At 43.9% G+C, this 130,375-nt stretch overlaps 4 protein-coding genes across 11 annotated transcripts; 2 read left to right on the plus strand and 2 right to left on the minus strand.

The window, feature by feature from the left end:
- The first annotated feature begins 18,053 nt into the window (after window positions 1-18,053).
- MLF1 (myeloid leukemia factor 1) lies at window positions 18,054-38,651 on the plus strand. 8 transcript variants are annotated; one of them, XM_053390374.1, is made up of 10 exons: window positions 18,054-18,213; window positions 22,919-23,072; window positions 27,641-27,682; window positions 27,805-27,849; window positions 28,871-28,915; window positions 33,365-33,451; window positions 33,837-33,965; window positions 35,300-35,459; window positions 35,682-35,814; window positions 36,459-38,651. In XM_053390374.1, the coding sequence occupies exons 1-10, from the start codon at window positions 18,167-18,169 to the stop codon at window positions 36,571-36,573; spliced, it is 957 nt and encodes a 318-aa protein (XP_053246349.1). In that variant the 5' UTR covers window positions 18,054-18,166; the 3' UTR covers window positions 36,574-38,651. The 8 variants fall into 8 exon arrangements, with proteins under 8 accessions (XP_053246349.1, XP_053246356.1, XP_053246352.1 ...); XM_053390377.1 differs by lacking the exon at window positions 28,871-28,915 and having other exon boundaries at window positions 18,056-18,213; XM_053390376.1 differs by lacking the exon at window positions 27,805-27,849 and having other exon boundaries at window positions 18,056-18,213.
- A 2,887-nt stretch (window positions 38,652-41,538) lies between these two features.
- On the plus strand, window positions 41,539-81,992 carry GFM1 (G elongation factor mitochondrial 1). Its single transcript, XM_053390383.1, has 18 exons — window positions 41,539-41,664; window positions 43,813-43,965; window positions 44,254-44,386; window positions 45,169-45,373; window positions 46,394-46,510; window positions 47,957-48,107; window positions 53,812-53,966; window positions 56,135-56,219; window positions 56,398-56,535; window positions 58,631-58,732; window positions 59,364-59,420; window positions 59,856-59,993; window positions 60,468-60,550; window positions 72,439-72,601; window positions 73,846-73,990; window positions 79,245-79,405; window positions 80,543-80,596; window positions 81,634-81,992. Exons 1-18 carry the CDS (start codon window positions 41,617-41,619, stop codon window positions 81,763-81,765), a joined length of 2,220 nt encoding a protein of 739 aa, XP_053246358.1. The 5' UTR covers window positions 41,539-41,616; the 3' UTR covers window positions 81,766-81,992.
- On the minus strand, window positions 60,889-69,105 carry LOC128414711 (latexin-like). The gene is made up of 6 exons (XM_053390388.1): window positions 68,754-69,105; window positions 67,377-67,439; window positions 65,773-65,950; window positions 64,264-64,400; window positions 63,407-63,469; window positions 60,889-61,055 (listed from the first exon to the last, which is right to left on the minus strand). Exons 1-6 carry the CDS (start codon window positions 68,880-68,882, stop codon window positions 60,957-60,959), a joined length of 669 nt encoding a protein of 222 aa, XP_053246363.1. The 5' UTR covers window positions 68,883-69,105; the 3' UTR covers window positions 60,889-60,956.
- Window positions 81,993-82,334: 342 nt separating the features above from the next.
- LOC128414712 (ovocalyxin-32-like) lies at window positions 82,335-101,187 on the minus strand. The gene is made up of 6 exons (XM_053390389.1): window positions 100,850-101,187; window positions 89,867-89,929; window positions 86,667-86,823; window positions 84,887-85,014; window positions 83,716-83,781; window positions 82,335-82,940 (listed from the first exon to the last, which is right to left on the minus strand). The coding sequence occupies exons 1-6, from the start codon at window positions 101,096-101,098 to the stop codon at window positions 82,776-82,778; spliced, it is 828 nt and encodes a 275-aa protein (XP_053246364.1). The 5' UTR covers window positions 101,099-101,187; the 3' UTR covers window positions 82,335-82,775.
- Between the last annotated feature and the right edge of the window lie 29,188 nt (window positions 101,188-130,375).

The following is a 130,375-nucleotide window of genomic DNA, read 5'->3' on the forward strand; positions in this document are numbered from 1 at the left end:
TTCCATGAAGCTTGGTTGGCCTTATAAACGTAATACCCTAATGCTTATTTTGGAATTTTTCTTATGGGCAATCACAGCTACATTTTATTTTTTGCCTTCTGTTTAGTATGTTAATTCCATCTTAAACCAGCAGGTGGCATCCAACAACCCAGGCTCCAGCACTTTTTTTTTTAGTACCTCAAAGCACATTATGCTGTATATGCAATATGCTGCTACTTAATCTGATTACTTAGGCTGCAGTCCCAAACACACTTATCTGGGAAGAAGTTCCCACTAAACTCAGTGGGACTTGCTTCTGAGAAGAGTGCACTGTTGATCTGCAGTGTTTATTCATGGAAAAAGGAAATATTTACGAACTTGTTGGAAGACAGATGTGCAGAAGATACCAGTAATGTAACAGCATTCTTTAAGGAAGGAGGAGGAAGCATGTCTAAAATGGCATCAGTTTCTAGTTGCCAGTTGCTAATGTCTGCAATATGCACTGGAACTTTGCCTACCTAAACAGGTCTGTGTGTATCCATGATCTGTAATGAAATTTTCACCTTCAGATCAAATTTCTTCCTGCTAATGAAAACTGAAATGTATCAGGGGGAGGAAACCCCAAGCAGCTGACAGTTGGCTGTCCTTAGTTAACTGTACAATGCACCCTCTAGATGAGGCATTCCCAACCTGGGGCCCTCCAGATGTTTTGGACTACAATTCCCATCATCCCTGACCACTGGTTCTGTTAGCTAGGGATCATGGGAGTTGTAGGCCAAAACATCTGGAGGGCCGCAGCTTGGGGGTGCCTGCTCTAGATTATCCCGTATTATGTTCATCTTACTGCAGAAGCTTCAGTTAGCTAAAGATATCCAATTACTATTACTATTTTTTCCTTCTTGCAGTATTGAAGGTCTACCTACCTTTAAGACGGAAAGATAATGGGGGGGGGGAATATATAGGCAGAAAATGACATTTAAGCAAAGACAATTTCTAAATATTCATGTAAAGGTAAAGGTAAAGGGACCCCTGACCATTAGGTCCAGTCATGACCGACTCTGGGGTTGCGGCGCTCATCTCGCTTTATTGGCTGAAGCAGCCGGCGTATAGCTTCCAGGTCATGTGGCTAGCATGACTAAGCCACTTCTGGAGAACCAGAGCAGCACACAGAAACACCGTTTACCTTCCCACTGGAGCGGTACCTATTTATCTACTTGCACTTTGATGTGCTTTCGAACTGCTAGGTTGGCAGGATCAGGGACCGAACAACGGGAGCTCACCCCATCGCGGGGATTCGAACCGCTGACTTTCTGATCGGCAAGTCCTAGGCTCAGTGGTTTAACCCGCAGCGCCATCCGCGTCCCAATATTACAGTGACTCAATTGAATTGGCCGCATATCACCCTTGTCAGTGAAAGGGCCCTGTCCCCTGATTTTCTAATTAAGTGGCTAATGACTGAATGAATTCCAGGTCATTTGGCTGGAATTCAGCCAATATGGGGAAACCCATGACCACAGCCATGAGCTCCTAGGAAGATGCACATAATAAAGGTGGAATGGACGGCTAGATGAGTAGGTATTGCTAAACAGGAATTTTTCTCTTGCACACCCCACAATTGAAATTAATGGGATTTCTGCAATGTGCCCTGTCGATTTAAGGAGTGCTTGCACAGGAGAAGTTCCAGTTGCATTGCACCCTTGGTTATGGTAAAAAAATTAAAAGCTCCATATAGTGTTTACAGAACTGAACAATATTAATACCAACAATCCAGCAATATTGTAACATGACCTTTTTGTTCGTGATGAATGTGCTTAACAAGGCTGCCAATTCTGAATGAGATTTAAATAGCCATATCTTGGAAATGAATAAGAATTAAGAAGGTAAATTAATTCCTAGGGGGAATCGCAGCAGAACTCATTAGTTCAGGAATAAAAATACCTCAAAACTTTTAATTAAAGATATTTACTCTGAATGAATACCACTTGGCAGGTTTCTGCAGACTCCATAATCTCATTTATGCAAAAGTTTTCATATATTACTGGCGACATCATTAATCTCATTGGCAATGCCCTCCAGACTGACAATCCTGTAGCTGCGAGATGATTTCCTCCCAAATCCTTTTTATCTGTATAAAAGAAATCTAACTCAATCAGACAACAATCGTAGAAAGGCCTGAGCAATTAGAGACATCATTCTCAGAAATGGGCTACTGACATTAGCGTGTTAGTATGGCTCTCGTAATGAGCTCCTTCCTAATAAGAGTGTCTTTTGCCTCAAACACACGAAAATAATTAAGTTTCTGAAGCTCCTCCTCCTTATTTGTTCAACAGGACATTCTCAGAGATTTGAAGGAAGTGTGGAAGGAGATTCTATCTCCTAAAGTGAAATAATATTTGAGAAATCAGTAAATACTCATTGTCCACAGCAAGCCAAAGGCTTCATGTTGCTCTCTTGTTAATGGTAAAGAAGAGAGAGAAATTTTGTTCTTCTGTAATGAACATCCTAAGAAGGCTGCGCTGTGTGTTCTAGCCTAATTTATGATACAACTCTCTGGACATCAACTACAAATGAATGCAGCATACATTATTTATTCAACTAACTCAGTGTGGGAGATGGCAAAAATGATATAACCAGGCAATAGCAAATATTCCATGGGATAATACACTCCAGAAGTTGAAAGTCTGCATGCCTCAATTAGGGCCAATTTTACTGCTGCAAGATGTGAGATAAATAAGAAAATGCTGGTATATTACTATGAAGAATAATGAATTGTTTCATTAGTTGAAAATAGGTACAATAGGAAGCCTCAGCTGCGCACAACTTTGGAGCAAGTCAAATCCATCCTACCTTTCAGGGGAGAATCAAGGACTGCTATTTGCTAAAAATACACCCATTTTATAACATTCTTGACATCCAATAAACATAATAGTGTTTGGCATGTGTGAAATTCACATTAAATATTAACAGATAAATAGATGGGCTCTTCAGTTTTGCCACCTGTTGAAGATAGGAGGAGCCCAACAGGATATACCGTATTTTTCCGTCTATAAGATGCCCCCATGTATAAGACACTCCCTATTCTTGGGGACTCAGATTTAAGAAAATGGAGGGGAGATGGGTCAGAGTATAAGACACCCCCTAATTTTTGACATTATTTTTTAAGGAGGAAACCTAGTCTTATACACGGAAAAATACGGTAAATTGCCTGTAAATTGCACAGGGTATGTGGTCAACAGTGGAAGCTTAGAATATCTGCTGGCTATTACTTCCCTTGATCTGGAAACTATATACTTTTGTTGATGCCTTTTTTGTGTTGTTGGGTTGTTTTTTTTTTTTGAGGAAGGAGCCCCTATTTTGTGAATTACACCAGGGGCGCCAGCCAAATTAATCCAGCCTTGAGCATGGGATAGACCCTATTATTTTCCTACTGGTTATTTTGCTTTTGAACTGGGCGTGGTTTGTCCCCAACCCCCCAAGCTTTTCAGTTTCCACAGACATGTTGTTAGTATTTTAAAGATCCCAAGTGCTTCTCTCCCTTTGTCCAAAGGAAAAGATGTAGCAGCATAAACTAAAGGTTGGATGATCCTGTGATTTAATTAGCTAGAAGCATTTTAACTCTCAGTGAAGCCTTCCGCAATGTGACACTGTTTTTATACATCCTTGGACAGTGACACTCAAAGTTTGGAAGCTACCATTTGGAAATACACAGAAGCAAACCGTTATCAGAACACACTCAACACAGAATATGCCTCACCCAGTGTGTCTCTCTATCTTAAGAGAGACAGCCAGCAAATTCTGTATCCTTTTGCCTTTATCTAAAACTAAGCACTTGATGCTGAAAGCTAAAACCCAACAAACTGTGCTAGTATTGAGAAATGGGATTGCCATTGGGAATCAACAGCGACAGCTACATAATGAACTGAGTAATATACTAATTGTATGATTATGTTTTTGCTATAAAAGCACTGTAATTAATACTCTCTTGAACTGAGTGATTAAATCCCTCCTAGATTCCCACGTGATGTCCAGTTGTTGTAAGTGAGTTGTACTTCTGTTAGCAAAAGCTTGTCATAAATTGCTTTTGAGGGAGAGAATGAATGGAAGCTGGGAATTGAATTCAAGGCTGGAACCCCTTGAAAACTCTTGAGTATTGTGAGAATGGGCAATAGGTCGTGCCTCAAGCTCAGTGGAAATTTCCAAACAAAGAGGCCACTGAAACACAAAGGAAGGAAGTTCCCCCATATAAGGCAATGAGTTGGAAGAAGAGAGTAGGTTGGTCTATGTATTAGAAATGTGGAAGAAACATGATAGGTAGAGTGTAAGCCAAGCCTCTAAGGAGGGGCGGCAGCAATAGGGACAAAAGTTGGAACCAGAGGCTTGCTCGGGGCTCTTCGTGCCTGTGAGTACGGAGGGCCCGCTCTTGCAATTGCGTGAACAATAAAAGGGTTATCCTTATACTGAGTCCTTTGTCCGGTTCCTTCACCACGTTTCAATATCTCACAAATCTTGGCGCCCAACGTGGGGCTCCCGACGGATTGCGCAGCGACCCTTGGCAACCGGGTGGGCGCCACTCCGCTTCTTCGGAGTAGCCCGGCCCTGGCGCCGCTTGTGACAGTCTACGGGGGCTGATAGACGGGACTCCGGTATAAGAGGACAAAAGCCTAGGCTGGAAAACAGGTCGCGGTCGGGGACCGTGAGCACCCAGCGGGGACGCCCGCCTGTTCACTAGTCGCGTGAAGCGGCGCTGGACGGAATTGGGTGAGTAAATAGTGGGACCTGGGAAGGGACGGGGGTGAGAGACTCGTCTCTTGTGTATGAAAGAGAGGTTCCATACGGACGCGTGAGTGTGGATCAGGACCTAGTCCTGACGGGAGGATTAGCTTGCGGTTCCGTTGTCCCGCGAGGGAAACGGCCAGGCGATTCCGTGTGGATCTGTGAGAAAGCGAACACGAGACATTGTAATTATGGGAAAAGGACAGAGCAAATGTAGAAAGGGATCTAATGGAGGGAAACAGGATCCGATCGATCAAAATAGTCCTCTGGGTCAGGTGTTATTGGAATGGAATGAAGATGAAGTGAAGCAATATACCAGGGGATTATCAAAGGTGAAGATGATTAATTTTTGTAGGGTGGTATGGCCTACGTATCCAATAGGTCCCGAGGGAGGCTATAATTGGGACCCAGAGGGGGAGACTGATGTATATTGGATGAAACAATTGCGGTGTTATCTAACTAAGCAGAAAAGGGAGGATGAGAAATCCTATTTGGAAGTCTGGTTCCATGTTAAATTTTTCGGACCAGACCCTCCCCCGACCAAACAATTCCCAGTTAGAACAAAGGGGGAAGATTCGGAGGATGAACAGAAGCCAGCTCCCTTTTCCCCCCCGGCTCGACCAGTTACCCCTCCCCCTCAACCCCCTGTGACTGAGGTAATACCGAATCAGGGTCAGTCCCAACCTGACCCTAATTCAGATCAGAGAGACACTGGCCGAGAGCCCGGATGGGAGAGCTTGGCAGGTGGACAACTCACACCAACTGCTCCGCCCCCCTATCCGGGATTAAAGAGAGAGTTAGCCCAATTGAAACGGGACGTCGAAAATCTACCCTTTTATGGTTCTAGATTTGGGGTAGATAATACATCGCCAATACAGAATTTCCCCCTTCGTGAGACTCCTGGGGGCATCAATGCGCAAGGAAACCCGGTTATGGTATACGTAGTAAGCCCCATTAAACCCTCGGAACTTAGAGAATTAAAACAGACTCTACCCAAGCTACATGAGAACAGTCAGGAGGTAGCTAACCTCCTGCAGATGTGGATGGGACCCCACTTGTACACTTATACCGAACTGATGTACATTTTGGGACACCTTTTCACGCCAGAGGAAAGAGTGTTGATCAGAGGGGCTGCCATGCGATATTGGGACGCTAAACAAGTGGCAAACGCAGGGCAAAATCCAGTGGGGGGGGAGGTGAAATTCCCACTGGCTGACCCAAACTGGGACCCGAATAATCAGGACCATAGGACAAATTTACAGGATTTAAAAGAGATGATAATAGAGGGAATCAAACAGGCTGTTCCGCAGAGCACAAATCTGACAAAGGCCTTTGAGGTAAACCAACAAAAGGAGGAGTCTCCGGGAGATTTTGTCCAGAGGATCAGGGAACATTTAACTAAATATTCAGGCGTTACGCCGGAATCACCAGCCTTTGACAACCTGCTAAAAATGCAGTTCGTGACAAAGGCTTGGCCAGACATTCAAAAGAAATTGCAAAAAACAAATTGGCAGGACGCCACTACCCCAGAATTGGTAAGAATTGCACAACAAGTCTATGTTAATAGGGACGCGGTAAAGAGCAAACAGAAATGCCAGATGATGGCAGCCACTCTCCAGAAGGCGTGGGAAGGCCCTAAACCAGGAAAAATTGATCAAGCACAGGAACAAGTTAGAGTTAATACAGCCTACAGAGGTAGAGGAGGGAGTCGGGGCCAGAGAGGAGGAGTTGCCCGACCGGCTGGACTTATTTGTTATCGGTGCAACAAGCCCGGACACTATGCCCGGGAATGTCGCACTCCAAGGGACCAGATCCCGGTAAACCCCCGTCCTGAGAAGAGGACGGATCCACGGACAACTGATAGGAGGGTGGAGGGAGATGTGGCTGAACTCTTCAGCCTGTATGATGAATAGGGGTCCTCCGGCTCAGGCCTTGGGACCCGGAATGAGCCACTGGTGAACCTATGTGTGGGTCCTCTTAGAAAGATGTTAATTTTTCTTGTGGATTCGGGAGCGGCCCGGTCTTCCATATCTATAATGCCGCCCGGGGTAAATAAAACAGGACACAGTTTAAAGGTGGTGGGGGTTAGTGGTAAACCGAAGGAAGTTGTGCAATTGGAAAACACTGAAATAAGAAGGGAGGAGAGAGTGGTGATGGGGTCTTTATTGTTCATACCAGAGTCAGGCATAAACTTATTGGGGAGGGACTTGATGGTTCAATTAGGCTTCCAATTAATAGATTTAAATGTTGGAACCCCCATGTATATTTTGAAAGAAGAAGATGAAAATCAAATACACCCTGAGGTATGGGCAGATGGAAAAACAGTTGGTAAACTAGAAATGAGTCCTATTAAGATTACTATCAAGCCTGGAATTACCCATTTGTGGACCCCTCAATACCCAATGAAACGTCAGGGAAGAAGAGGTCTGCAACCAGTGGTCAATGAATTGGTAAAGCAGGGATTGTTAGAACCCACCATGTCTCCTTTTAACTCCCCAATTCTTGCTGTACAAAAGAAAGATGGAAAATACCGTATGGTAGAAGATTTAAGAAACATAAATAACATAGTGGTACCCCGATTCCCAGTGGTCCCAGACCCCTACACCTTATTGAGCCGAATCCCGCCCAGTACCCGGTGGTATACTGTTATAGATTTAAAAGATGCTTTCTGGACATGCCCCCTGGACGAAGCTAGTAGGGATTTATTTGCATTTGAATGGGAGGACGCTGACACCGGGCGAAAACAACAATACCGGTGGACAGTATTGCCTCAGGGGTATACTGAGAGTCCCCTTTTGTTTGGGCAAGCGATAGGAGAAAAGCTGGCGGACTTTCGAACCCAGGGTCCGAACCGGTTGGTGCAGTATGTTGATGATTTATTATTAATAGGGGAGAAAGAAAAAGAGGTCAGGCAGGACTCAATTAGGCTCCTTAATTGGCTAGGGGCCCTGGGGGTAAAGATGTCTAAAGAAAAACTCCAATTTGTAGAGCGAAGAGTTAAATACCTGGGACATATCTTGGAAGGAGGGACTAGAAAACTGGATCCCGATCGTGTAAAGGGAATTTTGGAACTACAACCGCCTAAAAATAAAACTGATGTCAGAAGAATGTTGGGATTGTTGGGATACTGTAGATTATGGATAGATCAATACGCTAGATTAACCCAGTTCTTGAATAAGAAGCTCATGGAGGGAGAGGAAGTAAAATGGGACCGGGAGGACCAAGAACGGTGGGAAGAAATAAAACAAACCCTGATATCGGCACCAGTGTTAGCTCTCCCAAACCTCCAGCAGCCATTTCATCTGTATGTCACGGCCACTGCCCGAGCGGCAATAGGGGTCCTGGCCCAGAAGAGGGGGGGGCGGTATCAACCCGTAGCCTTCCTAAGCAAAACTCTAGAACCAACAGTAAGGGCGTGGCCCTCGTGCATTCAGGCAGTAGCTGCCGCGGCGGAGTTAGTAGTCGAGAGCAGGAAGTTAACATTTGGGGGAGCCCTAATAGTCCATAGTCCCCACCAAATAACCTCAATCTTGACCGGGGCTGCGTCCACATGGATGACAGACGGCCGCCTTGTGAAGTATGAGGGCATTTTGAGAACAAGTTCTGATATCACCATTGGGACAGACAGAAATCTGAACCCAGCTGAGTTCTTGAAAGGGGAAAGAAAGGAATGGGAGCCGGATGAGCATGATTGCCTAAATAACATACAGTTAATGGCGAAAGTAAGAGAGGACCTAATGGAGATCCCGCTCCCCACAGGGGAGCGGTGGTATGTAGATGGGTCGAGTTATGTGAGAGAAGGGAAGAGGAAGTCAGGATATGCGGTGGTACTGGAAAATGGAGACCCAATAGAGACTGGGGCCCTGCCAAGCACATGGTCAGCCCAAAAGTGTGAGATAATGGCGCTAACCCGTGCCCTAGAACTAGGGACAGGACTGGAAGTGACTATTTGGACAGATTCACGATATGCCTGGGGAGTGGTGCACACCTTTGGGAGAACATGGAGGGAACGAGGATACATTAGGGCGGATGGGAAGCAAATAGAACACATGAAGCTATTAGAGCGATTATTAGAGGCTCTGTGCGGCCCACGGAAGGTAGCAGTGGTCCACGTTTCGGCACATACTCCAGGGAAGAGTCCAGAAGAGAGGGGAAACGCGTGGGCGGACCTAAGAGCAAAAGAGGCCGCGGGAGGTACCCCGAATGAGGAAGTTATCCGGCAATGTACCCTGCGGGTCCCTGTTTTGACCCCATTGGACACGACCGACTTAATATACACCCCCAAAGAAAAGGAATATATGGTGAAGGAGGGGTGGACAGAGAGGGAAGGAAAGTGGGAAACCCCGGAAGGGCAAGTGGTGCTCCCCAAAACGGTCATGATGGGTATTTTAGAAAAAGTGCATGAAAGTGGACATTTTGGTACTGAAGGGATGGTCAACTTGGTTAAGTCATTATATTGGAGCAGGGACATGTGGCCAATGGCCCATGCCATCGCTTGGAAGTGTTTGATTTGTCAGAAAGTTAATAAAACACGGGCGAGGAAAACAGAGAAGGGAGGGAGGCCCTTAGCAGTGTGGCCTTTCCAACGGGTACAGGTGGATTTTACTGAATTACCAGAAAGGGGAGGGCAGAAATACCTACTAGTATTCAAGGACCACCTGACGGGATGGGTAGAGGCCTACCCCAGCAGAAGGGCCACGGCCCAGGTGGTGACAAAAAACATACTGGAAAATCTAGTCCCAAGGTATGGAATGATTGAGGTACTGGACTCGGACCGCGGGACCCATTTCACCCAGAAAATATTACAGGAGGTAATGAAGGAAATAGGGATTAAATGGGATTTTCACACCCCATGGCACCCTGAGAGTAGCGGTAAGGTAGAGCGTGCGAATGCTGAAATCAAGAAACATTTGACAAAGTTACATTTGGAGAATGGGTTGCCTTGGACGAAGAATTTACCTCTGGCCCTACTACGTATGCGAATTGCCCCTAGGAAAGATATAGGACTGTCCCCTTTTGAAATGATGATGGGGCGGCCTTATCTGTCCCAATTGGGAAACCCTCTTATTCAGTTCAAGGACATGTTTCTTAGAAAGTATCTGCAGACATTGTCCCAGTCTCTATTATCTCTCCATAGGCGAGGAGTCTTGGCACAGAGACCCCCATTGCTGGAACAACAGCACAATTTCCAACCCGGTGACCTGGTCCTGATCAAAACGTGGAAGGCGGAAAAGCTCAGCCCGGCGTGGGAAGGTCCCTTTCAGGTCCTGTTGGCTACCGAATCTGCCATACGGACTCGCGAACACGGATGGACGCACTACCACCGGGTGAAAAGGGCCCCGCCTGAGAGTTGGACGGCAACGCCAAGCCTAGACAATCCACTGAAGGTGAAACTAACCAAGTCAGGGACCAGGAGCCAGGGAAAAGATTTGGGACAGTAATGTGTATATTCTGCACCTGCAAGTGTCTTTTTGAATGTTGCTGTTGCTCCCATTGTGAGGGCTGTGTCTGCTGTGTTCACTGTACTAGGGAATGTACAATAGTGTATATAGAGGACATAATAATTCAATATTGTAGAGTCACCCTAGAAACTGTTCATTGTGAACTGCTAGAGACCCCCACCGTAACCCAGGCCCTAGAATATCTTAGAAAAAGGACACCCCCAGAATGAATTGGATAAGGAAATGGGGACTGACCGTTCTGGTGTTGGGCATAGCCCGGGGCGAACCACCACAGTGCACTGAATGCATCCAGACCACTAGGACGGGAAATAGAATCACAAGAACTTTAATGTATTATAATGTAGCCCCGGATTGTATTATAGCATTAAAACCATGCGTATACAATCAAACCCAGTATTATAGATGCAGAACCAAAGAAAATAAGACAGAATGTTATGAACCATTGGCAGTAGGGCCTATCACTTCAACCATTTATGTGTATGGATACAAAGGAGGAACCGCAAACAAGCAGGGGGAGAAGAAAGCTATGTTCTCTACAGCTCAAACTAGGCAGGGATACATAGCCCATAACATAACTAGAGGAGGAGAGGCAGTTCATGTATGTTTTGATGCTTGCACTGCCATAGCCAGGGGACAGGGACCAAATAATCAAGCAGGAGTAACTTGTGGCTCACATGGGTGGGAGCAATCATATCTCCAAGAGAGAAAATATTTGTTTCAACAGATGAGGGGGACCAATGTGGGAGCGGGAGGGGGAACTTGGAACTATTGGTATACAGAAGGGATTAATTCAGACCCTAAGTATCGGGGGCCCTGGGGAATCAATATTACCAGGAAAGGGGCATCTACGGATTGTAAGACTGGAAGCTGTAATCCCATTTGCCTATGGGCAAAGGAATCCGCATCCACCACTCCAAAATACATATATCTGGGGCTAGGCATAGAAGGTTCGGGAACGGACCCCTACGGTTATCTTATTGTTAAGATACATACTACTAAAGCTAGTAAAAGACCCATGTCTGTTTATGAGGATTTTGAGGAGGAGATACAGCAACTGAATCATCTTCCCCTCCCACCCAAAGCTCATAATATGTTTCTAAGTCTAGCAGAAACAATTGCAAAGGAACTCACAGTAAGAAATTGTTTTGTATGCGGGGGAACTAACATGGGGGATCAATGGCCTTGGGTGGCTCACGAAGTGAATTACACTGAAGTATACAAGAATCAGAAAAACTTCACATACCAACACTTGGGAAATGAGATATGGCAAATCTCTAATCAGCTAGTAGGGACGGAATGTTTTATGAGAAATGATACAAATGGAACATGGGTGGGAAATACACCCTGTCTAGGACAGTGGAATAATAGACAATGGTGGGCCTCAGATAACTCTTCCAGGGAATGGCCCTCGCCTTTAGCCAACATGACTAATATGACTTTTTTACAGGACTCTCAAAACACCACCTTAGAATGGACAACCCCTGATGGGTTCTATTGGGCATGCGGGTCCTACGCGTACAACCGGCTCCCTTTGAATTGGATAGGGTCCTGCGTATTAGCCACCTTACGACCTAGCTTCTTTTTGCTTCCATTAAAAGTAAAATCCAAACTAGGGATGCCAGTCTATGATGAAATAGGGCCAAGAAAAAGACGTGGCATTCGTATAGGAACATGGCAAGATACCGAATGGCCCCCAGAAAGAATAATACAGTATTACGGACCAGCAACTTGGGCTAACGATGGAACGGCGGGGTCATTTGGGCGGGACCCAATTTATTTGTTAAACCGAATAATACGCTTACAGGCTGTAGTGGAGATAATTACTAATGAAACTGCTTCTGCTCTAACCAAGCTAGCAAAAGAAAGCGCTAAAAGCCGAACTTATATTATGCAAAACAGGCTGGCTTTAGATTATTTGTTGGCAAAAGAGGGAGGAATTTGTGGGAAGTTTAATTTGACTAATTGCTGTATTGAAATAGATGATAGTGGACGAGTAGTAAAAGATATAGCCGACCGCATGATTAAGTTGGCTCACGTGCCCGTACAAACATGGGATGGGTTAAACTTCAAGGATATGTTTGGATCATGGTTCCCCAAGTTGCCAGGATTACAGGCGATAGTAGCCCTTATTGGGCTTATAGCTGCAGGATGTGTATTAATTCCATGTATATTGCCGATTTTTGTAAGGACAATCAATAATTCTCTTTCTCTATTGACACAGAGACATGTTCAAACTCAGTTAATGTCCATGCGGTATCTCCCAATACCAACAGAGGATGAGAAGGAAGAAGGAGGGGATCATTGGGAGCTATTGTGTGAGTTTGAGGCAAGATACAAGAAGAGGGGGGATTGTGAGAATGGGCAATAGGTCGTGCCTCAAGCTCAGTGGAAATTTCCAAACAAAGAGGCCACTGAAACACAAAGGAAGGAAGTTCCCCCATATAAGGCAATGAGTTGGAAGAAGAGAGTAGGTTGGTCTATGTATTAGAAATGTGGAAGAAACATGATAGGTAGAGTGTAAGCCAAGCCTCTAAGGAGGGGCGGCAGCAATAGGGACAAAAGTTGGAACCAGAGGCTTGCTCGGGGCTCTTCGTGCCTGTGAGTACGGAGGGCCCGCTCTTGCAATTGCGTGAACAATAAAAGGGTTATCCTTATACTGAGTCCTTTGTCCGGTTCCTTCACCACGTTTCAATATCTCACAGTATTTATGACATATGATCTACAGCACTGTAAAGGGAGCTGTTGCACTCATCAGGCTCCCTGAAGGAGTTTGACTAACTTAGGCTGGGGTGAACTCTGGTGAATTCACAATCTGATGCAGCATGCCTGGCATTGTGGGGTTGGGCCAAGATCCTGGATAAGCTTAGACCTGTTTTAAGGCGATTTAAATCTCCTGAAAAGGACACAGATGAGGGAGCTTTTACTTCTGTTCTTCTTCATATTATTATTTGCTGTATTTTATAGACCAAGTAGCTTAAACTCTAATTCAGTAAAATTACATAGGCTCTTAGTTTTGAGGACAGTCAATCTGTGTTAGTTTTAAGTTTGGCCTTGATGTCTTATTATTACTACTGTATGTTGATGGCATAAGCATTTTAAAGGGGGCATTCTCATGCTGTGATTTTATGGCAAATTTATTTGGTAGACTCACTGAAACAAATTGTTTTGTAAGCCCTTTCAATAAACAGTGTGGCCTGCTTAAATTCTTTTCACTGTGCTGTTCATTATTACAGTTTTCCTCACCTATAAAAACCACAGGTGGCTGTGTCCTGTTCTGAATCAGGCAGCCTCCTCTTTTAAGACTAATCCACGGGTGTCAAACACAAGGGCCGCGGGCCGAATCCGGCCCGCCAGACCTCATCATGTGGCCCGTGTAGCCGCCGGCGACCGCCAGCCTTCACCTTTTATTCTCGTTTTTTTTTTGACACAAGAAAACCGCCTCTTCAGCGCATGTGCAGCAGCCTACAAGCCAGAGAACGTCTGTCCTCTAGCGGCGCCGGCCGTTCTACACAGGAAACCTCCACTTTACATGCATTCAGGAAACCTCCACTTGTAGTCCTACAGATACAACCGGCCCTTTGAGGGTGACCAAACTGCTGATGCGGCCCCTGATGAATTTGAGTTTGACACCCCTGGACTAATCTTTCTTCAGTCCAGTTGGAAGATTTTAACTGTTTTCAGACACACTGTTTTTCTACAAAGCAATTTTAAAACAATCCAGAGTGCTCAGTTCATATTTCTCTCATTTGTGTTGTAATTCAGATACCCATTTACCTTGTATAGTGGGAGCATGCTTTGACCTTGAGAATGAGTTTGCATATAGGAATCAGCTAAGAAGTGAAGTGAAAGGATAGTTGGCACCATTTTAGATTTCTCTGTGTGTGATGTATTTGTTTTAGCTATTTATATCCTGCCTGTCAAAGAAACATTGCTAGGGTATATTTAAAATAAGATAAAGATAAAGGGACCCCTGACCGTTAAGCGCAGTCGCAGACGACTCCGGGGTTGCGGTGCTCATCTCACTTTACTGGATGAGGGAGCCAGCGTTTGTCCACAGACAGCTTCTGGGTCATGTGGCCAGCATGACTAAGCCGCTTCTGGCGAACCAGAGCAGCGCACAGAAACACCGTTTACCTTCCCACCAGAGTGGTACCTATTTATCTACTTGCACTTTGACGTGCTTTCGAACTGCTTGGTTGGCAGGAGCAGGGACTGAGCAACAGGAGCTCACCCCGTCATGGGGATTTGAACCGCCGACCTTCTGATCTGCAAGCCCTAGGCTTTGTGGTTTAGACCACAGCGCCACCTGCGTCCCAGCATATTTAAAATACTCAAGTGCAATTATACAACAACAATGATAATATGTATACCCCAACAGCAATAAAATCTAAAACAGCAGGTGGCAGAGCAGCATAAAAACTAATCACTGGAAATAAAGCTCACAGTTAAAATGCCTTGGAGGATAAAAAGGTATTTGCAGCTCAGAATAGGGGTTAGGCAAACAACACTAGCAACGTATTCCACAAGCAGGGTGCCACCACTGAGAAGGTCCATCCCTGATTACTGCCTACCTTATATTTGACAGCAGGGGCTGAGGAGATTTCACCCCTCCCATATCCAAGAATCTCCTGAGGAGTCTGCTGATTCTCCAGAGAGGAGGAGGCGTGTTCTGCTCTCTACTTATTCTGCTCCAGCACCACATCAAAGAGTCAGTCAGTCAGTCTGTGTGTTGGAGAGAGAGAGACTGAGTGTTAGAGATCGTGTGTATAGATAAGGTTGCTGCTAAGAGCAGCTGCAGACACTCAGTGCAGTGCAGCATTCTTTATGCTTAGACCTCATTTAGCTCTGTATATAGTTTGTATGATAGTTGTAGATAGAATAAAGAAGTTATTCTACAGAGCTGCTCTCCAAGTCGTTTATACTCTGCTATACTCTGCTATACTCTGCTGTGCGACGACTGTCTTCTTGTGGAAGTGAATCCGGTGCTCACAACTCTAAGCTGTGAGTCCACAGCACTTTGACCTGTTCCTGTGCAGAAGGTGGTCTCTGGAAGTGCCACCCAGCTCGCCTAGCCCAGTCGGGGCTGAAGTGTATGAGTCCAGTTGGTGGTACTGGCTCAAGGGTGATGCTGACAGGGGCATCCAAATATTCACAGTGATACTCAGAGGACCTGGTCTTGAATATATTCCATTGCAAAACAGTCTATTTTAAGAGCTTTTTAATAAGCAGAGGTGTTGGTACTCCTGAGAAATAATCTCATGTGGCCTGAAATAAATGGCACTCCACTGACTACTATGGGAGCAAGTTCCATAGTTTAACTACCAGTATGATTTGCATGAAGAAGTACTTTTTTTTATCTGTCACTTGATCTACAACCTCTCTCAACAGGTCCTGTGTGCCACTCAATATCAAGTCCATGGTCACCACCCTCCCAGTCAGACCAGCTGCTCTAGGGCACAATCATTTAGGGTATCTTCAAATTTTAGCTCTTTGTTGTGATGAACACATTATGTAACCAGTCTATGAAGCAGTAGCTGAAGTCACCCATTCTTGCAACTTTTTGATGTTTCCTTGATTTCATTCTTTATCTCAAGATCTCCTGAGCCTTTTGATCAGGGGCCCAACAGCATGTCCCCAGCACTATGTTACTCTTGGGGCCTGGTATCACTACCCACAACAGTTCTGCAGAGGAGTGCCCCTTTTGGGATTTCTAGCTTGCTGGACTCAATGCTCTTTTTGACACCACCTCCAGATGACACCACCTCCAATACGTCCTTCCCTGTCCTTCCTATAGAGTTTTTATCCAGAGACAACCATGTCCCACTCGTTCTCTCCATTCTACCAGGCACCCATTATGCCTTCTATATCAATGCCATCCTTTAAGACCAAACACTCCAGTTATTATTTTTTAAAGTATTTTTAAGGCAGTCTTCAGCCAAAGCTCGCATAGCAGCTTACAAAATCAAGACAGTTAAACAGTAAGATGACATGGTACAGTAGAATAAAATGCTAGCATAAAAAACCTTGCAGATTAACAGAGCATTCCTAAGTAAGAAATCTGGAAATTCCAAATTCCATTCAGGAGTCCCTGGGAGGGTCTTCTGCAGGCTGAACCAGCAGGTAGGTGGGCCCAAGTTTTGAGCATTGCACATAGGTCACATGACCATGCTGAACAGGGTTTTGTATAGGTCCTTGTCTTGTCTTGCCCTCACCACTTCCCCAGAATGCCCCATTTTGAGGATTTACACTAAGGCAAATTAGGCTGGCTGAGCAACTATTGCCAGTGTAGCCCCAGCTGAGCCAAGAAAACCCAAGATCTCCCAATCCCAAACTCTTGCATCCCAGATGATCTCGTGCTGTAAAACACCTAAAACAAATGGGCCAATAAAATATAAATGATACAAAATACAGGATGCAAGTATGGTTGTTTTACATAACTAATTCTTATTCCAGATTACTGAATTTTGATTTATTACTTAGTATGTCTTTTCATGCCAGCTGGGCAACCTGAGCCATCATTCTGTCAAAGGAGGTAACTTTAAGGTTGTTTTAAGGACACATACTTGTCTAGCTATTGTTTATTTTTTCAAACATATTGCATCACCTGAGCCCTGAGAATGGAATGTCATTTATGATTATGTCATTTAAAGCAGGACAGCTTACTTCCTTTAATGATTCAGATCATATTTCCGCTGCCATCACAAGAATCCAATACTTAGTTTTGTCAAGTAAACGGGGGAAATGAACGATAAACCATGTCTTACTTATGAGTTTGGGGGTGCCAGAGTTTGTGGGTGCAAGACACCAACAATTCCTAGATTTAGTTAAGTGTTCAGTGCTTGGAGTGTTAAGATGGGTTGCTGGACACTGAATTTAGCAGTGTCAAAATGAGTGTTCACTGGAAGGACAGATCGTGAAGCTGAGGCTCCAATACTTTGGCCACCTCATGAGAAGAGAAAACTCCCTGGAAAAGACCCTGATGTTGGGAAAGATTGAGGGCACAAGGAGAAGGGGACAACAGAGGATGAGATGGTTGGACAGTGTTCTTGAAACTACCAGCATGAGTTTGACTAAACTGTGGGAGGCAGTGGAAGACAGGCGTGCCTGGCGTGCTCTGGTCCATGGGGTCACGAAGAGTCGGACATGACTAAACGACTAAACAACAACAATCCATGATGCAGCTGCATTTGGAAAGGTGCGGGGTGGTAATAAAACAATTTATTCTGATAATGCTGTATATAGATTTGGTTGCCGCCTCTCAAAAATTATAAGAGTTGGAAAATGCATCAAAGCAGCATGCAATTTAAATTACATATTAATAAAACAATTAACTCAGATATATTATCCTGCTTTTTAAAACTGCTGCTGGTTTCTTTCGTTTGCAAAATGTGTACGCTTTTTATGTATTCGTTGTTATATCAGACTCCTGTTTTAATTTTATTTAAAAAGCAAAAAAACCTCTCATGGATGGATAGAAGGAAGGAAGGAAGGAAGGAAGGAAGGAAGGAAGGAGGGTGGGCAGCCTTCATGTTAACTCGGCGCAGTCCGAAGCTGCCTCCTTGGCACCGCGATACCCATATGAAGGGAAGCTTCTCCCCAGAAGCCGGAACTTTGAGGCGGAGGGAGAGGGGCGGCGGCGGAACAGCGAACTGAAGACCACTTAAGGCAGCCGGGCCCCAGCGGGGAGGCCCTGCCTCGGAGCCCGTTGCCATGGCAGCATTCCAGCCCTATTGTCGCCCGCCGCCATGTTGGATGCTCGCCAGGGCCAATGGGAAAGAGAAGCGCAGGGTTCCGAGAGGGGCGTGGCGAGGGGGAAGGGGCGTGGCGGCCGAGCGGGCGGTTCGCCTCCTTAGAGCCCGTCGTCAGGGGAGGCCCGCGAGCGGCGGCAAGACCTCGAGCGGGACGCGGCGGGCTGAAGGAGAAGCGCGAGAGGCGCCTCAGGAGCCGGAGCCATGTTCGGGGGTTGGTCCAGAATCTTCGAGGAAGATCCTTTCTTTCGGTGAGGGGGCGGGGGTCGGCCTGGGTTATGAGGGGGGGCTGCGTGGGGGGGTGTGCTCCGTTCCTTACGGCGTCGCCCGGAGGGAGGCGGTGAAGACGGCGTTGGCGTTTCCCCCATTTGCCCCCGAGACATTACCTCTGGGATGCGCATCTCTCCGTTGCCTTTTCCTCTTCTTGTCACACCCCCGCCGATCGTTTTCTGACGTTCCTTCTCCCCAGACGTGTCAAAAAAAGAGAGCGAAGCCTGACGGTGTGGGGGGGCCCACTCAAAAACAACAATAATTCATCCGCCCCTCCTTTTAAGGTCTCTGGATTCTCTTACTATTCCCCCCACCCTTACCTTTCTTATTCACTTCAGCAGAATTTGCCTCCCCGCCCCCGTTACGACGGTGCAATAAAAAAAGGTTGCATTTTCATGTCCTCGCTGGATCTGGGTGCAGGCCCTTAAACGTAGCTATCAACTTTCCCCGTTTTTTAAGGGAAATTCACTTATTCCGAATAGGATTCCTCGCAAGAAAAGGGAAAAGTTGACAGCTATGCTCTTAAGTTAGCTGAACTTGCACCCCTTGAAATCGAACCGATAATAACTGCGTTGTGGCCTCGTTGATTTCCTTGGGGGACCCTAAGCTCAACTAAGTGAAGTTTGGATCCAGTCCAGACTAGTCCCTCTGCTCCCACGGAACTGTGTTATGCCTGCTTGAGGCGTGCAGTGGAAAAAGAGGGCTGTAGTTCATGAAAGCTTGCTCTACAATAAAGCTGTTGGTTTTTAAAGGTCCCCTGGCCCCCCCCCTTTTTGTGTTGTGTGTGTCTGAAGCCTTCCCAGAGTTCTGGAACTGAGCCACTGGCCTCCTCAGGAAAAGAATGGTTGGAGTGTTCTTTTGGTGCCTTGCTAAGATTTGGTGTGAGCAGTGCTGTTCTCAGGACCTGGAAGTAAAAGGGGTTCAGTCCCATGTTTCCAAGGTGCTGAAAATGGCACCTATATAAACAACCCTATTTTCTCTTGCTCCCAAGAAGTTTTTAAGTTTTGTGCTGATATGCTGAAAGGGATGCCTTTCTAAAGCCTTTTTAAAACGCTGTGAGTTTTTTATTTTTATTTTTCAGATAATAAGTGGTTGTTGTTTCTGTGTTTACTTTCAGAAGCCTAGCATCTTTTAACGTGTTGCCTTTATTATTGTTACTTCTGCAGTATAAAAAACATGTGGTCTCCAGTAGCATGAAATAGCATAAAGTGCACAGCAGGAAAAACACCAATTAAAGACATTTTTAGAAAGCAGTTAATGACCCTTTTGCAACTCAGTTTTTTTATGTTGAGTAAGTACTGAAAATTAGAAGGCATAAAACTTTTTTCTTTTTTTATATAATTTTTAAAATTGAGTTGTACATAACATATTACAATTTAAACATATCGTTTACCTTCACTTTTAGGATTCTCAGAATCCCTAGACTTCCTACCCCCCCTTCTCTGGTTTTCAATGTCAATCCCTTTTTCTTTCAGCTTATCCATATTTTAACTAATTTGCTAACAACAGTATTACCTTTTTCCATTGTGTTTTGTACATTACAAGTATTACTCTAATCCTGCCAAAGTTTTTAGTTGTTTATAATGTTCTCTTAAATAAATTCTATATTTTTCCCGTTCTTTGTTAAACTACTTCTCATCCCAGTCTCTGATTCTCCTGGTCAATTTTGCCATTTCGGCATAGTCCATCATCTTCATTAGCCATTCTTCTTTGGTTGGAACTTTATCTTCTTTCTAACTCTAGGCCAGTAATATCTTTGCTGCTGTTGTCGCATACATAAATAGTCTTTTCTGCTCTTTCGGAATCTCTGTACCTAAAAAGTCTCTGTTTTTTTCACAAATGTTATTTTAAACATTTCCTTCAATTTGTGGGAAATGATATATAACGTATTTCATTTTGTTCTGTCATAATAGAACATGGGGTGGGGGGAGAAAAAAGGATTTATGTTCTTTTAAATAGCTTAAAATGCTACTTTTCTCCTGCAGTAATCTAGGCCAAATGCACCTGAGAATCATTCTTCTTGTTCATATAAATTTTATATATGTCAGGCATTGTATCTGGTTAATCCTAAACACACTTTCTAGGGATAAAACCCATTGATCACAGTGGGACTTACTTCTGAGTAAACACTGCATAGTCATCCTTTAATGCTGCAATCCTATGTAGGCTTACCTGGAAATAAGCCTGAGTAGATAGGTATTATAAAAAAAATAAGGCTGTGATCCTCTGTATATTTAATTGAGCTCTGTGTGGCTTACACTCAACATGTATGGGATCTGAAGTTCTGCAACTTTCCTTTAATTACATGTTTGTAAGCAGCCCTAAATAACTTCAGCATTTGACATGGTGGGGGACGACCTATGTAGCAAGTTTGTGGTTGACCTTTTAACTTTTATGGCCTGGTTAAACCCGGAATGGGTTTAAAACCCAATTCTGATACAGTATTAGCTTTTGCTTGAAGAATGCCCAGACAGAAGTTATATAACTCAGTGGGCCATCTTCATGCCTAGGTCCATACTTAAAAGTTGTAATCTGTCTTGATTATATAGCTCAGTTTAAGCTGGATTCAGGAGGCCTAATGCTTTCTTAACACTGTATATGCAGGTGTTTTGGTTTTGGGAACTCCCTTAGTTAGTACACACCCAATCCTGTCTCTGTTGTATCCCCTTAAGCTAAAATTGTACAAGGTCACACATCCTTTGAAATCTGAATGGAACTTGTGGATGATTTTACATAGTGTCAGCAACTTTTTAGATTGCTCTTTTAAAGTCCTTGACAAGGTTCTCAGCTTTTATGTCAGCTCTGCAGCCAACTCCTACTGTATTGAAATCCAGTGGCACTGATCCAAAGGCTTGCATGCACAGGCAGGTTCTTTCCTTTGCACTCGATCCTCCCTCTTCTTAACCACAATCTTGTCCTTTTAGTCTTCATGTAGAAGTCTAAACGTATCTTGCTGCTGCTTAGGAAGAAATAGATGGGAGGTGCAAATGAAGCAAAAGTATTGGCCTGTGGATACTCCACTTCTAGAAGGTCCACAGTAGTGTTGCTGGATTGGGACCAAAGGGTTCATTACTGACTCTGAGCCTCAAATTAATCTTGCACCTAGTTTCTTTTACTAGTCATCTAATTTCCTTTGCAATTTAGCAGAAATTAAGTTTGAAAAGTGCATAGCAAGCACCCACTAAAGCGTTTTGGGAATAGTCTCTACAGGATGTTTGTTTTGGTTTCTTTATTGTCTGCCTACTCTTTTGCATTTGGAGTGACATGAGGGAGTGCCTGTTAATAGAACCCATGCTATGGAATGTGGGAAGCAATAGAACCATGGATGGATGCTGAGACCAGCAATGCACAAAGTCCTATACAGAAATTGTCAACATGTAATGGTAGTCGGATAAAAAGAATCCTATTAGTACAGGGAAAGGAAGTGTGAACTACGAAGCTCCTAGTTCAAATCTCACAATTTTATGAACTCTTTTCCAAAACTCAGGGCTCCCAACTATTACAAAATAAAACAATTACAAAATGTGTGAGTGAGTGTGTGTACACCCACACACCATGTAGGGCCTGTGCAGTTCTGTTATTTTAGTAGCCATAATGGCTGACCATTGTCTGGTTTGGAAGCTGTTCAGAGTCTAATCCAAATTGTAATAGCAAGTGCTATTCTAGACATTGCAGACTAGATCATCATGCAAGTGGATAGGGCTACTTCACATTGGAACTAATTTCTAAAACTGTGTACTAATAGGAAAGCTTCCTCAGCCTCACAAGGAGAGATCTTGATCTGGCAAGCTAGAAATACTGTCTAGGATAAAATTGGTTTTATAAATGTCTCCCTGACCAAGCAGCTGTTCCAGGGAAGCTCTAGTTGATCTCAGTCAAAATGTTTTCTGGTCCTGCCAAGTTTTTTCCTGAATAGCACAGACAGGTGCAGAAACAGTTTCCCTCCTGCAAAAGACAGTCCTGTGCATTTAGTTAGCCAAGACGTTCTCTGTATTATCTCACTCTTGATATTACAGTCATCTGCTGTGGCTGGTCTCTTGTACTGAACCATCTGTTCTAATAAAGCATTTCTGTTAAAAAAATAAATAAATTATGCAGACTAAGCTCTTTTCAAGGGATAAGAATCTATAGGAGAATCTATAGGAGAACAGACTGGCTGCTGTTTCCATGTTGAAATGATGCATATTCAGGTGACAAGGACAAAACAATTATATACACTATCTCAGTCATTTCTAAAGTGCATGCCAGAACACACCACTTCCAGTTGGAAGAACTACTTGCATGCTCAGAGAAATGGTTTAGACTCCTATAAAGCTCTAAAAGCCTTTCAATTGGCTTCCTTTAAGAATAATAAATTTTGCTGTGAGTCTGTATTAGGAGTGATAATATTGAATGAACCCATTCTACCTGTTACAAAATTATCTGACCTTAGAGGATGTCATGTTGCCACTCTGTATGAGTCACTATTTTGAGTATGCCACTTCCTAATATTCTTTGTGTAACAGTGAAATGTGTATTGATTTTAATTTAAGACAGCAGTATGCTGTGGCTGTCCTAAGTAGGGTAAACACTGCACTTTCTCCATCAAGACAGCAGTTTTACACCTTGGAATCTTGTCTGTTTTTTCTAAATGCATGGCTATATATGAGCTGTTTCTCTCCCCCCCCCCTTTAATATTATCTTCAGGGATCCATTTGCCGCACACAATGATCATATGCGTCGTTTCTTTTCTGAACCTTTTGGACGAGATCCATTTCTCTCAATTAAAGATGGTGGGGAAGGAGCTCTACATCAAAGAGGACGTCCTGATTCTCAGGTTGCTTTGAGAGACAATCACAAGGTATGTCATTTTATAGTCTTGCAGATTACCTGAAATCAGTGACAAAGTATGGTGGATCTCAGCTTGCTTCCCCGCTCCCCCCAGTTGATGGTTTGGTACTTGGGCCAGTCAGTTTACTCTAGGTGCATCTCTCATGTAAATTAGAGATAATGATGTTTAACTCTATTTGTAAATAACCACCAAAAACTAGAATATTAACTCATGGAGCAAATAAATTAAACAAGGTTTAATGTGTTGAAACTTGCATTCTAACTGATCCTGTCTCCTGTAGAAAGATGTATTAGTTGGCACATTGATCCTTAAGTTTATCTGATTATGCAAACATGTAACAGTACTATAACATCATGCTTAGTGACGTGATAGTATATTCCATCTAAGGCTGCAATCCTAACGCTGAACCCCAATGAATTCAAAAGGATTTAACTTCTGAATGGACATGGTTAGGGTTGCAGTCTTGCTGGCATTGCAAGTCTTGGCATCAGCTGATAAAGAACTTAAATAAATTGACAGGAAACTTAATAGACATAGCAACTTCAAATATGTAACTGTAATACGTTTTGCTTTACTTATATATTAACTATTGTACAAGGTATCCACTTATGTAATGATAAAGTAATATTTCTGCTTCAAAAATGTGATGGTTACATTTTTATTTTGGTTCCTGGGGTTTGGAAGACTGTCTTTATTTAGGTGTGTTGACTTTTACAATATCTTCTGTTGGCTACTTAGTGTCAAAACTAAGCCTGTGGAATTTGCATTCATGGGTAACATAACCACAGGGGGTGTGGAATTGTGCCAAGATCAGTAAACTATACAGTGGGAACTGATGCTTTAATAAAGCTAGCAGCAGCAGAAACTGTCACCTGCAGGGTAGCCACCGGATCGTGTGCTTCTAGTTTAGAAGCATTTCTATTTGTAACGTGACAGTTGGGTTTGCTTCAGATTCAGTTCTGCTTTTGTGAGCAGCATCAGTCTTTTCAGCAAATGTTTAAACATTTAATCAGATATGCAAAGATGCACTTGGGCTTCTCCATCTTTTGTTGCAATTGCAAGCCTGGGAACTTACATTTAGTTGAATGTTTCCCCAAACTCTGATAATGGCTCTTGCTTGTCTCCAGGAGGATACAGGGGTGTGTGGGAATGTATGCATAAACTAGTGTATTGTACAGAAGTAAAAAAATGACATTATGTGACCCTCAAAAGGTTGCCCAGAGTGGAATGTGGCCCTTGAGCTGAAAGAGGTTCCCCACCCCTGCCTTGAATTACAGGCTTATATCTACAATTCAGAAAAGAATACATAGTTAACTAATCATTTGTCTTCGAAAAAGACCAGATAGAGCAATGCAAACACCCCCATTAAAGCCCTTACATTTTATTTGCTATTACTTAAAAAACAAATTCCAAACACTCTTGCTCTGAGTGCCTGTCATACATATTGCACATCTAAGAGTACGTTAGAACTTGGGGAGCTACCTTAAACCATTGCACAACTCTACACTGGACAGTAGAAATCTTTTTGGCTGTCGAGATTCATATCTTACACGGATCAGAAATCGGGGAGTTATTCTGACCTGGTTGAACAGAAAAGGGCCCAGAATATGTTCCTTATAAACATACTTGGTATCTGTTAGTATGCCAATTCAATTCACCTATCTGAAACAATTGCATTTAAATTGATGGGCCAAGTTGGTACAACAATTGTTGGAACACATAGAGACTGCCTAAGCACTGTTTCTAACTAGAGTTCTTTCAGTCATTCAAGTTTTTTACAAGCTTGTTTTTCTGGCAATGGCAAAAAAATTTTTTTTAAGTATTCGATGCGGACCAGTCTATATGCTTTGTTGTTGTTTAGTCATTTAGTCGTGTCTTAAAACTTCTCTGTAGCAGAGCTGGGGAATCTGTAGCCTGCTGGATGTTTTGAACTTTGAACTTCCATTGGTCCCAGCCAGCAAGGTTGATGGTCAAAGATGATGAGAGTTGTAGCCTAGCATTGTGTTTTGAACAAATAAATTTAAAAAATCATGTTAGTTGACAGCCGCTGAAACAGTGTCAACATACAACACTCTCGGTTGCACATGGTAGCTTATTTTAAAGTTCAATGACTTTATGTATCTTAACACTGTATATTGTATGTGACTTATTATGGTCTAAAAAAACCCCAAACTTTGTAAGAATGCTATTTAGGATTATAATGTGTGTTGGGGGACCCTAATAAGCCCTTCAAGCATAAGCATACAAAGGGGCTGCAGTTTATAACCAGAGTGCAATGCTTTTTTAGGAGTTGAAAACAATCCTAGGTCTCAATATATCCAGTTACAGAAGGATACACCAAAGCAGTGGGAGTTTGACTGGGGGATAGAATTACTCAGCTGGAGGGGCTTTGCATTTAGGAAGTAAGGCTGCTGTGCTGATGACTGTCTCTGCACCTGATCATATTATTAGTTCTTGGATTTACACAGACTGTGTGTTATTGCATTCATTTTACAAGGACATCATGTGTAGAAACCTGGAAAGAATCAAGTTCTCTAAGAGTAATGTTTAAACTGATTCTCCCTCTGAAATGATGTGAGCTTATGTTACTTCCACGTATTGCTTTTGTCTGTTATTTAGCATTATTATTTCCTTTCCTTTCTCCTAATAAAATCAGGCCCATTTAACACAAATCAACCCATGTCTTTTGCAGCCGTCAGTAGTCTAATTGGGATTGGTCATATGTAATGTTAAAAATATTCCTTCATTAAGAGATTAATCTTAACACCAGTTCGAGCAACCTTCACTATTCCAGCTGCTGCTAAAAAGCTTCTAGTCCGTATTTGTGGAAGGCCAAACAATACACACTAAGACTGCAACTTTTGTGGGGGTTACATTCTGGGGATTGCACCTAAAGCCAAAACTGCATATAGTCAAAATACATGAGGTGCAATGGTGGGTGGGATTGCCAAAGTTTTCCCCCCTAGATGCCTGTTCCCTTTCTGCTCCCCTTTTTTTTGATATATATTTTTTTTTTGGCGAAGCACGTAAAGCTGAATGCACACAAATTGAATGTGCATAAGCTTACTTACTTTTTACTATATTGCAAAACAGGCTGCTGTGGCAGCATCACTTACCAGAATAAATACTCCTCTTTGGTTGAGTGCTGGGAAGATTTTCCAAGTGTGTGTCTGAATTCCTCCTGCCCTCCAAAATAAAGTTAAGTTACTGTTGTCTGACTCTGGGGAAACAAAGGAGTAGGGATTACATGAGGATAGAAATAAATGAGTTTTAGGAATGAAGGAGATAGAGATGGTAGGTTATAGATGGGCAGAGTTGGTTTTGCATGTCCATGAGCCTTTGCGTTGTAAAACATAGTGTTAAATGAATAAGTACAAAATGACTATTGTAGTAAAATACATTTTGATGTGATAGCTTGATGTAAGTATACCTTTCATGCATGCTTTGGGGAATTCAGATTTATATCCAGACTCTCCAATCATTTTTTCATGCAGAGATATTCAAGACCAGTTGGCTGAATTCTCATATTAGATGGTGTTTATAGCATCATCTATTTATATGTGTGTACTAGCATATAATTTCTTCACTGTGGATTTATAAGTCAGACCATTCTGTATATGGTGATAGATTTACTCAGAACTTCTTTGCAATGACCTTTGAAACTGCTGACATGGGAGAGATGATTTGGTTTAACGCCAGGGTTCTATGAATATTTTAGAGAATATGTATGTATTTCATTGCTAACTCTACATTAATCTCTTGCTTTTACATAAAATGAATGCTTGTAGCAGAGTAGCTGCATCACTTATTTTAATTTTTGTGACCTGCAGTTTATTCTAGCTCTTTGAAATTTAGTTACCAAAATTTATCTGTTGAGTAGGAACAGATTTGTTGGTTTTAATCAACTTCTCTCCATCTGAACTGGCTAATCGTGCCTGCAAATAAATAGAATTGAATATCTGGAAAAGCAGGAAAACTGTAAAGTACTGTACAGAACTTAAAGGTACATGGCAATACTTTGGTACACAAAAGCACATGTATTCAAACTTAGGCACTTTCAATTTAAACATAGTTTATACTATCTCAGGGACCACATTAGATGTGACAGAAGCAGGCATTTTTCTTCACATTTCCCTGGTCATGTACAAAGCAGGGGTGGGGGGCATCTAATTGTAGCATCAAAAGGGATGCATAGGGGTGAGAGGAATGGAATAATCCTGCTTCTCTTGTCTTACTTGTCTGTAGCTTGTTGCCCATGGCACTGTTCACTCAGCCTAGTTCACTTCAGATAATGGATCCAGGTTGTTATGGGAGGAGTTTGGATAATGGATCATAAGAAGATTATGTGGTGGAGGGTTTGTCTCTTATCCCTCCAGTAGTAAAAATTAAACCCACCCCCTGCTTACATGTAAACAGTATGGCTGCCACCGTCACATCTATTTTGGTCCTTCATTGTTTTGGTTATGCTGTGCCTTATTTAAATTTGAGCTAGGGAGTTTTAAGTTTCCCCCCCCTATTAATTTGAACCATCTGACACACCGTGCAGCAATTCACATAAGGTGATATTTTTCTTTCAGACGAGCTGTTCCCTTATGCCTTTTGGCAGTTTTGGTGGCATGGTTAGTATACTAAATGCTAAACTCTGTCTTCTGGTGATCTGGGCATGCCTTCCTTCTGTATTTTAATCTTTAAACCATGTTACTAATATACAGATTTACGTGAACTGATGCTTCTTTTTCAGGCAGCGAGTTTTCCGCTTATGCCTTTTGGCAGTTTTGGTGGCATGGTCAGTATACTAAAATACAGATCTCTAATGCTTGGTGATATAAGCATGTTGTTGTCCTAAGGGCCCATCCAGAATAGTATTCACTTTAGTTTTTGGTCCTTCTCTGTTCCAGAAGAAACCGTAAAATACTTCTGCATTTATAAAAAATATAGCATGTTAAAAATAAATGTATATGGATTAAATTAATAATTTCATTTAAATACATTTGTATTTGACAAATATGTATGGAATTAGTGTTTTTCTTTCCATTCTTTATTTTCTTTTTGTTGTATTTTTATGCACCTTTAGTTTCCTTTTTTTGTCTTTTTCACTTTATTTTGTTTAATTGAAATGTTTTCAATAAAATATAAATAATTAAAAAATACATCTCCTGCATACAAGTTTCCTCTTCCACTCCGTTGGAAGTGTAGGTTCAGTTTTTTAAAAGTTGTTGTGTGAACAATTCTGAATTTGCACGATTCCATTTGCACTGGTCTGCTCCCCAAATTGTCCCAAATTGTCTCAAATGGGCCAGTGGTAATAAGACAGGTTAGTGAGGTAGCTGAGCTCTGGGATTATGACATACCTAAGTTAGTTTATAGCATATTAAATCTGCAGCTGGAAATTTATGAAATTCCTAGGTGATCGATTACAATGCTGAAATTTAACAGTTTAAAAACTCAAGTGTTGGGGTGACAAAAGTTCCAGTAAAAAAGGAGACAAGGCAGGATGATGGTACAAGACATTTGCCTGCACCAATATCACATACAGCCTCTTCAGTAAGGTGAAAATGTCACTCAAAATTTAGAAGGTAAACTAAGTGGCAAAAAGTGTGAGCTGTGCCACTTATGCAAATAGCAGCAGATGATTTCATGAAAAACCACAATCTGAATGTACTCTGCATGCTTTCATTCTTTAGACCAGACTTTGCCATGCTGATGGGAGTTGTAGTCTCCCATCGAGAGGTTGCTAGGTTGGCGAAGGCTGCTTTAGACAGTAGCACTAATGCAGTGATTTATATGAGCTGGTATTTCTCTTTCAGGCAATGAGTTCCCCCCTTATGCCTTTTGGCTGTTTTGGTGGCATGGTTAGTATACTAAACAAACACAAGTTTCTAATTTTTTGCTGATGTGGGCATGTCTGTCTGGTTCTGTTTCTGCCCCCTCCCACAATGCAGTAAGCTTTGTGAAATGCATTTTAGAATCCTCCACCCATTTGTGAACTAACTATTAAACTTCCTGTGTGGACTGAAATTATGCTAATATGCAAGACCATCTCTCTTTTCTGCATGCATGAAATAAATTGCCACAACGGTAAAAACACACAGGATTTCCATAAAGTCTCTGAACTGTTTTCGTTACAATGAATTGGGAGTACAGTAGTGGTGTTTGCATTGAGAGAGGTCTAGAATGTTATTTATTGGACTCATGCTATTTCCTTTTAATATGCATAGAATAGTGCACGTTCCAAAAAGTTACGTTGCTAGAGAATAGCACTATATCAAGCAAGTGGCTGGTTCTGCTTTGGGTCTACTATGCTAATGACATGGGCTTCTCTCCTTTGACCTTGAATAACATTTCTGTGAAATGTGGTCGATACCCAGAAACTTCTTTAAGGACTCTTTTTCCGCCTTTGGGTTTCCTCCGAGACCTTTTTCAAATGAATGTTGAAAAGTAGTACTTCTATTATAGAGGCACCACATTTTCCCAGCATTCAAGTTGGAAAAACTTGTTTGTTTGTTTACTGATTTCTTCTATTGCTCAAAGTACGTCTTGCCCTTCATCCTGATGGCATGTCCACTGCTGTTGCTATGGAGTGTGATAATGTCTGTGATACCGTTACTCAAGGCAGGGAACCTTTGTCCCTCCATATGTTGTTGGACTAAGCCTCCATCATCACTGACCACTGGCCATGCTCTCTGGGACTGATGAGAATTGTCCAACAACATCTAGAATGTTGCCTACCCCTACCTTTAGCGAGGAGCGAGACTCTCCGCATCCGTGTGCCTTGCGCTGCTCTGTGGTATTTAGCCTGCTATTTTGCAGGCTTATTCCAGCATAGGAGCACTCACATAGCTTTTAAAGAAGCAGTGAACATCTACCATCCACCCCCCATCCTTGTAACATTGTCCTGGCAGTTGGCAAACAGTTGTTTTTTAAAATGTTAATTATTTTAATGGTCTGGTCCCCTCTTCAGTGTTAAAGTACAGATTTGAACTCAATGGGTTCTCTGCTTGCAAGAAGATAAATAGCAGTAAAATGATTTCTTTCCTCCCTCACAATCCATTAAGTGTAGAATGGATATCTCACAATGCCTTTTACTTGAAGCTAGGGAGACAGTTTAGCTAAATGTGGTTGGGACAGGCTTTGAAGTTGGGTTGTCTTCACAAGCTTATCTAACAACTTTGACTCTTAATTGTTGGCATTCTTTTGCTGACTTCTTGCTGAGCTTGAAAAATTGCTTCCTTTTCTTTCTATGCTTGGCCTAGGACTATTATAATTTTGAAGCTAAATTTTTTTTAAAAATTGATTGTTTTCCACATATACATAAATCCAAATGCACAAACTTAAATGGAATAAAGAAAATATAGAAACTTATGTAGAGGGAGCAAAAAAAAAAAAGAATAAAAGCAGAAAGGAAGAAAGAAGTAAGAGATATGAATATATACCTTTCATAATAATTTTCTTATCAGTCTGAATTGTCTCTCCACATTATGTTTTGCATCCGAGTGTATTCCACAGGGTTGTGGATTCACTGGTCATGGAATACAGGGAGCATTGCGCTTATAAGAAAAACTGTATTTTTTGGTCTACATAATTTCAGGAGACAGTTTATAAATGTATGGGTACCATTGTCTGTTTAAGTTTAAATAATCAGAGATGCTTTAATGAAGCTTCCAGAAATTATGGCTTGGAAGTTAATACCACAGCTTCTTGTTTTCTCTGGAAGGTATACCATTTACTGTTTTTGAGGTTCAATTTCCCTGGCCATTTCTTTATTTGCTTCACTTTCTTTCTGCTTCCCTGGGCCTTTCCTCAAAAATTACAGATATGTTTGCAGCCTAGCATAGACTATACCAAGCAAATATAAGATGTGCACAGTTCTGCCCAGAATTTGGGTTTAATTGCCAATGAATGTGAAGCTTTTTGGCACACAGTGTTTTGCCAATTAACACTGCAGGTTCTTTAAAAGATCTTTTGTAGTCGGTCTATGAAGAAAAATATATTTTTATTTGAACAGAATAGGAAAACCTCATCAAACAGCAACAACAAAAAACCCCTCAAATAGTAAACCTTCTTACAACGAGAAATAACCACAAAGGAACAGTTCCAAAGAAACAATTCTCCCCCCTCCACCAGATCCAACTGTGGGAAGCCTCAGCAGTGTTTGGTCCATCATCCTCTTCCTCCTCAACCACTTTGCCCTGCACTATTTGTACCTGCCTCAACCAGGTGGGGCTGGATGTCTCCACAGCCATCACCTGTGCATATAAGGGCTCCTAATCTGGGCAATCAAGCCCCAACTGGGCCACTCTCAAGGGCAGGAGTGCTCCTGCAAGGACTCACAGGAAGGGTTGGCTGCGTAAAGCCAAACTTACACCTCCTCGCTTTTTTTCCTGCATTTTCCACTACATAAAGTCACCATTATATCTTACATTAATCCTCTCAGTGAGCCCAGTTTACTTCCTATAAAGGCTTTTGCATGCTTCTGCTAATGTTTCATGTGTCTTGTGCTAGTAATCCATCGGCTGGAATGCATGTGACAAATGGTATCTGTGTAAACGGAAGCCTTGGTAACTGAGAAGTCATAACAGACACTGGAGCCAAGTCAACAGTCTTTCATATAAGCCTACTTGTTGTGCACTCTCAACAGACCATATTCTCCTTTGCAGCAAGTGAAATTTTATTCCTAAATTACATATAATAAATCATAGACTGGAATCTGAGTCATAGATTCTTTCATCAACTCATAAATTCCTGATCTAGGCCTAGCCAATTCAAATAGTCCATACAAAAGAGTGCAGCTTTTTTTTAGCATTTAATGATAAAAAAAAAATTAAATTTTGTTTTTTTTATAAAATGTTTATTAAAGATTTTTTAAAATTATACAAAAGAAAAAACAGGAAAAAAGGCAAAACAGAAAAATAAGAAGAAAAAATACATCCATCCTTCTCAAATTTTTAACTTTCATTACCTTCTTTCTTTGACCTCCTCCTCCTCCCCTTTCTTGTATCCTGGTTAGTAATTATCACAGCAAATCCTATCCATAATTCATAATATTTTGTCCTTACATTATCTTAATCTATTTTCATCTTGTCTTATAGCAAACCTTGAAACTTAAAACTTATATCTTATTTTGACCGACTTCTCATAACCATACCATTAACCTAATTCTTTAAACATTTTTACTAGAACCAAGTAGTTCCATTTCAACATTTTTCTAACATTCATCAATTATTTTAAAACAGTCCTAATGATAAAAGAAAAACAAGTAAAACAATCCAAACTTCATCCAGCGTCCCTTTCTCCTGGTTCCGGATTTTGTCAGTCCTTTTTGTCCCATTTATCTAGCGCATTAACCTGGTGTCCTTATATCCGAGGCCCTCAAGTCTCTTCCATGTCCCTTCCGCGGCTCTTCTTCATATTTTCCTTCCACTCGTAATTAATTTTTGTTCCCTTTACCCCAGTGAATAACTACATAATGTTACTGTATAAAAGAAAAAAGAAAAAGAAAAAAGGCAGTAACAAGGTGTTGCCTTTTAATACCTTGCAACATTCTCAAATTCACTTGTGGGGGGCTTTCATTTTTTGAGTTCGCTTTTTTTCCAACATTACTTTAGTTACCTTTGTGATAGTTACTTCAGGCAGTTACTGTGCAGTAGGATTTCAGAAATTTACAATGGCTGGGAAATCTATCCTAAAAATTCTTACATGAAATCAGTCCATCCTTTGACCAAGTTCATTTGAGGTTAATGAGAAAAGCCTTTCTGATCCCTCTAGAGAACTGTATTTCAAAAAGCCTCTCACACTTTCCTCTCTAGTAGACTAAGGGCCAGACTAGAGGTGACATGGGATCTGCCATGGTTTTGGTTTTGCTAATTAGAAACCCCACAGGGCTGCTTTGGAAATTGGGGAAGTGTCGCTTTGGAAGAAGGTGCCTAAGCCTTTCTAACTAATGCCTTTTCTGCACTCTGAATTACTCCCTGCTTCCCAGCTGCTATTAGATCTGCAGAGGGGAAAAGACAGATACAAATCAAATCAAAATGCTTGGTTTAAAAAGCATCATGTGCTCACCACCTCACACACAGTACCTTGTACTCGTACTTTTTACCCTGGTACTCTTGCTTGCTTTTAATGTTCGCTTGTGTTTTTTTTAATGGGGATTATTAAAGGTGGTCTCTTTCCTTCTTCTGGTGTGCCCTTCAAAGAAGTAAAAATGTATTTGTCTGCATACACACACACACACACACAGTGTCAAGAACCTCATGGTGAATGTATGTTTCTCTCTAATTATCTTTTCAATTCTCTTCTGCCAGAACATGGATTTCAGGGATCATTTCTCTGCAATGGACAGAATGATGTCAAACATGAGAAACAGTATGATGGAATTGCACAGAAATTTTGTAAGTTGGTATTTTCCTTAATGTTTAAACTAAAAACTACACAAGGATTCTTCATTAAATTCATATGGTGTCCTGGAGTGTATTTTTACAAGCTTCAGGTGTCCAAGCAAGTGGCTGCTTACAAATCTGCTGTTATGTACAATAAGCGTGGTTCTAAATTCTGTTCTCCAAGTGAATGGCTTCACTGCTTAGTCATTCTGAACACTTGGCAGGCTTAGGACAGCCATTATGGCATTTTGAAGACTAGAGAGAGTTGCAGTCCCATAAGATTTTCTCCTTTCCTAATCTAAATGGAACAATGTACAACATTAAATCTAGGCTTCTGCTATGGACTCCTGTCTTGGTGTTTACGCTGTTCTTAATCATTTATTATGTTTAACTTCAGGATAAAATGGCACTTGATCCAAATAGTCACTCATTCAGTTCTTCCTCAGTGATGACTTATTCCAAGAAGGGTGATGAACCTCCAAAGGTTTTCCAGGCTTCAGCTCAGACACGTGTGGCTCCAGGAGGGGTAAGTTAGTCTCTTGGGGTTTGGGGGTTCCCCGTTGAGCTGAATCAACGGACTTTGAATGAAGGATGGGGCAGTAATAATGTAGAGGGAGCATAAGCTTTGTAAATCTTCATATTCATAACAAATTGTAATTTTACCATTTTAAACCCCGTTTACAACCCTGGTTTGCAGAGCAAGTACAAACTCTATTTAGATGTGGTTTGCTGTGGTTTGCTGGAAGTAGACAACTAAGTGGTGGGCACAAGTGAGTTTGTAAGCATAGAGTTCATCCCATAGTGCCAAACCATGGGTTTGTGTTGTGTAACTTGGCCTACTGCTTCTTATGGCATTTATCAGTGAGATTAGTTGAAGAGGAACATTGAAGAAGCTAAGCAACAATACACATGAATATATCCTACAATGCTACAAATAACTGGCAGTGGCATAAAATAGGTGTCATCTGTTCAGACCAAGTACTTGACTTTTAAATGCTTATATAATGCTTAAGATGCCCTTTCATTGGCTTCCTCACAGCTGTTACATCTAATTTTGTTAAGAAATTTGAATTTGAACCCTGAAGTCAGGTTCATGAATGATTATATATAAGCAGAAGGCTGTTGAAAATAACTTATAGCAGATCACTTCAGAGCTCTAGCCAGCACTTGGTTATCAAAAAGCTTCTAATAATATACCTATGAGCATGCCGATAAGCAGAAGCCAAGATTTTCAAGTTGGTTAGCATGACATACTAATAGTTGGTGTCCCTTTCATGTAGCAAATACCAACACACACTTATCTCTGTAGCCGAAAGGTCCATTCACAGGCTATATTTAGATTAGGCTCTGGTGGTTTTTGAAACCATTCTAACAGAGAATAATATCAAGACCTTGAGGTGGTAGGATCCCAGCTCCTTTTTTGTGTGGAGCATAGACATGCATGTTGTGGCCATAGTTCAGCAAGTAATAGTGAATGCAAGTAATAGTGAATTAAGTACACAACTGGGTATTTGCCTTGTCCGCCCTATTTTTGCTGCATCAGTTCTTGCTGCTGAAGAAACAAGCTGTTTTTTAAATGGAACAGCCGCTTATCTCTTCAAAGTGGCAACTGCCGCAGTACAAATGAAGGTAAAGCTCCAACTGTGTTTGGTTCTATATTGTGTTCAGATGTTAGCATTTGTTGTATGTTTGACATGCTGTTTCCTTTTCACTTCACTCCCCGTTTACAGCAGAGACAAGATATGTGCATACACTGTGTTCATAATCTTGCACAGTTTGCTTGAAAAGGGAAATCCAAAATACTGATTGAAAATATTGTTTCTCAGTGGTGACTTTTTAATTTTGTGTGTGTGTGTACAGATTAAAGAAACCAGAAAAGCACTTAAAGATTCTGAAAGTGGGCTTGAAAAAATGTCTATTGGTCATCACATTCAAGATCGTGCTCATGTTGTTCAGAAGGCCAAGAACAACAAAACTGGTGATGAGGAACTGAATCAAGAATTTGTTAATTTAGATGAAGGTAAGAAACCTTGTGGCTTACATGGGTTTTTGTTTGTAATAACACAGTTCTGCCAATGTTTTACAGAGGTGCACATACATATACATAAAATTTAGTATGGATGTTTTCTCTCCACTTCACCCCCTATTCGTGTTTGGTATTGGGATATACTACTTTTAAACACTTCCTGCACTGGTTGCATCAAGTAAGGAGGCTCACTTTAAAATTTCATTTGTTGCACAGATGAAGCTCATGCATTTGATGAACAATGGCAGAAGGAGATTCTGAAGTACAGACCCTCAGGAATAAGAAATGGTATAGATGCACCAAGACATAGAAACAGCCATCACATAAGCAAGGAAGATGCAACAAGGAGGTATAAATCATTGTTGTCTTGCTGCACTGCTTTCCCAGTTTTCTGTAAGAAAAAAGAATGTCAGAATGCTCTCACTGAAGTAGATGTCTACTGTGCTTTGACAGTTTTGTGCAATTACATTTGTTGACTGCTGTTGACAAGTGTTGTGATGCACCACCCATGCAAGCACACTTGTGTTGCGGCTGGATTGCAGGTGTGGGAGACCCAGTCTTGATCCTGAACTTTCCAGTTTCAGTTTGACACCTTCATGAGAAGAGCCTTCTGAAAAAAGAGCCTGTGGAAGAAACAAGGGATTGACTTAATGGTCCCGCATGGATTAAGATGAATGGAAATTGGGCTGGGGGGGAAAGGCTGTGTCGTATCTGGCTACTTCACTCCCTCTCCCGTTAGGAAAGTCTCTGCATTTACCTATGGGTGTATATTGATTTAAGCAGTAGTCTTGTAGTTCTTTAAATGAAATGAAAGAGAGGAGGGAGAGTTTGAACCCAGGTTTCACCTTCTAATTTTGTGAGGAAACTGATAATAATACAGTATAGCCTTTGCGGTTGCTTGGTTGTTATCTGACTATGAGAGTTCACTGCCCTTATTTTTCCTAACCTGTTTCCCAAACATCAAGTATTCCATCTTTCTAAATACTATTTTAGAGAGAAGACCCCCCGCCCAAGGGTATCCATTGAGGGACCCAGGAAGCCTAAACCTTCTGTGGAGAAGCTCAATATCAAGGGATCACATGTTCCACTCAAAACCAGCAAAAAATAAATTGCTGTGTCGCTTTTCATGTCATCAGGCTATTTCTTCGGAGGACGCAATAATTCTGGATCAACGACTTAAGACCAAGCTCTCTGTTTCTAGCAGTAGTGAATTTTGCTCTCTTGACTATTGAATGTTTGTGATAGCTCCAGCTCCTTGGTAACATTTGGCTTTGAGAGTAGTTAAGGAAAACACTGATGCTGGAAAGCACTTTATGGAGGTTTTTTTTTTTTTTAGTATGAGGCAGAATGTCAAAGCAAATAGTTTGCATTAACAGTGCTCCAGCAAGTGTAGAGCCAAAAAGACAAAAACAAAACATGTATCATTGCAGCTACATGTACATGTATTCAAGGAAGTACAGTTAATAAACTGCAGTTTTTAACTCAAGAAATACGGGTGTAGTTTTGGTGAAGATCCAATCTGTCAGTGTCTAAAGCATTGTAAAGAAGTATCTAGATCTATTAAGCAATACTTTACGAAATAGCATGTATACTACACTTCTAGTCAATACTGATGAGTAACAGTCAATATTGATGAGCCTTGCAAAAAAAGTTAGATAAGCTGCATAAATAAAATTGAATTTTATCACAATTTTTCTGTTTTGCATATCTCTTTACACAACAACTATTTCATAAATTGTTGGCTGTTCTGCTTCCTTGAAAGATAATCCTCTATTTCAGCTCTACCATGCTCTTTTCTAAGATTAAAATGCATGTTACTAGCCTCTTCCCTATAACGAGACAGTTACTGTCCTACATATTAAAACGAGCTCTAACCTTTTGGGCAGATTGAAGTTAGGAGTCATACTTGAGCTAGAGAACAACCTAGAGTATAATTGGTTCACATTCTTGTGAAGGAAAAACAGTTTCTGGATTTAATTATTAGATGTAATGGGCTTTTAAATGAATTGTGAATGGAAAAACCATGAACTAACTTGATCCAGTTTCCATGTTGCATCTGATTGCTGTTCAGATGTTATCAATATAGGTTGCCTAAATAGACCCCATAAGACTTTCGGGGGGCAAAGAACACGAAGAATCTGAATTGCTGCACTTAAGTCATTGGGACATTACAGAAGCTCCAGAAATGGGTTCTAAATTTCTCAACATGACTCACTTGGATCTCTATGTATTGGATTGTACTGGTTTGTTTCCCCTGTGGTTGAATAAAGTAGGTTTTCTTTCACTATCTAATTATTACAGTTCCTTATATTATAATGCTAATAATTCCCTTTAAGATATATAAATTGTGGCCACTTGATGCTGGTAGTGCATGTAGGAATTCAAAGAAAGTGACCACTGAAGCCCTTTTCATCTTCAGTCTTCAAAATGGGAGCAAAAATGCAGAAAAACCACTAATGGTGATTGAGGGCTCTAGCTAATATTACACATAACAATTTAATGCTCTGCATCTTCTTCTTTTCATTTGTGATCATACTTTACCCTCTTGCTTGTTCATTATTATTTGGTTCTTCTATTGGTTGGTTTCTTCTCTTTTTCTCTTGTAAGTTGTTGTAGTTGATGAAAAAATTGTAATAAGACATACTTGCTTTTTAGGCTTAAACCCAACACTGAGTTAGGCATATTTTAAATCCATTGTTAGATTTAGGGAACAGTGAAGAAGCTGATTTGCTAGATGTGTCCTCATTGAAAAATATACAGGAGGCTCCCATTCATTTTAGAGATCAGACTTCATAAAGCATTTTTCCAAGTATGGTCATATTCAGCCAGTTAGCTGTAAATTAAGTGAAGTAATGAGTTACTCTACAAGTTTGGTTAAGGCTTGCCAGTTCAAATATTGCTCTTGTATAGTTTCTTGAACTTTCGACACTTGCATTGTTGTGTGTTAGGTAATTAACAGAAGGTACAAAAAGGAAAGTTCAAATTAATTAAATTTCAGCATGTTATCGTAGAAGATAATCCGCTAAATCATACTGTGAGTAGATCCTTTGATTCAATAGGTCTACTCTCAGTATGATTACCACTTGCTATCACCCAATTACTCAACCCTTTAAAGTTGCACATGACATTTATATGTATGTATGTTCTTCATGTTGTATAAACAATAGGCTAATACTCATTATTTGAGCTGCTAGTATTGCATCAAAATTTATGAATCTAATGGAGAGTTCATGAATAACACTTGCCACTTTATTAATAAAGGTCTATTCAACATAATGCTATACTTGTCATCTAGTTGTGAGAGTTACATCTTCTGCTAAGGAATAGGCATTTTATATAGTGGATATCTGAGGAACAGCATGATTGTATTTTAAGAAAAGCGAGTATTAGCATCACATTTCCCAAGCTTGTAATTTACCTATGCTGTTGTAAACACCCTTATATTCCCCAGACATTTTTTCTTTTTTTCTGGGCAGGAGGGGTAGGAGAGATGTTGTTATAATGCAACTCTCTGTTTGCTGAAATTGTAGTCCATAAACCACTAGCTCCCTAAAATAGGAGCCTAGCTCTCTAAAACTAGTGAAGATGGTTCATAGACTCTAGTAGATGCTGCCAGGAAACACGATTCTGCCCTGGGATGTGGAAATAAATCCCTTGATTTATTAACCTACCATTTAGGATTATGGCTGGCATGTAATCAAGCTAAGAAGTGCAAAGATTTTAAAATTGCCACCTGTTCAGTTTGCTTCCCTGCTCTTAATGTAGGGAACTCCAACATGGATTAAACCACATTTATAGGACAGCAGGTATTCTACATAATGCCACTTTTCCTGGCCAGGTTACCTGGATTTTTGAGTGAAATCTATAGTAATTCCCCTACCTCTGTTGCTATAAAACAACGGTGCAAAGTTAACATTCAGTTCAGCAAGCTCATTGGTCTATGACCATAAGAATAAAGGAAATTTTTGAGGTTGTTTTCAGAAGCAGAGTTGCATAACAGATGCCAGTAGTGCTGTGATTGAGTGAACTCCTCCAGTTCAAATTTTTCCTTACCCCTCTAGTTCTCCCAGTTGGCAATGATAAAAGCCTAAGTTCCATGTGTCTGTGGTTCCTGGCCTTTCACAAGGTTACTTTAGTTACCTAGTTGATCAGTTAGTTTATATTTGCCACTTCATACATAAAGGGCAGTTTTATGTTACCAATACTAGTAATGCCAAGCTTATGTGTAATTGCAAAGTTTTTAAAACACATTTCCTGATTCGGGATGAACATATCTTTTTACAGCAATCTTTAAAGCTCGGAAAGTTAACTTTTGGCTGGGATCAAACTGTCAGCAAAAGCTTTAGTTTGAAAAGGTTCTCTTCACTGTCCCCCATGAAAGATCCTCCAAAGTCCTAGCCGTGCTGCATGTGCTTGTGGCATTCCACATTCTGTACAGCCTTTTAATTCTCAATTTAGAAGTGCCAAACATAGAGTAGTGAAGCTTGATGAGTCTCTGGCTAGATGCATTATTTGGCTCGCGGCCTGAGTTGCTTAGTTACGCTGACCTCCCAAATATTCAAGAATCTTAAACTTGAAAAAAACAACTAAAGCAGGGGTTGGCAAAGTTTTTGTGGCTTGGGCCGGTTCACGGTCCCGCAGACACCACAGTGGGCCGGAGTGTGTGCGCGTGAGCAAACGCTATTTCCAGCTCTCCTTCCATCGCGGAGGTGTGCGCAGCTTCCCATTGGCTGCAGGAAGCTCCTGCAGCCAATGGGAAGCCGGCCAGCATCGCAGAAGGCGGTCCCCACTCTGCTCTGCACTGGTTTAGTGTGGCACATGGGAGCCAACTGAGCAGGTGGTGGGGGTCCATGGGCCTGTTAAACGACCCCCACGGGGTGCTTGTGACCCATGGGCCTTAGGTTGCCGACCCCTGAACTAAAGTATATCAGTTCCTTCTCAAAGAACTGTGTATAAAAACATTTTCAACTTGGAGATAACTCATCAGTAACAATGTAAAGGTAAAGGTAAAGGACCCCTGACAGTTAAGTCCAGTCACAGATGACACTGGGGTTGCGGCGCTCATCTCGTTTTACAGGCCGAGGGAGCCGGTGTTTGTCCGCAGACAGTTTTTCCGGGTCATGTGGCCAGCATGACTAAGCCGCTTCTGGCGCAGCACCGAATCCAGAGCAGCGCACGGAAACGGCGTTTACCTTTCCGCTGGAGCGGTACCTATTTATCTACTTGCAGTTTTTGGTGTGCTTTTGAACTGCTAGGTTGGCAGGAGCTGGGACCAAGCAACGGGAGCTCACCCCGTTGCAGGGATTTGAACCGCCAACCTTCCAATCGGCAAGCCCAAGAGGCTCAGTGGTTTAGAGCACAGCACGACCCGCGTCCCATCAGTAACAATACACAAATACAAATACACAACACTGCTGTAATCATACTATTTCACACCACTGGGCTTTTAGAGCTGTCTGTGCACTTAGAATCGGGATTTCTATAGAATTATCATCACTCAGGATGAAATTGAGATTCAGTTCTCAGCTATGTTGTGTGCCCACTGGAGTAAAGTTTACTTTTGAAAATACCTGCATCAACACTTGCAGTTTTTATTTATGACCTGTGCTTCATTGTAAGGTCCCACCAATTTAAAAACCACAATACTAACTGTTTAAAACAAATACAACGTGGCTCCTAGGAACATATATCTCAAATGTCAGCAGCTTCACGTTGGAATTCCTTTGCTTTGAGCACAGCTACCTTAAGGCCCTGGTCCACTTTGATTTCAGAGGCAATGGATCTGGGAGGAAGAACAGCCCTCTAACCCACAACAGTAACTTCACACCCTCCAGGAGAGACCCATGAATGCAAACTAATTGTAGCTTAAAGCAGCAAATAATCCATTTGCGGGGCGGGTAGGGAGAGGACATTCCAGTACACGCAAACAAGTCAAGAAAAAGCAAGTTTGCTTCCTTGCTTCCAAAGCAGATTCCCCTTCGGAGCAGTTCCTCCCTTCTCCCTAAAGGGGGCGCTGCAGCGGAGTGTCCCGCTGGGCAACTCTATGGCCCTACCCCGGAAGCGCAAGCCGGCTAAGGCAGGAAGTGGGGCTTGGAGTCGTGGACGGCGTGACATTCAGCGGCGGCGACTGAGAGCCTGTGCGCTGCGCGTCATGTTGCGGTGCCGGAGGATCGTGGGCTCCGCGTTGCCTCGGCGACAGGTACTGAGGGCGGCGAAGGGGGCTGAGCAACCCCATGCAGGGTTTCGGTGGGATAGGAAAACGAGAAGTCACGTTGCCTGGGCAGGATCCCCAATGCCCTGCTGGGGACGGTACTCGAAATTTTAAAAAATAGAGTTGAATGGCAGACAGAAAACCTGCAGGTGAAGCTTCTGTAGGGCGGATCCTCACCGTACATTTAAAAACACATGGCTTCATTTCTGGCAACAGTATTTTCACACACACATCCTAACAGAACTACAATTTCCAGGGTCCTTAGCAAACCCAGGATTCTCGGGGGTGCGACCCACGCACATTTAATATATAGTGTCCCTGCAGCATTAGGGGAATTCCTCCTTGGTATTCCGCCTGCCTGTTTGTTCGTTCCTTACATTTATATTGGCTACCCTTCAGTAAAGATTCCTTGGGGTAACTTGCAATAAAGTTGCATTTGGAAGATAACATCGGTGTTAGAATCGACAGTAAACTATAAAAGATGAGGTGGGGGAAACCAACCACTTCTTTACAGCAGAGGAAACTGCTTCTGAGATAATGCAACCCAGGATAGACAAATGAAAGTCGTTCTTCACACAGCAGATAGTTAAATTATGGAGTTTGCTCCCACAAGATGTGGTGATGGCCATCAGCCAGGACGGCTTTCAAAGAGGATTAGACAACTTCATGGAGGATAAGGCTAGCCATGGCTACTAGCCATGGTGGCTGTGCTCTGCCTTCACCATGTTCTACCTTCACTGCCAGAGGCTGTATGCCTCTGGATACCAGTTGCTGGGAGTCACGACTGAAGAGAGCGCTCCTGCACTCCAGGTTCTGCTTGTGGATTTCCCATAGGCATCTGATTGGCCGCTGTAAGAACAGGCTGTTGGATTAGATGGGCCTTTGGCCTGATCCAGCAGGGCTTTTCTTGCATTCTTAATATAGGGCTTACAGGAGTAAGTCCTGTTGAATTCAATGTTTGATTTGACCTAAGATTTTGAATTTGATGGGGCTTCCTCTCAGCCCAGGTAAGTGGTTTTAGGATTGCAGCCTTATTAAACTTCCTCAACCCATATTGAACACTTCTTTCAGTGCCGGATTTACATATAAGCTAAGCAAGCTATAGCTTAGGGCCCCACTCTCTTGGGGGCCCCTAAAAATTTAAAGGGAAAAAAACTGGATGTACATTTCCAAAATATAAGATAAAAAAAAAATAAAACCTACATACAGCAACAGTGGCAAATGGCTTTAGATACCTATTAGGTCCATAAATTACCATATAGCATATATTCAACACAAAAAACAGTGGCAATTTGTTGTTGACAAAGGACAGCTGGACATATAAAGGGCCCCATTACCTTCAGAAGCTTAGAGCCTCATCAAACCTAAATCCGGCCCTGACTTGTTTATATTAAACTAAATTATTGCATCTTGTATGGGTGAAGGATGTAAGTCAGCTACTTGCATAGCACTCTGTTAATGAATCTTGGAAGTCTTGACTTCAGAAAACGCTAAGCCCAGTTCTTGTAGAAAATAAACATTTTGTTTTAGTTATCATAAATCTTGGGAGTATCATACATATGCAGCCCAGAATACTATAACTTTAAGAATATTAAAACTCAGGATATTGTGTCAATTACTATAACGGTTGGAAGTTAAACATGAACACATGTTCTAACAATTAGAACACTACTAGAATAGTAGCTAGAAAGTTATTACTATTTTAATTGGTATTGTTAGGTGGACACAAGGGAGTACAAATATAGACTAAATAGACTGTAGCTATTAATTTTGTCACTGCAGGAAGTTAAACAGGTGACACTGGAAAGTATGGTATTTAAGAACGATAACTGAGGGAGAGACAAAGGTGGCTGGTCCCTCAACAAAGATGGTGGAGTAGCCTGCTCTTCCTCCGCAACTTGGTGGAATATCACCTTCCAAAAGGAATGATCCTCCCTCCTTCTGTGCGCTGTTCTGGGGGTTCTCTCAATCCCCCAAAACCAATTTCAGGGGGCAAAGTGGGGAATCCCTTTTGTTGAAGTAACACCATTTGTTAAATGAATCCTAGCAACAATACTGACAGTTTTTCTGTACTGCACTTACTGTTGTGTATTATAATCTGTTGCAATAACATTCCATCCCGTTTTTGTATTTCAGCTGTTTTTTAATAGCTGCAGATGGTGCTCTTCAGGAATTATTCCCAATGAAAAGATCCGCAACATAGGAATTTCTGCACACATTGACTCTGGAAAGACTACGTTAACTGAGCGCATTCTTTTCTACACAGGAAGGATAGCACAAATGCACGAGGTACTTCTGAATGTGATCAGAGAGGAGGGGGACTCTCCAGAGCAGAATAAGCAAAGAGGAGATTTGGAAAGAGCACAGGGGGTTGCAGAGGGGAAGAAGGGAAGGGAAAGCCCTGTTGTGCAAGTGGAAGTCTACTTGTGTGATGTTTGATTTGACCTTAAATTTTGATCTGTCAATTGGGCAGTAAAGCATCTCGGAGCAGATCCTTGCCTTGTACAAGAGGACACAGATGTACATGCAGAAATGCACTGACTTGCAGAAATATTGATATGCTTTCTTTCACCTTAGGTAAAAGGGAAAGATGGAGTTGGTGCTGTCATGGATTCAATGGAGTTGGAACGACAACGGGGGATCACTATTCAGTCTGCAGCAACTTTTACCATGTGGAAAGACACCAACATTAATATAATTGACACCCCAGGTAATAGTCATGTAGAGTACTAAATATGTTTCTAGCACTTGTATGCCTGGCATGATAAACATACCCAAGTGTTAAGAGTGTATAATTTTTACCCATAGCCAAAAGGACATCTGCTTTGTAAATTGCTTTCTAAGGCTGAAGGCCTAAGCTCTACTCCCTTCCCACTGGGCTTTTTGGCGCACCATCACAGGTGCAGCACAGCCACTCAGTGGCCACAGAGGAAGTGGGGCAGGGCAGTTGGGCCTGATCTCTGTGCCATTTCCAGGTTGGCTCAGTGATGGTGGCCTTTGTCAGTGCCTGATGGCAGTAAGACCTACTCAGGTCTCGCCCTTAAACACCCTGTTGGTTTGACAGCATGTTTGATGGCTGGCAGGAGGCTGATTCAACTGGCAGAGGTGAGAGAAGAGAAATGTCTTCTTAACCCAACACCACCATCCCCTACAGCCCAGTGTAAAGGGGATTTAGATAGCTTTGGTTTCACCTGTTCAGTAAATGCTACCTGAAATTCTGTTGTGTAAGGTTCTTCAAAGCAAATGGATGAAATGAAACTTAGAACTAGTCCTATTACTACTGACTTGTAAAATCCCTGATCTTGATAGCCTGGTTGTGTTGGACATAGTGCATAGTCCTTAGGGCATAACATAGCCTTCCCCAACCTGATGCCCTCTGTATGTTTTTGACTGCAACCCCCACCAGGCCCAGACAGCAGGAAAGAGAACCAAATGCAATTCTCAGCTAGTTGGAAGCCTTAACATTCCTGGATCTTTTTACTTCCCTTTCAGGACACGTTGATTTCACTATAGAGGTAGAGAGATCACTGAGAGTTCTTGATGGAGCTGTCCTGGTGCTGTGTGCTGTCGGAGGGGTTCAGTGCCAGACAATGACGGTGAATAGGCAGATGAAGCGGTATAATGTCCCGTTTTTGTCCTTCATCAACAAACTGGATCGAATGGGTGCAAGTCCAGACAGAGCCGTCCAACAACTTAGGTATGAACATCTCAGTTAGAATTCCTCCCCCCGCCCCCTGCCCATATCAGAGAGGAAGATGGAAAATCTTTCTAGAAACACTGTCAAAAGATGTGTGTCTTCAGTGTATTGTTCTGGGCTGCCATGCTTCTTAAAGGTTAGGTGGGTAACGTGGTCAACATTGAGTTTCACATATGAAATGGGCTGAAGGATCCTTGCTAACTGAATTCTTTAATAGCTTACATCAGCTTTCCCCACCCTGGTGACCTCCAAATCTTTTGTGGAAGGACCTCCCCAGGGAGTTTCTGCTGGCGCCTTTAGTATACAGCTTTAGGCATCAGGCAAAAACATTCCTCTTCAGCCAGGCCTTTGACTGATTAACGTCCGATACCCTTTTAAATGTGTTGTTGGTGGTAATCGGTTTGCTTTTGTTCTTATTTTTATTATGTGTTTTGTGTTTTTTATCTTGTACTTTTATGCTACCCTGAGATCTACAGATGAAGGGCAGTATACAGATTTAATAAATCATCATCATCTTTTGGATTATAATTCCCCCCAGCCTCAGGCAGGACTGCCAGTGGTCAGGGATGATGGGAGTTAAGGTCCAAAACATTTGGAGGGTACCAGATTGGGAAAGGCTGGCTTAGATGTACGAAGTGGGTACCAGACCTCTCACCCCCCCCCCGAACCTTTGCCCTTCCACCTTACTCATACTAGAGATTTAGACCTTTGATGTTGTTCCTTGTATGACATTTTATTTTCTGGCCCAGCGTGGGTTGTGATGTCCCCATATACAAGCAGAATCCTGCTACCACCAGAAGGTAGTCTGTCCAAAAAGGTGCATTCTAAATCTTGAGATGATTTATCTGTCTTTTCTAAAGTTCTGTTATGGCAACTGGCCTTCCTTACCTTTTGATCTAGAGCCTTATCAGGGCCTCCCCTTCAGATCTTCATGGGCAGATGGACTTGTATGTGAAGAATCAGCTCTTTAGAGCTGGAAATGCTGTCTTAAGAGAATTGTATTTGTTTTTAACTTCCCAGATCCAAGTTGAACCACAATGCTGCCTTTATTCAGATACCTATGGGTTCGGAGGGAAATTTCAGAGGGATCATTGATCTCATTGAAGAAAAAGCTATATACTTTGAAGGTGACTTTGGGTAAGGGTTCTGAGCTGTTTGAAATATGGAGGCATTTTACATCTGATCATGCTTTGGGAGTAGTGTGTTGTTGTTTTATAAGAAGTATAATTTAGTGTTTTGGTTACTGAGGAAGAATTAGTTTTGATTAGTATAGCCATAACACACCTGATCACATAACTATAACACAATCCTCCCCACCATGCCTCTCTATTCAAATTTTCTTGGCTGCTTTTAACCATAAATGAAGGTGATGTTGGCACCATAGCTAATGCAGCCCGGGATTCCTATCTTAACAGAGGTTGAAGCAAGTTAGTAAACCCTGTTTTATTAAGGAATCCTTGTTTGCTGTAACCATGGTTCAGCTTGTGGCTGTTGGGGCTTTTTAGGTGAATATGTTTGGCTGTGGATTTGCACAGCAAATGACCCTTGTGTCATATTCATTATGTGTGAATTCTGTGAAAGGGGAAAGATGATAATTGCATGGCAGACAGGCAATTAAATATGCTTTGCTCTTATTGTGGGAGAGTTTAGCCATGTAATCACCATCTTGCCTTGGGTGGACAAAATCCATATAATAAAAGTTAACTCCAGGCTGGCTTTTGAATCTCTGGTATGTGAAAATACTCAGGGATCCTGCACCTTTGCAGGAAGCTGCAGCGAGAGATTTACAGTTCATTCCTTAACATGTCTATTGAGAAGAAAGTGGGGCTTACTCTCTGGTAAAGCAAGTGAAGCCTTTCAGCTTTAATATTGGTTCTTTTGAGTGGAAAAATATTTCATTGGCCATTTTGTCTTCACATTTGTTTGCTCATAAGGCAAAGTGACATTTTCATAGGGGAATGAGAATTGAATAGGAATTGAAATATAAATATGATCATATTCATACCCTCAAACAGCAGTTGCTCAACTGGAGCTATAACTTTGCTCTATCCAGCATGGGTTTTAAAAATTTAAATGTATCTGTGATTCCTTCTGCGTAAGATGGCTAAGTGAGCCTCTTTCTAGGAGAACAGTGTTTGTCAGAGGAACAACCCATCCAAGAGTGTCATATTTATATGGATCTTTGTGTACACCTGAAATTATTGTGTACTCATCACGACAGAGCATTAAGAGGAAAATGTCCATTATTTGAAAAACACCCAGCAATCTTGGTTTTATTGTATCCTTATGATGTCAATCCTGGTTTACACCCCACAATTTTAAAGGCACATAGGATTATAGCCTTTGTGAATATTATTAGACGGAAGGTACAAGAGGTCCAGTTTTAAATCAAATGTGTATTATTGCTAGCAGAGCTTTGTCGCTAGATTTGCAGGTGTAAAAAGAACTGAAAATATGTCACTCATGAGAGCGGAATAAATTGATAGTTGTGGTTCTCACTGAAGCCCACAGGAGCATGCAAGATTTCTAAAATTTCTAGTTGGTTGGCTTCTGATGGTCTGCTTGTTTTCTCTGCTTCTGTAGCCAAACGGTTAAATATGACGACATTCCCCCTGAGTTCAGAGCAGAGTCTACCGATCGCCGCCAGGAACTGGTTGAATGTGTTGCAAACTTAGACGAACAGATTGGGGAGCTTTTTCTTGAAGAGAAAATCCCAACAGTGACTGACTTGAAGGTAAAGGGACTTCAGTTCTCTCCCCATTGCCTGAAGGATTGCCCAAAGTCCTTTGATGTATGCATTTGCTGTATAATGTTTTGCATATGTAAAAGCGAACAGGTGGGGCACTCTCATCGGAATTAATCAAGGATAAGAGGATAATCAAGGATAACTAGTCATGGCCGGTGGTCAAAGAACATCTGGAGGGCCACAGGTTCCCCACACTTCCCTTGGACTAATACTGGTTACATGTCCTATAGTCACAAACTCCTTAATGCTATCTGAAAATAATGGCAACACCTAGCTTTTGTAGAGAGAGCTTTGAACGTTCAACGTGTCTTTTTACATACATACATACATACATACATACATCTCAGTAGAACCATGCATGCCATCTTGAGCTGCTTGGGAAAAAATGGGATATAAATGTAATTAGTTAATTATATATTAAAAACAACCCTAAAAGGTAGTCTAAAAAAATTAGCCTTCCATACTGCAGATGGAGGATTGAAATAAGAGAGAATGGCTTACCCAAGACCGTTTAATACAATTGTAGAGTTGAAAGGGACCCCAAGAGTCATCTAGTCCAACCCTCTGCAATGCAGAAATCTCAGCTGAAGCATCCATGACAGATGGCCATCCAACCTCTACTTGGAAACCTCCAGTGAAGGAGAGTCCACCACTCTCCTCTTGTGGGAGTCTGTTCCACTGTCGAACAGCTCTTACTGTCAGAAAGTTCTCCCTGATGGTTAGTCGGAATCTCCTTTCTTGTAACTTGAATCCAGCACAGGGAGGAAGAAGAAAGCCCACCCACTTAGTCGGAGAAGGAAGCTAAGGCGCTGGCAAGCCAGAAAGCACCACCTGCGATACACCAGCAGGTCAAAACGCCATGGTGATCTGGCCCTCAAACTGGTTCTGGACGTTGTATTGAGACATCACCCAGGCCCAGTTCTTAGGGACCCATATACTTTTAAGATAAGGAGTCAGTAACACACTGCCTTCTTCTCTGGCTTGGCATCCGGGGGCCTTCAGGTGCTGCCCCTGTTCTGATGGATGGAGCGTTGACGTTTGAACTTCCGCCCTTCAGTTGCTTAGATTGGATAACTTAGACAGTCTGCTTTGGCTTCATCCATCTGTCGATATCTATCAGTCTGTCTCTCTATCCCACTTTTTCTTCAAGGAGCTGAAGATGGCATGCATGACCCCCCCCCCCCGTTTTATCCTCAGAACAATCTTGTGAGGTACATTAGGGTGAGAGACAGAAGTTGGTCCATGGTCACCCGGTGATCTTAATGGATGAGTAGGGATTTGTCCAACAACTGTACCACACTGGATCTCTCTAGATGTGCACTATAACTCTCTATATATATATATACGGTATATATTCACAATTGTGGAATATAACTTTATAATAACTGTTGCATATTATAATACGCAGTATTTGCAGTAAAAGCATAAAACGTACTTGCAGGGTTCTGCAAGGGTGAAATATAAAGTCTTTAAATAAAAATCTATCCTACAATTTAGTTGGACTATAATTTTAAATGAATTAGGTAGGATTAATGGGTAGGATTTTTTTTTTTTAAAGATAGCAAAGCTGTGATGACCCTGGTTCTTTGTTTGCTTTTAATGGGATAATTATATTGCCACTCTCATTCAGAGACAGCTTTGTGTGTTGGGACATCACATTTTGTTGCCTTTAGAAGCTAAACGAGTGAGCTGGGCTCTCTGTGTCTGCAATATCTTTGTTATGACGCTTTGCTGCTATCCAGGGAAGTGGCAGGTTTTCAGTACCAGGCATTAATAGCAACAGATGCCTGGAGGGGAGAATAGCTGGCAGAAGGAGACCAGCTGTTTGGTGTGACAGACAAAGTTGTGACAGATCCTAGAGGTCATCTGTGATCTCTTCCTCTTCTCCTTATAAATATAAATGCAATATTTGTACCTGCGTACCTATATTTGTTTCTAGGCAGAGCCTAATGCGCTCTGTGATCTGTATATTCTGACACAAGGGTTTACTTGCAGGTAGAAATCCTTCACAGCATTTCAACACCCCCATCCTCTTGTGTCTAAATTGATGTGCAGTTGGTGTAAGGAGACACTGTTTCACCGTAGCTGAACCCTCTTGGGCAAGGACTGGATTTGGCTTGAGGACTTGATGAGCATGGAATATAGAGCTTTGAATGTGGAAATAAATCTCCCGTTACCCTTGTTAGCCTTTGATGACTTTGCGGTCTGGAGAATTGCTGCATGGTGGTTGTTATGCAATGGTTTCTCTCTGTATTCCAGGCTCTTACAAAATGCTTAAGAGGAAGAAGCCCGTTTTAAGCACAGCTGAGTTATCAGGTTGCTCCCAAGAGTCAAAATACACTGTAGGAATATTAATTTCGAAACATCTACCCTAGTTACAGCTTTTGATGTTGTCCATTAACCAAACAGTCCAAGGGACATTCAAATAATCTGGATATCTGTATCTGTGCCGTTATTTGAAAATTTAACGGAGAGATTTGTAACTTCATATACTTTTACTCAGAAAAAGTACCAAAATTCAATTGCATTTACTTCCAATTGTTCACAGGATTGGACTCTTTTCATCCTCTTTTAGAAACTCTGTACTCCAGTCAAATATGTGTCTCTTGATCTGTGCTGAAAATAGAGTAAAAAAGATTGGGCCATCTAGAGCGCCTTCTGATCCTAGGCATGCTTTTACCTCTTTACCCAGCATGAAAGTAACTTAATGGTAGTGTTGCCCATCTAGCTTGGATGGCTTTTTAAAAGGATTAGACAAATGTGTGGAAGCTCTAGCTGTCGTTCCTTCTAACTGGTGGCTGAGTGACTATTAATTTGGAAGCAAAGCAGAGTTGCCCAAAATAAGTTAGCAGGTTCTATAAACATGGGGGACTTCCTGGGACTGCAAACGTACACACATTCGCGAATTGAAAGAAGGTGTTTTTTAAAAAACCCAAAGAAACCAATGAGCACCTGTGAACTTCCAAGCTCTTCCACTTCCAAGGAACTTCCACTTCCAAGGAGTGGTAGAGTCTACTTGATATAGATACAGCAAGTACCCTAAAAGGGAATATTAGGGTTGAGGGCAGGTGTGCTGTGAGCTCAAAGGCTTCTCTCCCTGCATATTACTGAGGCATTGCATGAGGAAGCTCCCCAGAATTCTGCCTGCAGTGCTATATAGTTATAACTTGCTAGGATTTGGGGCTGACATTCTCAAACCTGAGTCTTCTAATGCTGGGGTTCTGCCTTACACCAAGTCTATTATCCAGCTATCTCAGTGTTGTCTGTTCTGACTGGTGTTAGCTCTCCGTGGTATTTCACCTCAGCTGCATTTAGCACAGCAGGGGAAAGTCTCATGTGCGAAAGAGAAAAGGTTGTTTTTTTCCTTTCCCCCTCCCCTTTCTGACAGCCCCCCCCCCAAATAAAGCATGAAGAGGACTACAAGGCTCCTTTTGTAGCCTGGTTGGAGTCTTCAAAAGAAATATTCCTCTTACAGAGTTGGGGATACATAGCAACATTTTTAAAAGCATTTTCTTAGACATGTAAGCATGCTGCTATGGGCACAGCCACACCACACATTTAAATGATAACAATTTACTGTAGCCTGTTGAGGGCGCAGAGAGTTGTTAGGTTTCCCCTATTCATCTGTTAGAGCTGCAATTCCCAGAGTTCCCTTGGAAGAGAGATTGATTGTTAAGCCACTCTGTGAACTGTCACTCTCCGCCCCTTTAAGCAACTCCAGCTTCTAGAATTTTTGGGCGGAAGCCATGACTGTCTAAAGTGCTCTCATAGTGCTTTAAAGGTGTGATGTGCATGTGGTCAAAGTAGTCGATTCATTCAGTGGCTCCGCATCTAAGATAAAAAAAACCATCATCTTAAAATCATTTGTCATATGGGTGGCAAAAAGAGTTTTCTGGTTCAAAGCGGCCTTGTCTCCCCCTGCCTTCCTTCTCCCAGAGCTAATTAATTACAAATTACTTAATGGCTGTGGAAAGGCCAAGAGGCAGGTTTGTTTGTGCTAATTTGTCCCCAGTGATGGATTTCTAGCCTGTGGCAGGCGGCCAAGTTTAAAATAATTTTTCATGGAAAACGCACTGGGTTCTTCTTGCGTGCTCCTTAGGCATCATGGACTTAAATAAACATCTCGTTTGCTGACAGCAAAACATTACTCCTGAGGTTGAAACCCTGACTGGTGTGCCGCAGCTGCTGAAGTCAGGGTACAAAAGTCGTCTGCAGAAATAAAGGGGGGGAGGCAAGGAGGGAGTTGCAGTTTCCCTGAATAGAACATAGATATTTCCAGTCAGGGTGCTAATCTTGTCTCCTGTCTGCGATATGCCATATTCTATTTGCAGGGAGAGGAAGGAAGATCAGGTACTTTGAGGGCTTAAACTTGGTACTTCAGATCTGGCCTGCCAAGGTAATGTGGAGCTAGAGTCCTCATCCAACCTAGAAGGGAATAGGGATGTACAGGGCTGGCTTCTCCAGTCTGACTGATGGTATTAAACCTTTAGGTTTGCCAGGCCTGGTCTCAGTCACTGGCTCTTGGCCCTTTCCTAGCTTGAGCCGCTGATTTTGGAGGCCCTGAGCACAGGTCTAGGGACAAATACATCTGGTGGCAGGTCCAGGCTAGGCCCCGACAAGAATTGGCATGGCTAGAGCCGAAACGACAGCTGCTGCACCAATTACAGATATACACAGAGTTTTGTCCCCTGTCACAACACAGAAATGTCAACTGAACTATCCTAGGTTGATAGGATCATAGAACTGTAGAGCTGGAAGGGACCACGAGGGTCATATAGTCCAACTCCCTGCAATGCAGGAATTTTTTGCTCAGTGTGGAGCTTGAACCTGTTAGCGTTGTTCCAGTTGTAGTCGCTGCAATGCAAGCTTGGCCGCGGCTTTTCTTCCAACTTGTTAAAGGTAAAGGGACCCCTGACCATTAGGTCCAGTCGTGGCCGACTCTGGGGTTGCAGCGCTCATCTTGCTTTATTGGCCAAGGGAGCTGATGTACAGCTTCCGGGTCATGTGGCCAGCATGACTAAGCCGCTTCTGGCGAACCAGAGCAGCGCACGGAAACACCGTTTACCTTCCTGCCGAAGTGGTACCTATTTATCTACTTGCACTTTGATGTGCTTTCAAACTGCTAGGTTGGCAGAAGCAGGGACCAAGCAACAGGAGCTCACCCCGTCGTGGGGATTTAAACCGACAACCTTCTGATCGGCAAGTCCTAGGCTCTGTGGTTTAGCCCACAGCGCCACCTGCGTCCCAACTTGTAAAACCCCAACAAATCCCGGTTTCTACTTGATAGCAGCTTTGTGCTTATGCGTACTTTTCCCTTTTGGCATTTGCTTTCTCTTGCATCTAGTAGGTTAATCCTCGACACAATGACATTTGCACTCAAATGCAAGTGTGATGATTACACTAAGGGCTTGTTTTCTGTGTGAATTTTGGCCACCTCCTGAGATACGTAAAGAAAGCAAACCTTTCAGGGAAGCCTCTTTCTGCAGTTTAAAAACTGAGCTGGTGTCCTGTTTTAAAGCTTCTTTCCACACTTGAAAAAGTCCCCCTTTGTATAGTGTATTCACAAACATTGCTTTTCTTATAATTGTTTTCATTTGGTGGGGAACAGAAAGCATGATGCTTTGTATTCTTGTATGCCAAGTGCCCTTAAGAACCCAGCTGTTAACGCTGTGAATGTTCTGTTTCTCCCAAGCTTGCAATCAGAAGGACAACACTCAGCAAAGCCTTCACACCTGTGCTGGTAGGAAGTGCTCTGAAGAACAAAGGTGTGCAGCCTCTGTTGGATGCTGTTCTGGAATACCTCCCAAACCCATCTGAAGTCCAGAACTACGCGATTTCCAACCAGGAGTAAGTACAGAAAGTGGAGGAAAATAGATCTAGTTTGCATAGGCCTTCCCCCCCCCTAAATTGGAGGAAAAAATTATATTTATTTATAGCGTGGCCACTAAGTACCCTATGCTACGGTTGAAGATGAAAGGCAGTGATTTTGTAAGATAAAGTCCACTTTGTCTGAGGCATGCTTTCATCTCCTAAGCTGGTGGGTACACCTGTTTGGCCTGTAGGTGGCAGACACATCAAAAGCTGTAGGTCTTTTCTTGTTCTCATCCCCAGTGATTAATCAGGCATCTTTTAAAAAAGAAAGAACAGAAGGTGATATAATAGAGACATTGTTGCTTGTGATGTGGATGCTCATCCCACTGTTGTCTCTAGTAAACGAGCTTTACTGGCTTTTGTAGTCCTTTAAAACCCTGGAAACTTCGTTTGATTAGAGGTGACACTAGACAAAAGAAATGGGCATGTGTCTATTAAACTACCTTCAGCTCTCTCTTTTATTATTATTATTATTATTATTATTATTATTATTAAAAAACCTTTTGGCTGTCTCTACAGAATCCAATACTGCAAGATGCTTAGAGGCTGACTTAATATTTATTTATGTTTCAGTAAAAAAAAAAACAACTTCAAAAATAGAGAGTAAGTATATGCAGCAATTACAGTGGTACCTCGGGTTAAGTACTTAATTCGTTCCAGAGGTCCGTTGTTAACCTGAAACTGTTCTTAACCTGAAGCACCACTTTAGCTAATGGGGCCTCCTGCTGCTGCTGTGCTGCCGGAGCACGATTTCTGTTCTCATCCTGAAGCAAAGTTCTTAACCCGAGGTAATATTTCTGGGTTAGCGGAATCTGTAACCTGAAGCGTATGTAACCCGAGGTACCACTGTATAGGAAAGGAAAGGGAAATGACACTTGAAGGTGGGAACGGGGCAGCATAACAGAAAACCTATAGTACCATGAATAAATTAAAAGGAAAAACAGCGTCATTTATATTGTCATTCCATAGTGCAAAAACAAGGCCCCTCTCTCAATAAGTTTCTTTTCTTCATTATTATGCATTGTGTTTCTCTCATATGTAAGCTATAACATTAAGAGAGTTTACCAGATTTTCCTTATTCTGTTATGGGAATGTCTTTATTTTTCCGTTTTTGTGCAATACACTTGTTTTGCTGTATGTTGGCGGTGCAGTAATCAGCTGTAAATCAGTATTAACGACTTCAGAATGAAGTTATCTAAAGGAGAATTTTAGGATTTCTCGAGAGATCATAGTTTGTACTTGCCCGTATAAGATTTGGGTGCTTCTCTCCAGAAATGCATCGGTTTTTTTACAACTCCAAAAGATACGTATTAATTCACTTACACCTCCAGCAGTGCACGTTTCTGCTGAAAATCAAGCCTAAGAATTCTTAGGAAGGAATTTGGTGAGTTCAGATTCTACAGCAGACACCTTACCTGCAGCTCCTTGGACGTGCCGATTGAGTAAGACTCCTGCCCAATTCCACAATGAGGTGACCTGAGAGCTGACCCTTTGGGCTTTACTTTCATGTACCAGTTACTTGGAATCAGTTAGCCCATGTGGATCTGGCTGTGTGGGTTGAAAATGTGTCTCCAATTCCCCTGGGAGCAACAGGATGTGATAACATGCAGTCACTCTCGGGGAGATGGTATGGCGGGTGGGGAAGCTGCTGGACCCAGGGGGACAATAATAATTTCCCCCTTACACTCTTTCTGAGATCAATGACATATTTTTATGCCCATTGCTTCCAGGGGGAATTGCAGAACTCTTTAAATCCATGCAGCAGGAGTTAGCATACATTAGCTGCTCCAAGTGGCTAAAATCTGCAAAGGAAGAAAGGAGAGGCAGCGTTTTGACCACCTCTTAAATTTTCTTTTGGGGGAAAGGTGAGGATACACACACAATCCATGTGGATTTTTAAGGGTTTTCCTTTAAAAACCTGCATAGAAACCAGGTAGGGCGGATTTAACTGGTAAACACATAGAAAAAGGACATAAACCCAACCAAGGCTGTTCTTACTAATAATTCGACATCTGCCATTGGTCTTCAGAGCCTGTTAAGGCTGCTCATTAGATCATCCTTCAGAACAGATCCCCACAACAAGAACGGATTGAAAAGTACCGTAGAAATATTGCATTTTAAACTTAACTTTTCTCTTCTTCAAGGGATTCCAAGGAAAAATCTTTGATTTCGCTGAGCTCTGCCAGAGACAGTTCCTTGCCTTTTTTGGGCCTGGCATTTAAACTTGAGGTAGGTCTCCTCCGACAAAACTTTCTAACTAAGGACAACTGAGCTGAAACTTGTTGGGACAGAGCTCCTAGGGGCCGTTTGCTCCAGACCTCAGGATGTGTGTTGCGCTGATTCCCTCTGCTTTTCCTAAAGTTTTGTCTCCCTTGATTGACTGGCTGCTGTTTTCTGCTGCTTGCAGGCTGGGCGTTTTGGGCAGCTCACCTATGTGCGCGTTTATCAGGGGATGCTGAAGAAAGGCGATTCCATCTACAATACCAGGACTGGGAAGAAGGTCCGGGTGCCAAGACTGGTCCGCATGCATGCAGACACGATGGAGGTGAATGTCGAGGCAAAACCCAGTCTGTGAGGCATTTTATTCCACTTCAATCCCTTTCCATTCAGTGAAGAAGATGTAAACAAAGGCAGGGGTTCCTGAACTGTGGCTCCTGGGCGAGTTTCAGTCAGGTGGTTCCTATCACGTCTGCATCAAATACTCATATTGATCTTTAAATTGTATTTGTTCTTTTATTTCTTATGTTATATTCTGTTGTGTAACGATTCAGATTCTATGGGATGCAAAGCGTAATGCAAGAAAATGCAATACAAGAAATAAAAGAAGCAATAGAAATTACATCTGCAAAGCATACCGCAGCAAGCACAGCATATTACTGTCGCTGCAACAAGTAGAATAGTCATCAAGTCATTCGCCAAAGCCACCTGCAATTTTCAAGTGGTCCATGAGGAAAAAGGGCTTTGGGAACCGCTGCGCTACGGCCTTCTTTGTATGCAATCTGGGTCAAAGAGAAGGCATTTCTAGTTAAAGGTGTTTCAGCTCCTTGCTTGTGCGGTGGGATTTTATTTGCAGATAAATGCTGCTCCTAAAATTCGTTTCCTCTCCAAAAACATCTATATGGTTTTCAGTTTATTCCCTTCTCGGCTGTACAGCGCAGTACTGTTGCCATCTCCTCCCTCAGTTTCGCCCTTGATCCTGAGGACACCTCTCTGTAGCTGCTTTCTCCCATGAACAGTAGCATTTCATGCCTTATGTAGTGTAGGCAGACAGGATGCAGAAGATGCAGAGATACAGCTGTTGCTGTTCAGTGTCATCAAGAGCCCTTTTAAAGTTTCTGTTCCCACTGGGGAGGAAGAGGTTAAAGAGCCCTTTGCCTGAGTCTCAGCTACCATGGGAGGGTGTAGCGAGAGCCCTTGCCGCTGGCTCTCCAGCCTTTACTGCTTCATTCAATACGTGGCCCTCTTTGGAAAAACCAAACAGCTGCTGACCAAAGCTGCAAGCTCAGGAAGGCTTATATAGCAGGCACGTCCAACTTCCAAGAGACTGCAATCTACTCCCAATATCAATAAACTGGCAGTGATCTACCCATTGGGTTGATCAGAGTTGTTGAGCTTTTTTGGGGGGGGGCGATAGACCACAGACACCCCACAATTGACCGGTAGATCGCAATCGACCTGTTGGACATGCCTGTTATATAACAATTAACATTTTGCCATAACTGCTCCCCTATTTTATCCACCCCTTGCCCTGAAAAACCCTTTCCTTCGCAAAACGAAAAAATTGAAACATTCCCATGATGTTATAAAATGTCTGCCTGGGGAATCCCAAGTCAATTTCTTCACACCCAGTTAGCTTTTAAGCACCACGGCCCTATAAAAACAGCTGGAAGTGGATGTCAGCATGGCTGCCCACTGATCTTTCAACAGTAAGGCCCAAAATGGGCCATTCTTCAATTATTCCTAAGGGCTAAATTTGTCTCCAAGTTCATCTCAGTACAGTCTCAAAAGTTACCTTTCAAGTTGATAGTAAAAACGCTTTTAGTGAAATGGCTTTTGTCGTATTGGCAATCATTCCGCCCCATCCTCTCTGGGAGCCACTCGTTCCTGATCCTAGTATTGCACTCTTCCTCATCTTTCTCTGGTTACTACTGTCTTGACATGTTGGCTAATCTAGCAGAAAAAATGTGATTATCTAACTCCTGACAGGTAGCTTTACCAGTCAGCGTGAATCAGACTTTGCTGCTTAGCAGTGAGTTTTCAGGATCAGCGTGGCATGATCCCATTTTACTGTCCCAGACAACAAATGGGCAGTGGCACTGTACACCATTTGCATCTTTGGGGCTGTCTTCAAGCGAAGCCCAACACAGTGTACATTGCAGTAGTCCAGTCAGGAGCTTATCAAAAACCTAGACTATGGTAGCTATGGCTATAATTTGTCAGCCAGCTGGAACAAGGGCATAAGTACTCCTTGCCACTGAAACACTGAGAGCCTCTAGTGGCAGCTTGGAATCTAGGAGAACCCTGTTATAATCAGGGGTAGACTACGCATGCAGGTCTTACCACTGCTGTAGAATGGTTGCACTCTTGCCCAATACCATAAAAAGCACCTAGAATGCTATTTTTTGTTTTGTTTCTGCTAGGATGTGGAAGAAGTTTATGCAGGAGACATCTGTGCATTATTCGGCATCGACTGTGCTAGTGGGGATACATTTTCAGAAAAATCTAACACTGACCTTTCCATGGTAAGTTCCTCCTCTGAATTGAACTGTGTGTTCTCTTTATATTTCTTAAAATCTCAATTCATATGTTATTCCTTAATCTAAATATCCTCTGTACTAAAGAAACTTTCACTTTTTTAAAAAAGGTTTTATTTTGAGTCTGCTTTTACAGCTATTACAATTATTTTTTTTAAAAATACCTACAAGTATAATCAGTTTATGCTAACGTCAGTTGTGCATTCTGTTGAAATGAATGAGCATTGTCAGAAATGTATCATCCAGCCCTTCTATGAAGAGTAAAGCACAATACAGATGTAGCAATCTCAGTTTATTAAGAAAGATAAGTGCTATGCCCACTCCTGCTTCCTTCTTTCCTCCCTTCTCTTAAATGCCATAATGAAAAAATTCTGATTTATACATAACATCTAAACAGGGAAACTGTCGTTTAATTTCTGACTACAAACTAGGATCTGATCCCTTATTACAAAACTTTTGTTTTAACAAACCCCATAAATTTCAAGTCCTAAAAAGAAAGAGGAAGGCTTCCTGTGGGTTTGAGTGTTAAAAGTAAAGATAATTATCTGGAAAGATAATTTTCAAGTGTTTTTATATTAACAAATGCTTCTTTGGTTTCTCTCTTGTGTTCCTTTCATAGGAATCTATTCATGTCCCTGATCCTGTCATTTCAGTGGCAATGAAGCCATCAAACAAGGTAGGCATCGGAAGTCCAAACAAGGGTGAATAGTAAAAGTTTTATTTAATCTGTAAGGAATGTTGTGATCTGATTTTTCTTGGAGGAAAATGGTGATGTTTCTGTTGCATTTGGTTCTTGTGTTCGGGAGAAGCTGAGCCTTTGGTGTGGTGGTTCTCCTGCTGCTGAGTTCGAATAGGCTTGATGCCCTGGCAATTATGTGTGATCAGTCCTAGTTGTGTATTTACTTGTCAATGCAGTACTGAGTGGAGCAGTCTCAAGTTTGTGATGCTCTGAAGCCAACACGTTCCATTGATACCCTACATTTTATAGAAACCATCTAGCTCCATTTTTTATTGAGATTTTGTCCTGTAACCCCAGCACTTTTGACTATCTTGTACTCAATGATGCGAAAGACATTAATTTACCCTTGTTTATTTCCCCGCCCCCCTCTAGAATGACTTGGATAAGTTTTCAAAAGGCATTAACCGCTTCACGAGGGAAGACCCCACTTTCAGAGTTCATTTTGACAGCGAGAGCAAAGAGACCATTGTTTCAGGAATGGGAGAACTGCACCTGGAAATCTATGCACAGGTGATTGTTACAAGATTGCACTGGTCAAGTGTGCTACCGAGTCTCACTTGGCAAAAGTATTTATTTAATTCAGCATTTATAGTTTAGTTGTGCTCCCCAGCTTCATATCTGGCTATGTATAAATTATACAGTGCCGGTTGTAATTCTTCAGTTGGGTCTGTGCTAGCAATTTTTTGTGGTTCATGCTCATGAAGTATATATAGACGGTCAGAAATCTTGCATATGTACAGGATGTGGACCAAAAAAATACTCAAAAAACTCCAAATCTGCTCTGGGTGGACGGACTTCTGTCTGGTCCAGATATAAGAAGCTCTAATTAACTAGAGAGATACTACAGCTGGAAAATGTTGGCTTGACATTTTCCCAGTGATTGTAGGTAGCATTCGGGAATAATTAGGTGAGATTATGCTTAGCGCTACCCATTTGGCAACACATTTTAATCAGTATATTTTTGTGTGTGCTGTTTCTACCTAGAGAATGGAAAGAGAATATGGTTGTCCTTGTGAGACCGGAAAGCCTAAAGTAGCATTCAGAGAGAGCATTGTGGCAACTGTACCGTAAGTGTTCACTCTGGCATGTGAGAGCCACCACACCGAGGCCAGGAAATAATTTGCATTGGTCCTTATGCATGTAGGGATTTCTGAACCTGTGTAAGCCTATTTTATAGCCCTTCCTCTAGCTGTACAAAGTTGTTTTAAAGACGTCTGAACAACCTCTAATACAGTGGTACCTTGGTTCTCGAACTTAATACGTTTCGGGAGTCCGTTCAACTCCCAAAACCGTTTGAAAACCAAGCCGTGGCTTCTGATTGGCTGCAGGAGCTTCCTACACTCAATTGGAAGCTGCATCAGACATTCGGCTTCCGAAAAATGTTCACAAACCAGAACACTGATTTGGATTTGTTTGACAACTAAGCCATTCAGCAACCAAGGTACCACTGTAGTAGGGTCGAAGTTGTGGCCACTAATCCTGTGCCGCACGTTTTGGCTGACGGCTATTCCGTGTGACTTTAACTCCATGCTGCGGGTTCCATAAAACTTGCATGTGCCAAGGAATAATCTCCTGTGGATTACAAAAAAAGGGGGGGGGGGAGCCCAAACGTTAGAACAGCCAGGGTATTAGAGAAACCAAGGAACAGCGTTGTTATCTCTGCAGATCTGGAAAATCATGTTCTTTTCCTATCTAGTAACTTCGGGCCAGGTCACATTTCATTCCTCCTCCTCTTTCCAACTCTGAAATTCTTAATAAAGTGCAGTGACTCTCATAGAGCAAGGCAATCAAGAATGTGGATGGCAGGAAAAGGAGAGAATTGTTTCACTGAAATATTGCCAGGTAGATCCTCCGCACCTTATTGTTTCATGCAGTGTTGTTTCAAGGCTGACTTTTCAAACCTGTAATATAGGCATGTTCTCTGCCCAATTCATACACATAGGGAACCATGCAACCAGAAGTGTTCAATAGACAGCAGCCTCACTAGGTCACCATCTACAAATTTTGTTCTCACGATACTTGGGAATAAGGCTTATATCAGAGGTTGGCAACCTTATCTGAGGATGGGCCAGTTGACGCTCTGTCCATTGGAGGATAGGCCGGAGGGTGTGTACATACACACTCTTCCAGGTCAGAGGAGCACCTGTGCGCATGCGCAATCAACCCGGAAGTCAGTCCCCGCGCCGCGCTGGTAAGAGCTGGTGGCAGGGGGCAGCAGGGGGCGCCATGAGCTGGTTAGACAAGCCTTGTGGGCTGCTATCGGCCCATGGGCCTTAGGTTGCCGACCCCTGGTTTATATCCTCTTGTGGACTTCCTTTGTACTTCTGGCTTGGTGTTGCATTCTTATATAACCATTCTGGTTCCTGCACCTTAATCTAAATGAGAGAAGCTGGGGTGGGTAGGAGGGGGAGACACAAGCTCTCTGCAATACAAGGCATTTGTAGTACATAAGAGGTGTCACTAGATGAAAAGCGATTCGTTGCACTGTGATTTGTGTGCAGGTATGTACAATTGTAATATGGTGGATCAACAAGTTTACATATCTGATGTCAGATCGGCTAAGCTTTGCCTTCCTGTGTAGCATGCGCTTTTGCATAGTTGGGGGATGTAGAGTGATTTGCTTAATTGGCACCCACCCACGAGATGGACGTGGGCATTTTGTTCACTCCTGTTCTCTGCTTATGGCACAGTTGGGGTTAATCTGGGAGGGGTCACGGTTTGAATCCAAAGCCTTCCTCTGACAGGAGGCTTCTAATGACAGAACCTCTGGGTGGAATTTCTGCTTGCTATATTGAACAATCTCCCCCCTTCTCCTCGCTGTGTGCTGTTTTGAGGGTTCTGACTGCCTAGAGCTGATTTTCTTGGAGTGCTCAGCTAGTAAAGTTAGGAAAATGCAGCTAAAGGGACAGGGTGCTTCAAGCTAGGATATAGTCAGGGCTGTGTGTTTGTGTCCTCTGCACGTTAAATAAATACATGCATAATGTAATCTAGGTAAGTAGGGTTGGCTAATCAGCCAGGGTGGAGGAGGACACAGCCTAGCCTTATCCTCTGCCTTTAGTGGAAGGATGGCTTGTAGAATTTGGGAAGTGAAGCTTTCATGGTAGGAGTGAACTGATGCTAATTACTGCAGATCAGATTGCTGGTGAATAGAAACCTGTATCAGTGGGACAAAAGTTGCAACCTTAACAGGCAACGCAAATTCTGCACCATGCATTCTGTGACCCGTATAGTTTATGAACATTTGCTTTTAAAAAATCTCATTTGGTGGAATCCTGCACTTTTGCAAAGTCTGCTTATAGAATTGTAGAGTGGGAAGGGACCCCATTTAGTCCAAAAAACCCCTGCAAACTCCTTTGCCCAATGGATCTATTCCTTACCTTTGGGAATCTAACTTCTGAGAGCGCAGCAGGCATTGACAACGCTCTTCCAGTCCTATATTTGTGGCCAGAAATATCTTGAGCTTGAATTTGTGTGTGTGTTTGTGTTTTAAATGAATACAGATTCTGAGAAAGGTGAATCCTGTTGCTCCATATCATGGGTCTTAGTTTGAAGCAGTGCTGAGACCTGTGCCTAACCATGAAGGTTGTCAGTGCCTTGCTTTTCAGACTGTCTTTATCCCATTCTCTGCTGTACTCTGCAGACAGCACAGAAGCCTACGGCTAGCCAATGTCATGTCCTCCCAGGTATTGTTCATATACAAGTGCCATCATCTGTGGGAGTTGGGAGTCCCATATTAAATGCAGGGCCCTCCATTGGCTATCCTGATACAAGCCTGTGAACAGCTCTGGGGCCCCCGAGTGCTCCTTCCTGTCCTAACATTCTGATACTGTGGTGATCACTGTTCCAGGATTGCTTTTTGCAGGAAAGGTCCTCTTCTCTCCCCCCGCCCCTTCCTTTATTTGCTTTGCAATTCTGTTACTTACCTGGGAGACAATATCATGGATCAGAATCACATAGGAAAATTCCAGGTAATCATCACTCCTTTTCTGCAACCAACAAAAGAGGGGGGGAACCATACCCTGACTTTAGTAAGTACGGCTGCCACCCATGTACAGCTAACCACTTTCAAATCTTCAATGAGCGTGGAAACACTGAACTTGAACTAACAGGAGGAACTAGGTTTCCTTCCTTGCTTCCCTTTAACATCCAGAAGGCAAAGACCCATCATTTAAAACTCTGCCGTTCCTTAATTCTGAAAAGGGATTCTATTCTTATAAGAAGGAATGCTCTCGTTTCCATAAACAATTTAATGGGTTTAGAACTGACTCATTGCTTGTTTTTGTCCTAGTATTAAATCACTATGGAGACTCTGTGTGCTTCTGGGTTCTTGTGACCTGAAATCCTTTAGGGCTTGGTCAGGAGAACTGGACAGAAGAGTTTCCCTTTAAAGAGGAAGTAAAATGCACTGTTCCCTTATATACAGTCATGGGAAAAAGAATTCTTTGGTTTTACATATCAGGATATAATAACAGCAGGCCTTAAAATTAGGTAAATACAACCTCAGAGGAACAACCACAGTTGATATATTATATTACACCATGTCCTGATTTATTTAACAAAAATTAAGCCAAAATGGAGAAGCAGGGTATAAATTATTATTATTATTATTATTATTATTAAGAATATGTTAGGCTTTCTTAGGCAAGTATACCCTGAGAATCCCATGCGAATCTCCACTTGGTGACTTCCTTCAAAAAATACTTTCACTTTGCACTCCACTGTGAACTCTTCTTCCCATAGGACAACTTGCCAGACTTCCCTCTTTGATCCATTCACTTACCACTTGCTTGACACTTTGCACTTTTGCCATTTTGTACCAAGTGTCTTCTGTCGAATTCTGCCATATTACGTAACCACAGGCAACCCAGGCTAAGTGCCGAACAGGCTTCATTTCTTCAGAGACATTTCCGAAATTGTCTGGCAACAGAAACAAATAGCTTAATCAAACTGGGAAAGTGTTAAGCATGTATAGTTTTTTTTTTTTTAAAAAAAGTAATTCCTAGACTTGAATTGCAATCTGTGCCAATCCCCCTCCCCCCAAAAAAGTTCATTAAAGATGTCTCAACTTTGCACAGTCTGAATACTCCACCTTTCATGCAGAACTTGGATTTCTGTTTGGCAACCAGCGGCAGGAAAAAAAGCAGAGCTAAGTTTGGGAATAACAGGACTGCGTGAGTTGGCCTATCCTGACTAGGAACCATGGGCAAGGGACTCATAGCCACAGAAGGCTATTTGTTGGAAATAAAGTCATACCTCGGATTACAGACGCTTCAGGTTGCGTTTTTTTGGGTTACGGACCCGCCGGAACCCGGAAGTACCAGAATGGGTTACTTCTGGGTTTCAGCGGTCGCACATGCACAGAAGTGCTAAATCACGCTTTGCACATGCGCAGAAAGGCCAAATCGCAACCCGCACGTGCGCAGATGCACCGCTGCAGGTTGAGAACGTGCATCCCACACGGATCACATTTGCAATCCGAGCGTCCACTGTATCTGGGTACCGCAAACCTGTTTCCGTATTTGTGGCTATAGAGATACTACACCTGCTTTACTGAAAATGAAAGCGGTGGCTCTCCAAATTCTGCACCAGAGATCTGTTGCACACACTAAATGTACTATAACACGGCTCCGTGTAGTTTGCTACTTGTTGCAGACACATTCCAGTCTCCGGCTGATCAGCTTGCTTGATCATCTCAAGTCATCCATTTTCATGGCAACGAGCTGTATTTTTGAGAACTTTATTTGTAATCTGATACAGTAGCTGAATCCCGCGAGTGGTCATTCTGCTTTTACATTGTTTGAGATCAAGTTGCAGTTGCTTTAAAGCAGGGGCAGCCAACATAGGAACTTCAGCTGGTCTACCAAGACTTTCTGTCTTGGCGCTTTGCTGCTTTCATCCTAAGTGGGACTGGAGTAAAGAACTGGTCCTTGAGCCCCATTTTCTTTGCCTGTACCTTAACGAAAGAAAAGCTGTGGAGTGGCAACCAAATTGGAAGCACTGAGAAACGAAGAAAACAAAAAAACCCTTTTCAAAAGGGAGCAAAAAATCACAGTGGCCTAATGTCTGAGCATACTCCATACGTAATGTTGGAAGGGGGTGTGGGTGTGGAAGGGAGTAGAGGAAACGACTGGATGGAATCCAAAACAGAAGCATGCCTGTTAGGAGGGAGGAGACGCTGCAACGTTTTGTTGCAGGCAACATTTACCAATTACTTCAAAACCTTAAGTTCAACACTTGACACCTCATTCATAAAGGTAATTTCAAGTTGCATTTTTAAAAAAATTTTAACCTGGAAGATTTTGTGCCTCTAATAGGTCTGGCAGGTTCTTGAGTCTGTTGTAAAACTTGTTGTCTGCTTCCTCTGTATTTGTCCCGAACTCCCCTTCCACTGTATAATGCACTTCGGGAGCAACATGTGGGTCGCCGTGATGATACAGGATTTCAGCGGTGCAGTTCACAGGACTGCCCTGTTGGAGAAATAATTGGACAGGTTTAAAAACTTCATTGGAAGGAGCTTGCTATTCTAATGATAAACACATTTTGTTTCACCCTTGTTTACCAATATCACTTAACCAAAATAGCCATCATTACTGTTAGAATATCCATATCCTTCTCTTACCGAAATCCTTGCTCAGAATAATTGTATATTGCTCTCTATTCAAGAGAAGCGTTATATGTATTATCTCTCTTCCCCTTTTCTTCAGTTGCTCTGCTATTGAACATTGCATCTCCCCCTGTTGTGGCATCATCCTATAATGCAGGGGTAGGGAACTTCAGGCCTAGATCTTTCTGTTTTGCCATCAGAACTCTCCTTGGGCAACACCTCTCATCTTGCTTAACCCCCCCCCCAAAAATGTGCTTTTGCCTGGCTCAAATGTGTCTTTGAACTCTGATAATGCCTCTTGATTGTCTGAACAGAGAGGGGTGTGAGTTTGTGTTGAAACTTGCCTAAAGTACAAGGGTAAAATTTGCATTCATTGCTCCACCCATTTTTGCATGTGGCCCTCAGAAGGTTGCCCAGGAGGGTTTGCGGCCCTTGGGGCGAAAAAAGTTCCCCACTCCTGCTGCGATGGGTGATTTGAGCTGCAGTGTGCTGTCTGCTCCTTGGTGATGTGAACTGTTATGCAAAAACAGCAGGAACATTTGTTTAGATATTCCGTCAGAGGGTACCAGATCCATTAGCAAGATGCGGTTTTGTGTCAATGCAACCCCATTATTTCAAGGGGCATATATGAAATTGGGGGGGGGGTGTCAAGGTCAGGGACCAATTTTTTTAAGGGTTAAAATAAACTCTGTTTGAAGTTTTATATTCTAGAAGCAACGAATGCTTCTGCCACAAATAAGTGGCTTGCATGCAGTTCCTTATTGTAATGTGGTCGTGGGGCTCCCGTGTTGGCAGGGTGGTCTTTAAGGTCCCTTCCAAGTCTGTACATACTTGATTTCTTACCCCTTTGAAGACTGATGTGACACATGAGGTTATCACAGTTCTGTTTGTAATGGCTGATTCATACATGTAGAGTGATGAATATGAATCTATAAACCAGCAATATAGTCTCTCAGATTTTCATTTTGAGGTGATAACCCAGAGTTCTGCCAGGAACCTGTCCCGCTTTTTATTGCGTGTTACATGGAAGTTTTAGGCTCCTGGCAGCATCTTGATAAATGAATTTAGGATCAGGGTGCCCAAGGGGCTGTTGAAACCAGCCTAAGAATGTGGTGTTGTCGACTTGTCCTAGAACCAGCCTCAGCTTTTTGAAGTGGTTTCCAGGTAGTTTATGGCTGGAGAAATCTCATTCAGGAATCATACAGGCAGTGATACAGTCTACTCTTTACCCTCTTGAGGTTTGCCGTAAATGAATCCCAACTAACAACAAACAAAGGAGCAGGACTTACTTTCTGAAGTTCTTCTTCCATTGCAAACTTCAGGCGATATTTGTGCCCAACACCTGGAATTTCCTGAAGTACAAAGAGAGTACATGTTGTTTATCTTACTTCGACTTCTGAGGACTTGCCAGGGACCCTAACAATATGAGGGTATTCTTTATGTATTCAGTATCCGTATCAAAAACAAACAGTTAACTTGCTGTGGAAGGTTGTTTTTTTTTAAGGCCAAGCATGTTTAAAGCCCACTGAACTCAGTAAGTAAGCTTAACACTCCCTTGCTGAAATCAGCGAGGTGTAAAAAAATGCTTAACTTTAGCTAGTGCCCAGTGTTTAAAAGCAGTGTCCAGCTGCCTCGACGTACCCCATTATTTAGAACATTTGCTGAGATGAAAGGTGGATAAAAAGCATCATTCTACTTTGGAACGGATGTAACATGCTTATGACGTGTTGAGAATTCTTGTATTGCAGTTAAGCGTCCAAAAGACACTTCTGGGGCATTCTCTACCAGCTACGATTTGGGGTGGGGTTCTGCAGGTGTGTGCCTGTTTCGGAAAGGTTAGCGCTCTTATTTGTGGACAGCAAACAGTTGCCAGGATCAACCAGGCTTTCTGTTTGTTTTTAGTGCAACTGGTTCTTCAGCTTATCCCTATAATGCAGCAGTGATAGATTCTCCCCTCCGCCCATGGGACAGACTGGCACTAGAGGCAAGCCTGGAACAAGAAGGGTTAAGGCAACTAGTTTACTCCGCCTTGAATAGGCGAGATAACTCTGTGGACTTCGTTTTTTACCGACCGATGGGGCAGGTGCTTTGCCGCTGCTGGACCACGTGGCGCACAAAGGGAGGAGAAAGCTATAGCAACAACTGTTGTCGTTGCCGATCATGGCGATCGCTTGGGGCGCAGCCCCTGGTCTCTTTGTGCGCCTTGTTGAAAAGAAAGTGTCGCTTCTCGCGGGCCAGGATGAGCCCCGCTCGCCTGGATTAAAAAGTAGCAGAGATGGGGAAGAGGGTGTTGTGCGCGCGCTTGCTCCCTCTGCAGTGATTGGCGTCTTCAGCCTCGAACCCTTTTAGGAATCAAGCTTTGCAGAGAAGTTGCTCAGAGGAGGAGAAAGCAGCGGAGACTCTACAAGCGCCTTTTTATTTAGGCGCCCAGATGCTTTGCAGATGGACTTGCAAGCAGGTCCCGCCACGTTAAACGGGTCTTTCTTCCAAGTTAAATCTGGGGAGCGCGACTTTTGCTGCAGCAGCGAAGCCAAGGAAGAGCCCTGCGGTAGCATTTAGGGTGCCATAAGGCTTGCTGGGGGTGTTTTGGGTTTTTTTGTTTCCCAGGGAAGCGTGCGCGCAGGAAAGCAGCGCCTCTGCGCCTTCCCATCCCCGGCCCCGCTTACCTCTCGGCTGGCTTGGCGCACTTCCCGCACGCCGAAAATCCTGCTGGGGCTGCCGTGCTGGTAGTTGATGTAGTTCTCGACCACGCCGGCGGCTCGCGTGGCCGGGTAGTGCGACGGGGGGATCTCCATGGGGCCGGCTCGCTCGGAGAGGCCTCGGCGCCGCTCTCTCCTCCCTGGCGGAGCGGGAAGGGGGGCCCGGCGGTGGGGCTGGGCCTCGGCCTGGGCGGTGGCTGCAGCAGCCGCCGCCGCGCACAATGGGGTTTCTTGCGCCGCCGGCGGGAGAGAACCAGGAAGCGGCGGCGGCGGCAGGAGGAGGAGGAGGAAGAGGGCGAGCCGAGCGGGGGCTGCTGGGGCGCAGAGGCGCAACATCTGCCCGCCCGGGCTCCACATCTGGGCCGGGGGTGGATCTTGCGCGGCGAAGCTAGAAGGAAGAGAGTCGAGATGGGGGCGGTTGGAAATGAACCATTAGGTCAAAATTCCAAAGATCCGTGTATATATTGGGCCGCTCAGGACAAACAGGACGACCCGTGCATGTTTGCTTGGGAGTTCATGGGATTCCTGGGACCGCAGCCAAGGGATGTTGGCAGAGGTCGAGAATGACGTCCGAATAAAATCCCGCTGAAATCAAGAGGAATCGTTCGTAATTGCGCAGCTTCAAAAACGCGCTGCTTCCCAGAGAGCAAGTAGGTGTGTTTAGGACTGGGATGAAGGTGATTTACTTAGGCAAAAGCTTGCAACCTGCTTCTTCCGAAGCCGTATGGAGCATCACCCTCCCTTTTTGTGCCTCTAGATGGCTTCCCATCTGGAATATGAACTCGGCAGCCGAAGTGTTCTGAAATGAGAAATATCCGTGGAGTTTGGGGCAGCTGTGGGGTGACAGGCTTAAAAAGCAAACAAACTAGGTTTATTAATCTTTGTAAGAATACAAAAGGAACACACTGCTTCAGCCCTGTAAAGAGTTAATTACAAAGGAAGCTGGAGAACCAGTATAAGTAAAATAATGATATTAAGTAACAGACTGTAATACAGTAGTACCTCGGGTTACATATGCTTCAGGTTACAGACTCTGCTAACCCAGAAATAGTGCTCCAGGTTAAGAACTTTGCTTCAGGATGAGAACAGAAATTGTGCTCCAGCGGTGCGACAGCAGCAGGAGGCCCCATTAGCTAAAGTGGTGCTTCAGGTTAAGAATAGTTTCAGGTTAAGAACGGACCTCTGGAACGAATTAAGTACTTAACTCAAGGTACCACTGTACTGGACAGCTTATTTCTCTATTCCTACCATGGAAGGCTTTACAAAACTAAATAAATACATCACAAACCACTGTAGTTTAAAAGAGCATGAACTCTGGGCTTTGTTTTTTCCTCTCTTTTTTTGGATGGAAGAGGACATTGCTGCCAAATTGCTACAGTGATAAAGTCCTGGACTTCTGCTGTGTTTCCTATAAAGTGCTGTTGTTGTTACCACTGGAAGTAGAAAAGGTTGTGGTGTCAAAAATAACCAGCAAATGCAGTCTGCACACAAAGGAACTAGTCCAGTACTTTCTGTATTTGTTTTTTATATACAGTGGTACTTTGGGTTACAAATGCTTCAGGTTACAAACTCCGCTAACCCGGAAGTAGTTTCTCTGAGTTGTGAACTTTGCCCCAGGATGAGAACAGAAATCGTGCGCTGGCGGCATGGCAGCAGCGGGAGGCCCCATTAGCGAAAGCGCGCCTCAGGTTAAGAACGGTTTCGGGTTAAGAACAGACCTCCAGAACGAGTTAAGTTTGTAGCCCGAGGGACCACTGTATATAGGTCAGGCCACCCCACCCCATAGAGTTCTTTGAGCAGCTCAGAAAATCATACAAATATGCAACAATACAATAAAAAATTCTGGAAAGTTGAATGCAGTATTATCATCTCATTTTCAACAGTGAACAGATGCTGATGCTGATTAGCAAGCATTTTTGTTTTAGCTGCTGGCCCTAGCCAATAGGACAGCTTTGCAGTTCAATCCTAACCATGTCTATTCAGAAATAAATCCCATTTACTTCATCAGGGCTTATTCCCAGATAAATGGGGTTAGGATTGCAGCTTTACTAGAACATAATGGAGATGGTCTGGCAGCACCACTCAGGGCCCATAGAAAATGCACTCCTCTTTTTCTCTCACATGCTGATACCAAGAGGGTGCCTGCTAAAATATGTGCATGCCTCATCGGAAACAACCACAAATAAGGTTTTCTTCCCACAACTATTCTTTATTTCAGGATGAAGTCTGCATAAATTAGCATAAGTTAATACTCATCTGACTAATCAACTTAGGTGCAAAAAAACCGCACTTCAACCAAAACACAACCTCATTTGCAGTGACAGCAAAGTGGGAGAGGGCACTCAGTCCCAGCTGTTTGGATGTTCCAGAGGTCAGCCAGGGCTTCGAAAGAAGCGCCAATCATATCAGCTGGAAAATTGCTTGTGTCCCCTTCACTCGATGCCAAGAAAGGGATACCGGTGTGGTGTAGTGGTTATGAGAGGTGGACTCATAATCTGGGGAACCGGGTTCGCGTCTCCGCTCCTCCACATGCAGCTGCTGGGTGACGTTGGGCTAGTCACACTTCTTTGAAGTCTCTCAGCCCCACTCACCTCACAGTGTTTGTTGTGGGGGAGGAAGGGAAAGGAGAATGTTAGCCGCTTTGAGACTCCTTAGGGTAGTGATAAAGCGGGGTATCAAATCCAAACTACTACTACTATTCTTCTTCTTCTTCTTCTTCTTCTTCTTCTTCTTCTTCTTCTTCTTCTTCTTCTTCTTCTTCCTTTCATATCTTGGGCTGTCACCTGCAGCAGCAAAGTGTTCTGGGCTGGCCTTCCTTTCGAGACTCCTTTCTAAAATGCAGCGGAACTTGGAGACTGAGCATTCGACTGTCCCAATAAGATGCGTGTTCCTGTGCCAAATCGGAGTGCAGTGGGACTGATTTTAGGCAGGCTGAGTCACCATGGCAGCATAAGAGCAGAGACATGTGGACTGGCCACATATTCTCCATGCCAATTCCAACTTGTCCTAGGTATCAAACGGGGGAAATATCAGTATGAAGAGGACTCTCACATGGAGCCTCCCAGTTGCTGCTTCCATAACTGGAGAGGCTCCAAAAAATAGCACCATGGAAATGGTCTGGTTGTAGAGGGAGGAGGAATCTTTCTCAACCCAAGGTCTACACTCCCTGGGTCAGCCTTCCAGGGGGATCACATGCCAGTGCGGGCGAAATAATGAATATGAATTTTGCTATAGTACTGTATGCTAGTTTCAATATACACTTGCAGACCTCTTCTTTCCGCCTTTGAGGCAGGCAAGCAAGAAGCATTACCAGAGTTCAAGGACATATTCCAACCAGCCACAAATGCTCAAGGGAGGTGTGAAGCAAGGCCAATGGGGAGTGTTGTGGAGGAGAGACAGGCCTGGGGTTTCTCATCCCTGCTGTAGAAGCTTGTCTGGGTTGTGGCTCCTCCATACAGTCCTCTACAAGAGATTATATGGGGACGGGGAAGTTCTGGCTATTTGTTAGGTGGGAGCCAGCACCCAGGTGAGAACGTTGTGTGTTTGCCTGTAGATCTAAAGACCAGGATTTGAGCTATGCATGTGTGCTGAGCAAAATGAATAGGCATTGCTTCCCTTTCTTCCTTTTTGCTGAGTTTATGTCTTTTCACAGGTTCGACTTCACTCATAAAAGGCAGTCTGGTGGAGCAGGCCAGTATGGCAAAGTGATAGGCTATTTAGAGCCTCTGGAGGAAGAAGATTACACCAAGGTGGAATTCGTTGACAAGACGGTCGGAACGAATATCCCAAAGCAGTTTGTGCCAGCCATTGAAAAGGTGAGGTCTGCCTCACCCCACTCCCCAGTCAATGCAGTTTTGACAGGATCCCAAACAGGTTGGCTATGAAGCCAAATTAGATCCAAGCAGGAAAATGGTAAAAACAAGACACAAGGGAATGAAAACAAGAATTCAAAAGTACACACACAGGCATCCACACACCAGAAAATCTTGCTAGGTAATAAAAGAACAGAGAAAGATCACTCCTATGCATTAAAGATATGTTCTTATTCCTAATGCATAGGTGATTTCAAGCTAGTCTGGTTGACACTGGATTTCTGGTACCTCTTTCTTGGGCCTTCAAGTAGACGGCAAGCTCCTTTGGTTCTGCCTCCTGCTTGCATCTCTGTGGAAAACATTCTTTAAATGCCCTCGGGCCCTTTGACTGTCTTTCCTAAGTGCATTCCTTAAATAGGCTGGTCCATTGCATTCTGCTTAGCTTTTGCCATCATCATAAAATAAATGCCTGCAGTTCGTCCATGTTGACTTGCTCTTGTGAAAGTGGTGAAGGAGGCAGAGAGGGATTCTTTCTTTTGAAAACAAGAGAGACTGTATCTTCTACCTTTTGGTAAGGTTACTGTTTAATTTTTGTTTTTAAAAAGGTGATGGTTCTGGTAAGATACCCTTCAAATCTGTTTCATATCCTACTTCTATAAGCTGAAATTTGGAGCAGGGTTCTAGGTGTGCCAAGAGACCATGGTTTTGAGCTATCATTGTAGGTACAGAGGCTGTTTGTGGGTGGGTGTGCATGCAGGTCGACTGAGAGAAAGTGGATGTGGAATTGTTGTGGGTAATGAGTGAGTAGAATCTTATTTTATGGGTTTTTGATGTTTTGTCTTTTTATATGCAGCATTTTAGTTTGATTAAGTTCCTCTTGCAGTCTTTTTTTTTAAAATGAAAGTGGTATATAAACACTGAAATAAAAAATTAGAAATTAACCATAGTAAATGTTGGTATACCTGTAATGCTAGCTCATCAATCACTTTGGTTTCGAGTTTGCTCTGCGCAGGAGAGAGAGAAGGGGGAGGGAGTGTGTTTTCCGGGCTGTCCCTTGAGTTGGAAACCATTGTTTGCGGAGAACTATTAACATACCAGTTTTGTTGTTCCTTTCCCTTTCAAGTCGGGCATGGTCATTTTGGCTGCAAAGGCCTACTTGTCTACACATTTCCTCCAGCCACCTGCATGTCAAAGGACTTGCAACCGTTTGAACTGAAGTCGCTAACGCTGAGGCTATTTTTTTCTAGGGGTTCCTTGAGGCGTGCGAAAAAGGCCCTTTGTCAGCTCACAAGGTTTCCGGGATACGGTTCGTCTTAGAGGACGGTGCGAGTCACATGGTGGACTCCAACGAAATCGCTTTCATCCGAGCTGGTGAAGGAGCCTTGAAACAAGGTACTGCTTCAGAGATGGGGCGCTTCCAACCTTAACCACATAGCGATTCTTTATTTCCATTTCCCCCCTGCAGTTTATCCGGAATAGTTTTGTGAATAATGCAGTTGCTGCTATGCAGTTCGCCACTTTTGTGTCTAGCTCTGGCTTTTTCTGCATCAACTTTAAGCTTATTTTCCTCCTTTCATTTTAAAGCTGTTCACTTCTGCCCAATTTACAACTCTTCTTCTCTCTGAGAAAGCTCATTGATCTGTATATGCATACCTTCATATTTCATGTTTTCTCCCATGTTGTTTCTCATTTTGGGAACACCTTTTCCTTCTCCCTGTTTGGCCTCACTGTTTCTATTAAGGTCAAATGCTATTAAGGTCTCTCCATCGCATCACCTTCTTTTCCTTGCCATAGTTAATGCCAATGCTTCCTGCTACTACTGTTTCCCGTGATAATGTGTGTCCGTCTGCTAACTCAAGATAATATATGTATGGAATAAAGCATTTGCAATAATCAGTTTATTGGACTTCAATGTTCCACCAGACTTGTTGCTGTCTTTTCACTTACTCCTCTGCGGTATACTTAGACTATAGGTCTCCTGAACACCAAACACATTTCATCTCTGTTCTGTTCAGCACTTAGTTGTGTTATTAGCACTAAATACATTTCATTTTTTAATTAAATTTGTATACCACCCTTCATTTGAAAATCACAGAGCGGTTCATTACAAATGAATACATGAAAGACAGCTTTTTGTTCAAAACTGAGACCTGGCTATTAGATACTGTATTGGAAACAAATGCAGCCCTGAAATTAACTTGTATCTGTGTGCAATATTTTTTCTTGAACATATACAAATTACCTTCCTTCCTGCCACTTACCATCTGGCCTGGGGCGGGGCCTGGGGCCTCATAAGGACTGCGCGCTGCTTGCTGCCGCTGCCCAGGAGGACTCCCCTGTGTGAGTGCCTGAGGGCCCTGCTCCTTCCTGCCACTTACCATCTGGCCTGGGGCGGGGCCTGGGGCCTCATAAGGACTGCGTGGTGCTTGCTGCCTGCTGCCCAGGAGGACTCCCCTGTGTGAGTGCCTGAGGGCCCTGCTCTTGCCACTTACCATCTGGCCTGGGGCGGGGCCTGGGGCCTCATAAGGACTGCGTGGTGCTTGCTGCCTGCTGCCCAGGAGGACTCCCCTGTGTGAGTGCCTGAGGGCCCTGCTCCTTCCTGCCACTTACCACCTGGCCCAGGGCGGGGCCTGAAGCCTCATAAGGACTGCGCGCTGCTTGCTGCCGCTGCCCAGGAGGACTCCCCTGTGTGAGTGCCTGAGGGCCCTGCTCCTTCCTGCCACTTACCACCTGGCCCAGGGCGGGGCCTGACAGGCCTCACCAGGACAGTTGTTACTGCCAGGGGGGCACAGAGTGTTTTTAGAGTGGTTTTAAAATGTTTTTAAAATTTTCCTTTTGGATTTTTTGTATGTGGCGGGTGGGGGTGGGATGGATGTTTGGTTGGGCTTGGGGAATTTTTTTATTTTTATTTTGATGTTTTTGTAATTTTTACATTATTATTTTTTGTCTGTATTGTTTTATTGGTTTTGTTTGTTTGTTTAAGGTGTTATTTTGTTCTTAGGGGGAGGGGTCAGGGCTGCCAGGGAGTGGGCCCCAGCCCACAAAATGGCTGGGGCATGTTCCACAGGGGGGGATGCACTGGGGCAACCGATCTCAGTGATCACGGGTAGGAGGAGGAGTTACGCTAAGACTAGACCACGTCATTACAGAGGGGGCAGGTTTAGTCGTTGTCTGAGGACTATTCCTGCCTCCGGGTCTGGTCCTGACCGGATGGATACTAGAATCAGCAAGGGATACCCACATGACCTGAAGGTGCTGCTGTGCAATGCCAGGTCAATGATTCATAAGACCACTGCCATCCATGACTTGATCATGGATGGAGGACTTGACCTGGCATGTGTAACAGAGACTTGGTTGGATGAAGCAGATGGGCCTGTCCTTGCCGCTGCTTGTCCACCAGGTTTCTCTTACGCACAGCAACCCAGGTCATGTGGGCGGGGAGGGGGGGTTGCAGTGATTTTTAGGAAGTCATTAGTTTGCACCAGGCGTCCTATTGGGAAGACCCAGTTTTCCGAGTGCATGTTCTGGAAGTTGGGCAATAGGGGCAGTACAGGATTCCTTTTGGTGTACCGACCTCCCCGCTGCACCAAGGATTCCCTGCCCGAGCTGCTTCAGGTCGTGGCGGATGTTCTCCTGGAGACACCTAGCTTGGTCGTCCTAGGGGATTTTAACATCCATGCCGACACGACCTTACAAGGGGCCGCTCGGGACTTCGTGGAAAGCATGGCCTCCATGGGGCTGTCCCTGAATAAGTCTGGCCCAACCCATAGCCGCGGACATGCCTTGGACCTGGTGTTTACCTCTATGGATGTTGGTGATCTGACACTAAGTAAAAGCGAAACGAAAGAAGTGCCATGGTCAGATCACTTCCTGGTGCAACTGGACTTCTCTGCGACCCATCCCCTCTGCAGGGAGGTGGGACCAATTCGGATGGTCCGCCCCCGCCACTTAATGGATCCAAATGGTTTCCAGAGAGTGGTAGGGGATGCTTTATCCCATGTTGATGGCCTTTCAGCTGATTCCCTGGTGGCCCGCTGGAATGCGGAGTTAACCAGGGCTATTAACTGTTTGGCTCCGAAGCGCCCTCTCCGATTGCATGGAGCCCGGACAGCCCCGTGGTTTTCCACGGATCTGAGGGCAATGAAACAATCGTTGAGACGGCTAGAGCGCCGGTGGCGGATAACTCATTCCGAATCTGACCGGACACAGGTTAGAGCTCAACGTCGAGCCTACCAAGTGGCGATAGCGACGGCGAAGAAGAATTTCTTCACCGCCTCTATTGCATCTGCAGAAGATAGCAGCAGGAGACTTTTTCAGGTGGTTCACAATTTAGCGGAACCACCTGCAACATCGGGGCCCAGTATGGGCCACATGTTCTCCTGCAATGATTTTGCAAAGTTTTTTGCAGATAAAATCGCTCAGATTCGGGAAGAAGTAGACTCCACCGTGGGAGCAGGGCCGGGGCGGGAGAGTGCTAGAGTTCTGTCTAGTCAAGTTGAGTGGGATCAATTCCAATCTGTTACCTCCGAGGATGTGGACAGGCTGCTTGGACGAGTGAGACCAACCACCTGTCTCCTGGATCCTTGCCCATCCTGGCTTATAAAAGCTAGCCGGGAAGGACTGGGCGATGGGCTTCGTGGGGTGGTGAATGCTTCCCTCCGTGAGGGAGCCTTCCCAGACCCGCTGAAAGAAGCGGTTATTAAACCGCTTCTTAAAAAACCATCTTTAGATGCGGCCACGATGGCCAACTATCGCCCAGTCTCAAATCTTCCATTCTTGGGCAAGGTGATTGAGCGAGCGGTTGCCGAACAACTCCAGGCACGCCTGGAAGAAGCGGACCATTTGGATCCCTTCCAGTCGGGATTCAGGCCTCATCATGGGACTGAAACTGCCTTGGTCGCACTGGTTGATGATCTCCGGCGGGCTAGAGACAAAGGTGAGAGCTGTTTCCTAGTTCTGCTGGATCTCTCAGCGGCGTTTGATACCATCGACCATAACATCCTTCTGGACCGTCTTGAGGGGCTGGGAGCTGGGGGCACTGTCATACAGTGGTTCCGCTCCTTCCTCCTGGGCCGTGTTCAGAAAGTGGTGGTGGGGGATGAGTGTTCAGACCCCTGGGCTCTCACTTGTGGGGTGCCTCAGGGTTCTGTCCTCTCCCCCATGCTTTTCAACATTTACATGCAGCCGCTGGGAGAGATCATCAGGAGGTTTGGGCTGGGTGTTCATCAGTATGCGGATGATACCCAGCTCTACCTCTCTTTTAAATCAGAACCAGTGAGGGCGGTGAAGGTCCTGTGTGAGTGTCTGGAGGCGGTTGGAGGATGGATGGCGGCTAACAGATTGAGGTTGAATCCTGACAAGACAGAAGTACTGTTTTTGGGGGACAGGAGGCGGGCAGGTGTGGAGGATTCCCTGGTCCTGAATGGGGTAACTGTGCCCCTGAAGGACCAGGTGCGCAGCCTGGGAGTCATTTTGGACTCACAGCTGTCCATGGAGGCACAGGTCAAATCTGTGTCCAGGGCAGCTGTTTACCAGCTCCATCTGGTACGTAGGCTGAGACCCTATCTGCCTGCGGACTGTCTCGCCAGAGTGGTGCATGCTCTGGTTATCTCCCGCTTGGATTACTGCAATGCGCTCTACGTGGGGCTACCTTTGAAGGTGACTCGGAAACTACAACTAATCCAGAATGCAGCAGCTAGACTGGTGACTGGGGGCGGCCGCCGAGACCATATAACACCGGTCTTGAAAGACCTACATTGGCTCCCAGTACGTTTCCGAGCACAATTCAAAGTGTTGGTGCTGACCTTTAAAGCCCTAAACGGCCTCGGTCCAGTATACCTGAAGGAGCGTCTCCACCCCCATCATTCTGCCCGGACGCTGAGGTCCAGCGCCGAGGCCTTCTGGCGGTTCCCTCATTGCGAGAAGCAAAGCTACAGGGAACCAGGCAGAGGGCCTTCTCGGTAGTGGCGCCCGCCCTGTGGAATGCCCTTCCAGCAGATGTCAAAGAGATAAACAACTACCTGACATTCAGAAGACATCTTAAGGCAGCCCTGTTCAGGGAAGTTTTTAACGTGTGATATTTTACTGTATTTTTGGTTTTTATGGAAGCCGCCCAGAGTGGCTGGGGAGGCCCAGCCAGATGGGCGGGGTATAAATAATAAATTATTATTATTATTATTATTACCTGGCTTTCTGTATCCACCAGTGGAGATAGCCCAGGGATTTGTCACTGATGAATTTGTCCCTGTTGTCTTCTGATCCCATCGTGCATTCGTCAGGGATTATGTTGCCTCTGAAGATGGATGTTCTGTGTATATAATATGGCTAATAGTCGTGCATTTTGATAAGCAGTTAATTAAAGCAGTTTTTTTCTTAATTGATTTACTCAGTTCCTTTGGTCTGTTTAGGTGACTCCGAAAACTTTGCAAAAGTAATCCTTGCTGCACTCAATACCAACACTCATTCTATTATTATTAGGTTATATATTTTGACATGCCCAAGCAGTTCTGCTGCTTGCAGATGTTTAATGTCTCTGTGTGCATTTATCTGTTGCTTTTTCATTTCAAAATAATGGGGGAAATGTATAGATAAAAATTAAGAAATGACATACGAAGGCAAGTGTTCTAACATTTTCTTTTGGACCCAGCTTTGGAAAATGCAACCATGTGTATTCTTGAGCCCATTATGTCTGTGGAAGTTGTGGCACCCAACGAATTCCAAGGGGAAGTGATTGCTGGAGTCAATCGCCGCCATGGCATCATCACAGGGCAGGATGGGGCTGAAGGCTATTTCACTCTCTACGCTAACGTAGGTGCTGTTGAGCTTGCTCAACTATTCTTGCTTTACGACTGAATCCAGGGGAACCTAACCATATTTTTGAAAGCACTGCTTAGGACTCAGAACCAGGAGGATTTGCCCAGAGGCCTCTTGGTTGCTGCTGTGCAAATCTCCGAAACTGTCTTTCCTCTGTCATCAGTCCTCCCAACTGCAGAGGAGGAGGAAAAGAGGCATCCTGGGGACACACCAGAGGCAGATAAGGAGAGGCTTTGGATGCAGCCCTGGAATGGGGAGGAAAAAACCTGCCTGGAGCTGGCCTACCCCTTTCCTCCCTAACTCTCCTTTCCACCCAACTGGCTAGCCCATAACACAATATATTAAGAATTCCTCTCTGCTCAGTTAATGTTTATCTGGTGGGTGAGCTATAATCAGTGTCGTGGTCCTTTATGGTAAAATAAAATTTAAAAACCCAAATTTTATTAACCAGTTCAGACACAAATCAGTTTATTATAGTGACTTTTGGACCCCTTTGGTGCTTGTGTCCTAGTTAATTTCAGCCAGTTTCTCATGGTATTTGAATGAGTTTCTCACTGCTTCCAAAAAAATACACAAAAAACCCCTGTGGCTTAATTCCTCCCCCTCCCCCCTTAACTAACCAGGATATGGCTTTATATCCTACATAGTAAGCTAAGATAAAGGCTCACCATTTCCCATTCCAAATGTAACAGAAAACTGTGGTTAAAAGCAAGCCGGGTTATCGGTGCTAAAACCAGCATGCAGAGAGAGAAGTTAGTGGGGAACTTTTGGATCCAGTGCCCATTCTCAGCTTAATAAAGCAGCATTTATTAAGCAGAGTCATTTACGTTTGAACTAGCCCTGTGCAAAGTATGTGTGTGTGCACTTAGCCTAGTGTGTTTCCCAAACCCTGGGTTTGTAATTCCGAGGAACGTGCTTGGAGTGAGAGAGATGATCGAAATTGGGTTTAGGTAGCCCTAGTCTAGCGCCTTGTTCTTGCAGCAGTCAACCCCCAGCTCAGACTAGCAGAGTGAGCAGTTTCACTCACGGGACCTCTGAATGTGGCTTGGATGCAATTTAGATTTCCTTAAATATGAAATAATCTCCTTCCCACCAAAATCCGCATCACATGCATTCTCCATTTGCCATCAGGTGCCGTTGAATAATATGTTTGGATATTCTAACGAACTGAGGTCGTGCACAGAGGTAAGTGAATATATAATTTCTGAGCTTATTTTTTAGAACAAACAAAACAAAACATCTCTCTTTTGCAGAAAGCATTGTTGGCTGATGTTTACTGTTTCTGGTGTTGTAGCCACATCCCGACTGTAGCGCACTAAAGGTCCTTTGCGAGGATGGCGCTGCAGCCTTGGGCTACAGTGTTTGGCTGAGTTTTCTTAGCGTCACAGAGCACCAAGGCAAGCAGCTCTAGAGAACGAGGGGTAGACTAAGTCTGGGAAGGAGGCTGAAGGGGGAAGGCAAAGAATGTCTGGGAAAGCAATTCTGAGAAATGAGGAGAAGAGGAAGAGACCAACGGAATCAAGAGAGGGGAAGGAAAATGGTGGAAGCAGCGGAAGAAAATGTGAAGGAAGGAAAGGTGCAGATGGGAAAGCAGCACAGAGAAAAGGGTGGTCTGAAGTCTTCATGCTGCAGGCTTGGAGTAAACCACCAGATGTTAGATTGCAGCTGCATATCAAGAAAGTGACAATTTTTGTGACATAGGTAGTGGTTGGCTTACTCCTATCATATGTTACATTTTCTGGTCCGGAGGCTTTCTTAATCCATTATAATTAGCAAACCCCCCCCCCCATGTGTTCAATCCTTATCCCTGTTAATATAAGGTTACCAGATTTTTTCCAATGAATCCAGGGACACTTTTCAACTTTAATGGATTTTGTATGGGGACTGATTTGTAAATCCAGCGACTGTCCCTGGGAAACGGGGATGCCTGGTAACCTTATGTTAACATTGTCCTGCATGTTTATCTTCCTGGTTTTAAACTGAGATGCTCTGAAGCTGACAGTGCCCTTGCTGCCTTTTATCGCCAGTAACTACGTACTGATCAGCACTGGTTTGTAAGCTCAGGCGCCTGCTCAAGAGGCAGTCGACGGTTGCCGCGCCACTTCTGCATTTACGGTGTTTAGTTTCACGTGTTACATGGAAACGATGTCACGTTTTGCGTGATGCATAGAGTTAAGAATTTGTTTAACTTGTCCGTAATGTGGAGGTTCTCTTGTCTGCAGGGAAAAGGCGAATACACAATGGAATACGTCAAATACCAGCCCTGCTTATCCAGTACCCAGGAAGAATTAGTTAACAGATACCTAGAAGCAACAGGGCAACTTCCTGTGAAAAAGGGCAAGGCAAAGAGCTGATTCCCTGAATGTGAGCTGATCGTGAGGACCTGCCACCAAACATCGACTGTCGCTAAGCTCTATTGATTTAATGACTCTTTAATATTCAGAGCAGACTTCATCCTGGATCGATACTTCGACTTTATTAAGTCACTAAAAGACTGTTGCAGAAATGTTCACATAGAAATTCCATTAATTAGTCACTGTCTTAATTTAATAAAATGTCTTTAGCTTTACTTTAAAAATTATATTGACTGTACATGTTCTATTTATCTTCCCATATTAGCCCCATGATAGACAATGCCAGCTGCCCTGTTGCAGAGATACATGATATTTTTAAAATATGCTTGTCTTGATAAAAGAATTTAGAAAGGTATATATATCTCCAGCTAAAACTGAAGTAGATAATTACAAGATTGCTGGAGGCAGGTCAGTCTTTAGGAGCAAATTTATCATGCATCTCAGAAAGTGTCCCATGAAAAGCAGTTCATAATTTTAATCAGTTTTCACTTTCCCTGCATATTCAGTATCTTCTCCCTGCTACACAGAATAATTTTGAAATTGACCAATAAGACAGCATACACAAAATGTACCGGTATTCATTTTATTGGAGATGTTAAAAGTTAGCATCAACTGTTTTATTTCCAAAACTTAAAATATTTTATCAAATATTTATTTAAAATGGCAGTTTTAAGAAACTTAAAAGACATTTGTTTATATATTAAATTTGTCTCATACAAAGTTACCTCCTACCAGAAACTTGGTGACAAATCAGTAGTTTTTACATATATTCTTTTCTTTTAAAAAAAGTTTTCAGAAGTTTTAGCAAAAATATTTTTTTTTCTTTTCAGAAATTACAAAGAAAAGAGGATATTTATGGTAGCTCAGAAGTGACTAGTGCAAAGCTTTGAAATATGCGGTAACAATTTATATAGAAGAACCACAACAGGGGTTTTGGAATATTAATGGAAGGTCATCTACACCTTCGCAAAAAAATGTTTACAGCTTTATAATGCAGGCGTTCTTCCTACTTAAAAATTACTTTCATCATATTGAAGTATGACCCCATTAGCAGATCCCTCTTCCACCCCAGAACCATCTGCAGATTCTGAAGAGTCGTCCTCTGAAGAGCAGTCATATTTCACTCGTGCCGTCAAGCCAGGTCTCCAGGCAACACGGACATGGCAGGAAAGCTTCTAGAGAAACATGCAAAAGTAATCAGTATTTATGTAGCACTGTTGAGTGCTTGAATGCCCAATTCTACACTTAAATACTCTGAAGTCTTATATTCATTTATTTACTTAGATCCCCCCCCAGACTGACAAAATAGAAAAAACCCCCAGTAATTAAAAAGCAATTAAATAGTAATGGAATTAAAACTAACTATTCAAGCATTCAGATAATGGGCCATAAACATTTCATGGCACAAACTCTTTCGTTAAAAGCAGCCAATTCCTCGAAGCCTGTTGGCACAATAAAAGTCTTCACCTGCCAATGGAAGGACTAGCTTCTTTTAAGCAGAAGTCCCAAAATCTGGGAGCAGCCACTGAGAAGGCCCTCTCCCACCAAGCCTGCCACTTATAAGTCCCGTTAAGTTTAGTGGAGATTATTCCCAGGTGAAAGGGTACAGGGTTGCAGTTTAAGATGATCATAGACACAGTCCCATTGAACACAAATAAGACTTGCTTCCAAGTAGATAAATAAGCCCGCTTACTAGGGAGCAAACCCTATTGAATTTAGGGGGACTGCTGAATAAACACATAGGATACTGAAGCTTTTTATTCTGTTTTACTGAGCCTGAAAGAGAGAGAACAACTTGACAGGCCACATAGTGAATTCATGGCTGATGCACCCTAATTTCAGCTCAGTTTCTTAGCCACTTACTATGCTGGTTTTCAAAGTAGATGATTGTTGCACAATCACACTTATTACATGAGTGAGAAGCAAGCATATGTATTATAGTATTCTTACCTCTGAGGAATCACTTGTCAGCTGAGCGGTGTAGTCAACTTCAAAGAAAGTAATGTACTTTCTTACCTGGGCAGGAAACTAAGTTAGAAAGAAGATGGTCAATCAAAAATTCCACTTTAAAAATGCAGTGATTTGCATTAAGTGAAATATGAAAGAAACTGTTATTTGATCCAGGGATGGTGGGGGTGGCTCTATGCAATTTTGTGTTTCATGTTACATCAGCAATAACTACCTGTTTTTATTCCAAAGCAGTCAAGAAGTACCATAGCATTTCTGGTATGCACAGCAAAGCTTCCTTAGGACATCCACACACCCCTCCACTGCTTTTGCAACTAACTTGAAGCTACTGTTGTTTATCATTGCTTATTGCACTAAGGCTGTGCCCGATCTTGGAACTTTCCGTATTTTTCGTTCTATAAGATGCACTTTTCCCCTCCTAAAAAGTAAAGGGAAATGTGTGTATGTCTTATGGAGCGAATGCAGGTGGGAGGCTCTCCTCAGCGCTTCCTTTAAAGAGCCGCGTGGGGGCTTTTCCCCGAGGAGGGAGAAGGGCTGCCCCACGCGCTCCACGCGCTCTTTAAAGGGAGCGTGGCTCTTGGGGGAGCCTTCCTCCCGCTGCCCAAAGAGGCTGCACACGGCTATCCCATAAGCCAGAACAGCAAGAGGCTATCCCAGAAGTCAGATCCCTCTTGCTGTTCTGGCTTCTGGGATTCAGAATTTTTTTTTCTTGTTTTCCTCCTCCAAAAACTAGGTGCATCTTATGGTCTGGTGCGTCTTATAGAGCGAAAAATATGGTTCTTGATAGCATCACATTTGTGTTGTTTGCATTTGATGGCAGAGAAAAGTGAATCACCCTTTTTTAAAAAAAAGAAAAGCCCTACTGATTTGAAGCTTAAAACATACTTACCAGGGAGTAAGCACCACTTGACTGCGTCCAGCCAGTCCAACACACCCACACCCACACACACCCCTCCTCCTCTGTACAAAGGCAACACCAAGACTAAGGAGGCTGACAGGCGCCGCACCCCTTAGACTGGCTGTAAGTAAGGAGGTAGACAGATGGAAGGTTGTCCAAGGGCAGAATGAGCTTTGCCCCCGCTGCTGCTGAGGCCTGCAAAATCTGCTGCACAAGGCCCGTTTTCCCCTTGTGCAGGCGCAGAATTTCACCTACCCACGGCTTCAAATTTGTCACTTGTGTCACGGTGTAACTTCTGCGTTCAGATGATTTCTCCCATGAGATGTAACTGTTTCCAATGGCGGCCAAATTCTGCAGAAGATCCTGAGAGGGCTTGTTGCCATCTGCAGACAGAAAAATAGTGGGGGTTTTGTGTGTGTGTGTGTGTTTAAGGAAAAAGGATAATGAGATTATTTTATGACAAGCAGACTGAGGCTCTCCTGGACGTCCTGTTGTGGATGCTCAAGGCCTAGTTGTGTATGATGCAAGCTGCCCCCCCCCATGGGAATTTTAAGAACTAGGGTGAGAATAGTTGCCAATGTTAAGAATGACAGAGCTGGCCTGATCGTGCTTCCATTTCTTGGAAAACAAAAATCCATTTATCTCTGGTGAACTTTGGAAAAACAGATTATGTGAGTTTTTGTCTCACTTTGGCTTCAGTGGGGAGAAGCTGGCTGCAGAAATCACCAATTGGACCACTATAGCTCAGTGGCAGAGCATCTTCTTTGCATTGAGAAGATCCCCAATTCAATTCCTGGCATATCCAGGTAGGAATGGGCCACATCCTTGTCTGAAAATCCTGGGAAGCGGCTGCTAGTCAATACAGACAATGCTGAGCTAGCTGGACCTCTAAATTGATTAATAATAATAATAATAATAATAATAATAATAATAATAATAATAATTTACTACTTGTACCCCACCCATCTGGCTGGGTTTCCCCAGCCACTCTGGGCGGCTTCCAACAAAGATTAAAAATACATTAAAATGTCACACATTAAAAACTTCCCTGCCTTCAGATGTCTTCTAAATGTTAGGTAGTTGTTTTTCTCTTTGACATCTGCTGGGAGGGCATTCCACAGGGCAGGCACCACTACCGAGAAGGCCCTCTGCCTGGTTCCCTGTAGCTTGGCTTCTCGCAATGAGGGAACCGCCATAAGGCCCTTGACGCTGGACCTCAGTGTCTGGGCTGAATGATGGGGGTGGAGACGCTCCTTCAGGTATACAGGACCGAGGCCGTTTAGGGCTTTAAAGGTCAGCACCAACACTTTGAATTGTGCTCAGAAACATACTGAGAGCCAATGTAGGTCCTTCAAGACTGGTGTTATGTGGCGACTTCCAGGGTTTTTGAATTCTCCTAACACATTTCCCCCCCACCATGCCTTTTTCCAAATGTCAGGAGCTGATTTGCAACAGCCCCCCCCCTTAAAACGCTTTGGGTGTGGGAGAGGCGAAGGATGAACTTTTATACAAATGAACATATATGTGCTACTTAGAAAGGAAAAAAGAGACAGACAGACTGCTTCACGGACTCATAATCATCTTGCCAATATGCATGTCTGTCATGCAAGCTGTGAACCTGAGGGAATGCCAGAGGTGAAGGACCTGCTGCGACTGCTCTTAACATCCTGCTTTTCCGCCCACAAAGACGCTTTGGCCAAGCACTGCGCTGGGCTGAAAGGAAGGAAATGGTTCCTCTTTGTGTGCAAATCACATAGAGGGACTGAGTTCCTTATTCACTGGGAACTCAAAAGAATTAAGCCTCAGCAACTTGGCTACCCTTCTGCCTTCTCCCACAGTCAGGAAAATAAAGGGGAAATAGCTACTGATTACTAAAGAAGAAAACCTTTGTATTACTGGACTTGCAAACCGCAGGCAGCTGTAACCAGTGCAGGATCACAGCATTCACCACTAGTTTTCCTGGCATCTCTTATCATTGATTAATTTTGCTAACTGTAATGAGAGGTACCATAGAGATCATTTGCAAGAGATATACCTCTGATGCTGTGGAACAAGACGACATCCTGTAGCATATTCTGCGGAAGATGGCCTAGGCCCTCTGGGTCTTTGCTGTGTGGGCACACAATATCAACCTTCGGTTTAGGCTTTTCTCTCTGGTACCGAACAGTTGCAAGGCACGAGCCTAGATTTTGCTTAGGGGAAAAAACCAAAGCACAAAATGATGCTATTTACTTCCAACTGAAAGGCTTTTCCATTCCCACATGCCCGGTCCAGAGAACCTACTAGTGAGTCCCAGAAACACATTCTGAGAATAAGTGCTGCGCAAGCAAATAATTTTTGGAGGCAAAAAGTAGGCTGGGTGTGTGTGCTGGGTCAGAAAACAGTAAGTGGGGGACATATTAACCCATCTTCCACATGCCAGAATGTCAATCTGGACTCCTAGTCTAAGGGCTTCTCTCCCTCTCCCTCAAAAGCACATGTGAAACAATCACTTGGTAAATATATAATTTAAGCTTGCAATCCTAGAGAACTCATGACCAGTCCATGTGGACTACTGATCTTCAAATGGGTCACAACAGCAGCACACCTACCATACAAATACAGTGGTACCTCGGGTTAAGTACTTAATTCGTTCCAGAGGTCCGTTCTTAACCTGAAACTGTTCTTAACCTGAAGCACCACTTTAGCTAATGGGGCCTCCTGCTGCCACTGCGCTGCCAGAGCACGATTTCTGTTCTCATCCTGAAGCAAAGTTCTTAACCCAAGGTACTATTTCTGGGTTAGCAGAGTCTGTAACCTGAAGCGTACGTCTGTAACCTGAAGTGTCTGTAACCCGAGGTACCACTGTATATAGTTAAAAAGAGAAGTGTATTAAGAAGGATATTGTTAAGCTGGAACACGTTCAGAGGAGGAGGACCAACCCTTATGAGGAACAGTTGAGGGAACTGGGTATGTTTAGCCTGGCAAAGAGAAGACTGAGAGCAATCTTCAACTATCTATTACATGGATGATAAAGCAAGCTTGTTTTCTGCTGCTCCAGACCTGAACCAATGGAATCAAATTACAAGAAAGGAGATCCTGACTAATTAGGAAGAACTAGCTGCTGGTGAGAGTTGTTTGACAGTAGAACAGACTCCCTTGGGAGGTTCTGGACTCTCCTTCCTTGGAGGTTTTTAAGCAGCGGTTGGCTGGCCATCTGTCTGGGATTACTTATCTGTGATTCCTGCACGGCACTAGATATGACCCTTGAGGTCCCTTCCAACCTTACAATTTTATCCCAAACTGCATTTGAGGACTAAGGGTGGGCCCTTGGAGTGAAAAGATTGTAGACAATGCTGAGTTAGATGAACCAAGGGTATCGGGCAGCTTCATGTGCGCTTTTACTTGTTGTTTAGTCGTTTAGTCATGTCCGACTCTTCGTGACCCCATGGACCAGAGCATGCCAGGCACTCCTGTCTTCCACTGCCTCCCGCAGCTTGGTCAAACTCATGTTGGTAGCTTCGAGAACACTGTCCAGCCATCTCGTCCTCTGTCGTCCCTTTCTCCTCGTACCCTCCATCTTTCCCAGCATCAGGGTCTTTTCCAGGGAGTCTTCTCTTCTCATGAGGTGACCAAAGTATTGGAGCCTCAGCTTCAGCATCTGTCCTTCCACTGAGCACTCAGGGCTGATTTCCTTAAGAATAAATTGATCTTCTTGCAGTCCATGGGACTCTCAAGAGTCTCCTCCAGCACCATAATTCAAAAGCATCAGTTCTTCGGCAATCAGCCTTCTTTATGGTCCAGCTTTCACTTCCATACATCACTACTGGGAAAACCATGGCTTTAAGTATAAGGACCTTTGTTGGCAAGGTGATGTCTCTGCTTTTTAAGATGCTGTCTAGGTTTGCAATCGCCTTTCTCCCAAGGAGCAGGCGTCTTTTAATTTCGTGGCTGCTGTCACCATCTGCAGTGATCATGGAGCCCAAGAAAGTAAAATCTCTCACTGCCTCCATTTCTTCCCCTTCTATTTGCCAGGAGGTGATGGGCCCAGTGGCCATGATCTTCGTTTTTTTGATGTTGAGCTTCAGACCATATTTTGCACTCTCCTCTTTCACCCTCATTAAAAGGTTCTTTATTCCTCCTCACTTTCTGCCATGTGCGCTTTTAAGGACATCACAAATCTGGAGTGCTGCCTTTCTTAAATCCAGACATGACCAGAGAAGTTGCACTTGCTGAATTGCAGGCACATGACACCTGCCCCCCAAAACCTGGGACAAGAGATCGGGTCTTGCCTCTTTGCAGAATACGAGAGGAAGATGCAGGAGGTGTGTTGTTGTGAAGAAGCACCAGGCAGTCTGTGCTTGGGTAGAAGTATTGGGGGTGGGGTGGGAGAAATCAACTGAACCACTAAGGGAGTGTGTGCTATGTACTACTAGGAAGGTGTTGTTGAGCTATGACTAGTTGGAAGACCTGCACATATCTTCCAGCACCACAGGGCAGCAAACAAATTCTTCTAGAAGAAGCACCAGCATTGGCATGATTTATTTATATGCCATTTTTTAGACCCCGGCCACCCCCCCCAAAGGTAAAAAACATAAAATGCATAAAACAATATAAAAAATGTTTGGACTTTGAATGCCAGCACCATGACAAAAACAATAGCGATAGACAATGGGTTCCCTTAGCTTAGGAACAGCATACACCATAGCTGTCAACTTTTCCCTTTTCTTGCGAGGAATCCTATTCGGAATAAGGGAATTTCCCTTAAAAAAAGAGAAACGTTGACAGCTATGGCATACACCTGCATGAGGCAGGGCAGAGGGGATGCGGGGGGGGGTTCTTGCATCTGAATTAACATTTATATCCTGTCCTTCCCCCAAAACAAACCTCTGTGATAGAAATACAACCAAAATTAAAATAAAAACATCCAAACAACAAATAAACTCAATGAAACGTGTGAAACATATTTAAAAACAGCTGCAACCAAGTCATACATCTAGATAGGCCTGCTTATACAGAACAATTTTCAGCAGGTGTCTAGAAGGGAAAAGGGAATCCGTTATAGCCAAGGGTTGTGCAGACCCTTGTTTGCCAATAGGTCAAGCACCAAGAAGCCACGGCAGGTTTGCTGCTTTCGCTGTGGATAAGAGAAGTGACTTGGGCAGGGGCCAGTGATTATCAAAGGAAGACTCAGCAAAAGCATGTCTGGGAAGTACCATATGTGAAACAAAGTTCCATTTTATTGTGCAAACTTACCCCAGACTTAGCATCTTTTGTAGCAAACTTCAGGGAGTACTTGCGCTCAACTCCTGGGATAAACTGGAAGAGAAAGAAGCAACAATTGCACTTCACGGCATTTTTTAAAAAAGAACAACAATGAATCCAGAGGCATAAAAAAGCCCCCTAGAAGCGTCACATTACAATAATACTTAGCATTCAAATGATGTCCTGCTGCAGGTTCAAAGTTGGAAACTTGATTGAAAGAAATTGCTCAAATGAGCCCTTTTGTGTGGCGATTTAAATCAAACCTTCCGAACAAATGTTGTGGGGTTTGTTTTTTAAAAAAGAATGATAAATATGTAGCGAACTTCTCCTTAATTTATACGTTGTAAGAACTTGTCTGCATGATCCAAAAGGAAAACTTCCTTTCCAACCCTCAGTAAAACTTTCAAAAGGTCTTTTTTGGTTTCTGCTTGCCCGAGAGAGGCTGCATTCGTATGATTATATCTTGGGCTTATTACTTCAAGGTATTCACAACCATTTTGTCTGCACACACAAACCCCTTCACATGAGCTGTGATTAAACCACAAAGTTTCTAATTGAACATCAGGAAGAACTGGCTGCAGTTACAGGCACAAGGGCAGAACGGGAGCTATCCAAGTAATTGGCAGCTGTAGTCATCCAACCTCATGATGCGACTTGCAGTGTGTCTGTACAGGGCTTAATTTCCACGCATCTTCTCAGTTATTTAAAAATACCTGGTCATTTGGAAACGGTCCGGTGAACAACACTGGCCTGGTCCCTAAACTCTCGTCCAAAACAGCAGGTACATTTTAAAGCATCATTTCTGCATATCCCGAAAGGATGCGAGCTAGACAGGTAAGGAAGGGTGAGGGAATTCCAAAATGGCTTGCTAGAGAGTTTAGACCTTGACAATGCACTGCTTGTTTTTATAGGCTCCTCGCTAGCAAAGATATGCACAGAGGAATCATTTTACCTCTGCAAGATTAATCTTTCAATACAGAAAAGAAGAAGAAGAAAAAATACTACTTCAAGAGATATCTAGCTTCAGGTATTACATTTGGCCACTGAATACTGTTCAGGTTTTAATAAATGTCACTTATTCATGGATTTGTTTAACAGCCTTTCTAGCCCTAGTAGCATCACATTGCTTAGACGCCCCTATCTGTAAAAATGATAGCAACATGGTGTTCTGTTAGGGCCGAACAAAGTAACCTGAGCAATCATTATATAGCTTTTTATAAGCCAAGACCCTGGTGTAGGGTTGCCATATATCCGGAATTTCTTGGACATATCCTGAACACTACATTTGGCAGCAATGTCCAGGCAGAAATCATCTCCTCCTCTCCCCCCCCCCCGCACTGAAAAAGCTGTCTGGATTTTCACTGTTTGGAACATGGCAACCCTACCCTGCTGGTTCAGATATAATGCTAAGTATGGTTAAATGCAGAGGCAGTTTTAGGGTAGCATGACTGGTATGGCTGCACTGGGCACTGCTTTGCAGGGGGCACCAAAATAATGCTCTAGAACAGAGTGCAAGAGGCAGCAATGGGGAGAGGATTTTAGTGTCGCACAGGGCGCTGCTGAAATTTGAGAGCCCAATGTTAGCACCATGTGAGTCTCTGGCTTGTATACTCCTCCTTCAGCATCGCTAGGAGAAGGCAATCAGAAGCCTTCATTTCCATTTCCAACCAACCATAGTTTGTCGGTGCATGCAATGGTATAGTGGCAAATTCAGAGGTTCAGGGTCCCTTCCTGATAGTCACGTCTCTGTCTAAAATTACCAGAAGTAAGCTGAAAACTTAACTTAGTTTATATTAGTTAGAACAGGATGTTTAAACATGCTGTGGTAAAACATAGTCAGCAGTCTTGATCAAATTTAGTGATAGGCTGATCATCAGAGAGATAAACATTCGTTCTAATAAAATCCTTTGTAGAGCTGAAGATTAGTGTAAGTAAAACCATACTATTGCTTTTTAAAGAGAATGCCTTGTGGTTATACACAGCATTTTTATAACAGTGATGTTTCTCAGGGCGGTTCATGTGATAAAATACAAGGCAAAAACACAACTAAATAGTTGAAACAAAAACAACAAAACAATAAATGCACCACCACCTCAAAGACATTGAAAACAGTGGTACCTCGGGTTAAGTACTTAATTCATTCCAGAGGTCCGTACTTAACCTGAAACTGTTCTTAACCTGAAGCACCACTTTAGCTAATGGGGCCTCCTGCTGCCGCTGCACTGCCGGAGCACGATTTCTGTTCTCGTCCTGAAGCAAAGTTCTGCACCTGAAGCACTATTTCTGGGTTAGCGGAGTCTGTAACCTGAAGTGTATGTAACCTGAAGCGTATGTAACCCGAGGTACCACTGTATTAACCCGTCAAAAGGCCTCGTTGAAGAGGAACGTTCTATAAACAATATTATCCACCAAAGTCCAGCCTCCTTTCAAAATTTAGAATATCAAGTCATACAGGAAGACAGACAAGTTTATGTATTATACACAGGTGTTTGCCAGTTTCAAAAGATGTGTGCTGCTTAAAAACTTCTTTTTGTCAGTCTGTTACTAACAGCACATTATCCTCTGAGTGATAATGTATTGCTCATCCCTCAGTGATGATCCTGATTCACAAGCAAACCCCTACGACTGCATTACTAGGTCTGACATTTTACAGCAACAAGCAGGCCACCTCTGGGTCAAACGAGACCCAACAAAGGAAATGGAAACGTGCGACTCTCTCTATGGGCTCATTAAAATGCCGTAAATAACAGCTGCTTTGGTAATGGGTGTGAAGTGAAACCCGCCAACTTTAGGACCACAGGGCTGCTTTCAAATTTTGTCATACTCAAAGCAGACCCACTGAAATCAGTGGATTTAATAGGAGCTATTCACATCTTCATAATAAACAATGGAAGCTAAGCACATCTTTTACAAGCCAGCCCTTATAAGGTAAAGGTAAAGGGACCCCTGACCATTAGGTCCAGTCGTGGCCGACTCTGGGGTTGTGGCGCTCATCTCGCTTTATTGGCCGAGGGAGGCGGTGTACAGCTTCCAGGTCATGTGGCCAGCATGACTAAGCTGCTTCTGGCGCCACCCACGTCCCCTCCCTTATAAGGTACTGCCACATTAAAAAATACTCACCCTAATGCAAGTTCCAGGAAATTAGTTTATAAGAGCAGGATTGAGGTTGACATTTGGGGAACTTGCTTTAAGTGACATTTTGTTTGTGGGTTGGGGGTGTGTGAAAGTGGCAGGGCGGTTGCAAGAAAATGCCCCTCTCCTCAGTACCTTCTTATATGGTAACCCTAGATACATTTGCATGAGAGGAATTCCCTTTGCATCCAGTAGGGCTTTCTTCTGAATAGGAATGCCTAAGGCCGAGTTGTTAGTTGTGTTAGTCAATAAGGCCCACCGTTTACTTAATGGGACTTATTGCCTAATAAGTGTGTTATAGGATTGCAGCTTAAGTCAACTGAAATCAATGAAATTTGCTTAAGACGTGTTGTATAATGCCCTAGGTGTAGAACAGGGCTTGGTAGAAGTCAGATTAAAAGCAGGGAGGTGGGGAGGGGGGGAAGAGTTAAAAGACAGCCAAATTCTGTCCCGGATCAGATTCCTATCTTTCAGATAGCTGCTTACTAAGGGAAAGTTTGGCAAGCCCAGCTTCTAATATCACTGTGCTATGCTTTGCATCGGAGCACTCAAGGAATGGGAGCTCTGTCCAAGAGGAGATCTGGCAGCAGAGAGAAACAATAATGAATTTCACCACTGCAAAGCAAGCTGGATATCTGGGAAGTGAAGGAATCTCCATAATGAATCGTCTCCTTTTATATTTAAAAGCTGTATCAAGGTTTTTACTGGGAGGGAAACTCAAAACATCCAAAAGGGAATCATTTTCAGGATTGTTCCAGCATGAGAGAAAGAGATCAGTAATGGAGTCTACCGAGATGTGATTCACACAGCTTTTTTCCATACAACTCAATGATGGTTGTGCAAAACCTCCACACAGCCAGTTGCCACTTCCTTTGTTTGCTGTTGGGTTAAGAGTTGTATACGATAAGATTGTAGGCATAAAACTAGGGCATTGCTTAGATCCGAATGGTATAGTTGATAGTGTATTGGATCTGGACTGTTGAGACTTGGGTTCAAGCTCAGTGACAAACTTATTTGTGTGATGTGGAGCAAGTCACACTCTTGAGTTATGAGGCTAATGCAATGTTAGTGCAACATGTCGGGTAAGGATAATGTAGGTCAAATGGGGGCGGGGAGGCAGAGCTATTTAGGGGAAGGGCAAGAGTTTTAAAAATGGTGGTGGAGGGATAAACTGATTTACCATGGCCACAATGACATCCATGCTTGCAATACTCCCGCAGTAACATCCAGGAAATGGTGCCGACAAGCACTTGCAGGCTTGACGTTGCAACCCAGAGGGATCACGTTGTAGAAGGATACTTCCTTCCATTGGGTATCTGAGCTGCAGGAACATTGTCTGAATCAAATGCAATTTCTATCAGAGGGGTTAGCTAGGTTGGTCTGTTGCATCTAAAAAAAAAAAAGTAGCCAAAAGCCTTGTGGCACTTTGAGGACTTAACAGATTTATTGTGGCATAAACTTCCTGACGCGAAAGTGTAAAGAGTGAACACCCCTTAGGTTACAGGCTAGAAACTGCCAAATTCTAACCCCAAGGAGGTCCGTGCCTGTAAAAAGGAAATGGTAGGTGGGCATAGGTTGGCAAGGTGTGTGGGTAATCTTTTGTAGAAGATAATTGTAATTTCGAGGAGCTAGTGATCTAGCATGGTTATCTCTTCCTGCCTCTGTTTACTTCCCCTCTGCCTCTTGTTCTGTTCTTTGATGGCTGAGAACAGCCTTTAATTTGTTGGAAAGAAGTGATAATGCAGGGTACCTTCCGACCTTCTTTGATGGTAGACATTGTTTGGAGGAATGTGCAGTATTGGAAGAGGGGGCTAGCGAAATAATAATCTGCACTAGTTAGTAGAGCAAGGCACATAGGCTAACAAGTTCGCTATCTACAAATCAGATGCATTTTGGGCATAGTTCTGAGAAGCTCATGCATGAACTGATGGCCAGTGGGTCGTGCAAACGAAGGCTACCTAGTCACTTTGCCACTTCTTGAAGGCTTCCCAGTGGCAGATCGAAGTCCTTGCTTGGTAATGTATTGCTGTTTAGAATAAGATCTTTAATCTTCTCACTCCCTTGTGTTTGTATTGCTTCTGAATCTCATTAAAAGAACCTCCTTGCATTTAGCAAGCCACAAGGTGACATCTACCATGCCAAGCAAGTATATATGGAGTCCCTGGAACTGGCAAGTATTTATGCCAAGCTGGAATCAAGGAGGTAGAGTGTTCTGAATAGGTTCTTTGAGCACATGAAATTGTGCTGCGCCTTCCCCACCGCCGCTGCCACCACCTGCCCTGCTCCCCAAGCAGTAGGTCTTTCCATAGAAGAATAGCTTCAGATCAAACTTCATCCAAAGAAACACACTTTTGATGAAGTCCAAAGGCTGGAAATGTTAACAAACACCCTTCTTCAATCCTGGCCAGACAGCTGGTTTGTTTTGTAAAACATTACAAAGAATGCTTACTCTTGTCTTTTTCTACCCAGCGAATACCTCTGAAATACAACAGAGGGTGGGGGGGAGAGAAAACATTGCCCCAGGCTTTTTGCTGCCTGCTTAAGAATATTTCTTCAGATTTTCAAAGGGATAGAATGGAATACAAGATTTATTATTCAAGTGGAGATTAGAGCCAGCAGCAGATCTTAGGAGAGCTTTCGTCTTAACCCACTTGGACTAGGTTTGCAGGGAGCTCTTTGAGATCTTCACAAGTGAGGCTGAATATGTTTATCCTCTGCTGTATACAGCCTCATCAGGACTTGGCTGTGCCAGAGATCCAAACAACAAGCCTGGTTTTTCATTAGCATGCTTGGATAGCACAACATATCCCTGGCTTTACAATTTTATTCATTTGCAAACATTGCCTGTTTGGATAACATAATTTTTTTGCAAATGTGTGAATGGCTTTCATCACGAATTCCCATTCTCTTTGCTGCTGACAACTGAGCCTTTGTATGGTTTTGAGTGGGTGGGGGAGGATGTAGACTTTATGCAAAGACCCTTCTAACTCCTGGATCCAGCAAGTGTTAAAATATAAGCCAGGCTAGTATCCTGTGGCGATGGCCTAGGAGATGGGCCATTCCCTTAACAAAGGAAGGAGTCTCTGTGTGAGACGGCAGATGGGTGGGATCACCCTCCCAGCTAATGGTTAGTTAGAAAGAGAGTTTGGAAGTGATGTGACCTAGAAGGAAAGCAGCAAGCTAGAGAGAGTCAGAGCAGAGTTCGAGAGCAATGTTTGGTTTCTGTTTGAATCAAAGGCTGTGGCTATGGAAGAAATAATACCCTTTTGGTGGTGTTAATACTGTGAACCCCTCCATCATAGGCTCAGGTTGTGTGTGTGTGTGTGTGTGTGTGTGTGTGTGTGTGCGTGTGTTTAAATAGACCATATATCATAAAGACACCACAGTCTCTGCTGTGCCTCAAACCTGAAACCCGTGGAAACGCAAACCACTTGGATATTGGCTCACAAGATCCTAAATTGAAAGTTCATTTAGGAAACATTGGCAAAGTGGCTACTCTCTCTTTGTGCCAAAAATAAATAAATGACTGTTAACATTCTGAAACAGCTGTATCTCATTGTGTGAGCATGGCTGTAAAATGTCAAATTCATATGTCTCTCATTATTCTAGAAAACTCAGAGACATCGAATGGGAAGGAAATGCAAGACATACAAAAGGAGAGAATTAATTAGTTTATGAAATTCACTGCCACAAGATGTCGCAACGGACTTTAAAATATGATTAGGCTATCACTGCCTTGTGGGCTTCCCATAGGCATTCGACTGGATACTAAGGGGGAAAGATACTGGTCTAGACAGGCCTCTGGTCTGACCCATTCGGGACTATTCAATCACAAATGTACAAGGCAGTGCAAGAAGGAACCAATCACATTAAACCGATCCAGTTTTGCTTGGAAAAAGCCATTAGCCAACTTTGAATTATGGTTTTGTGCTAAACCCTGCCGTTCATATATGATCCAAAGTCATAACAATACCATTTTAATGCCATTATAACTGGGAGATGCTAGAACAATCAACAGCATCTCAAAATGTGTGACAAACGGCAGAGGGAATACCTGGTCCAATGTGTCCTTTATCTCCCTTTCTATGATGAGGAAGTGAAAACTTTGCCTACATACTGCTGACTGGGAGTCTACCCAGATTAACTAAGGGCAGATTCATACTACAAGTTACTGCAAGATTCATACTGCAAGTTAATTTATTCTGTAGGACAGAACGGACTGGTAACTTAACACTGGGTGAAACAGTATGTGATCAAGCTTAATAACAGCCCCCAATATGTGGCTCTTCTGGAATTTGTGATGGATGCGATTCATCTGCAAAACTGCCCCTTAAGAACCACTCATCAGGGTTTAAAGGGAGCACAGCAGCAGCCCAGTGTCATAAGTCAGAACAGCTGGGCACTGCGGGGTGGGGGAACCTTCCTATTGATAGACCCTGCCCTGGTACCAGAATTTTTTGCTGCTGAAGGCACTCAACAGACACACCTAAAGAGACCTGGGTGCCTTGAAGAAGGAACTCCACCCACCCAGTAAAGTAGTTCCATCTGGCTGCCTGTAACCACTTCTGCATTCAATGGGGAGGGGGCACTTCTGCTGAGGTTCACTCATTAAATTGTCCCTTGGGGGAAGCTGCAAGCACCAGCCCTATTCCAGCCTCTTACCTCTTTTTTTTTTTTATGAGTGTGGCTGTGCTCTGAGGGTTCTGGGGTTTTGTCAAACTAATTTTTGCCTCCCCATCGTTGACAAGAAGAGAGTGCAGGATGAGAGTCACTTCCTTTTTCTTTCATCTCTTATCTGCAAAAGCCAAGGTATGACTCATGGTGCTAGGGCAGTGTCTTCCTCCGAAGACTCTCTCTTTTCGTCTTTTATTTCAGATTAGACTGGGGGGTTGATCTTTTATGGAGCGTAGGTGGTAGTCATGGATTATTTGGGTGTAGGATAACATCAGTTTGTCCATTGTCTGTTGGCCTAGGTATATCTTTTCTTAGAATCAAAGTTGGAAGGGACCACGAGAATCACGTAGTCCAGCCTCCTGCAATGCAGGAATCTTTTCACCACCCAACGTGGCACTTGAACCCACAACCCTGAGATTGTGTCTCAGGCTCTGACTGAGCTATTTTGCCTGTACTTGTAAATATATTGTACTGATTGCTTAGATTACTAGAGTTGTATTTTTTCTGCTTAGATCTTGACATTGGCATTATGTTAATTGCTATTTTAAGGCCATGAAGGTTTTAGTGGTTGTTCTTTTGCTTAGCTGCTTTAGGCCTTCTTTAGAAGAAAAAAGCAGGGTGCAAATTCTGACTAATATGTGATCTCCATCTCACAGTATGGTATACAAACCTCAAATGCTCCTCCACCCTAATGAAAAATGATTACAGAGTTCCAGCATCAAGCATTGTGTTTGCAAAATATGGCTTAATGGAAAAAGGAGGTCACCAAGATTTTCAACATAGAAAACTCATGCTATTTGAATTAAGCAATTTTCTTGCTAAGTATTCACTGTTTGACATAATAACTTGGCACTAAGGAAGTGGCTTCCACTAAGGTCTGCTAAATAAAACTGTAGCTCCTTCAAATCAAACACAGACATTGAAATATTTCACTGCCAAGGCAACATCAGAATAAAGCATCCCATCTGGAGCAGCTGTGTGTAACAGAAATTTTAGGACCCTGCCCCCTTGTCTTTCTAGATAGTTCACAAGTGCCCTCTTGGAAACATTCTTCAGGAACAATGCTAAAACTTTCAGTCTAGCAGCTTTGCCAATGACTCCTCAGAGTTGGGGGTACAAATTTCTGGTGAACTCATGATTCAAAATACCAATGAAAACAACATCTGGGTACTAGGAGTCATCAGTTCTCTGGAAATGTGCAGTTTCAGCCCAAGCTGTTCCCATCCTATCACAAGAACTTAAGAGTCCCGCTAGTTCAGACCAAAGTTCTATTTAATCCTTCATCCTGCCTTCACAGTCCCTCCTTCTTCTTTTTGAATGTAAAACATTTAATTTAAAAATGTTGACACTACAATATATAAAATAGCTATTATAAATGCACATAGTGTATTCTATAGCTGCCAGGTTTACGTTTTTAGGAAACTGTAAGTTACACTGTGGTTAAGACTTGTAGTTTTACTCTTCTGAAAGTCCACATTATATCACAGTGATGTATGGTCAGACTTAACAGCCCCAATTGTTAAACACTTGCATCAAGTTATAACCAGTTTTATTGCAAAAAGACCCTGTACACATTTACATCAATTCTAGGACCTTACAATTTTAGCTACCCAACAAGTCATTAACATACAGAAACATGCATGAAAAGCAAGAAAGATCACTAATCCCTTCTGCATATTAGCAACTTGTCACTGTTGAGCAACAAAGCTCACATCACTGAGTTTTTATGTGAACAGTCCCTTCTATGGGAAGTGTGCAAGCAGGCCATGAGTGCAACATTACTCTCCCCAGCTGTGTCCTGCAGCAACTGGTGTCCATTTTCAACCATGAATAAGTTTATCCTGCATCGCTTTTAAAGCCATTCAATGCATTGCACACACTCCCATATACTCTGCAACCAGTGTACTCCCACAGCTGGTTTCAGAAGCAGCGTATACACAGCATTAGCCACAATCCATATCTCCCTGGGCATCTATCCTCTTGTTTCTTATGAAGTATTGTGTTTTGACGAGTTTTCTCCTAGGCCAGTTGGGATGGCTCACTCAGTAGAGAGCGAGACTCTTAATCTCAGAGTCAAGGGTTCAAGCCCCATGGTGGGCAGAGGATTCCTGCACTGCAAAGGGTTGGATTAGATCTCTGACATTCTAGGATTCTAACCCAAATTGAGAAAAACGAACAAGCTAGCTGCATTATAAGCCATTAATGTGGATACAGTTGGCGACCATCACTACAGCCTACATTATACCAGAGCATCACACATGTTGGCTACAGTCCCAGCAGGCAGAGCAAACAAGTTGCCCTGGAGACTAACTGTGATGGCGAGACTTCTTTAAACTTTCCAGCTCCACTCTCACTAGCTTGAGGGTCTTCCTGCTACCTTGCACCAAGCAGCATTTTACTGCAAATCAAGCACAGGTGTGCATGGACAGGACCCAGTGGGCTCATCGACATGGTAAACTTTTGCATGACAGTCTGCCTTTTCTTAAGTTTACAAGCAAATTCCATAGTACTGTACATAGAGCAAGCAGAGTTGCCAACTTTTTTTCTAGGGAGTCAGGCAGAAGTTTAACAGGTGGAGCTTTCCCCAGAAAGGAGCCGAACACACACACACACACACACACACACACACACACCTGCCCACTATACATTTCTGCCACCTCAAAAGGCACAATGGCTCTACCGTGGGGGGGGGGCAACATTAACAGAGGATTTCCACAGGGGGGACCATTTCAGCCTGCTTTGCAGCAAAAGCCATCTTGTGATGCCTTAAGGACTTGACACATTTATTAAGGAGTCAGAAGCTGCTTTTGCAGAATAGAGTCCACTCCAACTGCAAAGTCCCACAGAAGGCTCTGTTCCAGACACCGCGCGTGGATTTTGGAGAAAGCCCCTCTCTTTGGCCAGGATTGGGGGTGGGTGGGGGGGGGCAGAACCTCAGTTAAGCATTTTGTACTGATTTAATTGATTTAGGGGGGCAGCCGCCCCTCCCCGCCCACGCCCATGGGCCCCACTCCCGGTACAAATGCTTACCCCACATGTTACTTAAGCCACGCCCCCTTGAACGATTCCCACGGCGGCGTTCCAAAGCGCCGCGCCTCTGCCCATGTGCAGAGTGCGCTTCCCTGTCGCCCTAGACCATTCGGCCCAAGGATCCCTGCCTTGCCTTACCTTGGCGGACGCCTTCTTGACGTACGCCAGACTCCGCAGAGAGCTGGGCGAGCTCTGCAGGTAGTTGAAGAAGTCTAGGGCCGTATGCGCGGGCCGGCGGGCCAGCGCGGTGTAAGGGTTCAGCGACAGCCGAAAGTGCTGTTGCTGCTGCGGCTTCCAGAGCGCTTTCGGCGGGGCCGGGTCGCCTCCCGCGGGCCAGAACAGCGCGAGCAGCGCCGCCAAGACGAGGGTCGTCTCCGAGCGCAGCATCTTCTTCCCCGGGAGGAGGAGGCGAGCGAGTGACTGAGCCGGAGCGGCAGACCAAGTACAAATAGTGCGGGCTTCCCCTCTCCGGAAGCCGGTCCCGCCTCCTCCCCGCCGCCTGGCTCCGGCCCCAGACAGGAGGAGGCGCCCTTCGCAGCAGCGCCCACGCCCTGCGGCCTTCCGCTCCCCTCGATGGGCGCCTCGAGTAGGGCAGCGTGACCCGCGCCTGGGAGGGCTGAGGCGGATTCTCGGGAAAGGGGAAGGAGACCAGCGACCCCTTTCCGCCCAAAGGACAACATGGTTTAATATCATCCTGCCTTTCCAGAGGAAGAGCCACCTGTTGGATTTGGTCATTTCCAATAGACATACACACTAGGAACCAGCAGCTGCTTTAAAAAGGCCTCAGTGCACCTTCCAATATTTATTTAGCTGCTTCCTTTGTTTCTTGTTCGCTTTTATATAATATAGGTAAAGGTAAAGGGACCCCTGACCGTTAGGTCCAGTCGTGGCCGACTCTGGGGTTGCGGTGCTCATCTCGCTTTATTGGCCAAGGGAGCCGGTGTACAGCTTCCGGGTCATGTGGCCAGCGTGACTAAGCTGCTTCTGGCGAACCAGAGCAGTGCACGGAAACACTGTTTACCGTCTCGCCAGAGCAGTACCTATTTATCTACTTGCACTTGATGTGCTTTCGAACTGCTAGGTTGGCAGGAGCTTGTACTGAGCAACGGGAGCTCACCCCGTTGCGGGGATTCGAACCGCCGACCTTCTGATCAGCAAGTCCTAGGCTCTGTGGTTTAACCCACAACGCCACCCATGTCCCTTTTATATATTACCCCATTACACTATCAAGAGTCACCCCACTATAGGTTGCATCTGACATGCTCACTTAATTAGTAAACCTTAATAAATACAGCAATAGAATAACATTCATGAGTTTAAATAGTCTCAAGTGTAAAACGGTACGCACTGGAAGTAGGTTAGGGTAACAGCCTAAACCGATAAGTCCTAATAAAGGTATTAACTTTTGCATTATAGTTCAGTTATTCTGTTTCATTTTGTCTTGATTTTTTTCAATGACTGCAGTTGTAACTTTTTATCAAACTTCACTGAACAACCTTTACAAAGTGGCATTTTTTTTATATATAAAAAATGACTTCAGCCTTGAGTAGTTTACATTTTAAATTACAATTCCCATCATTCACAAGCAATAATAATAATAATAATAAATTTTATTTATATCCCGCCCTCCCCAGCCGAAGCCGGGCTCAGGGCAGCTAACAACAATAAAACAGTACAAAAGTACAGCATAAACAACACTCTAAAATCATTCATTATAAAATTAATTAATTCAAGCCACTGGCAACCATTGGGCCAGAGCTCCGCGAAGATTGCCGAGAGAGGGAGTCAGGCTGTGCCCTGGCCAAAGGCCTGGTGGAACAGCTCTGTCTTGCAGGCCCTGCGGAAAGATGTCAAGTCCCGCAGGGCCCTGGTCTCTTGTGACAGAGTGTTCCACCAGCTCGGAGCCACAGCCAAAAAAACCCTGGCTCTAGTTGAGGCCAGCCTAACTTCTCTGTGGCCTGGGACCTTCAAGATGTTTTTATTTGAAGACCGTAAGTTTCTCTGTGGGGCATACCAGGAGAGGCGGTCCCGTAGGTACGAGGGTCCTAGGCCGTATAGGGCTTTAAAGGTTAAAACCAGCACCTTAAACCTGATCCTGTACTCCACTGGGAGCCAGTGCAGCTGGTATAGCACCGGGTGAATGTGATCTCGCAGCAAAGACCTTGTAAGGAGTCTCGCTGCAGCATTCTGCACCCGCTGGAGTTTCTGGGTCAGTCTCAAGGGCAGCCCCACGTAGAGCGAGTTACAATAATCCAGCCTGGAGGTGACCGTCGCGTGGATCACAATGGCTAGGTCAGGGCGAGAGAGGTAAGGAGCCAACTGCTTAGCTTGGCGGAGATGGAAAAATGCCGCCTTTGTTATAGCTGCAATCTGCGCCTCCATGGAAAGGGAGGTGTCGAAGATTACACCCAAACTCTTAACAGACGGTGCTGGCACTAATTGCGCCCCCGCAAGAGATGGGAGTTGCCCCCCCAATCCCATATCGCCCCATCCCAGCCACAGGACCTCTGTCTTCGCAGGATTTAGCTTCAACCGGCTCCCACGTAGCCATCCAGCCACAGCTTCCAAACATCTGGTCAGTGTGTCTGGGGCCGAGTCAGGATGGCCATCCATCAACAGATAGAGTTGGGTGTCATCGGCATACTGATGGCAACCCAGCCCAAAACTCCGAACAAGCTGGGCGAGGGGGCGCATAAAGGTGTTGAAAAGCATCAGGGAGAGTATCGCACCCTGAGGCACTCCACACACCAAGGAGTGGCGCGATGACAATTCCCCCCCAAGCGCCACCCTCTGTCCCCGACCAGAGAGAAACGAGCGCAACCATTGAAGGACTGTGCCCTGGATCCCCACGTCGGCAAGGCGGTGATCCAGAAGTTCATGATCGACCACGTCGAAAGCTGCTGACAGATCTAGAAGAATCAGCAGCCCCGACCCGCCTCAATCCAGCTGTCTATGAAGATCATCTGTTAGGGCAACCAGAGCCGTCTCGGTCCCATGACCAGCGCGGAAGCCGGACTGGAATGGATCCAGAGCCGATGTTTCATCCAGAAACCCACCAAGCTGTTCAGCAACCGCTCTCTCAATCACCTTACCCAGGAACGGAAGATTCGAAACCGGGCGGTAATTGGATAGATCTAAAGGATCTAATGATGTTTTCTTTAAGAGCGGGCGCACCACTGCCTCCTTCAATTCCCCTGGGAATGTCCCCGTGCCAAGGGACAAATTGATGATATCCCCCAGGAGGGCCCGCACCTCGTCTGGACACGCTCTAATCAGCCAAGACGGGCACGGGTCAAGAGGACAGGTGGTGGGCTTTCCAGCTCGGAGGAGTCTGCACACATCGGCTTGGATTTTTCCGGTCGAAGTGGTCCAATACTGGACCCGAGGACAGTCGAGGGGCCTCAAGTTCCTTTATTGTATCCAAATTGGCAGGGAGGTCATGGCGGAGCAACAAGACCTTCTCCGCAAAAAAGCTCGCAAATGCCTCACAGCTGTGTGTCAAATTGTTATTTAAATTTGGCTGTCCCTCAAGGGACGTTAAAGACCTGATTATACTAAATAATTGCTCTGGGCGAGAGCTAGCGGATGCAATGGAGGCCGAGAAGTATGACTTCTTAGCAGCCTTCACCGCCATCTCGTAGGTTTTCATAAAAGCCCTATAAGATGTTCTTGAGGCTCTGTCACGGGCACCCCGCCATACTCGCTCTAGCCATCTGAGGTCCCGCTTCATTTTCCGGAGCTCCTCGGTAAACCAGGGAGCCCGGTTTCTGCGGGGTCGCAGAGGGCGCTTAGGTGCGATCTCATCGATGGCTGCCAGGAGCTGGATATTCCAGCCCTCAACAAGCTCAGTCAAAGAGTCGCCAGGGGGAGCAAGGTCCCGCAAGGCCTGACGGAATCTATCAGGGTCCATCAGCCTCTGCAGGTGAGCCCAAATCGGCTCGCCACCTAAGCAGGGTGGGGGTGGAAAGTCAATCCTGGCTTTCAGAGCGTAGTGATCAGACCATGGCAGCTTCATCGAAGGAGACATGATCACATGTATACCTACGCCAAAGATCTAATCCAGCGTGTGGCCTGCTTGATGTGTGGGGCCCGAAACAAACTGGGAGAGCCCTAGTGTCGCCATGGAAGACACCAGGTCCAGAGCCTGTGAGGAGGGAGTGGCATCAGCATGGATGTTAAAGTCCCCCAATACCAATAGGTTAGGGAACTCCAAGGCCCAGCCGGCCACCGCCTCCAATAGGCCTGACAGGGTGGCTGCTGGTGCGCTAGGTGGCCGTTACACCAGCCAGACAGCCAAGCTCTCCTCGGAGCCCCACGCTACGCCAACACATTCAATGCCGGGGATCGATGGCGATGGTAGAGCCCTGAAAGGACAATTTCCCCGGATTAATAATGCCACCCCTCCCCCCCGGCCCACAGTCCGCGACTGGTGGAGGACGGAGAAACCCGGGGGCGCCATCTCTCATAAGGTAACTGTTGCCCCTTTGCGCACCCAGGTCTCCGTCACACAAGCCAGGTCGACCCCCTGCGAGATAAAGAAATCTCGCAGGGTGGCGGTTTTATTGCCTATAGACCTGGCATTGCACAGCACCAGTGACGGAGGTGAGTAATCCTTCCTCACCCTACCCTCGTCCCTCGGGATGGGGCGCAGATTGGAAGGGGTACGAGCGTATCCATATCTCAATCCCCTTCGCCTTTAACATCTGCCCCCACCAATGTGTTCTAAATTTACAAAGCACATGTAGTCGCTCTCAAAGTACTATTAATCTGCCTTTAGCGATATGTATCCTTGCTTGAGAGCATAGCAAGAAAACGATATGGGCTGCTGAGTGGTAGTGAACAGGATGCTATTGGGACTCCAGCTCCCATCATCCCTAGCCAACAGTGATGATGGGACCTATAGTCCCAGGATTCCCTCCCCCCCCCCTGTTTTTATTAAATATTTTCTTGGGTTACAGAAGTACATACTATGTCTCTGGTTTCAGTTCATAGAGTCCTTTATAGAGATCTATTATATTCAAAGTGAGACACTAATGTTTTTGACAGTATAAGGTTGGGGGAGAAGAGAGGTGTGTGTGGGGGGGAGAGATCAGGGTTGGTGTTGGTGGAAGAATAGGGCTGCCATCTTTGTTCTGGTAAAAATACAGGACAGGTTGGCAGCCGGCAGGCCAGGAGCAAGGGGAAAGAGGGTGTTGGGGTGATTTTCTTTTCCAACTGGTGCTGAAATGACTTCAGAGTACAGTGGTACCTCGGGTTAAGTACTTAATACGTTCCGGAGGTCCGTTCTTAACCTGAAACTGTTCTTAACCTGAAGCACCACTTTAACTAATGGGGCCTCCTGCTGCTGCCACACTGCCAAAACACGATTTCTGTTCTCATCCTGAAGCAAAGTTCTTAACCTGAGGTACTATTTCTGGGTTAGCGGAGTCTGTAACCTGAAGCATATGTAACCCGAGGTACCACTGTAATCCATTACAACCTGTTGCAGTCTAACCAGATGGCCCCTCTGGAATTTGTCTCTCTCTCACACACACACTTGTAAAACTAACTGTTCTTTGCAACCCAGAGCTGAAATACATGGCACACACTTTCACACACATGCAAGTACTATACAGCCATACATGCTGACCAGGGTAGTAATAATAATAATAATAAAGATATTATGATGAGGTGATGAGCTTTGTTCCGCATGTTAAATTTCTAAAGCATAGCTGTTAACTTTCCCTTTACTTGCGAGGAATCCTATTTGGAATAAGGGAATTTCCCTTTTAAAAAGGGAAACATTGACAGCTATGTTTTAAAGGGGGGGAGATATTAGGGGACAAGGGGAAAGGCAAGCCCTGTGGGAAGCTACTTCTCCCCCACCCTCCTCTCTCAAATATCATGTAGATAACTGTTCAGAACTGGGGCTTCTGGGCTACACTGGCACAAAACCAGAGAAACGAGCCTCAGGACCTGTTGCTCTTCAAGGGATGGGTCCCAGGCCAGCACTCCGAGGCTGCAGCTCTGCAGATGGCCACCTTAACCCAGCCAAAGCTTCGGGAAAGTGGAGGTGACAACAATGTCCAAAACATTTGCCATTCTCCTGCCCTCTCCCATTAAATAAAAATGAAAATCCATGTTTTAATTTTTTTGGTAACAATCACTCTGCTAATAATTGCCAACATGTGTCTTTCTACGGTTGTGGAATTAATCTGGACAAAACCCAACGTTCTTGTTTTGTTCCCTGGCATTTCACAACTAGATTTTACGAAGCAAGTTGTTTTTAAAGCTTAACTGTGCACACCCAGAATTCCACCCTTTCCCCCAATCTCAGGATAATTGTTTTTCTTTCCATTTATTACACACCAAGCTTGTCCCCATGCCTGGTAAATAAGGACAGGCCAAAGCTTTGTCCTAGGAGGGCATCTGCTTGGCATGCAGGTCTTGGGTTCAAACCTTGGTACCTCCAGGTAGTTAAAATGGAAAATCTATATTCAGAGGCAGTTATACCTGTGGATACTGAATCCTAGGAATAAATAACAGAGTTTGTTTGTCAGCTTCTTGGAGAACATATGGAAGGCACTTTTGAAAAGAGAGTGTTTAATCCGAAGAGTCGTGACCGGAAGGAAAATAGCCACTTGCCCTGTTGCTCAAATGCTTGAACAAACAATGATATATTAAGACTTAGTTTCACTTTTCTTGTGCAACACTTGGGTGTGAGTTGCAAATCAGCCCTTCTCTAAGTGGAAGTTTTCACCCAAGCACAAAAACGTGCCTTTGATTGATATAGCTGGATGTTGATATAACTGAACCTATTGTCCAATTCATCAGAGTTTTCCCTCATTGATTTACAATACATCTTGATGGCTGCCAACTAGGCACCATTCTGACATAAGGAATGATGGGCAAGGAAGAAAAGAGCTGATTTTCACAACCTTTTTTCTTTCTTTTTTTAAGTGGGCACATTGCTATATAATTGGGCTTGTGTGTTTGAGAATTTTGGATTTTCCAGGAGAGCAGATTTTACTGTCAACTGTAACAGGGAAATATTTATGGATGGACAATTTCCCACAACTTTTACAGCAAAATATGGTTGATGTAAATGTGAATAGCATGCAGTTGAGGGAACATGAAGAAATATATCATTTGCCTCATAATATGGTTGCAGAAGAAGTTTGAAACAAAATAAACTACAGGTCCTGAGAAAATAAATTGTATCTCTCTGCTTTAAAGCTCAAGCAGAAACTTAGCAGAGGAATATATTTATCCTCTTCTTCAATCTGCACTCTCCTACAATCTCCATTTAAGACAGGGGTAGGCAAACTAAGGCCCGGGGGCCGGATCCGGCCCAATTGCCTTCTCAATCCGGCCCGCGGACAGTCCAGGAATCAGCGTGTTTTTACATGAGTAGAATGTGTCCTGTTATTTAAAATGTATCTCTGGGTTATTTGTGGGGCCTGCCTGGTGTTTTTACAAGAGTAAAATATGTGCTTTTATTTAAAATGCATCTCTGGGGTATTTGTGGGGCATAGGAATTCATTCATTTTCTTTTTTAAAAAATACAGTCTGGCCCCCCACAAGGTCTAAGGGATGGTGGACCGGCCCACAGCTGAAAAAGGTTGCTAACCCCTGATTTAAGAGATACTTTGCACAGATAGACACACTTAATGGATCAGTTCTGAATGATACATGAATTTATAAATGCTAGGGTCCCTTCTGAAATATGTGTGAGAATAATCTAACAAAGTGTTCCTGGTATGGATTAAATGGAATGAATTTTGAATTGAAAAACTGGGATTTATCCCATGCACCTGCTTTGCATGCAGCAGGGACCAGGGCCAGTCCCCGGGATCTCCAAATTGTACTGGGAATGACCTGTTTGAAATCCTGGAGAAACACTGGTTGGAACAGGCAATGCTAACCTAGATCATGGGTAGGCAACCAAAGGCCTGGGGGCCAGATCTGGCCCAATCGCCTTCTAAATCTGGCCCCCGGATGGTCCAGGAATCAGCGTGTTTTTACATGAGTAGAATGTGTGCTTTTATTTAAAATGCATCTCTGGGTTATTTGTGGGGCATAGGAATTCATTCATTTTCTCTCTCTCCAAAATATAGTCTGGCCCCCCACAAGGTCTGAGGAACAGTGGACCGGCCCCTTGCTGAAAAAGTTTGCTGACCCCTGATCTAGATAGTCCAATGATCTGACTCGGTATAAGGCAGCTTTTTATCTGCCTGGCCTTTCTTATTGACTCTGTACAAATGAATTTTGTATTTTGGACCCAGTGTGCATTGCAGCAAAGGCTATGGCATTAAGATGAGAGGCAGGAAATCCCAGTTATAGATTCAGCCATGAAGCTCACTTGGGTAGACTGTGTCTCTTGGGCTATTTGCAGTGAGGCTAGAACATCACTCCAAGTCCTTGAACGGAATACAGGCGTAAAGATTCATTACATTGGAGTTCATTACTTTATCTTCGTTTCTTCTTTTTGCACTTTCAGAGGAAGTGTGCAGATTGCATTGCATCTAAATGAAACAGCACGATTACTTTCCCAGAAATGCGGTTTTTACGCAGTTGCAAAATTATACATCGGTTAGCTGTGTGCTTCCTTCTGTCCAGACTAGCCCTGTTCCTCAGCCCCACTGCTGCTTTTGTACCCAGCTCAGTTTCTGTGTTAATAAACCAAAGTTTCTGTTCTCTCTTAAAGCCCTGGCAGGGTGGGGCTCAGTTTTATAGCACTGGTGGAGGAGCTGGTTAACCCTTCCTCTCTATTTTCTAGGTCTAAATTGCCCTCCTGAAAAACTGCTAACAGTTTTTAAAATAAGTTGGTTTTGTAAAAAGAAGCAGAAGCAGCATATTTTTATTAAGCATTTTCAATATATGCAAATAAACAAGTATAAAGAACAGTATGATTTTTAAAAAAGAATACACGAACAATCCCCCACCCCACCCCACCCTTAGGCAACAGACAGCCTTGAAACAAATAAACCCAAAGAGCAGAGGACATACAGTACATGTGAAAAAGTTGACGAGAATGACTGAATTACATTATCAGATTATACCATGTCTTACTATTGCCTTGTTTCCTGGCAAGAATGACTGCAGAAACATGCCCATGGAAGCAAGAAATCACAACCATTGATCCTTTGACCTTAGGACAGTAGGCTAAGTTCTACACAAACTCCTCCTCTCTATCCTTCATGCAGACAAGCAAGGTAAAGGTAAAGGGACCCCTGACTGTATAGTTAAAGCTATGGTTTTCCCAGTAGTGATGTATGGAAGTGAGAGCTGGACCATAAAGAAGGCTGATCGCCAAAGAATTGACGCTTTTGAATTATGGTGCTGGAGGAGACTCTTGAGAGTCCCATGGACTGCAAGAAGATCAAACCTCTCCATTCTTAAGGAAATCAGCCCTGAGTGCTCACTGGAAGGACAGATCCTGAAGCTGAGGCTCCAGTACTTTGGCCACCTCATGAGAAGAGAAGACTCCCTGGAAAAGACCCTGATGCTGGGAAAGATGGAGGGTATGAGGAGAAGGGGACGACAGAGGACGAGATGGTTGGATAGTGTTCTCGAAGCTACCAACATGAGTTTGACCAAACTGCGGGAGGCAGTGGAAGACAGGAGTGCCTGGCGTGCTCTGGTCCATGGGGTCACGAAGAGTCGGACACGACTAAATGACTAAACAACAACCCCTGACAGTTAAGTCCAGTTCTGGACGACTCTGGGGTTGCACACTCATCTCGCTCTATAGGCCGAGGGAGCCGACATTTGTCCGCAGACAGCTTTCGGTTCATGTGGCAGCATGACTAAGCCACTTCTGGCGAACCAGAGCAGTGCACGGAAATGCCGATTACCTTCCCGCCAGAGCAGTACCTATTTATCTACTTGCACTTTGACGTGCTTTTAAACTGCTAGGTTGGCAGGAGCAGGGACAGAGTAACGGGAGCTCACCCCGTTGCGGGGATTCGAACAGCCATCCTTCTGATCAGACACTTCAGCTAGACAAAAACACTCATGGGATGAAGCGCAGCCTGGGAAGGCTGTGGTCCGAGGCTCCCCATCCTTGAATCAAAGAATTGTAGTGTTGGAAGGGACCAAGAGGCTCATTTAGTCCAATCCCCAGCAATGCAGGAATCTCTTGCTCAACATGGGGCTCGGACCCATGACCCAAAGATTAAGAGTCTCGTGCTCTACCAACTGAGCTACATCCATGTTGGTCAAAGGGGATTTGTGGAAGGACAGGCAAAGCTTGAGCAGAACTCAGCAGACATTCCCTGCCACGTCTCCATTTGTGCACAAGATATAGATCAGGAAAGGAAACAGCCTGGCAGAGCTACAGACGTTTTCATTCAGGTATTTAATCAACATTTTTTTAATAAACCACACACCAGGCATATGTACCATGGAAGCATATTCCCACGGAAGCACTTTGTAAGCGCAAATACTATGAAAGGGAAATGGGAAGGTAGCCATTATGAAACTCTGTACATCTTCAGACTGCCTTGCGCTGATGATAAAGATGGGTTGGCAAAGCCCTCGATCAAAATCTTCATGCCCACATTGAGGTACAGACATTCATTGTCTGCACAGTCACATTGGCATGGGAAACAAGGATCTGGCAGCTCTCGGCATCACATTTGCATCTCTCCACTCTGAAATATTAATTTGGTCCCTGCTGGTGTTCCTTTTTCTCCTTTAAAGATGTCTGGACAGCAGCAAACCCCAAGCCCTTGATACTTTCGATTTTGTTTACAGACATGGCAGCAACAATTTGTCAGGAGCCATTGTAGTCTGCTCTGAAAGGAATTTCGCTAATGAATGGGCTGTGTTGTGCTGGTGATAAGACAAACCAATGTTTGGAAGGGCCGATTGCCAGGTAGCAGAGAAAGGCTTTTTAAAGGCTGAAAGAAGAACCTGGTGACAACTCGTTCGCATTGGCTGCGGCGCACAATGTTGTCCTGGCCCAGGGCTGATGCTTACAAAGAGAAATCGGGAAGCAACTGTCAGCAGGCTTTGCGGCGATGCCTCCATTGATGCTGCAATAGAGAGAAGGATGCAAACGCTGTGATTCTTCTTGAAGTTTGGCAAAAGGAAATCCTGGGCGTTAGCAACAGGTGGGTGATTGCCAGAGAAGCCATTTCACTTTGGTTTGCTCTGTGTCTGAATAACACTCATCTTATGAGTTAAATGCCTAAAACTAGCACCAAAATTTTGGCATGAAGGATTCAGATTTATGTCTTCTTGCTCGTCCCTCAGATTGTTTGAACCAACTAGGGCGTGCTCTTAGATCTCATGTTTGGAAACACATGCACTGTGCACTCTAAACCAGGACACCCTGAAGATGTTGTAGGTGACAACTCTCATCATCCCTGACCATTAGGCAGGCTGGCTGGAGTGCAAAAAACCTGGAGGGCACCATGTTGACTACTGCTGTTCTAATCAGTCCTTGTAGCATTAGGGTAAAAAGAGAGAGGAAAGATCCCCCTCTAATATATTATTTTATGCACCCCTCCAACATTTCTCTGATGAAAATAGGGACATCCCATTCCATAATGATAACTTTTCTATTTATACTCCACACATCTTACTGGGTTGCCCCAGTCACTCTGGGCAGCTTCCTATATAAAAACATAATAAAACATTAAACATTTTTTTTTAAAAAAACCCTTTCCTATACAGGAGTGTCTTCAGACAGCACAGGGGCTGGATAACTCCATGTTGTTGTTTAGTCGTTTAGTTGTGTCCGACTCTTCGTGACCCCATGGACCGGAGCACGCCAGGCACTTCTGTCTTCCACTGCCTCCCGCAGTTTGGTCAAGGATAACTCCATACCCTTCAACATTTCTCCAGTAAAAATAGGGACACGGGTGGTGCTGTGGATTAAACCACAGAGCCTAGGATTTGCCGATCAGAAGGTCAGCGGTTCGAATCCCCGCGACAGGGTGAGCTCCCGTTGCTCGGTCCCTGCTCCTGCCAACCTAGCAGTTCGAAAGCACGTCAAAGTGCAAGTAGATAAATAGGTACCGCTCCAGCGGGAAGGTAAATGGCGTTTCCGTGCACTGCTCTGGTTTGCCAGAAGCGGCTTGGTCATGCTGGCCACATGACCCGGAAGCTGTACGCCGGCTCCCTCGGCCAGTAAAGCGAGATGAGGGCCGCAACCCCAGAGTCGGTCACGACTGGACCTAATGGTCAGGGGTCCCTTTACCTTTACCTTTAAGGAAAAGTAGGAAACTGGGACAGCTTCTCTAAATCAGGGACGTCCCTGGAAAATAGGGCACTTTGAGAGTCTGCCACTTTTCTGGACAAGGTTGCTTGTTTAATGAAAATGTCTTTTGTTCCTGAAATGGGGCATCCCTCCACCCTCCACCAGGGTGGCTGACAATCGGATAATAAAACAAACATTAAAATAATAAAATTCAATGAAACAAACAATAGAATATAGCAGCAACGGACAGCAAAGAACCTTGAGGAGATAGAATCAAACAGTGCACTAAACAAACAGTGGAAGTAACAAGGCAGATGACCACGGAAGGAAAGGAGGCAGGGAGTTTCAGAGAGCCCTGTTGCCACAATAAAGGAGGCAACCTTCCAAGGCCCCCATGCCAGAGGCAGGTGGAGCCAGAGGCGAAGGTGGGTGGAGACATTAATGAAAATGTCGCCATTGTGCGGTAGGCTAGCCTGGCTAGCTTCTACACACACTTGCACACTTCTCTATCCAAATTAGCAAGAGGCACTGCCAGACTTCAAGGACATTTCCAACCAGGCAAAAAAATCAAGGGGGGGTAGGTGTGCAAAGCAGGGCTAGTTAGGGGTGGGGCCTGGGGAGAATGCCACAGGCCAGGACAGAGTTTCCCAAACTTGGGTCTCCAGCTGTTTTTGGACTACAATCCCCACCATCCATGACCGCTGGTCCTGCTAGCTAGGGATGATGGGAATTGTAGTCCAAAAACAGCTGGAGACCTAAGTTTAGGAAACCCTGGGCCAGACAGACAGGCCTGCAAGGCCATGTTTTGGCCCTTCAAGCCTGAATTTTCCCATCCCTACTTGAAAATACAGTGGGATAACACAGCTGCCTTTTTATTGCAAGAAACTTACTTCATTTCTAAAGAATTATAGAATTGCCAGAGTCATGTAGAAACTAGGCTCCATCCCAGAACCTCTTTGAAACGCTGATTTTTATCTATTTGCTCGTCTTACTTTGCTTTCCTGAATGATGTTTCCGAAAAGCAACAACTAGTCATGGTCAAAGAACTTGTGCAATAATTCTACTCATTGCAGTTTTGTTCTTGGAGGAACTTGGCTTCTGTATCTGACCACACTTATTGGGAAATCCAGAAGACTTATTGGGTAATAGAGAGGATGTTTCGCTAAAGTACAACTCGAGATGGCTACAGGTTTTTCAAACTTTTATATCCATGTGGTGCTGCTTTTGAATGTGCAGTACAGTTCAGCCCTTTAATTTTCCTGTGCATTGGTGAATGCGGACCGCAGTCTTAAAACATTTTCATTCTGAATCAAGGACGCTTCAGACAAGATGATCACCCTATATGGATTACATTGTGTTAGTGCAAGTGAGAAGTCCTGTGATGTATGGCAGATGTGCATACCAGACATGAGGCGCATAACCTTTGCCAGGATTCATTGCCGTTTCTGCTGCTGTGCTTCATACAACGCAAACTCTTTTATTTTCTTCTGAGGCACAGCTCATATTCAGTGCTTAAATTCCCCATATGACAGGCACCACCTGGAAGCCCTCTGCTCCTAATCTCAGGGATTTGGAAGGGGGCTGGTTGCAGTTCTTTAGAAGTAATGAATGTATGTCCCACTTCACAGACTGTATGCCTCAGACCCTCCAAGTGGCCCTCTTTTTCAGGCATGCTCCTGGATTTACAGATCCTGGAATGTCCCACTTTAAAAAAAGGTAAAGGTAAAGGATCCCTGACAGTTAAGTCCAGTCACAAATGACTCTGGGGTTGTGGCGCTCATCTCACTTTACAGGCTGAGTGAGCCAGCGTTTGTCCGCAGACAGTTTTTCCAGGTCATGTGGCCAGCATGACTAAGCTGCTTCTGGCGAAACCAGAGCAGCACACAGAAACACCATTTACCTTCCCACCGGAGTGGTACCTATTTATCTACTTGCACTTTTGGGCGTGCTTTCGAAATGCTAGGTTGGCAGGAGCTGGGACTGAGCAACGGGAGTTCATCCCGTTGAGGGGATTCGAACCACCGACCTTCTGATCGGCAAGCCCAAGAGGCTCAGTGGTTTAGATCACAACGCCACCCCTATTTTCATTGGTGAAATGTCAGAGGGTATGGTAGGACGTACCTATTTTCAACAGAAAAACGTTGGAGGGTGTGCTTCTTGCAGGTATCTGGTTGGTCACCATGAGAACAGACAAGCTGGGCCATTGGCTGATCCAGCAAAGCTCTTCTGGTGTTATTAAATAAAGCCGGGATATTTGGGATGGAGGACTGGTTTTGTCCTCACTGCAACAAGTCTTTTTCAGCAGGTGAGTGGAAGGCAGTTATCACTTTCCATGGCAGGAACACAATTATACTGAACTGCACTGTAATGCGCTGAACTGCAGCAGCTCCTTGCCCTGAGATACTATGGGTGGAATTGGTGGTCATTTTCAGACAAAGGAAGTGCTCCACCACCAATAAAACAAAGGCAGGATGGGCTGCAGGCTTGGCTTAATGTCCTCTGATGGCTCACCTCTTATGACATTTGGCTACCCTGATGGGCTTACCCAGTGGCAGCAGTGGTCCTTCAATTGCCACGACACACTCACAATTTTAATTTCCCACTTTGTCCCCGATGTAGCATGGGGAAACAAAAAGTTTTCAAGGCGTCCAGATCAGATATCAGTGGTGGACCATTCTGGAGCAGTGCTCCCCCCCGCCAGCTGCTTGAGGAGGTTTCGTTGTGACACCAGGTCTGTTTCAGGAACAGCCTGTGGGTGAGAGACAGAGCAGCTTACCTATCCCTGGGTTCTTGACAAAAGTCCACAGGAGGACCAGGAAGGTGAAGGAAGAGTTCAGGTAAGGAAGTCAGACCATGGACAGCTCTGAGTAGATAGGCAAGCAGAATGCAGAGCAGGAGGTTCGTATGTTGCTCCAGCAAAAATGCCACCACTGAAAAGGCCCTGTCTTCAAACATCACTCACTGCACCTTTGAAGACAGTGGTATCCAGGAAGGACCTCTGGTTTCATATGCATATAGTCAAAATCTTGCAGAGCTGTATTCTTACTATGAAGCAAAAGCTCCAACTCCCCACTCTTCCTGGCCCTGGTACTCAGAAGATCATTTGTCCCACTGACCAACCTCTTTCTCTCTTGTAGCTCCTTTTGACCTTGCATTACCCAATTAAATGTGTAAATTTAATGGCTAAAGCAAGTGGAACAGCTGTTGCTCTATAGACACCTCCGTAGCTCAGTCCTGTAAATCTCTTTTAGCAAACTGTCCTTGCTTCTGCTGCCACAGCTGAAGCAACATTCCCAACTGGCAAGAGAGCAGAATTGTCTAGCTTTGCCCCTTGCCAGGGAAACTCCCACCTTTCGCCTTCGATTCAGACAAAGGCATGTGCAGCCGGGGTTTTGTCTGGTTTCCTAAGTTCCTTAGCAGCCTTTTGGCAACAGCAAAACCATCCGTCGCAGCACCCTCTTCCTAGCCCTGCCAGTAAACTTAGGGAGCATGACAAAGGGAGGCTAAAATATTTGCTTACAAAAAGAGATGGCTAGGAAGGGTTTTTTCTCCATTTTGTTAAAAGAAGAAGAAAAAACACCAACACACCAGCGTTATTAAACCTTTAATGAATTTGGCTGATTTGAGATAAGCATGGAAAGCAGAATAAAAAGGGGGAGATGTTTGTGAACCCCCAGTGAAATCTATGCTTGGTATGTCTCAGGTGCCAGGAGGTTTGGGATGCCAATGTATTAGAGATGGGGCCCAGTTAGGGTGAGAGGGACAGAGCGCATGCTTTGCATTCAGATGGGGCCACAAAGCGTATCCATAGATCTTAAAGCTAGGAAAGTGTGCAGAAAAAGCTCTTGAGATGCGGCCATTCAGACAACAGGGTTCAGCTGTACCATTAGGCAGAGTGGAGTGAAGTCTCCTCAAACCATATGGCTCACCAATCTTCCTTTGAGCCCTCCTTGAGTGATTTTGCCTCGCTCTTGGAGAATGGAGAGAGCAGTTTCCCCCTCACAGAGCTGCCATTTCCAGCACCCTTAACGAACTGCAGCTCCCAGGATTCTTAGGGGCAAATCATGCGCTTTAAGTGTGTGTTGAACACACTTTAAATGTGTGGTGTGAATCTGCCCACAATAGCCAAAGATGACTGGCTACATGGGTGTCATGTTCATTACCTGACCCCCTAAGTTTGCTGGGATTGTGGACTGTATAAACCCTTTTTGAGTGAAAAATAAATGGCGAAGCAGCAGCTGGTGAAGGCGGAAGGAATGACTGAGAAAAGGCCCCTCCTTCCCACCCCAATGCAAGAGGGCTATTTTACCACATTTTACAGTAAGTGAGTCTAAAATGATCTATCTGTACCACTGTGGACTGCTTAACCCCCCAAATGTCAACCTCCGTATCAAAACTGGAACCTTGTAAAAAGTTCTGTTATAAAACTTCAACGCAGCATGAATTCTAACCTCGTTGTGGGCAGAACAATAAAAACCATATGTTCCTTTCAGGAAATGATGCGTTGCCCCCACGCCTGCCACTTTTGAGAAAGCAGAAACGAGAGTTCAGCTCATTTATTTAAATTCCTTCTAGCATAAGACTTGATGCTTTCTATAGGTTATGTCTGGATCTAGGGGGGACTCCTTGTATTATTGCCCAAACCAAACAAAGCAGAAGGCCTCAGGAAGGTATTTTTTGCCCACAAATGGAAATGGGAATTTGCCAGCACAGGACAAAGGGTTTTCCTGCACCATTGGGCTGTGATCACCACAATTCTGAATTCCTAATGACATCAGCTGCTGATTTCTGTTAATGTCAGCACTTGGGTTCTGCACACTGGCTTCCCACAGGCATCTAGTTTGCCACTGGGAGAAGCAGATGCTGAACTACATGGGCCATTGGCCTGAGTCAGCAGGCTCTTCCTACAGTCTTATGCTTCTTTGTTCTCTTCCGTGGCCAGTGGAAACGGTCAACTCTATAGAGTGCTTCCAAATTTCTGACCACCTAGACTTGCTTCTGTTATTCTGACTTTGAAAACCAGCCCAAATAAACCCAATGAGTCTTAGTTGAGTGTCTGGGGCTAGGGGTGGGGCTTAAGGACCCAGAGGCTGCAACACAGGGTTTGTTTTGCCAGGGCGGACTCCTCCACATATGGAAACCTGCATATTAGGAAGTCTGAGGACTTCACACAGACTCCTGATTCCAGCATCTCTGCACAAGTGATGCCAGAGGTCCTAGACTCAGAGGGATTCCTGATTCACCTCCATAGCTGCCTTGCCTATCGTATCAGGGGGTCAAAGTACCTTCCAGCCTCAGGAAACACTGGTGTCAGAATCTTCAAGTAGCCCCCCATATATTGGTACTCATTCTATACATTTTTGCTTGTTTTACTGGGGTTAAGTACCCCCGATACATCATTTTCATATAGTTTTCTTTCAGTGAAGAACATGCTATAGATTTCAGATCAGTTTTCCATAGCATAGCCTCTCCCAGTCTGTCATTTGTATATTATGTCCCACATCTTTCGCCGATTTTATCATCACTGATTTCACCTGTTCACCTTTAGTATCCCATTCCAGGAGCAAATTGTACATCTTTGACAATAATTTAAAATTATTTTCCAAAATCTCTCTTTGAAATCTTGATAATTCATAAGAAAAACCTTTCTTTTTATCTGCTTTTAAAAAGTAATTTAATTGATGATATTGTAACCTGTTCTCTCATCTCTTCAAAATCTTTTAATTTTACCTGGTTTTCTACCTCAGTTAACAGCTCTCTATATGTTGGCTAATTTGTCCACACATGTACTTTTTTCACAGATAGTGCTTCTAACAGGGAGAGCCATCAGGGTGTTTTTTGTTCTAATAAGTCTTTATACCTCTCCCATACCTTAAAAATTCATTTTCTTATTACAGTGGTACCTCGGGTTACATGCGCTTCAGGTTACATACGCTTCAGATTACAGACTCCGCTAACCTAGAAATAGTACCTCGGGTTAAGAACTTTGCTTCAGGATGAGAACAGAAATCGCGCGGCGGCAGCGGGAGGCCCCATTAGCTAAAGTGGTGCTTCAGGTTAAGAACAGTTTCAGGTTGAGAACAGACCTCTGGAACTAATTAAGTACGTAACCAGAGGTACCACTGTATATGATTCTGAAATGTTTGTCCCAATTGATCATGCTGGCTGGGGTTGATGGGAGTCTGAGGTCAACAACATCTGGAAGGCACCATTTTGGCAATCCCTGTTGTAGCCTATGTTTTCCTCTGCCACTGCTGCAAGCAAGAAGCCCTTCTGGGCTCTTTGCTTCATTCTAGTCCCTCTCTGCTGCTGCTGCTCTTGGGTGCTGCTGCTGAATCATAGAACTGTAGAACTGTAGAGTTGGAAGGAACCACAAGGGTCATTTAGTCCAACAATGCAGGAATCTTTTGCTCAATATGGGCAGGGCAGTCTGAAGCATATCTGGCGCTGTGGTGCAAAGATCCCTCCGGAGCCCCCCACCGTTTCCCAGAGTTGTCAACCTTTCCCCAAGCCTCTGCAGGGATCGCTCTCCTCCCGCGGAGGCTTGGGAAGGAAGCTGCATGCCCGCCAGCCATATAGTTGACGGGGCACAGCTGGCATGCATGCAGGGAAAGGGAAGGCCATTGGCAAAGCCGCGCAGCTCCCCCACTCACTGGGGCGCATCTGAGAGGCCAGTGCCCTGGCGCAATGCACCAGTAAGCCCCATAGGAAAGATGGCTCTGAACATGGGGCTTGAACCCACAACCATAAGATTAGGAGTCTCATGCTCTACCAACTGAGTTACCAAGAGGGAGCTACCGAGAGGGGAGGAAATGCTAAATGGCTCTGCTCTCAGAGACCTGTCTTGTTGAGTGTGGAAGGGAAGGAAGCCACTGTGGGTTTCTTTCTTTCTTTCTTTCTTTCTTTCTTTCTTTCTTTCTTATCCCTCCTTTTTCTCCAAGGAGCTCAAGGTATCATACATGGTTCTCCCCCTACTCAATTAATCACCACAACAACTCCATGCGGTAGGTTGGTCTGAGAGAGGAAGGTGAGCTTCATGGCCAAGTGGCAATTTGAACCCTGGACTCACAAGTCCTAGTCCAACACTCTAACCACTGCACCACACTGGCTCTCAAACAAGTTTTCATGTCCTTTAGAATTCTCATTCTGCCCTTGCAAATGCTCTGAGGACGTTAACGCAAATAAATCTGCAATACAAAAATCAAATTGAAATGAACGTCCGAAGCGCAAATTTAAAATATTGCAGCTAGCACTGAAATGAGAGCTAAGCTCAAATGTCGTCAAGCCCAGCAATCAAAAACACTTAAGCCGCTAAGTGGTGGAAGAAACAGATATGCTTTGCACTGTTTCCAAAAGGCTAATAAAGATGAGCCTTTGCAAACTTCCCCAGGCTAGACATTCCAAAGTCTTGAGGCAGTCATAGGAAAGGCCAAAGCCTGCCCTGCTTATGAGCTTACTTCTCGCAGTGATGGGATTTTCAACAGAGCCTTTCCTTTGGGTGGGGAGAAGTTCATCTGGGAAAGATTTCCCAGAGGCAGAAGAGGGCTATTGGAGATCTGTTCACCCTTCCCACCCTATCTACCGACTTTAGGGAAAGGGGAACTTGTGGATCACTCCAACTTCCATGAGCTCTGGACAGCATGGGCAATGGTGAGCGATGATGGGAGTTGTATTCTATGGAGGGCCACAGGTTCCCCAATGCCTTATTTAGTCTATCTACAGGATGCATAACTCTGGCTGCCTTTTTGGTTCTGCTGGAGTATAACCAAGGTAACATATGAAATCCATGTTGAACACTTCAGATGCTACAGAGGCACAGAGGTTAAACAGGCAGGCACTGCTATTCAGAATGTGATCAGTGTGGTGCTTTGTAGTAAGGGATGCCAGATGTGCTAAGATCCCACGAAGATCAAAAAATGAGAGGGAGAAAAGTAGCTCATATATACTATCCCAGACTCCTGAATTCCCTGAAAAATGAAACAAATGGCATTGCCCTTCAAAATCCAGATCCTTCAAGCATCCCTATTTTCTAGGGACAGTCCCGGATTTACAGAAGCTGTCCTGGTTTCTGCTTTGATCCTGGAATGTCCCGCTTTCCCTTAGGTAAAGGTAAAGGGACCCCTGACCGTTAGGTCCAGTCGTGGACGACTCTGGGGTTGCAGTGCTCATCTCGCTTTACAGCTTCTGGGTCATGTGGCCAGCATGACTAAGCCGCCTCTGGTGAACCAGAGCAGCACACGGAAACGCCGTTTACCTTCCCACTGGAGCAGTACCTATTTATCTACTTACACTCTGACGTGCTTTCAAACTGCTAGGTTGGCAGGAGCTGGGACCGAGCAATGGGAGCTCACCCCATCGCAGGGATTCGAACCGCCGACCTTCTTATTGGCAAGCCCTAGGCTCAGTGGTTTAGATCATAGGGATGCCCCTATTTTCATTGGAGAAATCCTGGAGTGTATGGAGTTATGTGACCTCTGAGCCAAGGAGATAAGTAACTCTACAACCTTTAGAAGACATCTGAAGGCAGCCCTGTATAGCAAAGTTATTTTTATTATGTTTTATTATGGTTTTATATATGTTGGAAGCTGGCCAGAGTGGCTGGGGCAACCTAGTCAGATGGGCAGGGTATGATGATGATGATGATTGAATAGGATGTCCCTATTTTCATCAGAGAAATGTTGGGGGGTATGAAAATCCCAGGTGAATGTATCAACATGATACATAAATTCTGAACTCTCTTAAAGCTGTATCAGCACAGGAAGAAAACTAGAAACTCCTGTCCCAATAAAAATGGATTATTATTTATACTGGCCCAGGGAAATCCAGGTTCTGGCCCCTTGATGGCAGGTAGAACCCCAACACTTGCATTAAATGGGTTTATTTAATTTGCTGCAATCAGTTTCCCATTGGTATCTGTTCTCTCTCATCAATGAGCAGGCCAGGCAAAATTCGTTTATCCCCACTGATGAGTGGGCTGGACCAAAGCCTAATGAGAGCCACACTGCATAACAGGACAACACAGGGCACCATAGCAAAGAGCTGTAGTAACTACCTACTGCTGCTTCCATGCCCTGTGCTTGAGAAACTGGCTGGATAATCTGGTACAGAGCTTCTACGCAATGAACCAAGGTGTGGATATGCACCTGCCTGACTCCCCATCAAATATAGGACTTCAGGACATGTCCACTGGGATGTGAACAAACACTGGGATTGGGACGACATTATGTGGATGCCCCCTACATTAATGGAGAGACAGGCCTTTGCAAATCCACATTTTGTTCCAATGTGAACAAGTCCACAACTGGATCCCTGCCTTTACCTGCTCTCTCACATACTTCCATTGGTTCTGCACACCTTGTTAAGGTATAGTCAGGTGCTCCTTAATGCAACGTCCATCAGGAAAAAGTATGCATTTCCAAAGACTGTGATGGTCCAAGATGGTGGTGCGTTTGAGAAATGTGGAAGACCTTCATCGTCCTTGTAGCTGTGCAACCCCCCCCCCTTTTTTAGGATCAGGCTATGATTCAGTTTGAGTTTTCGAGAAAAAGAAGCAAAACCTATTGCCACTTTTGTAATAATGGTCTATATGGAGATACAATGAGAAATATTTTTAGAGCAACATGACCTTCCAGTTTCGTGTAACTTGCCTTCCATGAGTTAATATAACTCCATGCTTATTTATTTATTTTTAAAAAGAGCAGTTTGCTTATTAATTTGTTTGGCCTGCTTTAATTCACTTTATTCATTGTCCTTTACTATAAAAAAGCTGGGCCATATATACACATTTCTCCTAATGTAATGACTCATATTTATGAAGTTATTTGGAGCTTCTAAACTGCGGGTGATGAACTCGGAGATATAAAAATTGCAAAGCAATGCAATCTCTACGGAATGAAAATTTTAAATCAGCTGCCGAGCTAGATGCCCTTAAGGGAAATAAAATATTCTGTGATTTTTTGTTGCTGTGTTAGCATATTTTTCATTTTCGGCCTCTGCAGGAAATAAATATGCTGCTCTATAACACAGCAAAGGAAGCAATTGGTTTGTGGATTGGTTGAGAATTATATGCCACGAGTCCCTGCTGCTTTTTATGATTGCTCAATCAAAGTATCGTCGCTTGCTTAACTTTATTAAGTAATTTGTTCTGCCAGCTTTTTTTTTTTATCCCTCCTTTGTAACAACTGTTGGTTTTCATTGCATTGGGTAGCTGCTTGCAAGATCACCTTATGCCATATCAAATGCCACTCAAATACTTTGATCTCAGGAACTGGTGCTGTTACGGCTGCCACATAATGCTCGTTCTGCACCTGTAAGAAATTGATATTTTAGTGTGGCAGCAATTACATTTCAAAACTCCTACTGACATCAGGCAAGCGCCTTCACTGTCCTCTTTTTGGCACCTGCCTGCAGGAGCAGTCTCTGATTGCTTGAGAAAAGCCCTGGTGATGAGGTGGGGACTTTCGATCTCTGCAACTCATTTTCATGGACAATGACCACCGGGAATGAGCTGCTCTGCTCATTAGGCTTGACATCCAACCATAAGAGTTAACTCCATTTTTGAACAACAGTGATTCTAATACAGTCCAGACTTCACATAAAAACCAGGAAATGATTTACAGAAAAGGGCTTAGAGAGGTGCCGGAACTGAGTTCCAGAGAGTTCCGGCTGAAAAAAGCCCTGTGTATAAAGATGTGTGACATATCATCACTTGGAAGGTACACACAGTTCCTTTTATGCATTTTTCATGAAGGGAAAAAAAAGGTTTTTATTGGATTAGAAGGGGCGTCAGTCAGCTGCTTTCATTTTGGCTGAAGCCCAACATAAGCAAAACAATAGAAGTGGCAGGAAGGGTGTGAATTTCCTGCATTTCTGTAGACTCATAAGGTTTGTCTTCTGCACAAGGCAGCATCTCTGAAACGGATTTTGACCTAACCTCATTTAACCAATGAGGCCCTGCGGAAGTTTGTATTTGTGCATTTCAAATGGCATCACTTTGAAGAGAGACAAATGTTCCTATCTAATAGCAACAGGGTCAGAAACAAGTAGATTTGGAAAACCATTAGGTTTTGGCCATGCTGGTTACATTGTGTTATGTTAGCTGACCTGTTCTGTTTCTGTGGCCTCCTTTTATTTTCCCTGCAACCTTTATATATCTCAACTGGCACAAAATGCTGTTGTGTACCAGACAAGCTTGTTTTCCATATGGTTTGTGCAGTTGTGCTGCATATATCTGTGCAGATGGATCAGAGAGGTGTTGTTTCTTACATATCTATCCATTAAAAAGTTAAATAATATGTAAGGTAAAGGTAAAGGGACCCCTGACCATTAGGTCCAGTCGTGGCCGACTCTGGGGTTGCAGTGCTCATCTCGCTTTATTGGCCGAGGGAGCCGGTGTACAGCTTCCAGGTCATGTGGCCAGCATGACTAAGCTGCTTCTGGCGAACCAGAGAAGCGCACGGAAATGCGGTTTATCTTCCCGCCAGAGTGGTACCTATTTATCTACTTGAACTTTGACGTGCTTTCGAACTGCTAGGTTGGCAGGAGCTGGGACCGAGCAACGGGAGCTCACCCCGTCGCGGGGATTCGAACCGCTGACCTCCTGATAGGCAAGTCCTAGGCTGTGTGGTTTAACCCACAGCGCCACCCGCATCCCTAAAATAATATGTAAGAAGGTGTCTAATAGCTAGGACAGTATCTTTTATTGGCCTAACTCAGGATGATCCAAGGTGTGACAAAAAGGCTGCATGTGACTCTCAAGGGGTTTTTGGGTGGACTTTGGTAATATTTGATAGCACCCAAGCCCCCATGGTGCCTTCCCAAAGTTGGATAAGCGAGGTGCTGGGTTTTGGGAAGGAGAAGTGAGGGATCTGACAGGATCCTAGAGTGCGCCCTCCCCCTTCCCAAAGCCTAGTTCGTGCTTTCCCTCAGTGATCCTTACAACAATCTTGGATAGCTTATTTGATCATTTTTTTACTTGAAAGTTGTTCATGGATAAGTTGTACAGTTGTTGTTGTTTAGTCATTTAGTCGTGTCCGACTCTTCGTGACCCCCTGGACCAGAGCACGCCAGGCACTCCTGTCTTCCACTGCCTCCCGCAGTTTGGTCAAATTCATGCTGGTAGTTTCGAGAACACTGTCCAACCATCTCGTCCTCTGTCGTTCCCTTCTCCTTGTGCCCTCCATCTTTCCCAACATCCAGGGAGTCTTTTCTTCTCATGAGGTGGCTAAAATATTGGAGTCTCAGCTTCAGGATCTGTCCTTCCAGTGAGCACTCAGGGCTGATTTCCTTAACAATTGTACAGTATAAAGTTGTACAGTATAACTATGTAAAAAAAAAAAGTGTCACAAGAACATCATTGACACCATCTCTGTATGTAACTGCTCTGTACTTACTCTTGCTTACACTAAAAAAAAGTATGAAAACCAAAAGCCACAACAGCAACCTTGGATAGCAAGATATGACTGCTACCCTCAGAATTTCTGCTGGGAAGCTGAGGATGAAAAAACACCAGCTGGCCTAAGGACTCTTTGGCTGAAATGCTAGGTCTCTTATTAGGAAGCTGAGCACAGTGGGACTAAGGTTTGTTTACATACCTCCTTTCTCTAAGTCCAGCGCTCGAGGCAGCTTACACAGATAAAACAGAACAAGCTGAAAGACAATAATTAAGTTGTAATTAAGCACTAATACAATTAAAATAGTATTAAAAATCCATTAAACACAGATAATAAAAATAAAAAAACATCACAGCACCAGCCCTTTCCTCAAAAGCAGCCAGTTCCTTGTTGGAAGGCCTGTTGGAATAGAAAGGTCTTCTCCTTTTGGCGGAAAGACAACAAAGAGGGAGCCAGTCTAACCTCTCTAGGGAGGGAGTTACAAATTATGGGAGCAACCACTAAGAAGGCCTGAGAATATGTTCAGGATTGTGCTGTTAAAATGCAAGCCCATGCAAGTTTATTTAGGAGTAAGTTCAATTGAGTTTGATGGGCCTTATGCCCTAGTGTGCTGGATTGCAGCCTTAGTGAGACTGGACATTGTCAGTCTCATCTGAACAATGAGCGGGCAGTTTTGACATATGGGGTTTTTTTAGGTAGGTCAATAAATCCTGATTAATATGAGATTTAAAGTGGCTCCTGGCCATGGCAGACTTGGAACGAGAGTCTAAAACCTTAATTGGACAGAGTGCTTATTTGCTTTCCTCTTGACAACAGCTGCTTCCCAAAGACCAATGTAATGAAAATGCCCCCTCATGATTCAGGTGGGATATGCAGGCATTCTCACAACTCACCCTCTCATCTGTGATCAAGCAAAAGCTGGAATAAAAAGAACAATGGAAGATGTTATGTGCCCGAGCTGGGCTATGCGTTGATGCAACAGTTGTGTGTTCAGGACAATAAAGCTGAAAGGCTCAGAAAGGGACTGTGTTGTCTGCATTACAAACTGGATCCTCCTGAAGGGATCAGATTATAGTTCCTATAGGTCAACTACACATTACACTTCTAAGCCTGACAAAGGGGAGAAAGGACAGGACAAAGGAAATGTGTTCCCCATCAGTCACTTTTTGCCAGAAATTTATGCTGCAGATGAATTTACCTGTATTGGGTTTCAGACTTGTGTTTGCCATGTTATGTTAGGCCTAGAGGAAGACAGCTTGGGATAAAAAATAGAGGAACATAGGATTTCAGGGTACTGGAAGGGTTAGTGTTAAGCACTGTCTTTCTTTCTCCCGTGCAAGTTTTCTTCACTACTTTGCACGGGGAGAAGGTGTACTTGGACTTTGCGTACGTAGCTGCAGTGTAATGTTTAGTTAGTTCGGTGACAGAAAGACCCATGTGGCAAGGAAGAAAAAGTTGATGAGTGCAGTTGGACTTGGTGTCATGTAAATGTGCATAGCTGTGTGACTTTGAGCTGCACCCTCCTATGTGCTATTTCCTAGGTCCACTGAATGCAGTGAAACTTACAAATAAAAATGCATAGGTTTTCGCTGCAAAATTGTATTGGCTACCCTCAAAAAAGCACTACTTCTTTATTGCCGTCTTGTTAAATTTTGCAACATATTTGCTCGAGACCATAATAATTTTTTAAAAAGAGTAACTCTGAAAGCCAATAGTTGTTTCAACTGAGTATTTATTATCTGGAATGCCGAGAAAACTCTGATTGATTAGGGGTGATGCAAAAATGTGAGACTGCAGGCCCACGAATTTTATAGCTCCTATAAAGTGCTGTATACAGCTTTTGCTCAATTTTATGCTGTTAAACCAAACATTTGGTATCATATGGCACTTTGAGTGCTTTGATTTATGTAAAGACAGCAATTGCTTCAGTAATAAACATTCTAAAGTGTGGGCTTAAGAGTAGTCTACTGTATTTATTTGTGACATAAACACTTACCTGCAATGCATTTGAGAATCATCTTAGATTTAACTCATACCGTATATTAAAGACATTAAGCTTCAGACACAACAAGGTCATCTCCAAGGTAAAGGCGGCCGTGATGGAAAATCAGGCAAGGATAAAGTGGTAACTATTTTGAATTTAAACTGATGGGAGAGAGTATACTATTTCTCCTGAGAGATGTTCTTTATTGAACTGAATTGAAAAGCTATAGTGCAAGCTATTATACTTGATTTAGTATTTAACCTAAGGATATAATAGTGCATTTCCAGAGCAAATTAACTGTATCTGAAAACTGACTTTAATTATCTGAAAAGAAAAACACAGGTGACTTTGAAGTGGGCATAGTTACAGGAGATGTTTTTTCGTGTTGCTCAATGTTGAGGAAAACTCCTGCTTTTATTAAGGGCCATTAAATAGTCATTTCCTTATTTTTGGGAAACCCTGGAGTAGTTTGGTGTGTGTGAAGCATAGCTGTCAACGTTTTCCTTTTTTAAGGGAAATTCCCTTATTCCGAATAGGATTCCTCACAAGCAAAGGGAAAAGTTGACAGCTATGGTGTGAAGTGCCCTTGTGAAACTGCAATATCCCAACATTCTTTGAGGGAAAACCATGACAGTTAGTGGAGTTTAAGTTTGTAGTGTAAAAAGGTAAAGGGACCCCTGACCATTAGGTCCAGTCGTGGCTGACTCTGTGGTTGTGGCGCTCATCTCGCTTTATTGGCTGAAGGAGCCGGCATACAGCTTCTGGATCATGTGGCCAGCATGACTAAGCCGCTCCTGGCGAACCAGAGCAGCACATGGAAACGCCGTTTACCTTCCCGCCAGAGCGGTACCTATTTATCTACTTGCACTTTGACGTGCTTTCAAACTGCTAGGTTGGCAGGAGCAGGGACGGAGCTCACCCCGGCGCAGGGATTCGAACTGCCGACCTTCTGATCGGCAAGCCCTAGACTCTGTGGTTTAACCCACAGCGCCTCCCGCATCCCTAAGTTTGTAGTGTAGGTAGAGTCTATTTGTGGACTCTCCTTCACTGGAAGTTTTTAAGCAGAGGTTGGCTGCCCGTCTGTCATGGATGCTTTAGTTGAGATTCCTGAATTGCAAGGGTGTTGGGCTACGTGACCCTCGGGATCTCTTCCAACTCTATGATTCTGTGATAGGATATTAGGGACATGGGCCCTGGAACTGCTCGTTAAAATAGAATCCCATAACCGTAAGACTTTAGGCCAGGGATAGGGGACTTGTGGCCATCCAGAGTTTGGGGACTCACTCTCATCAGACCCACCGCTGATTATCTACACATTGCATCATGAGTGGAGAGAATTAGGTCCCAGAATGGAAAGGAATTGGGGAAACGATCAAGTGGCCTCACCCTTCCTGTAGTATGGTGAGTGCAAGAGTTGTGACACCAAACACGTGAATAAAATGTCTACATTAATCTGGTGGTGTCCATTGCTTTTCTCAATCCGTAGGCTGCATTGGCAGGATGATAGCTGCCAAAAATGGAACCTAACAAATGTCTAACAAATGTAAGGAACCATTGAAGTTGACCTTGGGAGTCTCTGTAGGGCAGGTCTTTCTGTAAGGAAGGAGATAAGTCTATCTTTATTTAGTCCTATACCATTCAGTCAAAACTTTAAACTGGGTTTGGTAGCCTGTAGACAGCCAGTGCAGCTCCTGAAGGAATGGTGTTATATGTCTCCATATTTACTTCCAGTACAGTGGTACCTCAGGTTACATATGCTTCAGGTTACATACGCTTCAGGTTACAGACTCCGCTAACCCAGAAATAGTGCAGGTTAAGAACTTTGCTTCAGGATGAGAACAGAAATCGTGCTCTGGCGGTGCGGCGGCAGCAGGAAGCCCCATTAGCTAAAGTGGTGCTTCAGGTTAAGAACAGTTTCAGGTTAAGAACGGACCTCTGGAACGAATTAAGTACTTAACCCGAGGTACCACTGTAGTACCTTAGAGACCAACTAAGTTTGTTATTGGTAGGAGCTTTTGTGTGCATGCACACTTCTTCGGCAGACCAACACGGCTAGATACCAGTAACTAGAACTATCCATATTTACTCTCACCCATAAAAAGTGTCAGGGATATTTTTGTTTTTTCTAGTATTTTCTATGTAGATTTTATATCACATTTGGCAAAGATTGATACTTTCAAGTACGGGTGAAGAACAGTTTCAGAGTCTTAGGAAGGATCTACTTCTTCCCTCTTCCTTGTTTTCTTCTTTTATTAATCACCTTCTACGCAAGTGTATCAAGGAAATGGGCAATAAAAAAGCAAGAAACAGTTAAAAACACCCCCCCCCAGCAGATATATTTTTAAATGATGCAAAGTGAAATTATTTATTTATATGTTTGCTTATTTGTTTGATTTATATACTTATCATAAGATCTCAGGGCTGTTCACAGAATAAAATCAATACAAAATCAATACAAAATAGACACCCATGATTGAGACCCTTTCACCCAGCAGGAAAAACCTCTCAGAACAAAAACAGAATGTGCATGCCAAGATCCATTAATATAATAATAACAATAATTTATTATTTATACCCTGCCCATCTGACTGGGTTTCCCCAGCCACTCTGGACAGCTCCCAACAGAATATTAAAAACACGATAAAACATCATACATTAAAAACCCTAAACAGGGTTGCCTTACATGCCTTAATATGTATCTGAGGGTAAGTGGCCAAGGTGAGAATATAATTTTTAAATGTTAGCAACAATTGGAGTTGACCTTTAAACATTTCCCCTCCCCCCAAGGACTGAGACAGCATCCAGATTCTAGAACAGGGATGAGGAACCTGCAGCCCTCCAGATGATGGAATTGAACTTCCTTTAGTTCCAGCTAACATGGCCAATTGTCAGAGATGGTGGGAACAACATCTGGAGCACGACTCGGCTCCCTGCCCCTGAATATATACAGTCCTCCTACCCAAATTACAAACACGAGGGTGCATGATGTTAAAATTCACCAGGGGCTGGCTGGTATGTGCCTGGATAGAAAAACGATTAAGCCACCCAAAGTAGAGTGGGATAAAAGCACAATAGAATAAACAAGCAAAACAGAATGCCCA

The sequence above is a fragment of the Podarcis raffonei genome, chromosome 5 (genome assembly GCF_027172205.1).
Source record: "Podarcis raffonei isolate rPodRaf1 chromosome 5, rPodRaf1.pri, whole genome shotgun sequence".
Lineage (NCBI taxonomy): Eukaryota > Metazoa > Chordata > Lepidosauria > Squamata > Lacertidae > Podarcis > Podarcis raffonei.

Excerpts from the sequence above, each read along its gene's own strand:
- MLF1 (XM_053390374.1), top strand. The coding sequence starts at position 18,167 with ATGTTCGGGGGTTGGTCCAGAATCTTCGAGGAAGATCCTTTCTTTCG. Across the intron at positions 27,850-28,870 it reads TTGGCAGTTTTGGTGGCATG|GCAATGAGTTCCCCCCTTAT; the intron begins GTCAGTATACTA and ends TTTCTCTTTCAG. Across the intron at positions 28,916-33,364 it reads TTGGCTGTTTTGGTGGCATG|AACATGGATTTCAGGGATCA; the intron begins GTTAGTATACTA and ends CTCTTCTGCCAG.
- GFM1 (XM_053390383.1), top strand. The coding sequence starts at position 41,617 with ATGTTGCGGTGCCGGAGGATCGTGGGCTCCGCGTTGCCTCGGCGACAG. Across the intron at positions 45,374-46,393 it reads AGAGCCGTCCAACAACTTAG|ATCCAAGTTGAACCACAATG; the intron begins GTATGAACATCT and ends TTAACTTCCCAG. Across the intron at positions 72,602-73,845 it reads TTGTGCCAGCCATTGAAAAG|GGGTTCCTTGAGGCGTGCGA; the intron begins GTGAGGTCTGCC and ends ATTTTTTTCTAG.
- LOC128414711 (XM_053390388.1), bottom strand. The coding sequence starts at position 68,882 with ATGGAGATCCCCCCGTCGCACTACCCGGCCACGCGAGCCGCCGGCGTG. Across the intron at positions 64,401-65,772 it reads AGAGGCACAAAATCTTCCAG|ACAATTTCGGAAATGTCTCT; the intron begins GTTAAAATTTTT and ends TTCTGTTGCCAG. Across the intron at positions 63,470-64,263 it reads TGCAAAGTGTCAAGCAAGTG|AAAAGGAGTGATGATTACCT; the intron begins GTAAGTGAATGG and ends TGTTGGTTGCAG.
- LOC128414712 (XM_053390389.1), bottom strand. The coding sequence starts at position 101,098 with ATGCTGCGCTCGGAGACGACCCTCGTCTTGGCGGCGCTGCTCGCGCTG. Across the intron at positions 89,930-100,849 it reads TCAAGAAGGCGTCCGCCAAG|TTTATCCCAGGAGTTGAGCG; the intron begins GTAAGGCAAGGC and ends TTTCTCTTCCAG. Across the intron at positions 82,941-83,715 it reads TGACAAGTGATTCCTCAGAG|AAGCTTTCCTGCCATGTCCG; the intron begins GTAAGAATACTA and ends ATGTTTCTCTAG.